The 138,854-nt window shown below is 52.1% G+C and overlaps 7 protein-coding genes across 17 annotated transcripts in view; 4 read left to right on the top strand and 3 right to left on the bottom strand.

The window, feature by feature from the left end:
- The window catches only part of DHX58 (DExH-box helicase 58), a gene marked incomplete at its 5' end in the record, with an annotated part of 8,175 nt that extends 4,408 nt beyond the window's left edge, over nt 1-3,767 (top strand). The window contains 5 exons of the mRNA XM_079726361.1: nt 390-539; nt 632-793; nt 1,514-1,704; nt 3,013-3,109; nt 3,412-3,767. Of these exons, the coding sequence (XP_079582487.1) occupies nt 390-539; nt 632-793; nt 1,514-1,704; nt 3,013-3,109; nt 3,412-3,597 (786 nt within the window). The 3' untranslated portion in view covers nt 3,598-3,767. The remainder of the gene's footprint in view (nt 1-389; nt 540-631; nt 794-1,513; nt 1,705-3,012; nt 3,110-3,411) is intronic.
- Nucleotides 3,768-24,145: 20,378 nt separating this feature from the next.
- On the top strand, nt 24,146-62,257 carry ZNF385C (zinc finger protein 385C; the record flags this gene model as incomplete). Of its 7 annotated transcripts, none has more annotated exons than XM_079724581.1 (9): nt 24,146-24,179; nt 32,151-32,402; nt 53,186-53,334; nt 55,124-55,234; nt 56,569-56,734; nt 60,059-60,349; nt 60,885-61,081; nt 61,381-61,491; nt 62,021-62,257. In XM_079724581.1, the coding sequence occupies 9 exons, from the start codon at nt 24,146-24,148 to the stop codon at nt 62,255-62,257; spliced, it is 1,548 nt and encodes a 515-aa protein (XP_079580707.1). The 7 variants fall into 7 exon arrangements, with proteins under 7 accessions (XP_079580707.1, XP_079580706.1, XP_079580709.1 ...); XM_079724580.1 differs by having other exon boundaries at nt 60,056-60,349; XM_079724583.1 differs by lacking the exon at nt 24,146-24,179 and having other exon boundaries at nt 32,153-32,402; nt 53,189-53,334.
- Nucleotides 48,200-51,576, top strand: LOC307067370 (uncharacterized protein C17orf113; the record flags this gene model as incomplete). The annotated part of the gene is given in 4 exon segments (XM_079724858.1): nt 48,200-48,226; nt 48,228-48,290; nt 48,292-48,888; nt 50,050-51,576. Coding segments are annotated over 4 exon segments (2,214 nt in total).
- A 2,684-nt stretch (nt 62,258-64,941) lies between the features above and the next one.
- On the bottom strand, nt 64,942-66,558 carry NKIRAS2 (NFKB inhibitor interacting Ras like 2; the record flags this gene model as incomplete). 3 transcript variants are annotated; one of them, XM_079725420.1, is made up of 4 exons in its annotated part: nt 65,127-65,181; nt 65,824-65,890; nt 65,988-66,065; nt 66,465-66,558. In XM_079725420.1, the coding sequence occupies 4 exons, from the start codon at nt 66,556-66,558 to the stop codon at nt 65,127-65,129; spliced, it is 294 nt and encodes a 97-aa protein (XP_079581546.1). The 3 variants fall into 3 exon arrangements, with proteins under 3 accessions (XP_079581544.1, XP_079581545.1, XP_079581546.1); XM_079725418.1 differs by having other exon boundaries at nt 64,942-65,181; nt 65,824-66,065; XM_079725419.1 differs by lacking the exon at nt 65,824-65,890 and having other exon boundaries at nt 64,942-65,181; nt 65,992-66,065.
- Nucleotides 66,559-69,916: 3,358 nt separating this feature from the next.
- DNAJC7 (DnaJ heat shock protein family (Hsp40) member C7) lies at nt 69,917-97,514 on the top strand (the record flags this gene model as incomplete). Of its 3 annotated transcripts, XM_079725215.1 has the most annotated exons (15): nt 69,958-70,034; nt 77,894-77,932; nt 80,967-81,055; nt 82,625-82,749; nt 83,134-83,247; nt 83,897-83,971; nt 88,053-88,171; nt 88,876-89,029; nt 89,560-89,724; nt 90,551-90,642; nt 93,705-93,778; nt 94,153-94,299; nt 94,532-94,684; nt 96,731-96,793; nt 97,202-97,514. In XM_079725215.1, the coding sequence occupies 15 exons, from the start codon at nt 69,958-69,960 to the stop codon at nt 97,237-97,239; spliced, it is 1,524 nt and encodes a 507-aa protein (XP_079581341.1). In that variant the 3' UTR covers nt 97,240-97,514. The 3 variants fall into 3 exon arrangements, with proteins under 3 accessions (XP_079581340.1, XP_079581341.1, XP_079581342.1); XM_079725214.1 differs by lacking the exon at nt 77,894-77,932 and having other exon boundaries at nt 69,917-70,034; XM_079725216.1 differs by lacking the exons at nt 69,958-70,034; nt 77,894-77,932 and adding an exon at nt 73,980-74,008 and having other exon boundaries at nt 97,202-97,513.
- Nucleotides 97,515-98,732: 1,218 nt separating this feature from the next.
- On the bottom strand, nt 98,733-105,616 carry CNP (2'',3''-cyclic nucleotide 3'' phosphodiesterase). The gene is made up of 4 exons (XM_079724927.1): nt 105,577-105,616; nt 103,627-104,296; nt 101,482-101,621; nt 98,733-100,253 (listed from the first exon to the last, which is right to left on the bottom strand). The coding sequence occupies exons 1-4, from the start codon at nt 105,577-105,579 to the stop codon at nt 99,804-99,806; spliced, it is 1,263 nt and encodes a 420-aa protein (XP_079581053.1). The 5' UTR covers nt 105,580-105,616; the 3' UTR covers nt 98,733-99,803.
- Nucleotides 105,617-107,153: 1,537 nt separating this feature from the next.
- Nucleotides 107,154-131,604, bottom strand: ODAD4 (outer dynein arm docking complex subunit 4; the record flags this gene model as incomplete). The annotated part of the gene is made up of 12 exons (XM_079724630.1): nt 107,154-107,838; nt 110,583-110,664; nt 112,302-112,402; nt 116,048-116,244; nt 120,639-120,725; nt 125,980-126,187; nt 126,362-126,586; nt 127,909-128,074; nt 128,558-128,619; nt 129,266-129,416; nt 129,675-129,806; nt 131,491-131,604. The coding sequence occupies 12 exons, from the start codon at nt 131,602-131,604 to the stop codon at nt 107,291-107,293; spliced, it is 2,073 nt and encodes a 690-aa protein (XP_079580756.1). The 3' UTR covers nt 107,154-107,290.
- Between the last annotated feature and the right edge of the window lie 7,250 nt (nt 131,605-138,854).

The following is a 138,854-nucleotide window of genomic DNA, read 5'->3' as shown; positions in this document are numbered from 1 at the left end:
AGTGTTGAAGGTTCCCCCAATCTGGAGATCTCTGGGGGAAGCGAGGCAGAGGCTTGGGGATCTGCAGGGAGACGCGAGTGATGTCCTCAGGACAGGGAATCAGGGGTCTGGGGTCCCTTACATGAGAAGAATAGGTCCTGAGAGCTCCTGGAGTAGAAGGGCAGGGACCTTTAGGGACTCCTAAGGGAGACGGGGGTGAGATGGGTACCTGGGAAGATGAGCAAGGTCCTGGGGCTACTTGAAGATAGAGGTGGGGACGCAGGGTTCCTAGGGAAAGGGGACAAGATTGTGAGTAAAAGGGCTAAACCAGGAGAGGCTGGGCTGGCAGGAAGATAGGCCTCAACCTACCTCATTTACCATCCTCTTTCTCCTCCCCCACTTCCCCCCAGAGGGACCAGCAAGAAGTGATCCAGAAGTTCCGGACTGGTACCCTGAACCTCCTGGTGGCTACGAGTGTGGCAGAGGAGGGGCTGGACATCCCCCAGTGCAAGGTGGTGGTGCGCTATGGGCTCCTGACCAATGAGATCTCCATGGTCCAGGTGCCCAAAGCATCCCTCCCCAAAACAGCCCTCAAAGGATGCTGTGTGGGACCCCAGCCCCACTCAGGCCCCTCTGTTTTCTCTTTTCCCAGGCAAGGGGCCGTGCCCGGGCCAGCCAAAGTGTATACTCATTTGTGGCGGCCCAAGGGAGTCAGGAGCTGAAGCGGGAGCTGACCAATGAGGCGCTGGAGACTCTGATGGAACGGGCAGTGGCTGCTGTGCAGGAGATGGACCGGGCCAAGTACCAGGACAAGGTCTGTGGGCAGCCTGACTACCCTGCGGGGAAGGGGACTGAGGACGCTCTGCCTAGAAGGTCTCTGACTGCACACACATACACGCCCCTGGTCCCCCTTCCTCTGGGGGCTAGCCTGGCCCGCCTGGGGAAGATTTGAATGAAGGGAAAGGTAGAGGCTGGGGATGGGGCTTCCAGGGAACGCAATGGCCGTTCTCCAAAATGCCTTGGAAACAGGCCTTATCCAGGGCTTTGAATTTTTCCTCACCACCAAATATTTTGTGTATCTGTGAGAGCCGCCTTACAGCCCTTCTGGAACCAGGCAGCAGGGAAACAGACAGACACATCCACAAAATAAGCCCAGAACCAGGGCTTAAATCAGTTCCCCTGAGGCAGGGTCACCATCGTCCAGCCTTGTTCAGCATGGTCCCTATTTACTCCTGTTGTCCCAGCATAATTATTAATGATGCCCCATGTTAGATTAAAAGAAGCCACTTTGCACGAAATCCTCCAAAGAGGGAGTAAAAAGATCCAGCAAAAAGACTTGCCTTCCTCTCATATTTTTTTCCACCCCCATATTTTTTTCCACAGAGCTGCTTCTAAAAACTCCAGGGATGGTTGAGGAAGTCCCTTCTGGGTGCTAATAATCTGAGCCCTTTGGGAGCCCTTTGGCCCCCTGGGAGCATTCCTGGGGTCAGGTCTCTCAGGCCCCAGCCATGCCCCGTGTCCCCTCCCACCCCAGATCCAGGATCTGCAGCGGGCAGCCTTGGTCAAGCGGGCAGCCCAGGCGGCCCAGCGGGAGAGTCTCCAGCACAAGTTCCTGGCAGAGCACGTGCGGCTCCTCTGTGTCAACTGCACGGTGCCCGTGGGCTATGGGAGTGACCTACGGAGGGTGGAGGGTACCCACCACGTCAACGTGAACCCCAACTTCTCGTGAGAACTGTAGAAGGGGCTGTCGGGATGGGAAGCGGGGAGAGAAGAAGGGTATGATGGGAGATGGAGAATCCCTTCCATCCAGACAGTGCTTTGAGGGTTTGGAAAGTCAAGGAGCATTTTAACAACGACCAAGTATGCATTTTCACAGTAGTCTGAGGAGACAGGTCTTATCATCACCCCACTTTACAGGTGAGGAAACAGAGGCTCAGAGAGGCTAAGTGACTTGCCCAAGCTCCCACAGCCACTATGTGGTTGAGCAAGAGCTGGAATTCAGGATGCCAAATGCTGAGGGGCCACAGACTGGCCCCCTGGTCCTACCTACTTTGTTTTTGTTTTTTTAATATTTATTTCTTTATTTTTGGCTGCATTGGGTCTTAGTTGTGGCACTCAGGATCTTGTGTTGCAGTGTGTGGGCTCTTCGTTGTGGCGCACAGGCTTCTCTCTAGTTGCGGCACGTGGGCTCATTAACTGCAGCACATGGGCTCTGTAGTTGAGGCGCACGGGCTCAGTAGTTACGGCACCTGGGCCTAATTGCCCCGCAGCATGTGGGATCTTGGTTCCCCAACCAGGTGGTCCTACCTACTTTGAAGACATCAAGAGGGGCTAGTTGTCCCTGAGCCATCCCCTCATCTTCCACCCTCTAGAGGGTAACCTTTCCCCATCCTCCATCCATTCATTCTTTATTAGGTACCTGCTATGCCAAGGATCTTCACACAGGTTCTCTCATTTGAGGAGGTAGCATTTCAACTAGGGCTTGTCTTGAAGGATGCACGGGGTTGGAATGTGAGATGAGAAGAGGCAGGGATGATGCAACGGGAGTAATTCTGGTTGACTTGAGTGGAAGAGATGGTGAAGGATGAGATTCTGAAGGAACACAGACTGGCCCGTGGAGGACCTTGAAGGTCGGGCCTGAAAGTTTAGCCTTTGTCCTGTAGGCAATGAAGAGTCTTGGGGGGATTTTGAGCAAGGGAATGTCAGGGTCAGATGTACATTTGTAGAGGGTCACTCTTGACAGTTGGTGGAAGGACGATGTGGGGTTGAGAGTAAGGATGGAATGGGATGGAAGGATGGGGCAGGGAGAGCTGTTGGGGGACTGTTGAAATCATCCAGGTGGGTAGTGCTGAGGCCAGCTTGGGCAGAAGAAGGTGCCGTGGAGGCAGCATAGGCAGAGAGAGTGTAACCTCTCGACGGGCAGGAAGGCCCAAGGCCCGGGCGCAGGCTCAGCAGGCAGGAGGGCATGAGATCTGGGGCTGGGGTTGGGGGGTGGGGTCCATGAGGGCTGTGGCCACTCCCATTCTTCTCCAGGATCTACTACAACATCTCCCAGGAGCCTGTGGTCATCAACAGAGTCTTCAAGGACTGGAGGCCTGGGGGTGTCATTAGCTGCAGGAACTGTGGGGAGGTAAGTGCTGGGGCCGTGGCCCTTAGCACTAGTCTTGAGAAGTCCTCAGTCTGAGAGAGGAAGCCCAGCCTCTGCCATCAGGGTGCCCTCACTGGGATGGGGGAGGCAGCCCTGCCCCAGGAGCTCCCAACCTGAGGAGAGGAGTTCCACCCCTGTCTTAGGGAGCCCACAGTGTGATGGGGGAGATGGCTCTCAGGCTGAGGTGGGAGACATAGGCCCAGCATTCATGAACTCCAGCCTGAGGAGAGAAGCCCAGTCTGAGGACAGAGATGCAGACCTGGCCATCTCTGTCCCACCCACAGGGCTGGGGTCTGCAGATGATCTACAAGTCAGCGAAGCTGCCAGTACTCAAAGTCCGCAGCTTGCTGCTGGAGACACCGCAAGGGCGGGTCCAGTCCAAGAAGTGGTCCCGCGTGCCCTTCACCGTGCCTGACTTTGACTACGTGCAGCACTGTGCCCAGAGCCTGGCTGACTTCTCCCTGGACTGACCGTCTTGTCCCTGCAGTGCCTGCTGTAGCCTGCAGGGGGCGGGAGAATCCACAGCAGCCACCGTCTCCTGGGCAAAGCCTGGGTCCAGCCCCTCCCTCCGGAGTCACCAGCTCCAGGCTCCCGGCTGACCAGCCACAGAGGAACCCTGGGCACCCAGGCTGGCTTGGACTCCCACACTCAGGAAGCAGCTGGAGAGCCACAGCTCATCCCGGACCCCCCTTACATGTACACAGACACCTTCGTATGCAGTGGATGGAGCTGGTGGGGGGAAACTGAGGCAGAAGAATGGCCCCACTGTACTAGGCATCGCCAGTTTCCCTTGGCTTCAACATTCCTTCCCTGCCAAGGCCACTTGTATTCTTTGAGATTCTCCATAAATTAAAAATAAAGAAGTAGAACTCATGTAGAAAATGGGTAGTATTTTTAAAACAGATGTGTTGAGGTATAATTGACATAACTGTACATATTTATAGTGTGCAATTTGATAAGTTTAACGTATGTATGCGCTCCCGCAATCAAGATAATGAACATCACCATCACCCTCAAAACTTCCTTGCTCCCAACGTAATCCTCTTCCCTTTCCACATCCACCAATCTGCTTTGTGCTGTATTTCTCTCCTTTTTTTTAGTTAGTTTTGTTTTAATTAATTAATTTATTTTGGGGCTGTGTCAGGTCTTGGTTACGGCATGCGGGTTTCTTTCTAGTTGTGGCACGTGGGCTTCTCTCTAGTTGTGGCTTAACTGCCCGTGACGCGTGGGATCTTAGTCCCCCGACCAGAGATCGAACCTGTGTCCCCTGCATTGGAAGGTGGATTCTTAACCACCGGGCCACCAGAGAAGTCCCTGTGCTGTATTTCTAATGTTCAAAGCTTTTTAAAAAAAAATTTTTTTTTAACACCCCTCTTTATGGCTATCATGTAACCTTGATTTGGAGAGAGCGTCAAAAGTCTAAATTTGAGAGCCACTGAGAATGTGAGGCCTTTCTGCCTCCTCCACCCCATACTAGGCTCAAACCCCAGTGCCCCCCTTTCCAGCCTCTCCTAACCCCCAGGTCATCTCCCCTGGGCTGAGGAGAGGCTGAGAGCCAGGATTTGAGGGGTAGGGCTCAGGTAGGCATGGGGGGTGGGAGAAGTTGTAAAGGCCTAAATGTTCTGTTCTCGTTTTAACAAGAAAGAAAGAAAAAGAAAGGCAAGATCTAGGTTGATTCTTCAGGGAAAGGGCTATTTCTGTAGTAAGCAGCCCAGCAGGCAGGAGTCACCTTCAAGAGGAAGGGAGGGGGCTAGGGCAGAGATTTGAGAGCAGGATGGCAGTCCTTCCTGCCGTCTAACCTCCTTCCCTCTGGCTACATCCCTGGTCCTGCCTAAGGGTAGATGGGAAATGATGCGCACTCCCTTCTCCCAGCATCTTTCTTCAGTCTGCCTCTTGTCTGATTGAAGGGTGACATTTCAGTAGCAGCCTTTATGGCCTCCACTCCCCCGGAGAGGGTACCCTTCTTTCCTAGGGCCTCTCTTCCGGCTCTTCTCCAGTGTTCCTTGGCCGTGGCTCCAGGAGTCACCCTCCTCCTCCCTCCTGTCCCATCTCTGCCTCCCGGGGCCCCTTCTTCTGCCTCTCTGCTCCCCACTTCACCTTCACTTGTGATCTCTCCTGCCAGCAACGTGCCTTTTACGGGTCAATAAAATTAGCGACTGGGGGCAGAGGGAGGGGGGCAGGGGCCCCGGGGTGCTAAGCTCAATGGCCTTGAGTGTGGCTGGATGCACGGAGTCCGGATGCCTGTCATTCCAGGGCTAAACAGTGACAGCTGAGGGACCTGAGCTGGCGCTGAGGGCAGGGGTTGGGGTGGCGTGGTGTGTGTGTGTGTGGGGGGGCTGTGTTGCTGGGAGAGAGATGGACTGAGGCTAAAGATGACCTGGGCACCTAATGGTCCCCTCGGTGGCCTGAGCCCCTACACAGCTGACCCCTGGATGGGGGGGCCCTGACTCTAGAGGACGTGTCCTATCGCGCACCCACCTTGCCTGGCTGGGAGAGCTTTCCTGAGCTCAGATGGAAGGGGGAACGCAGACGAGGAGGGGTTCCCGGGCTTGCTTCTTCGTGTGAGGGGGTCTTCATGTGGAGCCACTGCCTCCAGGGCACTTGGGTAAGGCTGCCTGAAGGAGGGCATTCCATGAGGTCCTCAGGACCCAGGAATCCTAACTCCCAGCCCTCAGAATAGCTAGAGCGCCAGAGCCTCCCTAGTGGCCCGGATGCTCCCCCCCCCCCCCACCCTTTATGCCCACCTGAATAAACCGGCCCGCTCCTCCCCGCGGAGACTCGGGGAGGGGCTCGGCCGCCGCTCCCCCAGGCCCCGCCCCCGCCCCGGGCCCCGCCTCCGCCTCGGCAAGCGCGAAGCCGCTGCGCTACGGAGCGCGGTGAGAGCAGGTGGCCGCGACGGGCTCGTCTGTGCCCCGCAGGTAAGTCAGCGACGCAGGCTGGTCCACGCTGAGGACCTCGAGGGCAGTGCGGGAGAACAAGGCAGCCCCTTCCACCTGTCCTGTGCCCTCGCCTCAAAACTGGGGGACCCCAAGGGGCAGGGAGGATATCCCTACTGGCTCTACGCACTGATGCTGGGCATCTAGGTAGCGGGTGAGACTAAACTCTGGAGAAGTTTAGAGGGTCACGGCTGGCTTTCCTTGATGCCGAGGCAGGCTGCGAGGGACGGACGAGGACAGAGCCGGGCCTGAGGCGCGCAGCTTTCGGGAGGAGAGCAGGTTGCGGGTGGTGACTGCGGGGCTCCGGGTAAGGAACCTCACTGACTCAGAGTGCCCCGTGCCTCAGTCAGTGCAGCATCTTACTCCCTCCCCCCACTTAGGGGCTGATGGGGTGACCCAAACGGCCTCTGAGGGAAAATGCGGCAGGAGACACCGCATACCTGAGTTGGAGCCTGGGTTTTCTGGTGTGCCCCAGGGCACCTGCATCATTTCTTTACGCCCTGGAAACAAGATGTGCGGGGCTGAAAGGGATGAGGGAGCAGGGGCTGGTCCGGATGGCCTGGGGAGCCCAGAGAGCCTGGGGACTGAATAGATCTTCTCTGCGTCCGTGTCCCGGAGCCAGATGGGGGAGGTGATCACAGAAGTGGGCGTTATTGTAGACGTGGGTGCACTTGCACCTTGTGTGTTGGGATTTGGGCTGTAGGAAAGGGGCCCTGCCTCCTAGGACCTCGAGGAAGGCTTCCTGGAAAAGGAGGTCCTGGGTTGACAGCTCAGATGGGATGCTTAGAGCTCTGAGCCACAAAGGAGAGTCAGACTTTGGGCCTAGCTGCTGTGTTAGGGTAGAGCAGGGGACCCCAGATAGTAGAATGGAGGGAGGTCAGGGTGCTGCTGTCTGGATCCAGCCAGGACCCCATGGACCTTCTAGAGATCATCACAAGCCAAGAGACGACAGACCAAGACCCAACTCAGGTGGCGGGGCTTTCTGTGTCTGTCTAGTTTCCCCATTCCATTGTCTCCTCTCACCACATACACTGTCACTGTCAGGAAGTTCTCTCTCATATCTGACCTTCATCCCTCCTGCTTCTGTGCCAGCTTCTTGCTTCTGGGAGGCAACGTGCTATGGTGGAAAGAGTGGGGACTCTGGGGCCACTTAGACTTGGGTTCTGTCACCTCTACCTACTGTGTGACCTTGGGCGAGTTAGTTCACCTATGAGTTCGCTTCCCCACCTGTAAAATGGGGTTAATAATAGAACCCACCTCATAGGGTGGCTGCAGGGATTAAATGAGAATGCGCACGTAGAGTGCTTAGCACGGTGCCTGGCGCCTGGTGAGGGCTCAACAAGTGCAAGTGTCCCCTCCTGTGTACGACAGCAAAGCCGATCTGCCAGGGGTAGGGGTGGGGTTGGAGGTTCTTTTTTAAACTTGGCCGGAGAGAGCCGTGCCCTTCACCCCCCCACCCCCCACCCCCACCCAGCCCCTGCTGGTCCCTGGATCTTGACTGGATCTGTCTGGGCTGCCCAGGTCCCCTCACCACCTTCTCCCTTAGTCACCCTGTTTTTTGTCTCCAGGGTGAGAAGACAGGGCAGGGACCAGTAGCAGCCCACTTGGGGAGGGCTATGCCTCAGGGGAACAAACTGGCTTAGAGACCCAACCAAAAAAAAAAAGGCCCGTTGTCATCACCTCTCTGCCCTCCCCACATCCAGAAATCCACGAGTTGGGATCAAGCTGCACTAAATTTTTCCAGGGAGGTAAATAATACAAGTGACTGAAAGTCCTGTTTGGGGATTGTCCAAGCTGCCCTCCAACGGAAAGACAGCTCCAGCTCCTGGCCCGAGTTCTGGAGGCTGCCAGGGAAGTCTGGGTCTAATAAGTGCCCTTAAACCTGGGCGAGGGAAGGGTTGCCCATACCCCGGCTGGGTGCTTTCAAGGTCTCTGCTCTGGCCCTCCTCTCGCCATCCCTCTCCCTGTGGGGCGAGGAGTAGTCAGCAGGGCCAAGGGGATGAGCCTGGGTATCCCCTTCAAGACCACATGCGCCATACCTGTGACTCCGGAGGTCCCTGCCCAGAAGGTCGCCGGCTTGCTCCCAGCTATGCAAGCCTCTTCCCTGGGCCCGTTCTCCTCAGGGCAGGTCATGCCACTAATGTGTGCACCCCTAGACCTGAAGGACACCTGAAGATGGCTAAGGGACAGCTGTTTGCAGGGCATAAAGATGGAACCAGGTTGTGAGTTGAGGCTGGGTGTCGACCTCCATGCCTGTGAGTCCCTTGCAGTAGAAAGGGGGGCTGCTGGCGGGGCGCAGGGTGGGAGTGGAGCTGTCTCTCCCTATACAGAGTTGTTCTGCAAAACTCCCAGGAGTCAGAGACATCTACATTGGAAGCTGGTCTTCCAGGACATTATGACAGTGTATTTGTCAAGGTGGGAGGTTAGAACTTATTTTTTTTATTTTATTTGGTTTGATTTTGGGCCGCACCACGCAGCTTGCAGGATCTTATTTCCCCAACCAGGGATCAAACCCGGGCCCTGGCAGTGAGAGCGCTGAGTCCTAACCACTGGACCGCCAGGGAATTCCCAGAACATATTTTAATTAGCAGGTTCCTAGCTCGATTTATAACTTTTAAATATTTAGACATGGGCAGGTGGGCCCTTATTTATCCTCCTGCTCCAGGCCCTGCAAATGTTCGAGGTGGGCCTGGCAGCATCTGTGACTGAAACCGCTATTTGGTGAATTCCCTTCCTGCTCTCTCTGTCCCCCAATAGCACCCCTGTAAAACTGGGCTTAGGACACGCCCACCTGGACCAGGAGGGAGTTTCAAGGTGAAATGAAGACTGTCAGCTGCCACCGACAAGCAGTCCCCCCTTGGGCCTGCTGACCTCATTCTCCATGCCAAAACTGGGACATTTAAAACATGTCCTGTGATGCTTAAGAGGGAAGGGGTGAGGGGAGAGAGGTTGCTTATCTCCTGACTGTGGGGCGGGTGTGGGCACTCACTGGACCCAAGGAGCAAGGAGGGAGTTCAGTGGGGCTGCAGCAGCAGGAGGGAGGGAAGTCAGACTGGGGGAAGATCAGGGCTGGACCATTTCTCCAGCTGCCTTTCTCAGAGGGCGCTGGACCCGCAGCCAAGAAGGGGGCCGTGTGTCTGGAATGTGGGTCCTCCTCTAAGTTTGGATCTTGGGTTTTGGGTGAGGAAGAGTGTGGGGGCCAGCTGGCCAGGCAGTGGGGGTCATCCCCAAGCAGGAAGGAATGGCACGTTGGTCTCGACTGTAGCTGAGTGCCCTGTGGCACCTGAACACACCGTCTGTTCAGAACAGGAGACGCGCAGCCTTCTCGTGGTCGTCTCTGACTCCCTCACGGATCCTGATTGGGCTGCTTGAGGATCAAACCTGCTGCCTTGGCCTCATTAGCGCTGTGAAGTGCTTGGTTGAACCGGACACACACACACTCGCATTCAGACACACACCCAGGCAAGCATGCCCACCTACACTAACCCACAGACGTCACTGAACGGTGGCGCACCCCTAATCACCACTCCAAGTGCAATCCGAGATACAGATCCCCCGCGGACCCATCCTGACACGTGCCCTACACCAACTCCTTTGCCTTCATTACAGTTCACATTCCCTCTCCCCTATTGGTGACTTTTCATTCACCTTGGGTGACCCACCAGCTCCAGTGGCCAGGGCTTGGCTTACTTGAGGGTGGTTGGGGGCCAGATGCCTGCAGGGGTTCAGCGTTAGGGACAGGAGGCAGCCATGCCGCCCTCCTGGGACTCCCCGCAAACCCCGCCAGGCTCAACAATCGGCCCCTCTGTTCCCCCGCGGCTCGCAGGGAGTGTCTCCAGGTCCCTGTGTAGTTCTGGAAGCCTCTCAGCCTGTACGGGTGTCTGTCCCCGTGTCCCGTGTGCTCTCTGGGCGGCCCTCCCCCTGCTCCTGTGCCTGTCATTCTCTGTCCTTCTCTGAGTCTCTCTTTTCCTGTGTGTCTTTCTTTATTCCTCTCCCCTTTTCTCTGTACATCTGTCTCTGTCTCTCTTAGTCTCTTTCTGTGTGTGGCTCTGCCCTTCCGTCTGTCTCTCTGGCACGGACACATGTCGCCTCACTCTCAGTCTCCTTCCTTGTCCCTTGGCTCTGTGTCTCTGATCGTGGGGCGTCTCACTAGTTCATCTTTCTGTGTCTGTTTGTCTTTGCTTCTCCCCATCTTTGCCTCTGAGTCTAGGTCTCTGTCTCTCCAATCTCTTTTCCTCTCATGAGGCGTCCCAGGGAACAGGACAGCCAGGTGTCTCTGAGTGCAGAAAAAGGTGGTAAAGCATCCCCAGGCGCTGCCATCACCTCTGGCCCCTCCAACTGCCAGGAGGGGGGAGGACTATCAGGTTCTGGGGAGGACGGCTGTCGGCCCACCTGCCCCAGCTCCTCTGTTGAGAACTTGAGAATTTGGGGGCTTTGGCTCCAGACGGAAATATTCAGCATCTTCTTCTGCAACAAGGCCCCGGGTCATAGGCCTGGGAGCAGGGCTGGGGGTTCAGAGTGACGAGGGAGAGAGCCCCTTGTCTGTGGCCTTGAGCCGAGGGAAAGGTCTTGGGGACTAGGAGTCTTCCTCAGAAGCGTCACTGACCACTGACGGTTTTCGTTTTCCTCGAAGCAGCCAAGCTCAGCGCACCCACCCCAGGCCCCAGCTTCCAGATCCAAGCCTCCACTGTGCTCCCCGCCCTGTTCCAAACATTTCTGCCAGCTGCCCCAGGGCCGCGGGGCCTGTTCAAACAGCCTCCCTGCCCTCTCCCCCAGCCTCCCCACTTCAGGGGGCCTCTCCTCACTGCCACGGCTTCTTGGCTTCTCTTACAGGAGCGGCTGTGTTGGCTGTTTGTTTATTTGACTAAGGTTTCCTTGGGTGGGGTGGGGACCGACTCCATAGGTGCTTTTTTCCCCACTTCAGATGCACAGGCCAGAGGCCAGGCCGGGCCCTGCCACGCTCCAGCTGCCCTCCCCCAGCACCCCCATCAGCCTCTCCTACCTCCCCAGGCCCCAGACATCTCTACCCTCCTGATCTCAGGTCTGTTGGTTCCTACATCTGATGCCAGCGACCCCCTCCCACTGGCTGGACAGGAGAGGGAGCCATGACACAGCCCTGTAACCCCCATCCCTCACCTGGCGTTGGCGGAAATACCCTGAGAAGGTGTTGGGAACTGGATCCCTTGGGTCCTCTGGGGGTTCCCAAAGGGAACACATGGGGTGTAGTCTTCAGAATGTGGGAGAGGCCTGCCCACCTGCCTACCCACCCTCACTGGCTGAGCTTGGAGCCAGCGGTAGAACAAGACTTCAGCGGAGGAATGTTTCTCTAATGGGTTTGGGGCCCTTCCCAGGATTCATCCCAGAATGATCTCCCTCGGACCCCAAGGGTCATTCTGTCCCTGGATTTTGTATGGTACTGTACTGTGTACAGAACTGCCACATCCCACCCTATGAAACCTGGAGAGGTCATGAAGGCCCCATCCGGGCAGAGTCTGGACTCGACGCCAGGTCTCCTCATTCCCCACAGCTAGGCCTCCTCCCCGGGCTGAGCCAGAACTGCTCTGTGGGCACAAAGGAGCCCAGGCTGCCTTGGCTGTCCCTGCATCTCACCCTCACCCACGCCTCCTCCATCTTCCCGGGCTGCAATGGAGACTCCTGGTCCCCACCCGTGTCTCCAGCTGGGAAGGGAGTGTCGGGGCACGAGTCTTATGACCTTGTTCTGAGATCTGCTGTCCTAGTTAGCGGCTTCCTGAGGGGAGAGGGACACGAGAAGCTTTTAGAGATGGTTGCAGCCATCTGGGTGCTAATTGAGAATGCGACTGTCCCTAGGTTGAGGCCGGGGACAGCTATTCCGGGGCTGTGGGATGAGGTGTGGGAGCAGAGAGGCCAGAGGGGGGATCAGGAAGTTTCCCCAAATAGCCTGGCCAACAGCCAAATGTGGGAGCCAGGCCTGGGGGGGCAGGGTGCCTAGCCCAGCTGGGGTGGGGGTGGGGCCGCTGGCCAGGTGGCACATGGGCTTGGACCTTGGGAGGCTGGGCAAGGGACAGAAATGAAGCAGGACTGGTACTGTCCCCTCCTTTCTGCTGAAATGGGCTTCTCCAGAACCTGGTGTCATGAGTAAGAGCGGGTTAGGGGTGGAAGACTGTTTCCTTGCCCTGTCTCTTTACTCTCCCGGGGCTTTTGTAAGCCCTAACCCATCCCCCCACCCCTCACCCTGGTGCTACTGATGTATTCACTCATTCATTCATTCAACAAATATTTATTGGGACTTCCCTGGCGGTCCAATGGTTAAGAATCCACGCTTCCATTGCAGGGGGCACGGGTTCGATCCCTGGTTGGGGAACTGAGATCCTGTAAGCCGTGTGGCACAACCAACCAAACAAACAAATATTTATTGAGCACCTACTATGTGTTACAATTTGCTAGGCCCTGCCCTGGGAATTCAAGGAGGAATAAGACAGGGGGAATAAGAGAGCACATGAGGAGGCAGGAAGGACTTCTACCTTAAAGAAGGCAAGGAAGGAAGGCCTCTCACGGTATTTCAGCATCAGCCATGAGAAAGAGAGGTAGGAGTCAGTAGGAAAAGAGCGCTGCAGCCAGTAAGAACAGGTTCTGAGACCCTCCGAGGTGAGGGAGAGCTTGCTGTGCTCCGGGGAGAGAAAGAGCCCAGTGTGGCTGGAGTATCATAAGAAAGGCAGGGAGAGGTACGAAAACAGATCCGAGGGGCACAGGATATTTTGACCTGGACAGTTTGACCCAAAGGATGTTTTGAATGCAAACATTTTAAATCAAAACATACCAACACTGAAGACTTTTAGAAACTGTTTTCCAGTTTGGACTCTATCCATCCAGCTTAACTCCTTGATCACATTTTTCCATTTTTCCTCTACAATTAAACAAATTTCCTTTTTTTCCCCAGTCTATTTTAATTTTACTGAAATTATTTTCACTGGCATCAATTCTGTATAGATTTTGCCGCCGAGATTTGAGTCACTGATCAATTTCACAACGATCAAAGACCCCAACCCTAGTCTCTGCCATTGCGTGAATGACTGGGTAAACTCCAATTTTGGAAGAGATTCAAATGTAAAAAGCGATTTGTGGTCAAGATTGGATTCCTGTGTCCACTTTGGTCAATAATGAGTCTTCTTGTATCTGGTTCCTAGCTGTTACCAGTGTTACTTCTACCAGCCATAGCCTTAGGTGGAGGGCTGCATTTATATCTCAGTTAATCTGTGGGCGGGATGGTGGGTTGCAGACGAGAAGGGTTTTCTGGAGATGGGTAGGGGCCAGATCTTCCAGGTGGTATGGATTCTCTTAAAGTGAAGGAGGGACTTCCCTGGTGGTCCAGCGGTTGGGACTCTGTGCTTTCACTGCCATGGCCCAGGTTCAGTCCCTGGTGGGGGAACTGAGATCCTGCAAGCCGCACAGTGCGGCCAAAATAAAAAATAATAATAAGATAATAAGATAAAAACCAGGGAGTTCCCTGGTGGCGCAGTGGTTTAGAATCTGCCTGCCAATGCAGGGGACATAGGTTCAAGCCCTGGTCCAGGAAGATCCCACATACCGCGGAGCAACTCAGCCCATGCTCCACAACTACTGAGCCTGTGCTCTAGAGCCCGTAAGCCACAACTACAGGGCCCTCATGCCCCCACTTGCCGCAACTAGAGAAGCCCACGTGCAGCAAAGAAGACCCAACGCAGCCAAATAAATAAATAAATAAGTTTTTAAAAATAAAAATCAGATTTGATATTTAAAAAATAATAATAATAAAATAAAGTGAAGGAGAAGCCTTTGGAGGTTTTAGGCAGGAGAGTGACAAGTTCAGATCTGCCCTTTTTTTTTTTTTTTTTGTGGTACGCGGGCCTCTCACTGTTGTGGCCTCTCCCGTTGCGGAGCACAGGTTCTGGACGCGCAGGCTCAGCAGCCATGGCTCACGGGCCCAGCCGCTCCGTGGCATGTGGGATCCTCCCGGACCGGGGCACAAACCCGCATCCCCTGCATCGGCAGGTGGACTCTAAACCACTGCGCCACCAGGGAAGCCCCAGATCTGCCTTTTAAAAAGGCTCTTCTGGCCATGTGGAGAATAGATTGGGAGTGTGGGAGGTGGAGGAGTGGAGGCAGGGAGGCTGGTGAGGAGGCTATGGTGCTAATCCAGGTGGTAAAGAGACGTGAACAGATTGAAGACAGATTAGGGAGGTAGAAAGGGCCAGGTAGTCCCATCCCACTCCCTGAATCCCACCATGGCCCTCCCCACTCCCCCAGAGTGACCTCCATGTCATTCCTCACACCCTCAGCTCCTGCCCCTCCCTTCCTCTGAGGCCCCAGACACCCCAGGGTCCGACCACTTGAAGTTTGCACAGGGTAGAGACCGAGAACTAGGGTGTTTTCCTTGGGGCTCCCTCCCAGTCTGTCTCCTGGCTGAATGTGGCGAGGGAGGGTCAAGGATGCCCTGCTGAGGTTGGGGTGGGGGGCTGGGAGGGGTGGGGATGGCCCTCAGGCCCACCTGCCCAGAGCACATGGCTGGAGCAGCCAGGGCGACCACAGATCTGGCTGTGAAACAGACCCAGACACAAGGCGCTTGTCTGGTCCGTGGCTCCGAGCTCTGGGTGTGACCCTGGGCAGGGGTACAAAGGGGCCTCTGTCGGTGCGGGGCACAGAGCCCACCTGGGCCAGGCCAGGCGGCTGAGGAGTAAGGGAGGTGGGCCTTGGGGTGCTTGAAGGGAGAAGGCTTGAAGTAACTGACCTGATCCTCAGTCTCCTTGCCTGTAAAATGGAATCTTAGTCCCAGCCTCCCAGAACTAGCGCATCGTCAGGACCCACTTTGTTGATTGACTAAAACATCACCTTCCTGGAATCGTGTATTTTTTTAAAATTAATTAATTAATTAATTTTTTGACCGTGTTGGGTCTTTGTTGCTGCGCGCGGGCTTTCTCTAGTTGCGGCAAGTGGGGGCTACTCTTTGTTGCCGTGCGCGGGCTTCTTGTTGCGGTGGCTTCTCTTGTTGTGGAGCACGGGTTCTAGGTGCGCAGGCTTCAGTAGTTGGGGCACGTGGGCTCAGCAGTTGTGGCGCGCGGGCTTAGTTGCTCCGCGGCACGTGGGATCTTCCCGGACCAGGGCTCGAACTCATGTCCCCTGCGTTGGCAGGCGGATTCTTAACCACTGCACCATCAGGGAAGCCCGTGGAATCATATATTTTTAAATATTATTTAACAAGCACACATAGTGTACGATGTACCTGTTTGCTAAACACTGTACAAATATTGACTCATTTAATCCCCATAACAACTCTCTAAGAAAGATACTATTTATCCTTATCTTACAGATGGGGAAACTGTGGCACAGAGGTGGCCAAGGTCCCACAGTTGGGAAGTGGCAGGAGCAGGATTTGAACCCAGTGTGGGGATATGGCTGTACTATGCTGCTTCCCTAAAGGGTGAGCATCCCTTAGGCCAGGCAGCTAAAGCATGAGGGGTGGCGGCGGGGACCTGATTCTTCAGCAGGGATGTAAGAGGATTCTCTCCCATCCCAGGGCCTGGCCCTTAGGGCAGGGCTAAGAGTGTAGTGGGAGGGAGAGTAAGTCAGACTCCACGGGAGGAGTCCTGGGATCAGAGACCCAGGACAGGAGAAGAAGGTGGAGCAGGGATTTCCAGGAGCAGGTCACGACCCTTCCACCTTTGGCCCAGTTGTGGGAGCAGCTGCGTCCAGCAGAGGCTGGGGTAGCTTTGGTACTCCTTCAACTAGGACGAGTCATACCTGTGGGGTGCCAGACTTGGAGCCACATGGTTGAACATGAAGCATGGACATGGAACAGAATGGCGTGGGGGCTTCGGCCAAGAGGCTGAGGATGCTGGGGAAACAGAGTCCAAGCCCACAGCGGTGGGGACCTTCGGTCTTCATGGTTAAGCCTAGGAGCATGCGCAAAACTTGACTGCCTGAGAAAGGAGGCGGGGTTTCCCAGGCTGAGGTCAAAGAGGTGGGTCCTTTTGATCCTAAGCAGCAGGGCGTGGCTCTGGGCAGGACAGTGCAGGAACTTGGTCTTCCAGACACATCTCTAAGCCTGTCTGCTCTTCAGAATCACCTGGGTGCTTGTTAAAAAGGCAGAGCCTGAGCCTCACTCCAGCCCCTGAATCCGAACCTCCGGGATTGGGGCCCAGCCCAGGATGCCCAACAAGCTCCCAGGTGATGTTCAAGTGGCCAGCCATTTGGGAAAACTGCAGGGTGAGGGGTTCTCACCCTTGGCTGCGCATGAGAATCACCTGGGCAGAATTGAAAAGTCCTGGTGCCCAGGCTGCACCCTGGACCAAGCTCATCAGAATCCCTGGGGAGGGGCCCCAGCATCATTTTCAAAGCTGCCCAGGTGATTCCAGTGAGCAGCCACAGTTGAGGACCCTCAAGCAGGCCTGTCCCTCATATCAGCCAGCTCTGGGCTGAACTGTCCTGTCCTCAGAGAAGCCTTTCCTGGCCTCTTGTTCTCCCTGACTTTGTGTGTTTATCTGCTTATTGACCTGACCATCTCCCTAGATTGCAAGCTCCATGAGGGACCCTTAGGACTTTTGTTCACTGCTGGATCCCCGGGGCATAGAATGGAGGGCCTGGCATATAGTAGGTATTCAATGAATGTTTATTGAGTGAGTTTATCGAGCCCCTACTCTGTGCCAGGCCCAAAGGGAGACACTCTCCATATATATCTCTTAATTTTCCCAACAGCCCTGCAAGGTAGATACTATTGTGCCCGTTTTACAGATCAGAGGGGTGAAGCGACTTGCCCAAGGTCTGATGGCTCCAGAGCCCAGGCTCTGTCCTGGGCCCCGAGCTGCCTCCCAGCCAAGGCCTTCTGGCAGCCTCTACTGTGGGAAGCAGCTTGGCAGCCTGGAGGCTGAGCGGAGGGCCTGGGGGGCACAGGGCATGTTGACACAGCCCATCCCCAGGGCGTTTCTTGGAACCTCTCTGCTGGTTTTGAAAGGCTTCCTTCATGGCCTGCAACAGCCATGTGCTTCCACCCACCCGACTGATTTGAGAGGAGGACTCGTTGATGTGGTCGGCAGCTGCTCCCTGGCCAGCAAGGTGGACCGCGGCCACCCCACCATCTCGCTCAGCCAGTGGGCTTGGAGTCTCTCCCCCGCCTCCTGCCCCAGGTGACCCCAGATTCTCAGGGTCATCCTCAGCCTCCCCCTGCCTCCATCCTTCTGAGGTTAGGGTGCATTAGGTTCAGTTACTTATACTGAGGAAGAGGAGAGGACCTCAAGGTCCGGTGGGGTGGGAGCATTCTGCTGGACAAACTAACTAAATAAAAGCATCAGGAAATGAAGGGTGGGTTGGGGAAACTCGAAGATCTTAATTTCCTCAGGGTTGATCCTGGCTGGTAGTCAGGGCCTCTCCCGGCCTCTTCTGAATGCAGCTCTTTAAGTAAGAGGGAAGGTAGCCAAGGTCCCAGTGAGGACCCCTGGGCCCTCAGCCTTTCCTTCTCTTCCATGGGGCAGTATGGGGAAGTCCCCCCAGTAAGCTGACTGCTTTCTAGACTGCTGCTGTTGCAATGAATATTCTGGGGAGGGGGCTACCCCTGCTATGGACACGCCAGTTCCCAGCCTCCTCTCCTCCAGCTTCGGCCTCTCGTACACAACACAGACAGCTTTGCCAAGCTGAGTGAGGAGGTTGGAATAATTTCCATTGCGTTGGTAACAAAAACAAGTTGGATATAGCCCTGGGCTGGGAAAGCCTGGGGACGGGCTGATAGCCTCGTGAGGCAAGATGACAGGCAGGAGGGGAGGGGTCTGGTCTGGATATGGGGAAGGGCACCCTGTGTTGGGGAAGGGGATCGTTGGTGAGGTTTTGGGGGTTCTGCCCAGGTCCGACTGTCTTCCCTCTCTTTTGCCCCATTAGTTTCCATTGCACAGCTGTGAGGAAGTTCTTTCTGCAGTCTTACCACTGTCCCTCCTGCTTTAACTAACAATGTCATCCCCTCACATCACAATGGCTCTTTATAGCCTGCAGGGTATTTTCTGTTTGTTATCTTATTTAATCTTCTTAGCTGCCAACCTTGGGTTAGGGGTGTTATTATTAGTTACTGTTATTGTCATCCCCATTTCACAGATCAGGAAACTGAGATGTGGGGAAAAGGGCCGTGTTCCCAGTCACAGGTCAGTAAGTGGCAGAGTTGTACTTAAATGCATGTTTCCCTGATTCCAACTTACTCCAGTTCTCATGAGACTCCCCCAGATTACTTTCATAGACACACACTTATCCCCTCCCCTGGCTCCTCCCCCTTCCATCTCACCACAACTCAGAAGCAGCCCAGGCCTGGAAAGGTCATCCTGTCCATTCCATTGCCTCTAAGCCAATGCGATGGAGCCTCCATGTGGCACGTATTTGGAGCTCATCTGGCCATGTTTCCAGGAGAGGGTGATGGTGGCAAAGTCGGGGGAGTCAAAGGTGTCAGCTGCTGCTGCTTCTTTTTATTGTTTGTTTGTTTTATTTTATTTATTTTTTTATACAGCAGGTTCTTATTAGTTATCTACTTTATATGTATTAGTGTATATATGTCAATCCCAATCTCCCAATTCATCCCACCACCACCACCGCCGCCCGCCACATTCCCCCCTTGGTGTCCATACGTTTGTTCTCTACATCTGTGTCTCTATTTCTGCCTTGCAAACCGGTTCATCTGTGCCACTTTTCTAGATTCAACATATATGTGTTAATATATGATATTTGTTTTTCTCTTTCTGACTTCATGCTGCTGCTTCTTTTTGAGCAAAGACTTTTAAAGTTTAATGTGATAATCTCATCCTGATTACTGAAAACTGAGGACCTCTTGCCGGTCCTAGAATCCACCACCGACCATGCATGAGGAGCAGGAACACTGTGCTGGGCCCTCCCCACCTCCCCACCCCCATCCTCATGCATGTTGAGGTGGCTGAGACTTTTGGTTTGGTTTTGTTTTTAGTGGAAAGAGGTATTTTTAGATCATGGTAGGCATGATTTGGGCCTCCCTACTTCAAGACCTGGACCAGGGGATCCCAATCCTTCCCTTTTACATCTAAGAAGTTGATGTTCTAGGAAGGAACTGCTGGCGAGTCTGGGTGTGAAGCCAGTCAGAGGGCACAGAAACTCAGGGACCCAGAAGGTCATCACGTCTCCCCACCCCATCTTCCTGGCTGAGAAACCGAGGCCTGTGGCTGTTGTCTCCACATCATGCCTGCCCAGAAGTAAACCAATTAGCACCGTGTCTGGTTCTGGTTTCCAGCGCCTGTCTCATTATTTGGGGATTTATGTCTCGGTCACCGTGAAGGACAATTGTCCCGGCTTCCACTGGGGGGAGCCCGGCCAGCCATAGAGCCCGGCGGCGGCAGCAGGTGGTGCCATCCTGCTTGGGGCAGGATGGGGATTTAATTTCAGAGGGATTTGCAACAAGTGGGGAGGCGCCCTGAGCACATGGTGGCTCTGGGCTATTTTAAGAGGCAAAAGCCTGGCCCGGTGGGGGGAGGGCTCTCAGCCATTAGTGATTCTGCCCTTTCAGTGGGAACGGAAAGGACCCATGGTGGACAGGGCAGGCCCACCTGAGGTTGGGGCTTCCCCCGCCTTCCTGGAACACAGGGGCCTAGAATTACTCTGTACCCCCAACCCCAGGTGGGGCCATGAGCAGAACAGGAGCTGCTGTCCGGGCAGGGGTCTTTGGCTCCTCTCCTGAGCCCCTTTGCTACAGGCTTTGCTTCAGCTGGGGCCCTTGGTGTTATTAGTAAGAGTGATTGACTAGTATAACCATCTCCGATCTTTATGATAGGGATTATATTTATTGAGCACTCAGGGAAGGCCCTGCGGTGCAGAGAAAAGGGCACAGCCTTAAGGCCAGACATACCAGGCTCCCATTCTGTATGGGCCACTTCCAAGCTGGGCATAACAGCTTGTGTGTGTTACGTAAGTCCCTTCACCTCTCTGAGCCCTGGCGCCCTGTCTCTAAAGCAGGGACCATAACACCTCATTAATGATACCCGTTTTATAAATTGGGCACATTATGTCGGTCACTCTGCAGGGATGATCTCACATCACCCTCTGCCATGTTATTATGTGTTCTTTTTTCCTTTCTTTAAAAAAATTTTTTAAAAATAAATTTATTTATTTTTGGCTGCGTTGGGTCTTTGTCGCTGCGTGCAGGCTTTCTCTAGATGCGGTGAGCGGGGGCTACTCTTCGTTGCGGTGTGCAGGCTTCTCATTGCAGTGACTTCTCTTGTTGCGGAGCACGGGCTCTAGGCGCACGGGCTTCAGTAGTTGTGGCTCGCGGGCTCTAGAGCTCAGGCTCAGTAGTTGTGGCGCACGGACTGAGTTGTTCCGCGGCATGTGGGATCTTCCCAGACCAGGGCTCGAACTCTTGTCCCCTGCATTGGCAGGCAGATTCTTAACCACTACGCCACCAGGGAAGCCCTATTATCTGTTAATTGTCCTGTTTTACAGATAAGGAAACTGAAGCTCAGAGAGGGAAAGTAACTTGCCTCAGCCCACACAGCCAGAGCAAGGAACCCGATCCATTTTTTGTGCCCACAGTGAGAGTTGGTTCATTCCTCAAATCCAGCAATATGTGTTGGTTGCATTTGGTGTGCCAGGCACTGTTCTAGGGCTGGGGCTTCATCCCAGACAAAACAGGGGAAGAGAAGATAATGGGATGAGACTGAGCAGCAAGGAGAACTGAGTGGCCCAACAAGAGACTCAATAGCTTTATTTAGACTAAGGGTCATTTTTCTGGTGGCATTGGAGGGGGAGGGCAATAACTAGGGGCCTGACTCCCTCCTTGGATGAGTGATAGGTGGGAAAGGGAGCACCAGCACCACCTGGCACCTCCAGCTCTCATGACTAAGAAGAGGTTTTCTGTGTTTTCTTCCTCCTCACCCACCTTTATAGGAAAAAAGTCTGGGTATATTGGGATCAGGCCTTTAGAGGCACCATTACATAGAGGAAAGAGGCCCTAGAGTTTAGAGTCAACCAGATGGGGTTCAACTTCAACCCTTTCTAGTGTGTGACCTCGGGCAGGTAAACTAACCTCTCAGAGCTTCCCTTTCCTTATCTTTAAAGTGAGGAGAGAAATACTGACTTTTCAAGGCTATTTGGGAGGTTACAATGGATCGATAAAGCTGTGGGAAGGGTCTGGAAGGCAGAAGGCTCACAGCTAAGAGCAGTGTTTCGTTTGTGTGCAGGGTTGGAGTTCAAGGGCGTGTTATCTGTGTATCTAGGTGAAGCCACGTCTTTGTGGTGGCACTAAGCTGGCGCTCGTGGTCCTCCTGAATGATTTCATCAGGCTGGGCAGAACGGGAGAGCCAGCAAGCCCAAACACAAGGTCTGGTGCTCATAGTTCAAGAAATCACGCTCTGGGCAACTAGATGGGGAGGCTGAACTTGCCAACATATCACGTGAAAATAGACATGGGAGGTTCCCTCAGGTCTGTACAGAGCTGACTCAGGAGGGCAGCAAAGCTAAGGGCTGGGCAGCATTAATAGAGGACAGGATGGAGGATGGGGGGAGGTGATCATCTCCTTTGCTCTGTTCTAAGCAGGACATTGAAAGCCTAGATAAGTTTAACAGGGATATGAGTGGGGTCATAAAACCTCTGGAGACAAATTTTTATTGAGTTGTGCAGGTCAGGTCACTGGATCACCGTGCAAGGGACTGAGCAGAAGGGACTGAGTAAAGGCCCAGAACTAGCCTGTTCAGCCCAGTGGGATGGCTGGGGCAGGGTTTGGGGGACGCAGTTCAGTACAGTATGATAAGTGCAGTGTTAGGGCCCATACAAGATGCCCTAGGAGCATGTAGGAGGGGCTTCCTGGAGGAGGTGGCCATGTAAGGGAAAGGATAGTTGAGGGAAATAGGTCTATTTTGCTGGGAGAAGAGACCCCTGAGGAAGAGGCTGCCAGCCGTCTTCGGCGGGCTGTGGAAGGTGGGGTGGGCTTTTTCTACATTACCAGAGAGCAGCTCTAGAACCCTTGCATAAGCATTGCAGGAAAGCAACTTTCAGACCCCACAGTGATGAGCTTCCTATCCTTGAGAACCATCCATCAGTGGAACGGGCTGTGTTGTGAGAGAGTGAGTCATCAGTGTAGTCAAGCAGAGGCCAGAGGGTAACCTGTCAGGGACAAGTTACAAAAGGGACAGGATGACCGCTAAGATCCCTTCCAAGTCTGAGCAACTGCAGTTCCCCATGGACAGACACAGGATGTGGACTGTGACGGAGAGAGATGTGACTGGATCAAGTTAGAGGGGGGGTGTGCTGGGGGATGGCGCGGTACCCGTGGTGGACCATGACTGTCAGCCCCACCCTGCACTGATGGATTTTTGAGTAACCACTTTATTGAGATATGTCACATAGCTTACAATTCGCCCATTTTTAAAATAATTTTATTTATTTTTGGCTGTGTTGGGTCTTCGTTGCTGGGCGCAGGCTTTCTCTAGTTGCGGCGAGTGGGGGCTACTCTTCATTGTGGTGCGTGGGCTTCTCATTGTGCTCCTCTCGTTGAGGAGCACAGGCTCTAGGTGCGTGGGCTCAGTAGTTGCGGCTCGCAGGCTCTAGAGCGCAGGCTCAGTATTTGTGGCGCACGGGCTTAGTTGCCCTGCGGCATGTGGATCTTCCCGGACCAGGGCTCAAACCCGTGTCCCCTGCATTGGCAGGTGGATTCTGAACCACTGTGCCACCAGGGAAGCCTAATTCACCCGTTTAAAGTGTACACTTTAATGTGGATTGACTCTTAGAGTGGAAATGAATTCATGCATTCATTCAACGACTCTTTACATGGAGCATTTGTTAGGTACGCATCAAGCTTTGTGCTGGTGCTTCCGATATCTGGGAAATAAAGGCCCTGCCCCCATGAGGGAGACAGGCAAAAGCATTACATCCTGGGAGATGTGCTAAGAGGGAAATTAACCAGGGGCTGGGATAAAGTATAATGGGGCTGGGGAAATGGGGTCCTGGGGAGGTGATATTGGAGTTGAGGCCTGAATGACAAAGAAACAGCCCTGTGAAGGTCGGTTCCAGGCTGAGGCAACAGCAGAGGCCTCAAGACAGGAGTGAGTTGGTGGGTGTGAGAACCAGAAGAAGTGCTGGGAGGGAGCATCTCCAGGGCTCCCCACAGTGGGACCTCCTCTCTGGAAGGCCTCTTTCTCATGAAGCCTGCCCGGAGCATGAGGTGGGGTGAGCAGCAGTGGTACATCTTCTTTAGATACATGAGCCATTCCTATCCCCTTTTTGGGGGACTCCCCAATAATGGAATAATGGCAAGTGCTGTTAGGAGGTTATGCCCCTGGCCCCTGCCCTCCTCTGCTTGGCTTCATACTCCTGCCTTGTGCCCTGATGCAGGCCAGACCCAGTGCACTGATTCCCTGGGAAGAATCAGAAATGTCTCCCAGCCGCACACACGGGTGATATTTCCCCAGCAGGCGCGCTGGCCTGGTTTGGTGCTCTGACCTCGGAGCAACCTGGAGTCTCCTTTTCGGCGCTCACTTCCTGAGTGACTTTGGGCCAGTTACTTAACATCCCCAATCTTTCATCTCCTGGTGTGTAAAATGGGAATGAAACCAATCTGAGCTGAGTTGTTATGGGGATTGGATGCCATCCTCCTGGCACCCAGGAGGTGCTCCATGAATGTCAGCTTCCTCCTTCTCCCTGAGCTTCCCCGAGAAGAGGGGCTGGTTTACAAAGGGGTAGGGAAGGTCACAGCAGGCCACTGGGAGGTGGCCACTTTGGGGTCCCCTCCCCTAAGCTCCGGGACCCCTCGGAAGGCGGGGAGCCCTCAGGACTGGCCAGCCAGGGGTAGGGAGGATACTCACCCATGGGCCCAGCCCCGCCACCAGGAGAGCCCCTGGGTCTCCCCTCCTCTCCCTCCTGGGGAGCCCCATCGAGGGGAGCAGCCCCCCTCCCCGCCTGCTCGCCTGCCCTCCGTTCGGGGCGGCGTGGCTCCTGGCACCTGCTTCCCGCGGGCCGCCCAGGGGCGGGCTCCGGAGACTCGGCGGCTGCCCCGGGACGCGGGGGCCTGGGACTCACCCGCCGCGCACCTCTGGGAGCCGAGAATCCAGATCGCCCCGGGTGGCCGCGGGCGGCTGGATGCGGCCCCGCTCCGGTCGGGAGCGCCCTTCAGGTAGGCGTGGGCGCGGGCCGTGGGACCGCACTCCTGGCTCCCCATCCGGGACCGACGCGCCGCTGGGGCTGAGCGCCCGAGGGGGCCCGCGCGGTTTTGGTGCCTCTGTAGGGCTGGTGGCAGCGGCGAGGACCCTGCCCCGCCTTGTGTTGGGGGAAGGTGGGAGACAAGAATCACGACTTAACCGGAAACAGAGGTTGGGAGCGGGGACAAGGGTGATGGCCAGAAGGACTTCCAGCTCCCAGGAGGTAGGGGAAGGGAGGCTGGGGACCACGGGGCAGAGACGGTGAGACCCTCATCCTAAAGAGGAGGGGACCATTCTCTGCAGACAGGGGGCTCCACCAAATAACCTACCTTCTTCGTCTAAGTTGTTTAGAGACTCCAAAATTCAACCCCCCCTTATCAGCCCCTGGGATAGAATAGAATGGAAGGGGTGGGGGATGGGAGACCTGTTGTCTTTTGGGGCAGGGGTGCAAAGAGTATGCTCTCCACCCCCGGGTCCCATCTCCCTCATTCACTGTCTTTGGAGGCCTTCCTGCCTGCCCCTCCCCCTTCAAGCAGAATGCTTCCTCTTCTGTCAGGGTCAGGGGCAGAGGTTGGCCCTCGTGGTCCAGCGGGGAGGCAGGATTCTATCTCCCACCCACAACTCTCAAACAGTCCTAGGACGTCTCAACCCTCCTTCCTCTGGCCCTCAGGACGCATTCACTCAGCCCCAACTTGGAAGTGCTGATAGGGAGGTGCTCCCCATTGTGGGACAATGGCGATGGGGAGCACGGATTGGGGGAGCCACTGTTCAGTCTTCTGGGGAGTTGTGCTGGGCGCGCAGGCGGTGGATGAGGCTGAGCTGTGCCAGCGTCCTGGGCAGGCGGTGTGGAGGGTCTCCTGCACAACAGGGAAGGTTCCTAGGCCTTGCCTGGCAGCAGAGGCTAGAACAGGGGATACTGAGGCTCATACCCCCTCCCCCACCCCCACCTTAGAGGCAGCTGTTCTGTGTTGCCACTGTGGACCCTGCAAGGAGGGATGCCGCTTGGATGGCAAGAAGGACTTCCTTCCTGAGGGTGGCCTGAGGGCCTTTCAGGGGAGCCTCAGTGTCCAGGAGAGGCGGCCCTTATCTCTGGGGGTGTCGGGAGAGAAGGAGGCCCTCTGGGACTCCCAGCCAATAGGGGGTGAGGACAGATTGGAGGAGGAGAGGGTCGGGGGGGGACGGTGGCCTCATCTCTGGACCGTCGCTCTCCATCACCTCCCATGCCCCCTCCTCTCCCATCCTTGGAGCTGGAGTGTTGACTCTCAGCACCTCTTATCCAGCTCACCCTTGAAATCCCCAGCACACAGTAGTCCCCAGGGAGAGGTGACCGGCTTCCTCTGTCATCGCTTCGGGTGGGAAGACAGACATGGCTGTCTTGGTTTGCCCAGTGGATCCCCCCCACCGCCGCATCTGACACCTGGACCAGCTGTTGCCCAGCCCCAGGGCCTCCTGTTCTGGCAAAGCAGGGATGTGTGGGTTGGGGGTTGCCGTGGCCGCCCCCACTCGGGCCATCCCACTCCTCTAGGTGGGGGTCTCTGACTCCTTTGGGGAGTCTTGGGTGTGAGTCTTGAGAGACCCCGGCTCTCTGGGCCATCCCAGGGTGGGTGCCGCTCTATGGTGGCCACACAACTGAAGTGAGTTATTGCCCTCCCTCACCCTGCAAAGTGTCAGCCTTGGGAGAGTAGAAGTGGCAGGAAAGAGAGACCAAAATGCTCAGTGGTGGCTCCTTGGGGACACTGAGGGGGCAGCCAGGCCCAGGAGGGCTCACACTCCATTAGGACGAGAACAGATGAGGCCTCTCTTCTTCCAGGCATGATCCCACACTCGTGCTCATGACCCTGTGAGTGACGGGGATGGGGGCCACCACGGTGTGCACCCCCTGCCCCTGCATCATAGGATGGTACAGAACTGACCCTTTTCACCTGCCTGTCTTTTCGACTGTGAGCCTCAGTTTCCTCATTTGTAAAGCCTCACAGGGTTGTTATGAGGCTTAACGGGGGTGCTGTCTATACAGTGCCCAGAAGGCAATGGACACTCGCCATGGGGAGGTTCTTTCTCTATCCCCACCCCGCCTTTCTCTGGTGGCTGAAACAGACAAATACAACTTGGCTTCCCCCCTCCCACCCCAACCTGTGAGGCAGCTGCTCTATGTTGCCACTGCCCACCTGCAAAGGACCTAAGAGATTAGCCGAGCCCCACCCTCTCTCTTTAAAGAAGGGGAACTGAAGCCCAGAGGGGCAGGGACTGGCCCAAGGTTGGCGGGCCAGCCAGGCTCCCTTCTCAGAGGCAGGGCCTGGGACCTGGCTCAGGGAGGCAGGAGGGTAGATATTGACAGACCTGAGGAAAAATACCAGAGTGTAGTTGGGGTCATTAAGGGTTTGGTGAGGGACCCCTTCAATCCCTGCCAAAGGCTGGAGACAGGCCTAGAACCTTCTTCTCCCGTTAACCCTTTGGCAAAAGCAGCGCTTTCCCGAGGACACCCTTCCCCAGGCTGCGGCTGAAACAACTCCCCGCTCTGCACTTACGGCCTCCAGAGTTCTTTCCATCCACCCCTCTTTGGATAGTGCAGTCAGAGAATCCCACGCAGTGCCCGAGGACTCCACTGAAACCTGGGGCCCTGGGACTTCCCTGGTGGTGCAGTGGTTAAGACTCCGCGCTCCTGGTGCAAGGGGCCCAGGTTCAATCCCTGGTCAGGGAACTAGATCCCACGTGCATGCCACAACTAAGAGTTCGAATGCCACAACTAAGGAGCCCACGTGCTGCAACGAAGACCCAGCGCAAGCAAATAAATTAAAAAGAAAAAAAGAGGGGCTTCTCTGGTGGCGCAGTGGTTGAGAATCCGCCTGCCAGTGCAGGGGGACACGGGTTGGAGCCCTGGTCCAGGAGGATCCCACATGCCGCAGAGCAACGGAGCCCGGGCACCACAACTACTGAGCCTGTGCTCTGGGGCCTGCGAGCCACAACTACTGAAGCCCGCACACCTAGGGCCCATGCTTGGCAACAAGAGAGGCCACCGGGGTGAGAAGCCCGCATACCACAACGAAGAGTAGCCCCCGCTGGCCCACGCAACTAGAGAAAGCCTGAGCGCAGCAACAAAGACCCAATGCAGCCAAAACAAGAAAAAGAAAAAAAGAAACCTGGGGCCCTGAAGTCCACTGTCGCCCAGGAAGAAGGGATGGAAATGGGCCCTGGGGCCTGCCTGAGTGCTCCTTTCGGACCCCCTCTAGCTCCATATGGATGGACACACAGACAGACAGGCAGACAGCAACCCTGGCCTCCATCCACTCTCCAGCGCTGCTTTGAGCCTGCCTTCAAGTGGGTGGCTCCCTCCCTGCTGCAGCCTCAGCCCATCTCTCAGGGAAGGTGAGAACAGAGGGAGCTTTACCCGCTTCCTGTGTAAATCAGACAGACAAGACAGACACCTAGGTACACGCAGGCTCTTTTTCTCTGCTTTCACCTGGTCTTTTCCCAAGTTCAGTTCAGTTCTCCCCCTGTCTTCACACCCCTTCCTCCCAGCCTCTCTGGCTCTGGCCCCCACTCTCCCTGCCCAGGGTGTGGCACCTCCCTGCCTGCCAGGTAGGGGCTGGGCAGCCCTGAGCCTCCCCAGAAGCCCTTCTCTGTATCCGTAGCCCCGCTTCCCACCCAGCAGTTCAGATCAGGACTTGGCAGGCTTTAAGGAGAGGTGACAGGGCCATGAAACCTCTCCATGCTTGTTCTCTAATCTATGAAATGGGATCATAGGTCAAGAATGGTGCCCACCTCATGGGGTTGTGAAGTTTAAAAGACATCCTGTGTGTAAAGCACCTGGCACACAGTAAGCTGTCAGTAAACAGGGGTGTAATGATAAAGAAGAGGTGGTCTGGGCAGCTGAGTGGTAGAGAGGGAAGCAGGGAAGCTTCCAGAAGCAGTTCTTGTACTGCCTGTCCATGTACTTTGAAGCAAGTCCCCTCCCCTGCTCTGGGACTCGATTTCCTCTTCTGTTAAAGACAGTGTGTCCTACCCAAACGTGGGTCCAGCGAGGGTGAGTCATGCTGGTTCTGAATAGGGGCCAGCAGGGGGTGTACTGGCCTCTTGATGCCCACAGCAGGGGTTAGACCGACCTGTGTGTGCCCTAAAAATTGCCCACCCCTCCACATTTTCTTGCTGGGAGTCTTAGCTGAGCTGGAGTGGTGGAGGAGCCGAGAGGACAGCTGTGAAGCCGGGGTTAGGCAGGGCAGGCTGCAGCAGGCCCAGCAGCCTGGCTGGGGGGGCACAGTTAGCCCCGGAATCCTGGAGGGCTCTGTGAGCTCAGAGGCTGTATATCACAGGGGTTTAAGCAGCCCCATGGCAGATATTTGTCTGCTGTCTTGGACCATGTCCTGGGCCTGCCTGTCATAAGTTGCACTGAGATTTCAAAATACCCCTGTCCCCTTGCTGGTGAAGCAGGCAGCTCTCCTGGGCATGGCCAGGAAAATCTCATTCCCCTGAAGCCTCTTCCCCCTGGCTGGTTGGACCTACCTCCCAGTACTTGTACCTGGTACTTTCTTCCTGCTCCTCTTTCCTGCTGGGAGAGTGGGGGAAGACTTGTAAAGGCAGGAGAATAGCTGTGATGACCTCCATCTAGAGGTGAGAGGATGTAGAATCTCACAAGGTGATGGAGTGACTTTCCAGTGTGCCCTCCGTGGGCAGAGCTGTCCCCTGGACCCCAGACATGGTGCCCAGGAGTTTGGCATGGCTCAGAGGGGCAACCTAGTTGCCTCAAGAGTGTGGAGGAGTGGGGTCCGCCCTGCCGGGTGGGGTACCGAGTTCCACCTCTTATCTTCCCGCTAGATGCTCCCTGCGCCACCTGGAGGCTATCTCTCGTACTGCAGCCCAGCCAAACCACCAGGCACAGTGCCGGGGTCCCTCAAGTCACCAGGCACCTAGGACTGCACAAAGGTCAGATCCATGGTGTATTCGTTTTCTAGGGCTGCCATAACAAAGCACTACAAGCCAGGTGGCCTAAACAATAGAAATGTCTTGTCTCGCAGTTCTGGAGGCTGGAAGTCTAAAATCAGTGTCATCAGGATTAGTTCCTTCTGAGGGCTGAAAGGAAGTCTGTTCCATGCTGTCGTGGTCTGAACGCAGGTTGGAAAAGAATTTCCAGACACAAAGCAGAATGTAAAGAAGATAGAATTTATTAGAGGGAAGGGTCACTGCCAGAACAGCGGGCCGACTTCCTAGTAGTCTGGGAGAGTCGAGCCCGAACATGTGCTATTGATCAGTTTTTATAGCCAGAAAACAAAAGAATGGTCCGAGGTGAAAATTTCCTTTACTGATTGGTCGAGGCACATATACCTTCCTTCTATAGGGTGGGAGTGGGACAGGGCATATGCCTTTCCTTATTTGGGACAGGTCCTGTTGCCCAGGTGGGCGTCTGCAGGGCATATGCTTCTGGTGGCCACCCCCAGGAACCAGGCAGAAGTTCCGGCCCTTCCTGCCTCTCACACTGGGCCTGGTTCATAACCTGTTTCCCCTGCCGGCCAGCAGCCTGCTGCTCCTGGTCTCTCCCATGACTCCCATGTGCTGACGTTCATAGGACCCTGAGAGGCGTTTTATATAGATCAGCTTGTCTAATCCTCACAGTGCCCTTATGACTTGGGAGCTGTTCCTCATCACCCCCATTTTACAGATAAACAGATGAGAGGACTGAGGCTCAGGTCACACAACCAATAAGTGACAGAGCTGAGATGTGAAACCAGGTGGGGGTCAATATAGAGCTTGTGCTCTTTTTTCTCAATTTTAATTTTTTTAATTTTAATTTTTAAAATTTTTGGCTGCATTGGGTCTTCGTTGCTGCACGCAGGCTTCCTCTAGTTGTGACTAGTGGGAGCTACTCTTTGTTGTGGTGCGCGGGCTTCTCATTGCAGTGGCTTCTCGTTGCGGAGCACAGGCTCTAGGCGCGTGGGCTTCAGTAGCTGTGGTGCATGGGCTCAGTAGTTGTGGCTCGCGGGCTCAGTAGTTGTGGCATATGGGCTTAGTTGCCCCGCGGGACGTGGGATATTCCCGGACCAGGGCTCGAACCCGTGTCCCCCGCATTGGTAGGCGGATTCTTAACCACTGTGCCACCAGGGAAGTCCCAGAGCTCGTGCTCTTAATTACTGTGCCCCTCTGTTCCATTCACTCACAGTCCCCACACACGTCATGACAGCCCATTTTGTGGGAACATTGCCTGCAAAAGTGACAAGCAGCTTACGAAGAGCAGGGGGTGGGGTCCAGGGACTGCAGGCAAGGTTCTTGGCTGTGAACTTGAGAAATTAATTTTCTTTGTTCAGATGTGGGCTCCACTACTAGACGTGTGGCCTTATGGGAACGTTATGGCATCACTTGACTTCACTGGGTCTAATTTGCAAAATGAACACAAGTCTAAAGACACAGGAAATGTCTTTTAGGAGGATGTATTGGTTTGCTTAGGCTGCCGTAACAAAGACCCACAGACTGAGTGGCTTAAATACCAAAAATTTGTTTTCTCCCAATTCTGGAGTATAGGAGTTTGGGCTCAAGGTGTAGGCAGAGTTGGTTTCTTCTAAGGCCTGTTCTTTTGCTTGCAGATGGCCATCTTCTCCCTGTGTCTTCCCATGGTCTTCTCTCTGTAAATGTCTGTGTCCAAATTTCCTTTTCTTTCTTTTTTTTTTTTGGCCCTGCCACACAGCTTGTGGGATCTTAATTCCCCAACCAGGGATCTAACCCGGGCCCTCGGTAGTGAGAGCATGGAGCCCTAACCACTGGACTGCCAGGGAATTCCCAAAATTTCCTCTTCTTACAAGGACAACAGCCATATTGGATTAGGGACCACCCTAATGACCTCACCTTAACTTAATTACCGCCTTAAAGACCCTCTCTCCAAATACAATCACATTGTGAGATGCTAAGAGTTAGGACTTCAACATATGAATTTGTGGGGAGGGGGCAGGATGGGGGTCACCAGACATAATTCAGCCCATACAAGAGAAATGGGCTCAGTCACTCCTCACTCAGGCCCTAGCCTTGGGGCTCCCCCACTATGAGCGAGAGACACGGTCCCTGACCTCAGGAATTCTCTGTCCTGGTGAGGAGGACACCAGGCCTGCCCTCGGGAAATACCCAATCTGAAGCAGAGGCAGGAAGCATGCACACAGATTCAGGAAGAAAGTGAAAATCAACCCAGCTCAGTCTGAGGAAGGTCATGGGGCAGAATAGAGCCAGTTAGAGGCAGAAAAGTCCGGTGGGAAAGGTTCAGAGAAGTGAGTCAGAAAGGAGAAGGGGAGGGGCCTGGAGGGGTGATGCCTGGAGGGGTGATGCGCATGCTCTGCAGGGCCCAGCGCGCGCGCGCGCGCGCGCGCGCGTGCGTGCGTGCGTGCGTGTGTGTGTGTGTGTGTGTGTAAACGCCAACTGTTGCCCTAACAGCAGGGGGCATCGGGAGCCACGTGGGGCAGGGGTGGGCATGGCTTCACACCCTGTCGCCGTTTGTGCATGTCACCAGCACTGGGCACGAGGTGGTTGGGTTTCTGCAGTCATCCTCTGGCGGGCAGCGCCTGCATCTGCAGCAGGCACCACAGGCCTGCCTGTCCCAGCACTGTCAGCACCTGGCCTGCCTTGGGCCAGGCTGGTGTCTCCACTAGCCTCTCTGCTGGCTCTCCCTCCACGTCGCCCGCTTTCTGAGAGTCCCGCTCTCCCTCTGAGCGCTTTGCTCTGAGCCCTCAGGTGTCGGCCACCCAGTGTGTGGCCGTTTCTGACACTCTTCCAGATACCCCCGCATTTTACTGCTGCTTTGTTTAAGACAGCCCGCCTTCTGCTCCCTTTTGCCATCCTCGGGTTGGGGCTCTCAGAAGGGCAGGGAATTTCAGCTGGGATACGGGGCACAGGCATCTCTGGGTCCCGAAGCCCTCTTGCTCCGTCTGTGTATTCATTGCACTCGCCTTTGTTTACTTGTCTCCCGATCTGCCCAGGTATGAAGCGGCCACTGAGCCCATCTCCCCCGGGTGAGAAGGAGCCCCCCGGATCTGGAGCTGCTGAGTGCCCCCCTCGGCCTCCAGAACCACCTAAGCCCAAGCGGGAAAGAAAACGGCCGTCGTACACCCTCTGCGACGTCTGCAACATCCAGCTGAACTCGGCAGCCCAGGCCCAGGTGCACTGTGGGGGGCGGGCCCACCAGAGGCGCCTGCGGCAGCTCAGCTTGGGAAAGACACCCCTGGGGCCAGGTCAGTGTGGAGGGGCGCTGCTCCCACAGATTGGGTTCTGGGCCCCTGTGGGGGGCTCTGGGTCTGTGGCCTCTCTCTGTGGGGTCTTTTGGTCTGAATGGGGTCTTAGAGTCTGAAGTTCCCCAGATGCCGTCAAAGTTTTTTTGCATCTTGACAGCCCTCTATGGGGTCTCTCAGGGCCTGAGGTCTGAGGCCTCCTCTGGATCTGGGGCTCTCCCTGTGGGGTCTTTTAGGACCAGGCCCCCTAAGCAGCATTTCTCCAACCAGGAGCCCCCTGGCAGATAGTTTTCGAGATAAGGGCCTCACCTACGGGGCGTCCCGGGCTCCAGCTCTGGTCTCTGAAGGCCAGGGTCAGCGAAGTGCACGACACTCCAGCTAAGGGCTGAGAGGTGGTCAGGGGAAGAGCGGGGAGAAGCCCCTCTCCCTTTGGCCACTGGACTCCTGGCCAGGATTTCGGCCTCTCCCTGGCTGGCATGACTCTGCAGAGGTTGGGCTGCAAGAGGACCGCTGACTGCAAGGCAGATTCTGGGCAAAGTGGGTGAATGGATTCGTGAGGATGATTCCAGCTGACAGGCACATGGGAGTCATGGGAGAGACCAGGAGCAGCAGGCTGCTGGCCGGCAGGGGAAACAGGTGATGAACCAGGCCCAGCGTGAGAGTCAGGAAGGGCCGGAACTTCTGCCTGGTTCCTGGGGGCGGCCACCAGAAGCATGTGCCCTGCACACATACCCTGCAGCTCAGGTTGGTAGCTTTGCCAGAGGGCTACACTCTGACCTCCTGAGGGCTGCCTGTTGTTTGGGTGAGTGTTTATGGGATGCCGTCTGTGTTCCCCGCACTGTGCTGGGGCCTGGAGACGTTCCGGTCTTACTCCTTCCCCCGCGGCCCCCAAGACTGAAACTGTCTTTTAGGCCGAGACAGACACGAAATGAGCAGATGAGTGTTGTGGGTGCTACATGGGACATGCCCCCAGGGGTACAAAGGAGAAAGGGCGATTCTACCTGGGGGTACCACGAAAGGCCTCCCGAAGGAGGGGGGCTGCAGTGAGCTTCGGAACAGGGGTGAGAAGAGAAGGGACCTCGCAGGCAGAGGTCACTGCATAAGCAAAGCAGGGAGTGCTCTAATGGCTGGTACCATCTTCCCCACCTGAGCACTTGGGGCTGGACCCCAGGATGTGACTCTGAATAAGAGCATATTCAACTGTATGGATGTTTCTGGAGTGTGTGTGTGTGAGTGTGTTCAAAAGTCATTCATTAATTCATCAGATACTTACAGACAGCTTACCATGTGCAAGCTGCTGATTGGGGGTATTCATATTTTTATTTATTTATTTATTTTCTATCGAAGTAGAGTTGATGTACAACGTTGTGTTAGTTTCAGGGGTACAGCACAGTGATTCAGATATATATATATATATATATATATATATATATACATATATATATATGTTCTTTTTCAGATTCTTTTCCCTTTTAGGTTGTTACAAAATATTGAATATTGAGTATATTTCCCTGTGCTATACAGTAGGACCTTGTAGTATTTTTTCTTTTTTTGTACTTTTTCTTTATTGAGATATTACTGACATATAACAAATGTAAATTTAAGGGGTACAGTGTGATGATTTGATACATGTATATATCGTGAAATGATTACCACAGTAAGGCTAGTTAACACCTCCATCCCCTCACATAATTCTGAGCGTATGTGTACAGATAACAGTTAAGATTTACTTTCTTAACAACTTTCAAGAGTATAAGGCAGTACTGCTAATTATAGCCACCAAGCTGTGCATCAGATCCCTAGATCGTATTTATCTTACAGCTGGGACTTTGTACCCTTTGACCGGCATCTCCCCATTTCCCCCACCACCAGCCCCTGGCAACCACCATTCTACTCTCTATGTCTATGAGTTCAGCTTTTTTAGATTCTGCATGTAAGTGAGAACATACAGCATTTGTCTGGGAATTTGTGTTTTTAAAAGGCAACAGAGCTGCCTGTCAGAAAAGAACTGTCTAGATAACTACATGCAGACAAGTTTGTCCAAGATAACAGCAGGCTTCATAGATGTGGGGATGGGCTCCTTTGAGAAGTGGGAGGGAGAGGTGAATTGACAGAAGTCAGGGAACGCTTCAGAGAAATGACACTGAAGGTGGATCTTGGTGGATCTTGTCTCCCAGGCAGGGAGACAGCTAGAGCAGCTAGAGCAGTGGTCTCCAATCTTTTTGGCACCAGGGACCGGTTTCTTGGAAGACAATTTTTCCACGGACTGGGGGGCTGGGGGAATGGTTTTGGAATGATTCAAGTGCATTACATTTATTGTGCACTTTATTTCTATTATTATTACATTGAGATATATAATGAAATAATTATACAACCCACCATAATGCAGAGTCAGTGGGAGCCCTGAGCTTGTTTTCACTTGCCACTCACCGATAGGGGTTTTGTTTTGTTTTTTAATTTATTTATTTTGGCTGTGTTGGGTCTTTGTTGCTGTGTGCAGGCTTTCTCTAGTTGCCGCGAGCGGGGGCTACTCTTTGTTGCGGCGCGTGGGCTTCGCATTGTCGTGGCTTCTCTTGTTGCGGAGCACAGGCTCTAGGCGTGCAGGCTTCAGTAGTTGTGGCACGTGGGCTCAGTAGTTGTGGTGCACAGGCTTAGTTGCTCCGTGGCATGTGGGATCTTCCCAGGCCAGGGCTCGAACCTGTGTCCCTTGCGTTGGCAGGCAGATTCTTAACTGCTGCACCACGAGGGAAGCCCACTGATAGGGTTTTGATATGAGTCTGCAGGCAATTGATTTATTGTGGTCTCTGTGCCGTCAAGCCTCTCTGCTAATGATGATCTGTATTTGCAGCCGCCCCCCAGGGCTAGCGTCACCGCCTCAGCTCCACCTCAGATCATCAGGCATTAGATTCTCATAAGGAGCGCACAGCCTAGATCCCTCCCACGCGCACTTCACAGTAGGCTTCGCGCTCCTATGAGAATCTAATGCCGCTGCAGCTGATCTGACAGGAGGCGGAGCTCAGGTGGTAATGCAAGCGATAGGGAGTGGCTGTAAATACAGATGAAGCTTCGTTCACTAGCCCACCGCTCACCTCCTGCTGTGCGGCCTTGTTCCTAACAGGCCACGGACCAATACCAGTCTGCGGCCCGGGGGTTGGGGACCCCTGAGCTAGAGCAAATGCACCCAGGCCTGAGGCCATGGCTTTGCAGGAACAGCAGGCGGTGCTGGGCTGGGCAAGTGGCTGGCGTGGCAGGAGGTGAGCAGGGGCTGCCTGTGAAGTCCTCAAAGCCAAGCTGGGCATCTGGCCTTTGTCCTGAAGGTGACGGGCATCACTGAAGTGTTTTGAGCAGGAGTAGTTAGTGTTTTTAGAGGTCTCTGGTGAGGGGGAAGGGTAAGTCTTGGGGGTACATGAGAAGGAAGGGGGTAGGATGGTGGAACCAGATTCCGGGGTCTTTTCTGCAGGACTTGGTGACTGACAGGATGTGGGGCCGAGGGGAAGGGAGCTGCCAAGGATGACTCTGGCTTAGGGGATGCTGTGATGGACAGTTCCGTTATCAGAAAGGGGGCGCTGAGAGGGAGGCAAGGGTGGGTGGGGAAGCCCATTCCTGTGACCAGAGGACTTGGTCCCACCCCTGCTCCCCTCTAACTCTGGCTTTTCAGGCCTTCCTTCCGGGCAGTGGTCCTTCCTTCTCTCCCCCACCCACCATCCCAGTGTGGAGAGAGCAGGTGGGGTGTGAGAAAAAGGACAGCAGCACCAGACGCTGGTGGCCACAGACAGGCTGCCCAGAGGGATGGGGTCCCCCTTCACTTGGCTTCCCTTTTCTCACAGTCCTTATCCCCCGAGTACAGGATAGGTTTGGGGGGGGGGGTCACCAGGAGACACGATGCCTGGTACTCCCCCCCGAGATTGTTAAACAACACCTCGTAAGTCATTGGCCCTCCAGTCACCTGTCCTGCATCACCAGCCTTCCAGCCCTGCGCTGGCCCCGTGCAGGATGCCGGGATTCTGTACTGAGCAGTGCTGGGCATTCACGGTCTGGAGGGAAAGATAGCCACGGGGCCAGACCTTCCCCACCGCCATGCTAAGAGGAGTGAGCGGCACTGTGGGAGCATGCTGGGCCGGGGGGTGATGGCTGTGACTAGAGCGAGGATGTTGCATCCTCAGATTTCTGGGAACCCTGGAATCCCGGGGCTCCAGCGGAGAACCTGTGTTCCATTGGCCTAGTTATCTTTTTTTTTTTGGCCACACCAAGAGGCACGTGAGATCATAGTTCCCTGACCAGGGATCAAACCCGCGCCCCCTGCATTGGAAGCACGGAGTCTTAACCACTGGACTGCCAGGGAAGTCCCTTGGCCTGGTTATCTTTGACTCTACTTCAGGTCTTGACCCCCCAGCAAAGCACCCCCCTCCATAGACTCTCCTGTCTCCTTGGCCCTCAGGGAGTTGCGGGTGGGAGAGGCAGCCCAATGCTAACAACTTCCCCCAGGGGTGAGGGGCTGGGGACCTCAGTCGTGAGGAAGTCCGCCTGAGGAGGCCGGACCGGGAGCAGAGAGCCCTGAGGGCACGGCTGACGGGGGCACCTCCGGAAATGGAGAGTCACAGTCTACTTTCAGGAGGCTTGAGGCAAAGGAGCCCTTAACGCACGGCTTTGTTCCTGGACACCTGAGATCTCAGTCCTGTGGCAGCCAGGAGGGCCGCCCGTTCCCTGGGAGGGCGCTGAAGTGGTGGGGGTGACGGCCCAGTCATGCCCCTTCGAGGCTCCCTTTCTGGGAGGCCTCCTGGAGCTGTCACTCTGATTAGGGGTCTGGGGGGCTGGCGCCTTGCAGTGACAGGCCGTCACAGGCAGTGAGGCGGGATCCTGTCTGGAGGATCCTGTCCCTGAGGCCGTCTGTGGGAGGGAGATATGGGGGGCAGCTCTCCCCTCTCTCAGCTTCCTCACCAATGCCTGCGTCAGAGGCCTCCTTACTCAGCCTCACCCAGCTGCCCACCATGAGTCAGCCTGGAACACCTAGGAAGGGGAAACAGCACAGGATGCGGAAACAGCAGGAACCGCACCCTTCCCCAGCCCCTTCTCCAGGTCATTCCCCCACCTGCCCTCCTCCCGATCTGTCTCCCACACAGCAGACCCTTTCATGCTTCAGGAATGAGCCATCTTTCACCCTACCTGCCCCCCATGGGAGGTGTGGGCACCAGGAACCTCCGCCTCAGTGTGGCTGAACTCAATGACCCTATTGACCATCACACACACACACGCACGCACGCACGCACGCACGCGCGCGCGCGCGTGCGTGCGCATATCCCTAAACAATTTTAGGTAGTTCTTGAACATCTGCAGAGAGAAAGGTTTACTGCCTCAACCCTCCTACCTCCAACCTCTAGTGTGGATATTGCGCCAGCACCGGGCTTGGGGGACGGACAGCAGGACCTGGACCTTGGGGAAAGAGCTGTGACCTACCCCCAGGGCCAATGAGCATGTGCTTAGGAGATGAACTGCTTGCAAAGCACTTCCACAAGCAGTACAGCATTCCCTCCTCACCCAGCCATCCCCGGGCGTAGCTGACTGGCATTCAGCCCTCACTTCAGAAACTGAGATACTAGAACTCAGAGAGTGTAAGCAACAGGCCTAAGGCCACAGCCAGGTTCAGATCCCAGCATCTCTGACTCTAAATCCTGTCTCTCATGTGCCTTCCTCACCTTGCTGCTGAGGAGAACAGCATACATTAAGAGAGAGAGAGCCTTAATGTTTCAGGAATGAGGAGGAGGAATGGCCCAGCGCAGGCAGACCAGCTCCCATGACAGGCAGTTCAAGTGCTCAGAACCCATGCCTTGGTGTCCTCAACTGAAAAATGGGGAGATGCCAGCCATCTCCCACTCTGCTTAGGCTGGCTAGGGACAGGGAGGGGAGCCTTCTAAATCCAACTGGCTCCTCCCCCTGTCTCTTGGCAGGACTGACCCAGCTGCCCAATTTAGGGCACATACCCTGTTCCCCACCATTGCAACATGACACCAGAGAGGAGAGAAGATTTCAAAAATGACTTAAGCTCTGGCTTACCGAAATGGCCAGAGGGGACTTGGATGGGGAGCACAGGGTAGACACTAAGGGGGACAAGAAAGTGGAGACGGAGTCAGACTATATTGGATTTCAGGGCAAAGACGGCTGCAGCTGTACCAGACACCCCTGTGCCTTTGGGGACGGGAAGGCATCAGAGTGGCAGATGGAGGCTGTCCCCTGCCCTGCGCCCTCAGACCTCTCCTAGATCCCGTTCTAATCAGTCCCTCCATCTCCTCTCCTAGTCTTTGACTGCAGAAGCCTCTGGCTGCATTCTGAGCCCCAGAGATCAAAGGCCTTGAGCTTGGGTCACACCTGAGTCACTGGCTTGATGAGCTCTTCACCCTCCACTCCCTGCAGATGGATTAATTTCAGTCCCATCAGGAGGCCCCGGAAGCCCTCCAGCCTGTCCCCCTCATGGCTTCAGTATCTCCCTGGATTTCCAGTTCCTCCTCAGTGCCCCTCCCAGCCCATCCCGAGGCCTCTGGATGCCTGCTTCACCTTGGCTCCCCCAAAGCCACTAAGAAGTTCTTGGGGGTCTAACCAGTGCCTCCTGCGGTTCCCCTTAAGTGGCAGGTGATGGCGGTGCCCTCACTCACCCCCTCACAGATGTGAACCTGACCATCAGCACCTCCCCCCAGGGGCCACCAGGAAAGGCAAGGCTGCCTGGGTGGAACTTAGGGGGCTTAGCTCAGATCCCTGCCCCCGCAGAAGACAAAGGTTCCGTCTGTGTCTCCGGGTGGGTTAATTAGCTCTGGGCTTGAGTTTCCGTCCTCTCCCCACACCAGCAAGTCCTTTCCCCCACAGAGCCTCTTCCTAACAAACCTGTTCTCAGGGGCTGCCGCCGCCACCCCCTCCCCAGACCTTCTTTGCAGCTTGAGAACTGGCTGCTGCAGAGATTACGGGTTATTGTCTGGTGGAGACAGGATGCTGAGGGGGTGGGGGGCTAGCGCTGGGACCCGGGCTTGGAATGCGAGACCGGATCCAGCTGTGGCTTGGCTGTCTCCTCTCCGGCATTCCACCCCCCTCCCGGCACCAGGTGCTCAGGTGAGTTAGGAGCCCGCAGGTTTCAGGAAGAGGCGGAGGAGGAAGGAGCCAAATCAGAAGAGAAAAGATGGGTGGGTGGGAGGGAAGGGTGCGGGCGGATGAGGGGCGTCAGAAGTTCTCGGTGACCGATGAACACCCCTTCCCCGCTTCCTGGCATCGCCCAGGTAGCAGGTCCGGCAGTCCAGGTACTGAACTGCAAGCCACCTGCGCTCCCTTCCCCTTCTCTGAGCCTCGGTTTCCCCTGCAGCAAAAGGAGGTAAATAAAAGGGGATGGGGGCAGAGGATACGTAAGGCTAGATAGGAGAACGGGCCCCCTGCGGCAGCAAGCCCTGAGGCAGGGCTTCAAAGTTCAGAAGAAGAATTTTCTGGCAGGCAGAGAAGGGGCTGGAAGCACCTCCTGTCCTGGAGGCCTCTGTAGGCAGGGTCAACTCTTCGCTTCGGTATAAGAGGCACTAGGCCCCCTGACACCCTCCCCCTGTCCCCATACCTTCGGGGAAGAAGTGCCCTGTGCTTTCCACCGGTGGTTGGGGTGGGGAAACCGGGGAACAGACAGCGCCTTCCTGGAGAGGGGAGACTGGGCCCGGCAACCGTGGCTTCCCAGCAGAGCAGGAGCCCCTCCCTCGCACCCTCCCCTCCTGTCCCTCCACTCCCCCACCCCTTCCCTCTGTCACTCTCCGGCTGGGTTTCATTGGCTTCGCACTCTGCGCTCAGCGGTTCCTCCAAAGGCAGAGAATGCTCTTGGGTGAGTGCTGAGGACGCCTGAGCTGGGGGCTTGGGGCGGGGGCTTCGAGCCGAGGGTGGGCCTCTCCCCTTTCCCCTGCCCTATCCTTTTCCTCCTGTTGTCGACCCCCCCCCCCAGAGTCGTCTGTTTAGAGGCTCCAGTAGCCAGCTGACTCTTGGTACCTTTTCCCAAGTTCAGTGATGGGCAGGGGGAGCCCCCACTCTGGCCGGGAGCAAAGGTGGGGCAGGGGTGGCAGGAATGGTCGGGGATCTGGAGGTCCAGCCTGCAGGAGTGAGGCTGCTGCACTTCGGGGCAGGTGTGCGTCATCCGAGGAGCCCGCTACGAAGGGTCGTTGTATCAAATCATACCTTCAACTGCCTCTAAGGGGCCGCCTGGAGGAGCGGGGCTCGGGGGTTAGAGGCAGTTGTCAATGAAGCAGAGAAGGAGAGAGCCAGGCGCCCGCTGAGGTCCAGCCGTCGCGCTGGGGTCAACATCAATGCCCCCCGTGCTTTGTTCGTGGTCTCCTGGCTCACCTCCCCACACAGGGCTTGCCTGGTCCTTTTTGAGGGAAACAGCCATTACCCTTTAAGGATTTGGGGGATCCCCTTCCACAAGGGCCAGGGCTGGAGGCCGTGGGGCTGGGGGCAGAGTTCCTCTTGTGACTGGGCTCGGGGGTCTTCCTCAGGTGCAGGGAGGGCGGGAGTCTGGAACATCAACGCCTCCACAGTGCTGGCCAGCCCAGGGTGGGTTGGGGGCGCTGGAGAATGTGGGAAGGAATCCTAATCCTAGCGGGGGGTGAGCAAGCTGGGGTCTTGGTTCAACCTCTCATTCTCTGCCTTTGGTTCTCTCTCCCTCCTGGACTCCCTTTCTTCACAGAGTTTTGGTTTTATTTGTGACAGAAACGGCAACTTTACTATTTGAGGGGTGTGTGTGTGTGTGTGTGTGTGTGTGTGTGAGCGCGCGTGCACGCTGCCTCTGGGAGGACCCTACCATCTGCCCCTATGACTCGAGGCGGGGGTGGGAGGGGGACTCGGTTTGGCTACATGAGCTTGTGTGTATGTCAGATGCGTTTAATTTTGTCAGGGGTGTGTGTGTTTCTGTATATGGATCTTTGTGTACGTGCACCTCTCTGTGATGCTGTGTGCCACTGCATGCCTGTTGTTCTGTGTTGTATGTGCATCTGTAGGGGTCTGCGTGTCCTCGTGTGTGTGTCCCTCTGGGTGTATATGATCTGAGTGTGTCTTTGTTGCTCTTGCCTGTGTGTTCATGCATGCTCATGCGTGGCCTCTGTGCCCGCCCCTTGGCCAGCAGGGGTATCTGTCTGTCTCTGCGTGGGTACCACCTCCGTATGTACACACATCAGTGTGCATAGACGGTCTCACCATGGGGAGATGTGTGTGAGTGTGTGCCTTGGTGTCTGTCCCTGTCACTATCTGTGTGGATGCCTGTGGACCTCAGGGTGTGTGTCCCTGTGCTCTCTCGTGTGTATCTTTCCCAGTGATGGCAGAACAGCAGGACGTAGTTTCCCCGGATTCTCTCCCTTGGATGGTAGGCAGGGTGATGTTATTTCATGAGACACCAGCTCTGCACACCTGCCCTAGTCTCTGTTGGACCCCTGGGGGTGGCCTTTTCTCCGTCACTTAGTCTGGTTTATTCCTGTTCGATCAGAGTAACAACCCACCCTCTTGAGGCAGCCATCCAATGAGCCCTGGGTCCCGGCTGTGGACCCCTGGCCAGGGGTGGGGAGGGACTGCTCTGAGACACTTAGCCAGGGTGGCTGTTCTGTTGCAAGATGCTACCCGAGAAGACCCCCTAACACACACCTGACCGTTTTGGGGGTGCAGAATTCTAGACCCGTCAGGCTGTGTGGTGCCATCTTGGGACGGGGGTGGGGGCTGCAGCATCTCCCTTCATCTGAGTGTACCCACAAGCCAAGTGGCCACATGTGTGTGTGCATGTGCCATGACTCGTGCGTCATCCCAGCGGCCCTGGGGGCCAGGGCTCACAGTGAATGTCAGAGGCAGGTGGTGGGCGGCTCAGAGCAGCGCTGCGTGAAGGGGGCTGCGGGGAGCTCCCAGCAACCACTGGAGAGGCCCTGACCTCAACGTGTGCCTTAGGCCTTGAGTGGGAGAAGAGTGTACCCAGTTGTGCGGGGGCCGGAAGGCATTTCCGGGTGACTTTGTGCTGACCAGAGGGGGAGACTGGGTCACCAAGTGCCCTGCACCGCCTGTGCAAACGGCCTCCACACCCAGCACCTCATTTGGTCCTCAGACCCATTCCTGTCCTGCCCTTTCCTCCTTACCCAGCTGTAATTCCCACTTCACAGGTGAGGAAACTGAGGCTAAGTGCTGGGCTGCCAAGGCCTCAGAGTTTGATGTCGTTACTGGAGCTCCACTGCAGGCCTCTAGGTCTAGGAGGGTGGGGTACCATCCACATTCCTCCTGCAGGGAAACCCACACAGGGGTGAGGGTCTCCTGGGCGTCTGAGAGTTCTGGGAAGAGGTCACTCCTCCCACCCACCCCATTTGTCATCCCTGTTACAAATAACTCATTAGATTAAAACACCGATTTCCTGGGAATTCCCTGGTGGTCCAGCAGTTAAGACTCTGCGCTCTCACTGCTGAGGCCCGGGTTCAATCCCTGGTCGCGGAACTAAGATCCCACATGATTTTCTAGCTCACCCACCTCCCGAGGTTCCCCACAAGGCCGGAAGGTCAAAATCCCCAGCATTCACTGTAGAGCTTCCATACCTCTGTTCTACCTTGAGCTTTGAGAACCTGCACTCGACTTTGAACCTCACGATGGTTCCCAATGGCTCTGCCATTCCCACTGCTGAAATGCCCTTTGCCTGGTAAAATCTCACTGACCCTTTTGTGAAACCTAATTGCCTCTCCAGGCTGATGACCTTCAGCTGACAGCCTGCTCCTCTGTGATTCCCAAAGCATTTTGTTCATCGCTCTCGCTCGGGGCACTTGCCAGAGTGTAGCCTCCCTAGCGCCCCGCCTGTTTGGGTCTCACCAGTCAGCTCTCACCTGTGGGCTCCTCTAGGAGCCCACGGATACCTGTGGTGAATGAATGACCACTGTCCCTCCCGCTGGCGGGGAGCATCCTTCCTGCGGTCTAACCTGAGTTGCTCCTGCTGCAGCGCACGCGGTGGGGCGGGTGAGAGCGACGCCGGGCTAAGGGTGCGCCGGGCCAGAGCGGCGGCAGGCGGGCGCAGCCGGCCGACCCCCGGGGCGCCGCCGCCCTGCCCGCGACCCCGGCCCGCGCCGCCGCTGGCGCCTCTTCGCCCCGGTTACCGCTAGTGGCTGCTGTCGCTCAGTGGAGCCCAAGGAGACCGCGGCCAGAGCGTCTACCGCGCAAGATGGTGGCTCCCGAGACTCCGTGAGTGCGTGCGTGCGGGGGCCGGGGAGGGGAGGGGGCCGGGCGGGGCGCCCCCTCCAGGCACCTCCAGGCAGGGGGCGGCCACGGGGGCTGGGGCTCCTGCGGGAGAGGCGGCACGGCGCGGGCGGCACCCATCGGAGAGCTCCTGCACCACGCGCCCCCCAGAGGAAGTTCCCCAGCCCTCCGCCTCCAGGCCCCGGGAGGATGGGCAGGGGTGTGCAGGGAGCCCCTACCTCACCGGGCTGCCAGGGGAGGGGGCTCCTGCCCCTACTCTGCCGGGAGCGTGGACTCCTCTTGCTGGGGTCCCGAAAGTAGGAGACCCAAAGAAGCCTGGGGAGGGGACTGGGGACCCCCATCCCGGAGCCATATAGACACTGTTTGAGGCTTACGTGCTGGGGTGGAGTGGGGACCACCGGCCAACACACATCGCCCCAAGAGTCACGTCTTACATCCCGCCCCACCCAGCCCGGTTCCCTCAGGTTGAGGTAGGAGAAGGTCAATGGCTTTTGCCTGGTCTTTTAGAGCAGCGCTGTTCAATAGAACTTTCTGGGATGATGTATATGTTCTCTCTCTGGGCCATCTAGTACAGTAGCCACCAGCCACACATGGTTATTGAGAGCTTGAAGTGTGGCTCGTGCGGCTGAGGAACTGAATTTTTAAAAATTTAAAATTCTGGGGAATTCCAAGGCGGTCCAGTGGTTAGGACTCTGCGCTTCCACTGCCGAGGGCATGGGTTCGATCCCTGGTCAGGGAACTAAGATCCCTGCAAGCCACGTGGTGTGACCATAAAAAAAAAAAAAAAATTAAAATTCTGATTAATTTTAAACAGCCACATGTGGCTGGTGGCTACCCTATTGGACAGTACAGTTTCAGAATCTCCATCTTCCCAGGCCTCCTCCCTCCCTACTCTTTTGTTCTTTTCTCAAAAACCCAGAAGGGTGTCACCTTGACTTTGCACCTCCTCTCCATTCTAAGACCCTTTGGGTGGTGGGCTAGACAAAGTCACAGAATCATGGGACCTTAGGAGGAAAGGATGTCAAAGGCAGCTGTTTGGGACTTCCCTGGTGGCACAGTGGTTGAGAGTCCGCCTGCCGATGCAGGGGACACAGGTTCGTGTCCCAGTCTGGGAAGATCCCACATGCCGCGGAGCGGTTGGGCCTGTGAGCCATGTCCGCTGAGCCTGTGCGTCCGGAGCCTGTGCGTCCGGAGCCTGTGCTCCGCAACGGGAGAGGCCACAACAGGGAGAGGCCCGCGTACCGCAAAAAAAAAAAAAAAAAAAAAAAAGGCAGCTGTTTTAGCCACCCAAAAGGTGCCCAGGGGCCCACTCCATTGCTCTCTCTGCCTGAGAGCTTGTGCTTCCTGACTCATTTACTCCTCAAATTTTGTGGAGCACCTGCTGGGGGCCAGCCGTGATTCCCTTCTCTGGAGTCCAGAGAGGAACAAGTAAATTACCTTACCTGCCCTCAGGGACTTTTTCCAGGGGAGGGGGGCGGACAGCAAGAGCGCAAGCAATAGAACTACACAGAAATAAGCAGATTTTCGGGAGTGTAAACTTTGGGGAGTGCGCTGGAGGGAACAAACAGGGGGTAGTGACAGAAAATAAGGGGACTTGCTGGGGAAGGATAATTAGAGAAGCCTCCCCTGAAGAGGTCATTATGCTAAGACCAGAGGGAAAGTGGACTAGGCAAGGTGTTGGGGGAGAGGGTGGGAACATTCTGGAAGAAGGCACAGCATGTGCAAAGGTTCTGGGGATGGGACTCTGGCACTCTGGAGGAACTAAGAGAAGGCCAGTGTAGCTGGAAGGGGAGGGAGGCACACGTGGCTCCCAGAGAGGTCAGCAGTGCCTGGGCATTTGGTAGATCTTGAAAGGGATTCTGGTGCTGGCCTCAGAGCAATGGGCAGTCATGGAGGGATTTTAAGCTGTATGTTTTAAAAAGCCCCCTCTGGCTACTGAGAGTCTCTGACCCCAGACAGGGGTAAGAGTGGAGACCCAGAGTGCCATCGGGAAGCAACTGCCATCGTCTAAGCAAGAGATGATGGTGGCCTGGACAAGGATGGTGGCAGTGGCATGGAGAGAAGGGATGAGTTAGAGGTAGATCGTAGAGGTGGAATCAACAGGACCTGTGGACAGACCAGGTCCTGATGCGGAAGAGAGTGGGGGTTGGATGGGCAGTGTTCCAGCCAGAGCAGCTGGGTGGGAGAAAGGGCCATTTTCCTGAGCGGGGCAGCCTGGGAGAGGAGCATATTTTGTAGGGACAGATACAGGAGAGATCTGTTTAGAAAAGCCAGGAAGGCAGTTGGATGGAAAGGTGTGGTGCCCAGAGGAGTGTCCTGTAGAGACGGTTCTGAACTCTTTGGACAGTTTGAGATAGGGAAGAAGAGGATGAGATGACATCAGAGGGGAGTGGCTGACGGGAGCAAGGAAAACCAGGGGATGTGGTGTCGTGGAAGGCAAGAGAAAAGTGTGTTTCAGGAGGGTGTGATGAGCAGTACCAACTGCCACGCAGAGTCCAGGGGAGGAGGACCAGCAAGGTTCACCCACTTCTGGCAACATGGAGTGCTTCTCCTTACACTGAATGGGCTGCCCGTGGAATTCGACTCATCTGCCCTTACTGTACCTACCTACTAAGTGCCAAGTTCCACACAGGGTGCTGGGTATAATATCAGGTGGGCAAGACAGTCACTGCTTTCTCAGAGTTTAGAATCAGCTAAACCAACAGCCTCAGAAACAGGAAGTTGTTGGGACTTCCCTGGCGGTCCAGTGGTTGGGACTTTGCCTTCCAATTCCAGGGGTGCAGGTTCGATCCCTGGTCAGGGGAGCTGGGATCCCGCATGCCTCCCGGCCAAAAAACCGAAACAGAAGCAATATTGTGACAAGTTCAGTGAAGACTTTGAAAATAGTCCACATCAAAAAAAATCTTTAAAAAAAGAAAGAAACAGGAAGTTGTTTCATATAGCCAAAATAATCCTTTCGTTCTTTTAAACAACCAGCTTTTGCTGAGAGCCATCTGCGTGCCCAGTCCTGTACAGGGACTTAGAGGTACAAAAATGAGCAAATGTGATCTTGACCTTCCAGGAACCAAGTACAGAGATACGTAGAGCATCCCTGCGTTCACCATATTGTGTTACAAAGACTCATACACGGGGAATTATGGGAGAATAGAGGACAGGTACCAGCCCAGGTTGGGGGGGATCAGGGTGGCAGAGGGGATGCCTGAGCTGCCCTCCAAGAATGAATGGGAAATAGCCGGGGAAAGAGGAGGGATAGAGAGTTCCAGGCGCAGGGGATGGAGGCAGGAGCAAAAATAACAGTAATGTGTGGGGGGCATGGTAAGCCTTTGGAGCTGGCTGAGCAGACAGGATTGGGAAGGCTCTGGAGGCGTCCAGAGGCTGGGCGGGGGGCGCATCTCGCTGGCTCATGGTGAGGTATGTAGACTTAGGCAATGGGACACCACCAAAGAGGCGGAAGCAGGGCAGTGACACGGTGGGATCTGTGTGTGGCCTTGCTCTCTCTGGCTGTTACGTGAGGTATGAGTGTGGGGGAACAAAGGCAGAGGTGGAAGCCGCTGCGAAATCCAGGTGAGACGGTGCAGGCCAGGGTCTCAGCATGGCCTGTGGAGTCAGGGGGGCTTGGGTTCTAATTCCACCTCCGCCACTTACTGCTTGGCAAACCTCGGGCAAGTCACTTAAAGCTCCCGAGCTTCAGTTTCCTCGTGTCCAAAGTGAGGATGATACCATCCTCAGAGAGTACTTGCAAGAGGAATCTTGGTCTCCTGATGGAGTCACCGCAGTCCTGAGCACAGGGCCTGAGTCAGTTCGCACTCGGTAAATGGTAGGTACCACTTATCAGTAAACATGGAGTGGAGAGGCAGGTGTGAGAGATGATGAGGAAGCAGAGGTGGCAGGTCTTGGCCATCCACTGGACGTGGCTGTGGGGTCCTGAACTCCTCATCCTCGCCTCGCGCCTGGGGTGGTGGTGGAGTGAGGGAGGTGGAGGCAACCAGCTGGCTGCCTTTAGTCTGGAGCCCAGCCCCCGCTTCTGGGCTGCCCTTCCCAGAACCACACAACTGGTGTGTGTGTGTGAGCGTGCCCACGCGTGTGTTTAGGGAAGGGAGCTCCAGAGGAAACAAATCCCATTCCTCGTCCTGTGGCTCTGGGAGCCCAGCTTCGTGCTAACTTCCTTCTGATGACACAAATGACTGTGGCCTGATGGCACCAGTTATCCTTTGGGCGAGGAGCCAGGATTCAGCCACGAGTCATTCGTGAGCCCCGAGAACCACTGTCTGTCTCGGGTTATAAAATGTGGCTGCATTGATGGTGCTAGTCTTTCCAGCTCTGAGCTCTGACATGCTTCAGCGGTCAAAGCAATCGATGCCTTGTCCTAGAGGCTGGGGCCCTCAAACCTCTACCCACTTTGGATAACGCTTTATGGCCCACTGCCAGTAGCCCTTCCCCATTGGGTCCTGTCCACCCCTCGCCCAGGGAGTCCTCTGTGGGCAGTGTGAAGCCCCAGTGGATGCCTAACACCTCTCCCTTGTCTCTTTCACCTCCAGTCTCCCACCAGCGGAGTGGAAGTAAACTTTCCGGGCTAAGTTAGATGGATGGTCCCCATTAGCCTGGCGGGCTGCCCCCCTCCTGCCTCCCCAGCGACTCCCCTTGTCAAAGGAGGTGCTTCGGTGTGCGGGGCAGGCTGGGGGGGCAAAAGCATTTGGGTGGGGGTTGGAGGCGCCCCGCCCCTCGAGCAGGAATGGTGCCCCCGGGGAAGAAACCAGCCGGAGAGGCTTCCAACTCCAACAAGAAGTGCAAGCGTTACTTCAACGAGCACTGGAAGGAGGAGTTCACCTGGCTGGACTTTGACTACGAGCGGAAGCTGATGTTTTGCCTCGAGTGCCGCCAGGCCCTGGTGCGGAACAAGCACGGCAAAGCGGAGAACGCCTTCACTGTGGGCACCGACAACTTCCAGCGCCACGCCCTGCTGCGCCACGTGACCTCGGGGGCCCACCGCCAGGCTCTGGCCGTCAACCGGGGCCGGCCCACTTTTGAGGGCCAGGCTGAGGGTGGAGGGACCTGTCCGGGCCTGGCGACCACCCCCAGCTTCAGGGGTGTCAAGGTGGAAGCGAACCCGGCCAAGGTGGCCGTGCTGACCACGGTGTACTGCATGGCCAAGGAGGACGTGCCTGACGACCGCTGCCCTGCTCTGCTCGAGCTGCAGAGGTTCAACCTGTGCCAGGCGCTGCTGGGCATGGAGCACGGCGATTACTACAGTCCCAGGAGGGTGAGGGACATGCAGGTGGGTGGCAGCCAGGGCTGTGGGGGAGGGATTGAGGAGGGAGAACATCGAGCCGTCTGGGCATGGCACCAGCATGCCAGGCCCCCGGGCAGCGGCCAAAGCACTTCATTCACACCTTCGCCCATCAGAGCCTTCACCGAGGGCGTACTAGGTGCCAGGCCCCTGGCCAGCTCCTGGGTGCCCAACAGTGAAGAGGCCGGACCAGGCCCTGTCCTCAGGGGCTCAGGTCTGCTCCCCTCACTGCCTAGGTCAGAGGTTGCAAACTGGTGGCCTGGGAGCTTGACTGGCCCACAGATGTGTTTTTCACAGTGTTTTTAAGAAAACTTAAATTAGTCTCCAAGATAAACAAAAAACCAAGAGATTACATATAAAAATATGGATTTGTGACTTCTACTGAAAAGCTAGGTCCTGTGCAGTCAGGGCATGGAGTTCTGGAGGTGGAAAGCAGGGCATGGGCTTCCCTGTTCCCTTTGGTTTATCCCTGGCCCACTTCAAGGTCAACATCACCCATGTGGCCCCTGGGGGCATGCATATTGCAGCTCTGTCCTAGGCACTGGCTGTATGAGTCCTGGGGGCTGGTAAGGGGGTGGGGAAGTTGGATCTCATCCCCCAGAGAGATGACAAACAGCACACAGCTGGGGCTCTGTGTAACTGGTAGGGAGTCAACGTGTCTATCAGTTAATCCCTGAGCAGCAGAGCAGAGGGAGACCCCCAGGAATAAGGCTGACGGGCAATGCTGCAGAAAAACACACACACACAAAATGCTGTAGAATCTTTAGGGTTCCTAAAGCATTTTTACACTTATAAGTACAACACAAAGTTACATCGATGGGAATTCCCTGGCGGTCCAGTGGTTAGGACTCCGTGCCTTCACTGATGAGGGCCCGGGTTCAATCCCTGGTCAGGGCACTAAGATATGAGTCACAACAACCTTTTGAGGAGCTTGGGGGCAGGTATCAGCCTGGTTTTAGAGCTGAGGAAACAGAGATGAACAACGAGGTGAAATGATTTGCCCAAGGTCACACAGTCAGTAAGTGGCAAAGCTAGGATTAGTCCGACCCCAGGCCTGTGCTCTTTCTGTCACCCCCACCCTGCCTGCCTCCCCTTCTCAGGACAAGCCTAACTCTGCCCTTCCTCCCTTTCTTTCCCTGGCTGTCCCAGGTCGCCATTGCCAGTGTCTTGCACACAGAGGCCTGCCAACGCCTGAAGGCATCCCCGTATGTGGGCCTGGTGTTGGACGAGACCAGGGACTGGCCTGAGTCCCACAGTCTGGCCCTGTTTGCCACTTCAGTGTCCCCCTGCGATGGCCAGCCTGCCACCACCTTCCTGGGCAGTGTGGAGATACAGGAAGGCGAGGCCACCGCTGGCCAACTCCTGGACATTCTGCAGGCTTTCGGCGTGTCTGCATCCAAGCTGGCCTGGCTCAGCTCAAGCCTCCCCAGTGACCGCCTGGGGAGCGTGGGCCCGCAGCTCCAGGCCGCCTGCCCACTGCTCATGGAGCTACACTGCCTCCCCGGCCGGACAGATCCCAAGCCCCCTGCCTACCTAGGTGAATATGAAAGTGTGCTGGATGCCCTATTCCGCCTCCACGGTGGCCCCAGTTCCCACGTGGTCCCTGAGCTCCGGGCGGCACTGGACCTTGCAGCTATTGACTTGGCAGGACCACGGCCAGTGCCCTGGGCCTCCCTGCTGCCTGTGGTGGAAGCAGTGGCTGAGGCTTGGCCTTGCCTGGTGCCCACACTGGAGGCCTCTGCCCCAGCCTCACCTACAACCAGGGCACTGGCCCTTGCCCTGCGCCAGTTCACCTTTGTGGCCTTCACCCACCTCCTGCTGGATGCTCTGCCGTCCGTGCAGAAGCTCGCCCTTGTCCTGCAGCCAGAAGAGCCGGACTTGGCCTTGCTGCAACCGCTGGTGACGGCAGCTGCAGCCTCCCTCCAAGCGCAGTGCAGCTCAGGTGGGGCGCGTCTCCAGGGCTTCCTGCAGGAACTGGCAACCTCCAGCCCTGACTTGGGCCGTGGCCGCTGCACCTACCGCGGTGTGGAGCTGGTGGGCTACTCCGAGGCTGCGGTCCAGGGCTTGGAGCGGCTGCGGGGGGCCTTCCTGGACTCCATGCGGAGGGGGCTGCGGGACTCCTACCCCGGGCCCTCGCTGGACGCCGTGGCCGCCTTGGCGGCGATCTTCGACCCCCGCCGCTACCCGCAGGCACCCGAGGAGCTGGGTGCGCACGGCGAGGGGGCGCTGCGCGTCCTGTTGCGCGCCTTCGCCCCCGCCGTGGTGTGCCAGCGGGCGCTGGGCGACTTCGCGCTCTTCAAGCGCGTGGTGTGCAGCCTGGGGCGGCTGGGCCCGCGGGCCCTGTGCGCCAAGCTGGCGTGCGCGCGCTCTGAACTGCACGAGCTCTTCCCCGACTTCGCCGCCCTCGCCTCCCTGGCCTTGGCGCTGCCCGCGGGCGCCGGCCTCCTGGACAAGGTCGGCCGCAGCCGGGAGCTGCGGTGGTGGGGACCAGGTGGGGCGGGGGAAGGCCGGGGCGGCCCCGCGGTGAAGATCGCGGTGGATGGGCCGCCGCTGCACGAGTTTGACTTTGCGCTGGCGGTGGAGTTCCTAGAGAGTGGGTGGGGCGAGGAGCTCCTGGGCTCGCAGCTCACGGGAGGGCGGCCTCCTCTCCTCTGTCCAGCCAGCCCGGGGCTCTAGGCTCTCTAAGGGCCAAGCCGGACTTGACTGTGGTGCACCCAAGCTGACCTCCTAGCTGTGGCCTCCCACCCACCTTCCCCGTGCTTCCCCTGCTCCACGCTGAGTACTAACCCCGCCCCGTGGGCTGTGGAGGAGGGGCTGGATCGGGGGCGGGGCTCGGGCCAGTGGGCAGAGGTGCTGGGGTCTGGGGCACCCTAAATATCACTCCTGACCTTTCCAGAGTTTGGTGAAGTAGCTCACCCCTTTCCCTCTGAACTCAGCCCAAGTTTTGGTCCTAGAAAAGTTGAGGGGCTATTGGTCGGAGGAAGACCGGGTCTGCGCAATTCAGGGGTTGAAAGAGAGGAGACTGGGTCCTTGACTGTTGGCCCCACTTCTAACGACATCTCTTCAGATGTGACTGGCGAGCAGATGACCGCCCTTGTTTTTGACACACAGCACAGCACCCTCTCTGTGCACAAGCTAACAGTTCAAGGGAAGTGGTGGTGCCCTCCTCACCAGTAGGCTGCCTGAGGCTTTTCTCTCTATGGCTGTGTATATCGACATACACAGCTATAAATGTAAAATAAATCTGTCCTATCTTTCACAGTGTTAATACACGAAATCTAAAAGGACTTCTTTTGGTTTTGTAATGACAGGGTCCAAAAACGTCCCAGGTGGACTAAATTTATTTCTAATTTTTTTTCTGCCTCAAAATCTGGTTGCTCTCTAAGTTCCTAGCCTTCCCCTGCCCTTGCCTCAGACTTTTTTTTTTTTTTTTTTTTTTTTTGGTCACGCCGGGATTTTAGATTTTAGTTCCTCGACCAAGGATTGAACCCGGGCCCTCGGCACAGAGTCCTAACCACCGGACTGCCAGGGAATTCCCAACAGATTTTTTTTTTTCTTGCCCACTGCTTGGCTTGTGGGATCTCAGTTGCCCGGCCAGGGATTGAACCCGGGCCCCTGCCTCAGACCTTTAAGACCAAAGACTGTAAAACCACAGTGCTGGACTGGCTGACTCCGAGGTGCAGCCTCAGGCCCAACGCAGGGATGTCGGAGGGCTTTTTGCCTCCTGAAGGAAGCAGCTGGGGCCTCACCAGAGCTGGGGAACACATGCTTTCAGATTCCAGTGGGTTTCCTATCCCCTCTGTCAGCCCTTGCTGTGAACCATGTGGGGATCTGGACAGGGTAGGTAGTGAGAGGGGAGGGGGCTGGCCTCTCCCCAAGCCTCCTGGGTTTGGGTTTAATTTGCAATAAAGTGGAAACCCAGTGCATCGTGCAGTCTCCGTGGTGGTGTGTGTGTCAGGGGCCTGACTCCCTTGGCCTGACTCCCCTCTGGGCTTCCTTTAGGTCGTTATGCTGCCCCTATGGGTGGGTTGCTGGTCATCCTTCTGGGCTGGCAGCCTGGAACTGTGGACTCCCTGCTTCTGCTTCCCCAGTTGTGGAGAGGAGAGGCACAGAAATGCGCTGTCATCGCCCTGGACTCGGCCAGTACTACTTTGTGAACAGGGAGACAGGGGCTTCTGCGCTCTCTCTACGCCCAAGAAGCCCATCAGCCTCGTGTTCTGGCTGCAGAGGGAGGAGTGAGCCCTGTGGCTCCCCGTTTCAGACCCTGCCCTTCTTCCTCCTGCAGCAGGCCCGGCCTCCAGCACCCCCAGCCCCCTGCTGGCCTCCCTGCCCCTGCCCGCCAGGCCTCTGCAGCCCCCGCTGGACTTCAAGCACTTGCTCGCCTTCCACTTCAATGGCGCCACCCCGCTCAGTCTCTTCCCCAACTTCAGCACGGTACGGGCTGGGCCGGTGGGTGGGGGGCATGCAGCCGAGCGTGGGGGTGGAGGGGAAGGGGGGCTGCAAGGGCCCAGCTCTCAGAGGCTGGTCACCAGAGTGACCAAGGGCTCCTGAAATGGGGCCCAGCTCCCACTTAGGCCAGGGATCCAGGATGGTATCACCTCCTCCCCCAGCAACTACTGCTGGGCCCCGGGGTGCCTGTGAACTGCAGGTTTCACTTGAGTTTCTCTATAGGGATGTCTGTGTGCACTTGGGGGTGTGCCTTTCTGTTTTAGTTTGTCTCTATAGGACTTTGTTGTTCGTGGGTGTGAGTTTGTGCATGTGTGTTTATAAACTCTTTGCGCCTGGGTAGTTGTCTGTAATTAGTGTATGTGCCTGGGTATCTGAGAGTTTTTTTGTGTCTTTGTGTCGACTGTGTATGTGTTTGGTGTGTGTTTTTCGTGGTTTGGGTGACTGTAAGTTTGTGGATGCGTGCCGTTGGTGTGCATGCCAGTGTATCTTTCTACTTGTCTCTGTAATTTGTAACTGCCTGTAAGCTTATGCGCTGTGTGTCTGCCTACTAGTCTGTATACACAGAAACGTGTATTTCCATATGTGTATGTGTGTAAATAAGAAATTTACTTCACTACATGAGCTATAAGGTATGTGCCCTTCTTTAAAAAAACTTGGAAAATCAAATATAATCATTGATGAGCCCCACCCCATCCTGACAAGATGGTAGGAAATTCCGTCTCAGTCACCCTTGGGAGCTCCTTCCTTCCCACCCTCCACGGTTGTGCAAACGTCCTATGGAGCCTGAGACATTTGGGGAGGGTCCTTTGGTCTTCGGTCCCTGCTGTCACTTGCTGACATGCTCACTGTTCAGGCATATAATCCCTAAGAGGGGGTCAACCCGCTGTCGTCTTCCTACTGGGGGCCCTGCAGGCCACTCTCCTCTGAAGTCCTGTCCTCTGCACGCCCCCGCCCTGGGTGCTGTGGGAGTTGGAGCCTCTTTCTCTTCTCAGGGAAGTTTCTCTCAAAGTTTCTGTTCTCCTCTCTCAGGAAGGTTTGGAAAGTTCCTCTTGACAAGCAAGCCCAGACAGCTTCTGCTTTGGGCCCCACAACCTAGCCCCTGAGAAAAGGGAACATAAAAGCTTGGTTTGATAGAAGAAAAAAAATTTATTTAAAATAAGGAAAAGAAAAAAACACACAAATTAATATGCCAGAGAAACGACCCTACTGCTCAGAGAACCCTCCTCTGGCTTCCACTTGCTGCCCCTGCTGCCCCCGCCCAGCCCCCCACCGCGCCTGGGAGTGGCTGTCCCTCTCCCTCTCAGACCCGGTGACAGTGGCAGAGCTGATAACATAAGCCTTATCTCCCCCAGCCCGCAGGTCCAGCGCAAGTCTGGGTTATGGGAGAGGAAATTCCAAATGCCTTTCTCTGCTACTGCCTGCCCCCAACTCTCTGTCCCAGTAGTTGTGATTCTTGCGAATGAGAAAAAAAAGAGACCGGAGGGGCGGCAGGAGATGCCAGTGTGATCACCAGCACATGGTTCTCTTTCACAAGGTCATGGAGGTCATCCTGGCCATCCCCCTGCCTCTAAGCAGAAGCCTAGGCTGACAGAGAAGGTCAGCCAGGGAAGAGGCTGTTTCTTTCTCTCTAATATCCACAGACATGGGAAATTTCTTCCTCTGGGCTGATCACTGCCCTCCTCAACAGTCTTAGTTTTTGGCATTTTGCAGTGCCCGCCCCCCGCCCTTACTGAGCTGACCCCAAAGTTACTGTGCACTCCCACCCCCTTCACAGATGGACCCGGTCCAGAAGGCCGTCATCAGTCACACATTTGGGGTTCCCTCCCCTCTGAAGAAGAAGCTCTTCATTTCCTGTAACATCTGTCACCTGAGGTTCAACTCAGCGGTGAGAAGGAGTAGTGGAAACAGGCTGGGGAGGGGGCTGGACAGGGAGCGGGCTGGAGACTGGGCTTCTGGGGTCTTTCCTGGAGGAACAGGGGTGGCAAAGGGACTGGGGTCCGTATTTTCTGTCCTTTGTTGCAGAAGAGCCGCTCCTGGTCCTTTATCCATCCCATCCTCTCCTCTCTCCAGATTCCTCTGCCCCGTCCCATCCCATCCCCCTGGGATTTCATTTCCCTCCCCTGTGCCTCTCTCCTGTGTTCTGGACCCTTCTGCCAGAGAAGGCTGCCCTTACCTACTCCGGGTCCCAGGGGTCACCATCGGCTCTCAGTCCAGAGCTGAGTTCTTAATGCACCTGAGAGTTTCCAGAATGTGTTCATGCCCATCCTCTGAATGAGTTCTCATGATACATCTGTGAGATGGATAGAGGTGCTATCATCAGCCCCACTTTTCAGATGAGGAAACTCAGCCTCAGAGAGGTTAAGTGACTTGCATGAGGCCACACAGCTGGTAAGTAGAGCTGGGATTTGAACCCAGGCCTGGCTGACCCCGTAGTCCGCATGCTTTCTACCATGGCCCGCCCCTAGAGAGCGGACCTTCCCTGCTCTGGTAAAAGTGTCCAGGGAGGGGCCACGGGGGCCTGTCATTCCTACTTTTGCGAGCAACAAGAAGGGACCCCTAGTGGACAGGCCAGATTTGGAGGGTCCCTCCAGGCCTTCAGGTTATGTGAGTCATGCAAGTGATGGACAGAGAGACTTCACTCTGAGGGAGGAACCGTTATCTTCTTCATACCGGGCCCAGCACAGTGCCTGGCACATAGCAAATGTCCAATAACTATTTGTTGGAAAAATGTACAAAGGGATGAATGATCTGAGGTGCACATTCCCAAAAGTGTGGGGACTGCTCTGTTTTTCCACTTGTGCGTTTATAAACCTGTTGGTAACTAACATTCACTGAGCACCTACTGTTTGTACTAGGCCCTTGTCATTCATGTTCTCATTTTAATTCTCACAACTCTGTGAAATCAGTATTATCATCACAGAGCTTACGAGCAAGGAAACTGAGGCTCAGAGAGGTGACGGGACCTGCCCAAAGATGCACAGTTAATAAGCGGCTGAGGCAGAATTTGAAGCCAGTGGCTGCTTGCCTGGGAGCTTGTGTATGAGAATGCATTCTGTAAACCTCAGGGCCACACACATGCTGCGTGTGATGACAAGGATGCGCCCCCTGTGTGGCCGGAGCCGTGCCTCCCTCTGACCTGCCCCCTGCCCAGCGCCAGCTCATGGATGGGACAGGTGGACTCAGCCAATGAATGGTGACCCCATGCCCTCCCCTCCCCAGAACCAGGCCGAAGCACACTACAAAGGCCACAAACACGCCAGAAAACTCAAGGCTGTCGAAGCCTCCAAGAGCAAGCAGAGGCCTCAAACCCTGGCCCAGGATGGGACGCTGGTGTCCCCATCCCTGACTCCAGCCAGTGGAGCCCCTGAAGAGCCACAGAGCAAAGGTCAGTCCTGAACTTTTCTCCCCCCATCCCACTCCAAATCTGGCTTCTGACAAGGGGTTGAGCGATTTCTGCTTATTATTATTCCTGCTTGTGTTGGAGCAGTCCATACGTACAGGGAAAGGCACACATCACGTGTGTAGAGTACCACGGATTTTCCAGTCTGGATCTCCTGAGATGAAGAAATGTGTCACAGGCACCCCAGAAGCCCCTCCTTGGGTCCCCTCCCGGTCACTACCTTGTTGTTAGCTTCCTAGGGCTGTGATAACAAATGACCACAAACTGGGTGGCTGAAAATAACAGAGATGTATTTTCTCACAGTTCTGGGGGTCAGCAGTTTGAAGCAAGGTGTCAGCAGGGTTGGTTCCTTCTGGGGGCACGGTGCGGGGGTGGGGAATCTGTTTCAGTCCACTCTTCTAGCTTCTGGTCGTTGCCGGCAATCCTTGGCGCTCCTTGGCTTGTGGATGCCTCATTCCGATCTCTGCCTCCGGCTTCACGTCACATTTTCCCCAGTGTCTCTGTGCTTTCACATGGTCTTCTTATAAGGACACCAGTCATTGGATTAGGGCCCACCGTAGTCCAGTATGATCTCATCTTAACTAATTACATCAGCAAAGACCCTATTTCCAAATAAGATCACATTCTGAGGTTCCAGATGGACATGAGTTTGGGGGTGATGCTATGCAACCACCTACACCCCTCCCCCAGAGTAACTATGAGCCTGACTTTTCTCACCAGCGATCAATTTCACCTGGTTTTGGTTAATGATATACAGATGGTCCCCGACTTCATGGTGCTTTGGATTATGATTTTTGGACTTCACAACGGTGTGAAAGCCATATGCATTCGGTAGACACTGGACTTCCAATTTCGAATTTTGATCTTTTCTGGGCTAGCAGTATACGGCAGTGGTCCCCAACCTTTTTGGCACCAGGGACCAGTTTCACGGAAGACAATTTTCCCACAGACCGGGGAGGGAGGGTTGGTTTCAGGATGATTCAAGCACGTTACATTTATTGTGCACTTTATTTCCATTATTATTACATTGTAATATGTAATTAAATAATTATACAGCTCACCATAATGCAGAATCAGTGAGAGCCCTGAGCTTGTTTTCCTGCAACTAGTTGGTCCCATCTGGGGGTGATGGGAGACAGTGACACCCGAAGTGTGTGGCTTATGTCCAGTCTCCTCCGTAAGGTGCAGCTTAATTGTCACTTGCCACTCCCTGATGGGACTTTTTTTTTAAGAAAGTTATTTATTTTTGGCTGCATTGGATCTTCGTTGCTACGCATGGGCTTTCTCTAGTTGCGGCTAGTGGGGGCTACTCTTTGTTGTGGTGCGCAGGCTTCTCATTGCGGTGGCTTCTCTTGTTGCAGAGCATGGGCTCTAGGGCACTTGGGCTTCAGTAGTTGTGGCACATGGGCTTAGTTGCTCTGTGGCATGTGGGATCTTGCTGGACCAGGGATCGAACCCGTGTCTGCTGCATTGGCAGGCGGATTCTCAACCACTGTGCCACCAGGGAAGCCCACTGATAGGGGTTTTTTTTTTAAATTAATTAATTAATTTGTTTTTATTTTTGGCTGTGTTGGGTCTTTGTTGCTGTGCATGGGCTTTCTCTAGTTGTGGCGAGCGGGGGCTGCTACTCTTCATTACGGTGCACTGGCTTCTCATTGTGGTGGCTTCTCTTGTTGCAGAGCATGGGTTCTAGGGCACTTGGGCTTCAGTAGTTGTGGCACATGGGCTTAGTTGCTCCGTGGCATGTGGGATCTTGCTGGGCCAGGGATTGAACCCGTGTCCACTGCATTGGCAGGCAGATTCTCAACCACTGCGCCACCAGGGAAGACCCCCACTGATAGGGTTTTGATGTGAGTCTGCAGGCAATTGATTTATTGTGGTCTCTGTGCCGTCAAGCCTCTCTGCTAATGATGATCTGTATTTGCAGCCACCCCCCAGGGCTAGCGTCACCGCCTCAGCTCCACCTCAGATCATCAGGCATCAGATTCTCAAAAGGAGCCCACTGCCTAGATCCCTCCCACGCGCTCTTCACAGTAGGCTTCGCGCTCCTATGAGAATCTAATGCCGCTGCCGCTGATCTGACGGGAGGCGGAGCTCAGGCGGTAATGGGAGCGATGTGGAGTGGCTGTAAATACAGATGAAACTTCACTCGCTCACCCGCCTTTCACCTCCTGCTGTGCAGCCCGGTTCCTAACAGGCCACAGACTGGTACCGATCTGATCCGTGGCCTGGGGGTTGGGGACCCTGATATACAGTAGGTGCATACTCTTTTGTGATGCTGGTCAGCAGCAGCCACATGCCCAGGAGGGTAAACAACTGACACACAACCATTCTGTGCCCATGCAAGCAATTTGTTTTTCACTTTCAGCACAGTATTCAATAAATGACATGAGATATTGAACACTTTATTATAAAACAGGCTTTGTGTTAGATGATATTGCTTAACCGTAGGCTAATGTAGGTGTTCTGAGCACATTTAAGGTAGGCTGGGTCAAGCTATGATGTTCTGTAGGTTAGGTGTATTAAATGCATTTTTAAAAAATTTTCTTCCTTTTTATTAATTGATTGATTTTGGCTGTGTTGTGTCTTAGTTGCGGCACACGGGATCTTTTGTTGCGGTGGGAGGGCTCTTTGTTGCAGGGCGCAGGCTCCTCTCTAGTTGTGGCACGTGGGCTCAGTTGCCCTGTGGCATGTGGGATCTTAGTTTACTGACCAGGGATCAAACCCATGTCCCCTGCACTGGAAGGCGGATTCTTAACCACTGGACCACCAGGGAAGTACCTGCATTTTCAACTTATGATATTTGCAGCTTACGATGGGTTTATCAGGATATAACCCCATCAGAAGTTGCTGTTGTGTGTAGCTGTATTTTGTCCTTTTTCAATGCCATATAGTATTCCATTGCATGATCCATCAACTCTTTTCACTATTCTCCTGTTGACAAATATTTGGACAGTTTCCAGTTTTCTGCTGCTATGAATAGTGCTCCATGAATATTCTAGCACATCTTTTTGGTGACTTCCACATATTTAACAGTTCCTTAATGACTGTAGATCATCAGGGCTGGGTGGGCTCTCTGAGACCACTGGATCCAACTTTATCATATCAGGTGGGAAAACTGAGGCCCAAGGAGGCCCAAGTCTGCCCAGTGATTTGGTGGGGAGTCTGGAATTCAGTGCTGGTCATCCCTACACCAGGGACCCTTCCAATCTGCCATGCCACCCCCAGAATATCTGTGCTTAAAATCGTGGTCTCGAGAGTCATCTTGGGCCCCACACTCTTACCCCAAACCTTCCGTCTCCCCAGCAGTTCCTGCAGCCCCTCCTCCTGGTCCCAAAGTCCAGCCACCCCTGAGTCCGGAACCCACGCCCAGGGAGCCGGCCCACTCAGACCTCTTGGATGCTGCCTCCTCTTCCTCCTCTTCCTCTTGCCCACCCTGCTCCCCAGAGCCTGGGAGAGAGGCGCCAGGGCCTGAACCGGCGGCGGCTGCTGTGGAAAGTGGTGTGAGTGGGGAAGGCAGGAGCGAGAAGGGGCGCCTCTACTGCCCCACGTGTAAGGTGACCGTGAACTCTGCCTCCCAGCTTCAGGCTCACAACACAGGTCAGTGCGCCCCCCACCAGCTCGAGTCCTGAGTCCCGGGGAGGAGATGGCCCTTGCCAGATGTGGGCAGGCTAGAGCTTCTGGGCACTTTGCTCCAGGGCTAGGTGACAGGGCTAGGCACTGTGCTCAGGTGTGGCTGGGCAGGCATTTCGGGTCCTCCCGGTAATGCCTGAGGCGGGAGGATCCGGAAGAAAAGTCAGGCAGCAAGAACTGGAGGGTCATCACAGAAGACGGGAGACGCCCCCCCACCTCTCCTTGCGTCAGACCCAGGGGAATTGGGTTGGAATGAGTGCCAAAGGGAAGCCGACCTGTAACTCTGCAACGAGGCCTTCCTTGGGGGATGCTGGCATGAAATGAGAACAGCTGGGAGGACCTTTGGGAGGAAGGAGAAATCTCACATGGCTGGAGGGGCTGGCAGTGCTGAGCAGCCTGGAGGCTTCAGGGGGCAGCCAAACTGACCTGGTTTGGAGGGGGTCTCCACGGCCCCTGAAGCCCCTCTTTGGTGCTGGCAAGCTGTCTTCTTTCCTCCCTCCAGGAGCCAAGCACCGGTGGATGGTGGAAGGTCAGCGGGGCGCTCCCCGCAGGGGCAGGGGCCACGCAGTGCCCCGGGGAGGAGCTGGACACAAGGCCAAGAGAGTGACGGGGGTCCGCGGGGGCCGGCAGGGGCCCAGGCCCCCTTTCCACTGTGCTCTCTGTCAGCTCCAGGTCAATTCAGAGACCCAACTCAAGCAGGTGGGGCAAGTGTGGCTGGGATTGGGGATGGAGCAGCGGTGCGGGGGGTGGGCCCAGTGCCAGGCAAGGAGGAGGGAGCCTGCAGGGAGGAGGTGGGTAGAGCAGAGCAGGGAGCAGTGGAGGAAGAGGTGCGAGGCTCCTGGAAGGCGAAGGCCAATTCTTACCTCCCCTTCCCAGGGCCACTCCAGGGCCACGTGCATTAGGTGTGTGAATTGTGGGTAGAGAAAGGATGAGCTAGCCGTAGTTTTGGGGTCCTTGGGGTCCTTATCTTGTTCCCAGTCTGTCTGTCTGTCCATTAGCACCTGAGCAGCAGGAGGCACAAAGACCGCCTGGCCGGGAAGCCCCCCAAGCCCTCCAGCCAGCACAGCAAGCTGCAGAAGCACGCAGCGCTGGCTGTGAGTATCCTCAAGGTATCTGTCTCCGGGCGACAGAGCTGGGACCCAGGTCCAGAGGGGAGAGGGTAAGGGGAGAGGGTAGGCCGGAAGGGAGGGCCAGCTGGGGGGCTGGGAGGAGGAGCAGGAAGGAAGCCACCCGCCTTGGAGGCTGCCTGGGCAGGGAAAGAGCCGGGGTTGGGTTTTTGGCTGTCTGGGGATCTGCTCACAAAACAGTTCCGGCGGGGAGGTGGGCCCAGGTAGTAACTTCAGGGGCAACAGCGAGGCGTGGGCATGCATCTCCCGGAGACCATCTCCACCCCCGCTCCCCATAGCCTCCTCCCTCGGCCCATCTTAAGATTCTCCTCCCTCCAGGCAGGAAGGCAGGTGGTGGAGAAAGCCCTTTGGAATCAATGTTTGGGGGTGGGAAGGGAGGAGGATTTAGGTTTGGAATCCTGACAGTCACGTTTTCCGCCCCCTGCAGCAAAAAGCCCAAGGAGGGGGCCCAGGGAGGGGACGGGATTTTCCTGGGGTCAGAGACTTGAGTCCTTTCCTCTCTTCTCTGCAGTCTAAACTGGCCTTGCAGAAACAACTCACCAAGACGCTGGCAGCCCGCTTCCTGCCCAGCCCGATCCCCACCGCGGCGGCAACCATCTGTGCCCTCCCAGGGCCCCTGGCCCTCCGGCCTGCGCCTACGGCAGCCACCACCCTCTTCCCGCCTGCGATCCTGGGCCCAGCTCTGTTTCGCACCCCAGCGGGAGCCGTTCGCCCTGCCACGGGACCCATCGTCTTTGCCCCCTATTAGCCCTCCTGGGGAGCCCGGGGCTGATTTCCTAGCAGTTGCCCTCCTCCTCCTCCTCTCCCCAAGATGCCTCGGGTCCCTACATCCCACAGGAGACTGCCTTTTACAGCCTAGGGGTTCCTGCCCAATCTAGGAAGAGCTGGGCTAATGCTAAGAGCCCTTCACTCAATCTGCACTGGGGATTCAACTAACGCCCCCCACCCCCGGCCCAAGGACCATCCATCTGTGCCCTCCCTTCCCCAGGCTTCTAGGGCTAGCCCTGGGCTCCCCTCCATTTCCCATCCTGATTTATGGGGAACAAACTGGAAAATCCAAAGATCTATGCAAAATCCTAGCCCCAGCCCTGTGGTGCTCTCATTCTCCCACTCAAGACCTACACCCATGTGGCCCGAGGTCCGAGGAACCGTACCTTCTCCTGGCCCGACCTCTATTCCCATGCCCTGGGAGCAGGGAGAGGAGGCCCTCCCCATTCACTGGATTCTCTAGAGAATCACTGGTGTTGAGGGGGCCGTCTCAAGGGAGAAGCTAAGGGGACAATCACAGCCATCCCAACCAGAGGGTCTCAAGATGGAGTGGGTTCAAGGTTACCTGGACGAGCTGACCATTGGGGATGTGGCGGAAGACTGTGGAGGAGGCAGACAGCAGTGCTAAGTGGGGCAAAGCCAGGGGGTGGCTGGAACTGCAAGCCTCTGGGGCTTTTCATCCGCTCTGACAGGATGGGCTACAGACGACGGGGAGGCGAGGGTAATGTGCAGGCCGGGCCCGGTTTTTAACAGAGGAAGTGATCAGCCCCACACACGTTCTCCTCTCTTAGCCTTTCTTTGATTCCTCCAGAATCCCAGCTCTCGGGGGCTGGGGGCTGGGGGGGGAAGGGGGGGTGACACTGGGTCCCCCTCAGACTGTGGATCCAGCTGACACCGAATCCTCCCAGGGCTCCCAAAGAGCTTTCCCTTCCCCCACGAGCACCCCAAGGCCCCCTCACTGTGACTCGCCTGAGTATTGGGATCCGCTCGGAGCCATTCTCAAGACCGTTTTCACGCTGTCAGAATTAATGTCGTAACCTCCATCCCACCCCAGCAGCACTGCCACCCTCACCCCACCATATGGGACTTTGCCAGTATCCACCTGTATCTTTTTTCTATTTTAAAGCTCTTTCCAATGGGAGAACAAGAAAAAGGGGGGAGGGTGGGAAACTTTTTGATAACAGTTGTGGTTTTATTGTGTCCAACGCATCAATAAATCAGTTTAAGCCCGAGCCTGTACACGCCCTAACTCGCCCAGCCTGGGCTACCTGACCCTGCTCACCTCTCCCATCTTGGGGAGAAGGGGCGTGTACTGGAGGTCACCCGGCTGTAGTGTCTTCACCTATGCTAGGTGTGTACATCAGAAGCACGAAGTGGGCACGGGAAGTTGTGGGTTACCAGCTCACTTTACAGCGTGTTGGAAGCGTAACCACCCTTCTGAGCCCCCAGAGATCTGGCAGCTCCTGAGAAGCTGCTATTGGTCGGCTTTATTCTGTTCAGGCATCTGAGGTAAGAAGGGAGGGCTAGACGAGCACCTTGCCCAGCCTCCACCACGGCGGCAGGCATATAAACACAGGTAATTTATAAATAGAAGTCCAGCTACCAGCTGAAAACAACCATAGGAAAGGGTGACGACCAGTCCCCAGGGCTGTGAGGTCCGCTGATAGGGCACTGGGCAGTCACTCTGGCAACTAGAGTGGGTAGTGCACTCCTGCCCCCTGGTGGTTGGGGGGGGTGGGGAGCAGTGTCCCAGCCTCCAGGGCCACAGGCATAGCACCTTGAAACGGGAGAAGCTAGGGAACAGTGCAGCCAGCCCAACCATGGGCAGTATACAACCCACACAGGGCTGGAGAGGATCTAGATCATCTAAGCAACTGCCGTCACCTTACAGGTGAGAAAACTAGAGGGGAAAGGCCTTGCAGGGCCACAAAGCCAGCTGGTGACTCCCAGCCCAGTCGGCATTCCATTCCACCTCAACCAAGGAAATGCTCCCTGAGCAGGAAGAGGAAGCAAAACAGCTGGGGGAAGAGTTGAAACAGAAAATTACGCTCCCAGGAGGCTAGCTTCTTTCAGCCCAGGAGAGGACAGGAGAGGTCAGGGTGTTGGATGAGGAGGCACCCCGAACACCAGCACACACACGTGTGCACATCTACACACACACACACACACACACACAAACGAGATACCTGGATGCGCTTTCTCTAGAATCCAGGCTGGTGCCATGAGCATGTGGGTGTGTGTGTGTGAGATTGGCAGGAAACCCGGAGGTGTAAGACCCCTGCGATAGGAATCAGACCGTAGACTGGGCATTTCCACACACAGCTCTGCTTCCTGTCCAGGGCCGGTAGAAGGGACAGTGATCCAAAACCACCCTAGACCTGCTTAAAAGCAAAAAGTGATCACGTCACTTCGCTGGCATAAATCCTATCAATGGCTTTCCACTGCTGTTAGGATACAGCAGGATGGGGGCTGGGGGGCTTGGGGGCCGCTAACCTAGACTATTTGCATTTCCCAGAGTTGGGAGGGAGCAAAAGTGACCTGAGCCTGGGACAGCCCAGCTGCCTAGCCTAGTGGGGGGCTCCCCCCTTGACTGGGAAGGACAGCTTGCCTAAATCCCCCTCCCTTTCCCCTCAACCCATCTTCCAGGGCTGGCAAGGCAGCTCTTCAGCCATCCAAGGAGCCGCTCCCCTTGTTCTTGCGGCTGAGGGGGAAGGCAGACTTGCTCTGGGGCTGGGTCATCTTGCTGGCCAGGTAGACGAAGGGCTCCAGCAGTGAGCGGCGGTCAGCCACCGACACCTCCCAAAGCTTCACCTTCTCCGACTTGGCCCAGTGCTGAGCCACATCCGGGTCTACACGCCGCTGCTCCTGCAGGTCACACTTGTTGCCGAGGACCACGATGGTGACCTGGGGAAGAGGGACACAGTAGAGGCCCGTGGCTGTAGCATGGACCTCAGGAATGGTCGTGAGGGCCAGTGACCACCTTGGGCTTGTAATGGAACGCCTGGAGGGGGTGCCAGATGGAGGCCAGAATTTGAACAGAGGAAGGAGAGGAAAAAGCAACCATTTCCACTTTGGAGTCCTGGGAGAGGGAAAGTCTCAATGGCTGACGTCTCATCTCTTCCTATGTTAGAAACTGTGGACAGGGGCCTCCATCTGGAGGAGTTCCATTACAAGCCCTGTGTCACCAATGCCTGATCATTACTGGCAGTCAGTTAGTTGCTGGCTAAGTAACCGGTGAGGAAGCGCTCCCAGAATGCCTGCAGCTTAAAGCGGGATTTGAGAACAAAAGGGCCTTCACAGGGGAGAGCACAGAACCCTTACAAAGAAAGACTAGTGGGGACATCTTAAACTGGAGAAGCCTCTTTGGTTGAGCTGCCTCAACATACGGCCACCTCTAGGGGTGAAGACACCCTCCAGCGGCCTCCGTCTCCGCCCTCCAGCTCTAAACCCACGTCCTGGCAAATCAGTGAAAAACAGAGCCTTTCCAGGCCTCCCAAAGCCAGCCCAGGGCCCACTCTCTCTCACCACCAGGGTTCCCCCACACACCTCCTTCTTGTCTTTGGATTTGTCAATCTCCTTCTTGAGCAGCTCCACGCGCTGAAAGGACTCTCGGCTGTCCGTGCTGTAGACCAGGACATAGCCATCAGTGCAGGAGAAGCAGTGCCGGGGCAACTCAGCCCCATCTCGGAGCCCCCGGGTGTCGTAGAAACGCACCTGCTCCCGCACCCCCCGGTCAGTCTCAATGGAGCCCACGTAGATGTCCTCCTGCGTCTCAATCATCTCAGAACCTGGGACAAAATGAGGAGGAAACTTGTTTCTAGGGAGAAAAGAGATTGGGAACATGAGTAACTGAATATATCCTAACAGGCCAACCAGACAGGGAGAGGAAGGAACATGGGGGCTGAGGAGAGAGGGTCAAAGACTGCGAGTCTGGCCAGACTGGAATAACTTGGGGGAACAGCTCTAATCTCACGCTGATACCTTGCTAAACACACTGTGACGCGGAAGTTTTTCCTTCCTATCTCGGACATGGGGTTTTCTCTTTCCAGATGTCCTCAGTGTTGTAGAGTTGGGATCTTTCGGTGTAATGACCAGCAGCAGCGATCTTTAGCCTTTTCGTGTTGTGATCAAATCCTCTCCTCATTCTTCCACTTCCTCCACCACACCTCACGCCCAGCAACACTCACCCACTACGTGGTTTCCGTACAGAAGCTGCTCCAGGATTGAAGTTTTGCCCACAGAAGCCTGGCCACACACGACCACCTTGCAGCTCTTCCCCATGCTTAGCTTTCAACCTTGAAGAACGGAAGCACACTGGGTGAGGGAGGATCAAAACAAAGGGCACACTTCCCTTGACTGAGGATGCAAGTTCTGAAGTGGATGCATGGCCTCAGGGGTTCGGCCCTGTCTGCTGCCCTAGGCAGGGTGTACTGAAGTGATGTATCTATATCCACTACTGGACAGTTAGCTGTATGTTATTCATCTTATGCCCAGTATGAGGCCAGTAACTGGCACAGAGCAGGTGCTCGGTAAGCGTTGCCATAAAGGGGGAAGAGAGTCACTGGTTTAAAGGAATCACTAGCCAGGTTCCGTTCTGTGCAGTGGATGTGGAGGACCAGTTGCTGAAGGGAGCTCTGGCTCAGCTCCCTCTCTTTAACCATGACCCCATGGAGAAATAAGTAGGACTATTATTTTGTGTGGATCTGTCTTATACCACTCTTCCTGGGGAGAGTGAACAATTAGGAAGAACATTTTGCTTTCCCATATGGCTTATCCAGACAATTAGCTCCCTCCAATTCCCAGTCAAGGCCATGTCTAAGATGAAAAACATCAGACAAGAAACAAAAGAGTGAAGGAATCTAAGGAAAAAAACGCTTCAGAAAAGAGAAAAATTTTGTTTCTCTTGGACTGACAAACCCAGATAAGGCCTAGACACAGAAATCCCTTCTCTGTTTGGAGGTCCCAAACAGAGATCTCCTTGAAGGCATCCCAAACACAGGTTTCCCAGGAGACCCAGACAAGGATCCCGCACCCCCACCCACCCACCCAGAGGAGAGATACAGAGATCACTCCCCAAAGGGATCTTAAACAGAAACCTCTCCAAAGGAAACTCTTAGTACAGATCCCCCTCCCCGCGAGGGGCCTCATATAGTGAGCCCCGCAATTAAGGGATACCCCAAGAGAGACTGCTAAGCGGGCCTCCGGAACAGATTTCCCCACGAGAGGGCTCCCAGAGGGAATCGGAATCCTGCCACCTAAAAGCGTCCGGAAGCAGTGGTCGATCCCGGCCTCCCAGCTCCGTACCTCCTGGGGCCCTCGCAGCAGCCCGGCCGGGCCCCTCTACGCGCGCCGGGACCAGGGGTGGGGCAGCACGGCCGCAAACGCTCGGATCTTCCTCCGGGTCCATCCGGGCTCCGTCTGGCCCCGCCCCGTAGCTTCCATCCCGCAAGACCTATTTTGGCGGCGGAGAGCGGGCGCCAGCCGAACGGCGCCTCCAGAGGCCGGCGGGGAAATGACGGCCGGGACCTGGGCTGGGTGGTCTCCAGAGCACAGGGTTCTAGGCTCCCTAGACCGGCCGGGTGCTGTTTTGGTGCCTCAGATGCCCATATGTTCTTTCTCTAAAGGCTACTACAGTAACACTTTGTTTACTCAGTCATTTATTCATCCAATGTCTTCTGAGGTCCTACTCTGTGCCAGGTACAGGACCACGTGCTGAGAAAAAGCGGAGGAATTAGACACCATTGCCGCCCATTAGAACGTCACCATCTAGAGGAGCTAGACATCTAAACCAACAATTACAGTACAGCATGGTAAGAACTATTACAGAGGTGCTATGGGAGCACAACTAAGGGCATTTAACTTGGGGGCAGTGGCCATCACGTTCTCTGTGGAACCTTCCTAGCGGAGGTCAGGTCCGTGTTGAAGTCTGAAGGGTGTGGGAGGAAAGGGTGGAGGAAATACGGCAAGAGTCATGGCATTTACCGTAACTACAAGTATTTGGGTTCATTACTGATGGTAGAAAGGAGCCAAATAATCAAAGGCCTGTGTGCTGGCCAAAGAGTTCAAACTGTATCCTAATAACAGCAGTGGAAAGCCACTGATAGGACTTATGCCAGCGAAGTGACATGATCAGTTTTTGCTTTTAAGTGGGTCACTGTGGTAAAAGAGTGAAGGTTGGAGAGAGGGTGAGACTTGGGGTTAGTTAGACTATGGTAGTATTCCAAGTTTTCCAAAAAATGATGAGAATCTGAATTGGGATGGAAAGGAGATAGATTTGGGAGACATTTGGTAAGAGAATCAACAAGACTTGGTGATAACTTGGGAGTTTTAGATGCCGAGAGCACAAAGGAGGAAGATGGTTAAAGACAGATGGGCCTCCTGCATTAGACTGTAGACCATGAGCCATTGGCAAGCAGGTTAGATGGTCTGAGTCTGCGCTTTCCCAACCCAGCACAAAGTAGGTACTTTGGAGAGGGCTGTTGAATGACTGGCTGGATGAATGACTTCTCTCTTCCAAACCCCGGAGCCTCTCCCATCCTCCGCTCCCCAGTGCTAGGTGTGATTTCAGCTCCCTCAGCACTGTGATAGGAAGAACCATGCAAGCGGCCTATGGACAATGGCACAGACTGTTTTACTGGAGAAGCAAGCGAGGGCATCAGGGGTCTGGGGGGCGGGGTAAATCCTTTTAAAATTCCCTTGACCCATTCTTATTTTAGTACCCTTTAACTTTAACATTTTAACCTCAAACTCCCCCAGTTTAACCTCAGGAAACCCCAATTTAATTCAAGTCCACAAAAATTATTGGTTTGGGTGAAGGGAAGTACTACGAAGGGCTGTGTCCTTGCCCTCTCTGCGTTCCCAATCCAGACTGCAATCGGGAAGACAAGCGTGCTGAGCACAGAGTTTATGTGAGTGTTGGGAGCACTGAGGACACTGTAGAGCAGGGACCTCACCCCGCGAGCTGCCTTATAAACTCCAGGGCAGGGTCTGGGGTCCTGTGCCACCCTCCCTAGGCTTAATGCTGAGATGGCATTCCCAGGCGTCTGACATGAAAGCAGCGTCGTTAGGCGTGTTGAACCAGTTGGTGCTTGGAGATCCAGAGGGGATGAAAGGCACGGTGTGAAGACGCCCTGCGTTCCCCTGGCTTGGTTGGTCAGGGCTTCCAGGGGCCGATGAACGCTGGGGAAACTGGATTCAGAGTGTCTCTTCTTGCCTTTCGCGGGAGGAAGCTGTGGACATACTCCAAGGTCGGGAAGGTGGTAGTGAGGGGCTCTTTCTCTCCGGGGTACTGGGTCACCGCGTCCCTACCCAACTCAGACTCCCTGAGCCTCACAGGAGACTCTCTAGGATTGGAAGTTGTTGTTAGGGCAACGAGGCTCTCAGAATACTGAGGAAAGCCAAAGCCTAGAGAGCCGACACCCTCCTGTATCCCCCTTCCGACCCACGGGTAAAGTGGCGCCCCCTATGCACAGAAACCGTCCTTGGGCCCCCGCTCCGGCGAGGAGACCACCCTGGACCTCCGGGGGCGGGAGGCCGCTCTGGCCCCAATCAGAGCCTCTCGCTGGTAGACGGGCCCGAGGGAGCCCCTCTGGGCGCAGCGCCGCCGAGCTGCTCGATGCTCCGACCGGAAGTGCTCTTCACCGCCGACCTCCCAACCGGCTCTCTGGTCCCGGCGGTAAGATGGCGGCTGCCGCGGAGTGCGATGTGGTAATGGCGGCGACCGAGCCAGAGCTGCTAGACGACGAGGAAGCGAAGAGGTAAGCGGGTGGCAGGGGAGGGGAAGGGGCGAGCTTCAGCTCCATGGCTCCGGGAACCCCGTCCTTGCCGTGGTGCAGCCCCTACAGAGGCGATGCCCCGCCCTCCGAGAATCCCCCCTCCCCCATCTGAGATTGAGTCCGGATGGACCCCCTGAAGGGGCGCTCTCGGAGGTTTGCCCTCCTCTCCTGCTTCCGCCTGGCTGAGGAGCTGAGGCATGGCGTTGTTGCCCAGCAGAGAGGAAGGTCGTCCTCATTGTAGAGGCCGGGTCTCTAAGGGGGTCTCGGAGGTCTGTTGCGGGGTGGGGTGGGGTGGGGGGGCGGCGCGGCTGTGATGACGCCTTCTTACATCGCCCCCGACCCCTTCCTTCTCTTGTTAACTTCTGTATCTTGTGTCTCAGCCCTTTGCGTCTCCGAAGCTCTTGCTGTCCTCACCCCCTTTCCTCAGTAATTATACCCCAGCGAGCGCTAGTCTGGGCCCGAGGTATTGTGTGTGTCCATTATTGACCTAGTGGCCCCTCGGTTACCCCAGAAGTCGAAGGTGATAGAGAAAGAAGGGTGAGGGGTTTTGTCTCGTGCTCCACACGTCAAACCCTCTCCTTCCACCGTTTCTAAGATCCTCATTCTTTCAGGGCTCTTTCTGAAATTAAGCAGCAAGGAGGAGGGCAGCTGCTTGGGCGCTGTTGGCTCTGCTGGGCAGCCGCAGTGGCTCGAGATTGCCAGTCCGGACTCGGCAAGGGAGCTGCAGAGTGAGTGGTTTTCGAGAACGCTCTGGATTTTGGCTACAGCTAAGGCAGGTTATTGGAAGTGGGGTTGGAACACAGCTGTGGGTAGTCATACTTGTCCTAATTCTGGAGCAGAATTAACGAAAAGCTTCTGGAAGTTTGGAGCCCTGTCCTCATCAACCGCGGGTTAACTGACTACAATTCTCTCAGTCTCCTTCCCACATATTTCATGTCTTTATACCAAGCCCATTATGGCTTCAGTCTGGAGGATTCGAGGTGGTGATTAGTTCATGAGATCTGAAATCAGGATTCCGAGAATTTTTAACTGTCCAGGTTTGAAACATCAGAGGTACTCAAGGAGGCAGAATGAATAGTTATCAAGCTTAAGGGTAGTTACTACGGCCAGTGTCCCAGGTTCCTGACCTGTTGCGAGCAGAAGCTGAGGGCCTTGACAAAGTGCAGTAGGTCCCTGGGATATCAGAGAAGGCAGGAAACCAGAGCCCAGTCTCTGTCTGTTCCTGGTTTTGAGGTTTCACAAACCAGTTCTTTCCAGGTGTTTAGAATTAAGCATCATCAGCATCATTAAGGAACTGCACAACAGGACGCAGAACTCCCACCAATACAGGCAGAACTTAAATTAATTGTAGGGATTTACTTGTGTTTGGAAGGAGTTCAGTGGTTCTTTGTGCTATAAAGAGGGAGTTGGGCTATATGTAATTTAAAATAAACTCAGCCTACTTAGTATAAATCTCTGACGTAGGCACTGTCCTTAATTCCAGTTTCCCTTCAAAGTTCCTATGTAAAGCAAATTTTTTTCCTTAAAAAAATCAGCCCTTTTACGATATTCTATCATAAAAAACATAAAACAGGATGATGCCGTAATGTGACCACATCAGACACAAAAAAACATATGGTATTTGGTAGCAGTAAACAGAATAAGGGAGGGTGTTGACTGATGTTAACTGCCTTATTTCATGGAGTTTTAAGATGTCATTGGTTGTAAAATGCACGGTGGTTTTCTCTGCCACTAAGAGAAAAAAACTATAACTGAAAAACACATTCTTATGAAATAGACTTATATGTAAAACATACATAGATCTTTTTTAGACATAATAAAATGTAAATGTTTATTGTATACCACTTATGTGAAAAAATCAAAAGGAAAATACAGTGAAATAAAAATATCACCATTTGACTTTCCGCCATATAAGGCATCCTTATGGCGGAGGGTAAATACTGGGCTCTGTTAGTAAGAAAAAGCCTTGTTTATGTGTAGCTTTCCAGTGCTGAAAATGGAGTGGTGACTTAGAAGTTTTGGAGGAAGATTGTTTTACATTTTTCACATATCCTGGAATCTTCCTGTGTAGCCACAGCAGAGGGCAGGGATAGGCACATCTCTTACAAATGCCCTTTACTATCTGACTTGGTTAGTTATTTGGCCAAGTTCGTGTCTCTTGTTACAGTCCTACTCGCAGTTCACTTGGGGACACAGGAGTTGATGGGTCTCGGGTTGTTTTTGTAAAGTCCAGCAAGGAGTCCTTCCTTGCATCGCGGCCCAAGGGCATCCTGCTGCTGCTGCTGCTGCTGAACTGTCACAGTCCCACGGGAGGCAAAGTGAGAGGAACTTTCAAGAAGTTGGACCTCATGGTTGTAGCATTTTAAATGGCTACATGTTTTATTTTCTTAGCTTTAGAGTCTCTACAGAAAAAGAAATGGACTTTAGTTTTTTTGCCTGTCACTCTGGACAAAGTTCTTTTTCCCTCATAGCAGCTGAGAAGCTAAAATAAAAGATGTGTTAGTTGGCACTCCAAAATAGATCAGGGTTCTGGACATGAAGATTAGTATTTCTCTTTGCCCACCAGAATAGATAAAGCTGCTTGGGGAGCCAGAGGACTAAATTGCAGAGGTTTTACATTTCAGCTAGTTTAAGACCTTACATTTTCCGGGGAAGTTGCTGATTGTTTTACCTAATACATGAATGCCTGTCTTGAGTGAAGGCTCTCTGGTCATTTTTCCTGGACTGGGGAGCAGTTTTGTCTCCGTAGGTGGTCTCTATTATGGTAAAATCGAAGGATTTCAAGTTGCTAATCAATAGAGGAAGTACTTCTGTGTCTCAGCATATATCTGGCCTGACTGGGCAGTGAGGTCCAAAAGAGCCAATGGGAGCCATCGACTTAGGAGCCAAGGGCATCCTTACCTGATTCCTTGGGTTGATAATCTTAACTTCTCAGTGTCTGTTTTCCTGGTGGAGGAGAGCAAGAACAATTACTAGCAGGCCCTTTCTTAGTACCTAGGTAGTGTAAACTCTTTCGGGATTTTGCCTTTTATTTTTCTATGAATATTGTTGGTGGGAAGCACTGAACCCTGAATCCATACCCCGGAGGCTGCTGTAGTTGCTATTAACTGCAGCTTCTTGGGGTGTTTTGGAGTTTGTGGCCTTAACTGCAGAGCTTGTGGGATTACTTTTCCCCCTTCCTCCCCACTCTGTTTCAAATTCTTAGGTTTGTGTCCCCCTAAACTTGCTCTTGAAGTTCGAGGGCAGGCAGCTAGACAGAGCCTGCAAGCTGATTGGGAATTTGTCTTTGACCTTGAACCCAAATCAGTGAGAAACACTGCTTTCAGCCTTCACTTTCATTTTGGTATACCTTAAGTGTGGGGTCAGAGATGAAGAAGTGGGACAAATAAGTCACGGTTAAGGAAGGGATAAAGCTAGGAATACAGAATCCTGAATACCAGCAAATAATTGATTGAATTGATCCCTGGTATTAACAAGTGGCAAAACTGTTAATAGTCTTCACTGGAGCAAAGGTAGAGCACAGAGAAAGGGTCTCTCTGTTCCTTGCTGGTTTAATTCAGATTCACGTATTAACTGAAGGCAGGTAAATTGAGCGATTTTAATAAAATGTTGGGCCAAGTGAGTGGCAGTTGCTCTAGTGTGTAGTTCATTCCCAACAACCAGAACTCTGATTGGCTTAAAGATCAGCCTTGTTGCACATTCCAACCAATCAGGAATTGGTTTAGTCTTTGAAGCTAGTATTTTTTAAGTTTTTAAAAGCTGCATACTGGGCACTTGCCTTTGGTTTCTTTCTCTAGGACTTTAGAAGATTGGAGAACAATGGTCGGTGGCTACCTAGGTGCCTTGTGGTCTGATGCAAAGTCTCTCTGAGAGCCCATTTCTCCCTTACTCCACTCATGTTTGGTCCCCTTTCTCCAGTGCTGAGTGATGTGGAAGTTACTTAGAGGTCGTTCCAGGTATTCTTTTAAATTGTCTGGATTTCAGCAGTAAGAACAGCATTCAGCATGCACGTTTTTCCAGTAGTTTATTCATTTTATTGGATTGACAGTTTTTTTCTTTCCCATGCAGATCCAAACAGCAGTTTCTATGTTTATCCCACCATGGCAGGGGTATGAGTGTTTGAGGCTTTTGAGAATGGTAATATGATCAGGAATGTTTGACTTTCAGAGTCTGATTCTGAGACCTAATACTCTGTTGGCCTGTGACTTTGTGTGGGGTGGCCAGATTGTCAGATAAGCAAAGTGTTAACTGTCTTTTCTGATTCTAATATTAGGCTTTTGGGGAGGGTGTGTGAGGCAAGCAGGGCCCTCTCTTATTAGAGTTTCTGTCCTGAGAATTCTTCCTCAGGCAGTTTGCTCTGAGACAGTGAACCACCTGATGAACTAAAGAACCACAAAAACTTGGGAAGCAAACTAACAGTTGACAGTCTAGACTCCTGACTCTAGTTCCCATCTCCATCTCCTCCCCTCTCTCCCCGACCCCCACCAAAAAAAAAAAAAAAAACCAAAAAAACTCAGAAAGCAACCTTTTTCCTAATTATAGTTCCTCAGTTCTAGATTTTTTTTTTTTTTTTTTTTTTTTTGGGCCGCACCACATGGCTTGTGGGATCTTAGTTCCCTGACTAGGGATCACACCTGGGCCCTCGGGTGTGAAAGCACAGAGTCCTAACCACTCGACCGCCAGGGAATTCCCCGGTTCTAGATTTCTGATGAGTGCTAGTGTCCCCGTGAGGGTACTGCGAGATGTCACAGAATGGGAAATCAAGGGATAGAAAATGGTGGGTTTGGGGAGATATTATGAAAACAAGTCTCTGACTAATGCCAAAAAGCCAGTGGCTTGTGTCCTCAGAGTAGCTTCTGAGAAGCTTGTTTCTCAGAAGCAACTTCTTGGTTGTGCCTCCTGTCCCCAGGGGTAAATGAAGGTTAAGTAGATGCCACAGATTGTGACACCTCCCATTTAAGGAACTAGCAGAAGTTTTTAACACAGTTGAGGCTGCTACTTCTGTGTGAATATCCTTCTGCCTGCAATGATGGAATTTCCGTCCGGATTGCTTGCTTGCTTGCTTGCTTGCTTGCTTGCTTGCTCGCTCGCTCGCTCTTTTTCCCCACTGAATAAGACAGCCACCTCCAGTGCGTTGCCTGGTGTCCTTCCCTACTTGAGCAGTAGGGAGTGCTGCTGCCTTGGGTAGTCTGTATCTGTGACTGCACTTGGTGCCTTTTGGTCTCTTCTGGCTTTGCCCCCTGTTGAGATTCCCTCAGTGTCCAGACGGAGGACAGTTTGAAGTGGTATATTTTTTTCATCTTCATCTCCTTCTCTTTTTGGGGGGAGGGTGGGTGTTTTAACTGGGCTTTTAAGTGAAAGCAGAAGCTGCCTATTCTATGGGAAATTGGGTAAAGGAAGCTGGGTAGTCCACCCTTACCAACAGGTAGAAGTTGGATAGAGTCCGCCCTCTATTTTCTCTGGACCTTTATGAAGTCTTTATTTGCTCTCAACATCTAGCGCCTTGCATTTAGCCAACACTCTGTCTGTGGAATTGTTCCCGGTCATGTATGGCTTCCACCTATCCATGTGAAACTTAGATTGTTAGAGGATAAAAAAGAAAGAAATCGAATAATATGCATTTGGTAAGATGGAGTAAAAGTTAGGCTCCTGGGCTCCTTTTACTTTACTCTCTCATGAAGGTCAGAGAGAGTACAACATGAAACAAGCCCTGTGACATGCCTTTGGGGACAAGAGGGCTTGTACTGTGGGAAGGAAGAAGGAATTTCTACTCTGAGACTGGCCAAGATCCTGTAAATTCTGAAGGGTGGAGGGCATTCCTTGATCAACGGGCAACTAGTAAATTTGACTGAGTAAAAGAAATGGGTGCAACAATCTAGAGTAAGGGTGACATTTTGGAAGTAGTAAAGGATATTTGACTCGTTGGCAGTATAAAGTATTATTATTAAAAGCCTGAGGGTAAAAAAAGGAAAGATATCTTTCTCTAAAGTTCTTCCTGCCAGTAAAATAGTCTCCAGGTCGAAGGCCCCTAAACACTCCTCTGTTCTAACAAGAAATTACGTTGTCCTGCGTTGTAATTTTAGTAGATTTCTCTTCCACTTCTGGAGTAGCAGACTACATCAAGAAAATGCAAAGAAAAAGAAAAAAAAGATCTCATTCAGACGCTGCTGCGTCTGTTTTGATTTAAACTGGTATTAATGGCTACTGGAAGAACGGAACTTTATTAAAAATACATTACTCTAGCCAAATACTTGAAGTAAATAAGAGCACTGTGGTTCACCCCCCGCTTCCCACCCTGCCCTTGGTCATTCAAAAACCTAATCAGTATTTCCTCAGTTGCAAATGTAGAATAGTGAAGCCATGTTAGCCTTTATTTTTCATGCAGTGGGGTAGAATAAATCTAAAAATGGTACATTACAAATAGACATGTGAAGTAATTCCAGAGAGAACCCGGAGATGTTGAGACGTTTTTAAAAAAAAACTACTTGCCAGTGAATCCTGCATTAGTGAGAGTTGAGTAAAGTTTCTAAATACCTCTTTAATTTCTAGACGATAGACTAGTTGGCCTAAGGCAAAGATATTGCTTAAGTGTTCAACTTGGAAGTATTTAGAGAGAAAGTGGAAGTTTTTATAGAGCATCTAATTTGGGGCACATTACGATTTCAACTGTGGTGTTTTAATTTGTTTTTAATTTAGCTGTAAATGTGCAAAGTTGGCTGGTGATCATAAGCCCAAGTTGTCTGATTTGATCACATGATGCTGAGCCCTGCTAAGACCTGTGTGATACCAAATGATTCCCTTGGCAGTGTTTGTTGGAGTACTTAGCATCTGTGATGAATGAGTGCTAAATTGGGAGAGAGAGAATGGAACTGTGTGATCAGAGGATATACAGATTTTTCACGCACATGTAGTGTTAGAAGGGCAGGGTTTCATACTGCAGTTTTCTGATTGATGAGGTTATTTCTGAAAAATAAATACATTTTAAAATAGCAAAGCAGAGCAAGAGTAGAATGTATTCTCCTTACCTATGTCTGTCAGAGAGAAGGCCGGCCTGGCCCTCTGGCACTGATCCCGTTGTGGGACACCCTCCCATCATACATCCAAAGAGGGCAGAGTTTTTGGAAAACCTTTCACGAGCTGTTTTCACAGGAATTTGTTGCTGGCTATTCAAGTGAAAGGACTGGTCTGGTAGAGCTAGTCATTCCCAGCATCTCTTGGTGAATCAGAGAAGTGAAGCTTTTTCTGCTTAGAGTTGATCCAAGGATTGGGTGGGGAACTGGATAAATTAGTTTTAATCCAGAAACCTTGCCACTCACAGGATCTAGCGGGGAAAACATGGGACTCTAAGATTTAGTAAACCTGTGCAGCCACCTTGGGTGCCTCACTAGCTCTTCGTCTGTTGGAGGACACGTGATATTATCACCATCACCACTTCAGAAGGCCGTTGTGAAGACCCTCCTTGGAAATGTTTTGAAAATTTGAAAATGCACTAGAGATCCAGTGTCTGTTAAAGCGTCATCGGGTCAGTTATGGCCAAGTCTGTATTTTGATGTGGTGGTATATTTCAGGGTTTAGTCTGAATTTTATTTTGTGGCCACAGAAAATAATCTGTAGTTTAATGTAGTCCCTTTTGGAATCTGTTCCTTTTTTTTTTACCTAATCCAGGTGAACTCAGTTAATCCTAATTCTTCCTTTCTTAGTACTGATGTTTTTTAGTTAGGTACATGTTGTAACCTCACTTGGTTCTCAAATGAATTGACTGGCAGTGAGTGGAGTGACAGATGCCACCGCCAGATCGCCCTCACTTCCAGTGTTAACCAGCTCTTCTCCTTCTTTTCCAGTCCTACGCCTTTGACATCTCATCCTTCAGTCCCTTTGCTGTAAGGGCAGCTTGAACACGCTTCAGCCCTTTCTCAGACTCCCAGGCAGGACTTGAATGGATTTGACCCTGGAATTGTTCCTGATGCAGCCTTGTTCAGTTCTTGCTGCTGCCATGCTGGATTCCAAAGATCCACTCTTTCCTCGGCTGGTCTCGCAGGGTCAGGCCCATTGGTTAAAGCTTGTCGTGTATTTGGTGGGGAGGTTCAAGATGACGGAGGGACTCCACTTTGGGCGTTGGACCTGGAGGCAAAAAATAAGCATTCAGTCTAAAAGCACTAAGTGCCCATTGTTTAGGCAGCTGTTAATCAACCATGTTTCTATGAAAATAAGTCCTTTTCATGAGGCAGTTGTGTGGGAATAGCTAATTCTGGCCTGATGCTGTGCAGTGTGAGGTTAAAAACATGGTAACGTGTCACAACACAATTCTTCTTGTTCTTTCTGCTGTGGGCTGACTCTACATTACTCGCTTTGTTTGCTCTAGAATGGAATCTACTCACCATTTACTAAAATGAAATGCATTTCTTGGGGGAGGCAAAGTCCAGTTCACTAGGTCTTGCATCTTAAAGGGAAAGGAGCCCTACTCTGTCTGTGACTGATTGTTAGGAATGTCATTTGGCTTGTTTAAATCCAGATTGCAGTTCTGGAGTTGGATTTTATACGCTGCGGCTATTTTGTGTTTTAGTCGAAAGAAATTCATATTCATTGTTCTTAGCAGTACAGGTTAATTTTTAAAGTCTTAGGCAATAGGTAGAGGTGAGCATTAGAGAGAGAGAGCCTAGCATAGTAGATAGGGCACAGCTGTGGGATCTGCAGGTCTGGGTTGACACCCTGACCCTCTGGACAGTTTTTAATCTCTAACCCTTAATTTCCTCTGTTGAAAAATGGGAATAATGAAACTCACCTGATAAGATAATGTATGGAAAGTACCTGGCCTCAGTAATAATTACTGATTTTCCACAGAAGTCATCCTTTACATTTTTGCTGGAAAGCCAGTGCTGAACTCATGGCCTCCACTGGAGTGAGTGTTTCAGGAAAGAAAGGGCATCTCTCTGTATTTCTACAGATTGTTCCACCGTTGACTCACAAGCTTTACATGCTGATACAACGTCTATCCAAGTGCCCAGATGCCTTTGGTTTTCCTCAAGGATTTGTGTGGTCTTAGCCACTAGCTGACTGAATAGAAGGCTGGATCTTTTCCGGTACAGTTTGGGCCTGTTGCCTTTGAATTTAGTACTCCATTTCTTCATAGTGGTGTAATTCAACTTCCGACATCCAGTGTTGGGGAAGCCCCTTCTTCAAATCTTCTGGCATGTCTGCTCTTAAAGGATAGGTTCTTCATAGTTCTTATAGTGCCCGGCTTAATTCAGAGTTGTTCAGCATGTGGAAAGATTGTGCTTGGTCTTACAAGTCTTGCAGTTGGGGGATCCTTCTTGAGAACTTTTAATAGCAGATGGCCTCTTTACAGCATTGTGACAGTTGGTGTAATAAAATTACTCAAATCCATCACAGTTCAAATCTGTCAACATTTATAGGTCATTTCCATTTTCCTTCTCCCTTTTTTTTGGCCATGCCACACAGCTTGTGGGATCTTAGTTCCCCGACCAGGGATCGAACCCAGGCCCCCTCAGTGAAAGCGCCGAGTCCTAACCCCTGGACCACTAGGGAAATCCCCCATTTTCCGTCTCCTTTCTGCTAGCAGACTTTTCTTGTTAATAGGGCTTGCCAGGACCGTGATGGAGAAGAATGGAAAGGGAGATCGCCTCAATAAAAGGAGGGTAGTTTTACCAGTTTGTAGTTTAAAATATGTGAGTAAATAAAATCACAAATCTTCCCATTGCCGATGTCCATGGAATCAAGCTGTAAACTCCTATACCATCACCAAGGTTAAGAACTGTATTTTTGTCCCCACTTCAGGCAGCCCTTGAACTGGGCTTTTAGCATGTGTGGAGGACAGAAAGAGAAACAGATTCTTCCTTATAACAGAAATGCCAGATATTTAGCTATGTTGCAGTAATCATTTTGGTAAAGAATTATCTTTGTCACTCAAGTTGGTCATTAGAGTGATTTTGGGTATCTCTGATAGAGGTTACAAGTTTGTTCTTTGACACATTGTTGGTCATGTCTGATTTGATTCTAGTTCTTTGGTCAAGAATATAACTTGCAATTATATATCATTGTTTCTTTTGGAAGGTACAGTTTGTCTCATGCACAGCTTCAAACAAATGGATCTTGGAGTTGGGCAAAATGTTTGATATTCACAGCCACGCCATTGGGTGGTTATACAAGGTACTAGAGGGATGGTCGAGGAGGCAGTTAGGTATCCACATCGATGTGACGGGCAGAGAGCATCGGTAGGTGGGTACTTGTTAGAGCACGGCACTGGCAGTCTGTATTTTGTATGTCCCTGTCGTCCAGGTTCTTGGTCTCTGCTGTCACTCAACTCTGTCCTCCATCTTAAACACCAATATGCTATGCTTTTAACACCTTTGCCACCTGCTTTTGCTCTGCTTGTCCTTCCAGTGACAAACGCATGAGCCAGTTTCCAAGAGAATAAATCATTAAAACTCCAAGAATATGACCCATTTCACATTGAGAAATCAGTTGCTCCTGAACGGCATTACCTATAACTGACTTTTTGTAAGTTTGCTAAAGAGGCAGAAGTTGTGACACAGTGGAAAGGAAATAAATATAAAAATTCCGTCTCTGTGAGAGAATGTCTAAATTTGCCTGTCCTAAGGGGAATGATTACAGGTAGGAGTAGTGAGGAAAGGTCAGGCAACATCAGAGAGGTTTCTGGATTTAGTTTGAATGTATCTAAGTGACAAAAAATAGCATCTGAAGAACTTGGATTCGTTCATTAGCACCTCCTTTTGGTCCATCAGCCCATCAAACAAATCTATAAATTCCTTCAAGTATCACATTAACTTGCAGCTCAATGTGCCGGGGGCTCTAGACCAAAAGATTGTTCCCATGAGATGACAGGGGTTATTCCCTGGGTATAGTAACGTGTTTCTCTTTCTCTTTCGTTTTCAGGGAAGCAGAGTCTTTCAAGGAACAAGGAAATGCATACTATGCCAAGAAAGATTACAATGAAGCTTATAACTATTATACAAAAGCCATAGGTGAGAAGGGATACACTGGAAAATAATTTGCCAAATGTTGTTGTTGTTGTTGTTGTTTTAAATTTTTATTTAATTTTTTGGCTGTGTTGTGTCTTCGTTGCTGCGCGTGGGTTTTCTCCGGTTGTGGCGAGCGGGGGCTGCTCTTCGCTGCCGTGTGCCGGCTTCTCGTTGCGGTGGCTTCTCTTGTTGCGGAGCACGGGTTCTAGGTGCCCAGGCTTCAGTAGTTGCGGCACATGGGCTCAGTAATTGTGGCTCGAGGGCTCTAGAGCGCAGAGTCAGTAGTTGTGGTGCACGGGTTTAGTTGCTCCGCGGCATGTGGGTTCTTCCCAGACCCTTCCCGGACCAGGGATCAAACCCATGTCCCTTGCATTGGCAGGCAGGTCCTTAACCACTGCGCCACCAGGAAACCCCCCACCAAATACTGTTATAAATAGCTCCTCTCTAAGAAGTAGTCTCTCTGCTTAGTGGGTTGATAACTGTTACTGTGTGAAGTCTTTCGGGTTTAATGACCTTAGTGGCAGTGGTCCTCAACCTTTTGGCACCAGGGACCAGTTTGGTGGAAGACAATTTTTCCACGGGGCGGGGTGGGGGGGATGATATGGTTCAGGCGGTAATGCGAGCGATAGGGAGCGGCAGATGAAGCTTCGCTCACTCACCCGCCGCTCACGTCCTGCTGTGCAGCCTGGTTCCTAACAGTCCGAGGACCGGTACCGGTTGGCGGCCCGGGGGTTGGGGCCCCCTGTTGTGAGGGATAACTTTTTCTAGCTCAAGCAGGTAGTTCTTCATTTGGCAAATTAAAGGCAGTTCTAGAAATTCTAGATAATATGGCAATAAGATACCCACCTAAATGCATCTCAGCCATTGCCAAGTCATTCACCATCTTAGAAAATGGCCTTTGTAGATATGAACAAGTCTTAGTTACCTCCATGCTCAATTTGCCAGTATATTTTAATCCCATGCCAGCATTTTTCTCACCTAACTTGTTTACAGGCTCCCCACCCCCAGCTCAACAAATGCAAATTCATTTTCCTGTCTTATTACATAAAACACAAATCATTAAGAAGACAAATATACTAACCCCTTAACCCATAAAGGATAACCAGTGCACTTTAAAGCTAAGTATAAATTATTATTATTATTTTTTTTTTTTTTTTTGCGGTACGCGGGCCTCTCACTGTTGTGGCCTCTCCCGTTGCGGAGCACAGGCTCCGGACGCGCAGGCTCAGCGGCCGTGGCTCACGGGCCCAGCCGCTCCGCGGCATGTGGGATCTTCCCGGACTGGGGCACGAACCCGTGCCCCCTGCATCGGCAGGCGGACTCTCAACCACTGCGCCACCAGGGAAGCCCTATAAATTATTTTTAAATAACTTGTCTTTGTAAAGTGGTTGCACCATTGCTGCTGTCCATTTGTCCAAGTAGTCAAAAATTTGGCTGTGGCCTTTTAGAGTATGTCAGCATTCCTGTTACAGTTTGATTGCCTTGATATAGTTCTGAGGGAGACGGCCCCTGAGTTTTTGAAGCAGTGACCCATGCTAAACTTCGTTTCACATTCTTCTGCCTTTCCTGTAGATATGTGTCCTAAAAATGCTAGCTATTACGGGAATCGAGCAGCCACCTTGATGATGCTTGGAAAGTTCCGGGAAGCTCTTGGAGATGCACAGCAGTCAGTGAGGTTGGATGACAGTTTTGTTCGGGTATGTAATGGGGCTGTTTGGGGGGGGTCTGAATTGCTGTAGTTGAGTTCCTCTAGCCCAGGGTTTCTCAGTTTTGACACTGTTAGTTAACATTTGGGGCCAGATAATTCTTTATTGCGGGGAACTATCCTGTGCATTATAGGATGTTTTCAGTAGATCCCTGACCTTTAACCACTAGATGTGAGTAGCACTCTCCTCCCTTCCCAGTTGTGACAACCAAAAATATCTCTATCGTCGCTGAATGTCCCATGGAAGGTAGAACCACCCCTGGTTGAGAACTGCTGCTCCATCCCTTGTTGGTTTTGTGTGCGTGTTGCTGCTGTTGATTTTCTTTTGGCTTGGCCAATCATGATTCCTTTTCTTCCCTCTTTGTGTTTCTTCTAGGGACATCTACGAGAGGGCAAATGCCACCTATCTCTAGGGAATGCCATGGCGGCATGTCGTAGTTTCCAGAGAGCCCTAGAACTGGATCACAAAAATGCTCAGGCACAACAGGAGGTATGGGTCTGATGCCATCAGTATCAGAAGAAACAGCAGGGTGGTATATTTGGGAGGAATAGTGACTTGAGAATCAGAACTGAAATCTTGTCTCACTCCTGCCATCAGCCACACCTGGGTGACTGTGTGCAAGTCTCATAGTCTCTGAGCCTCAGCTTCCTTATCTGTAAAAGGAATTTTGAATATGATTTACAGCTTTGAAAACCTGTGAAATTTGGAGGGTTTCTGAGATAGCTGGGGGGATGGGCAGATGCGTCAAGGAACTGATTTGAGTGAGGTTAAAAAATTTGAATTCAGATCCTGATTAAATTGGTAGCAGCTAAAAGATGTTTTAGTTGCATCTTCATATGTACCCAATTTACTCCTAGATGCATTTAGTGAGAATCTCATTGAACCTCTGACAGTGCCTTTTATTTTATGTATGTTATGTCATGGCTCCTTTGTTTCTGACCTTAAGTTCAAACTGAGGGTAAAGGTTGGGCCTTAACCTTTCTGTTAAGGAGTCTCGGCTACATCTTCACCAAATTGATTTGTGAAAAGTCTGTGGTTCTGATTTTCTTGAAATAAACTCATCAAGTCCTTGTTGGGTTTTCTGGTTGTTGAATCTGCAACTTCCTTAAAACTCTCTTATATGATTTTTCTCGTATAGTTCAAGAATGCTAATGCAGTCATAGAATATGAGAAAATAGCAGAAACGGATTTCGAGAAGCGGGATTTTCGGAAGGTAAAGTACAACTGTGAAGAAGTCTCATCTACACTTTTCTCACAAAGTTCTCTGTGTGTGTGTGTGTGTGTGTGTGTGTGTGTGTGTGTTTTAGGTAATTAGAGGAGTAGTATGGTACAGAAGATCTAGAATAGTAAATTATCACTTTAATTTGGCATTGACCTTTTCTTTCCCTATTTTTTTTAAGACTTTTATTTATTGTTTTTAGAACAGTTTTAGGTTCACAGCCAAATTGAGAGGGAAGTACAGAGATTTCCCATATATCCCCTGCCCCGCACATGCATAGCCTCCCCCATTATCAGTGTTCCCCAGAGGAGAATTCCAGAGGTACATTTTGTTACAACCAAGTTTTTGGCAATTATGAATAAAGCTGCTCTGGATATCTCTGTGCAGGTTTTTGTATGGATATAAGTTTCAACTCTTTTGGGTTAATTCCAAGAAGCACAGTTGCTGGATCCTATGGTAAAAGTATGTTACGTTTTGCAAGAAACTACCAAACTGTCTTCAGAAGTGACTGTATCATTCTGCATTCCCACCAGCAATGAATGGGCGTTTCTGTTGCTCCACATCATCAACATTAAAAAAATTTTTTTTTGTTAAGGTTCTTAATTATATTTCGCTTTATCATAAAAAGCAGTATGAGTTTGTTACTTGAGTTCGTTCCTGTTTCTGATACAAGGTATGCTGGTTAGTAGAGGAAAAGCCAGTTGGAATTAAATATTAGGTTTGGATAACCCATTTTTATTAGAATAATGAGAGCTAGCTTTAACACCTGCTTTGTTTGATCTAGATGGAGCTATAAATAAAAAATAGAGGCCCCTTTTACATTTTTGAATAGTGTACGTAACCTGTCGTCATACCTTTTTGATGTTAAGCCTTTCCACAGAAGCACACTACTGTCCTTTATGGAGCTGTGTGATAGTACATGAAAAATGTACATGCCAAAGGGATTGACCTGTGTGAAACATGGGAAAGGTATCAAAGTTCCAGATATCTTTGTAAGTCTCGTTTGTAGTGGTTATCTCTCATCTGAGTAATTCCTGATTCCCTTCTTTAGATGGACTTGGAAGTAGCTTTCACTAGAGTTTCAAAAGGGGAGGTAAGTGGCCCCCAAAAGGGTTAAAAACCACTGATCAGGATCGGTTTTCAGGATCAGTTAAGATTGTATCATCCAAGGACTGGAGTTGTCACTTCATATGTGGGAATTTGCTCAGTGCTTTCTGTAGCAGGTACTCAAATGCTTGATAAAAGGGTACAGTTAAGAATCATTCTTTTTTTTTTTTTTTTTTTTTTTTTTTTTTTGGCTGTGTTGGGTCTTCGTTTCTGTGCGAGGGCTTTCTCTAGTTGTGGCAAGCGGGAGCCCCTCTTCATCGCGGTGCGCGGGACTCTCACAATCGTGACCTCTCTTGTTGCGGAGCACAGGCTCCAGACGCGCAGGCTCAGTAATTGTGGCTCACGGGCCCAGTTGCTCTGCGGCATGTGGGATCTTCCCAGACTAGGGCTCGAACCCGTGTCCCCTACATTGGCAGGCAGATTCTCAACCACTGCGCCACCAGGGAAGCCCAAGAATCATTCTTAAGTCACAAACTGTGACAGTCTTTTATTTGGTAATACCTGATTAGCTTATACAGAGTCCTAGCATTAACTTATTAGCGTCCCTCTTCTGTCCATTGGTTTTAATAACCACAGTGTCTTTGTAGTGCAGTTCATACTTGGTTGTGTGTGTGTGTGTGTGTGTGTGTGTGTGTGTGTGTGTTTGGAAAGCAGTTCTGCCTCGTGTCACATTTTTAGAGGTTTGCATAGGCAAAAGCTTTGTCTCAAAAGGCGGTCTTTTGGGTTTCTTTTCTTTCTTGCCCACCCTGGAGCCAGAATCCCTAGTCTGTGACAGAATCCTCTGTTTGTGACATCCCAGCACCCCCACTGTAGTTCATGGTGATGTCACAAATGAAGAATTATGATCCTGGCTAGGGAAACAGATGAACTTGGAAGAAACAAAGATCTTCTTTGCCTGCAGCTGTCCATAGTCATGGGGAGGTGGGGGTGGGAAGTGAAGCCCTGAGGCTCCAACTGACACCTCCCACCATGAGCTGAACCATCTCTGTACAGAACGTCACAAAGGCAGCAGGTTGTGGCTGCTTACATTTTGACGGACTGCTCTCCTCCCAATTCTTTTTCTGTTTAAGGAGGGGAAGATTAGCACATGACTACCCTACTCAGTACCTGCATTTTCATATTGTCCTTAGAACATAAGCTGTGCCATTCAAGGAAAGGTGTCCCCACCACTGCTCTGTGGACACTGCGGAAAGCCTTCCCAGTGCAACAGCTCATGGTGTTTACCTACTTCCCTTTATTTTTAAATTTAAATATTTGAGTAGGTGCTATTCTTGGTTCAAAAGCTAGAAAGTATAAACAATTACTCAGTGATAAGTGCTCCCCCCAAACTTGTCTTCCATCTGCCTATTTCTCACCCTTTAGGGTAACCACTGTTCTTCTATTTACTGCCACAGTTTTGTTCTACATAAACAAATACAAATACAGAATTTTTTTTTTTTTTTGGCCACGCCTCATGCCTTGTAGGATCTTATTTCCCCGACCAGGGATTGAACCCTGGCCCAGCAGTGAAAGCACCAAGTCCTAACCACTGGACTGCCAGGGAATTCCCAACAAATACAAAGAGAGATTCTTAATTTTCTTTCTTTCTTTCTTTCTTGCATGAAAGGTAATAACGCTCTGCAAAGTTCTGTACCTTGCTTTTTTTTTTTCCCACTTAATAGGCCTTGGAAGTCTTTCCATATTAGTATATGCAGAACTTCTTCATTCTATTTTAGATCCACATAGTAGTGTTCTAGTATATGAATGTCTACATTGCCTAACCAGTCTCCTGTTGATGGAATTTGAGTTATTTCTGCTTCCAGTTTTCAGACTTCATCTCTTCCTGATCCCTATCACCAGATTCTTAGAGGGAACGGGTATCCCTTAACTCCAGATTTCTCCATTGGGTCAGTTTTTCTTGGAGGAGAATATGATTCAGGAAGGATTTCTCAGGAATAACAGATAAACCAAAGTGAATGCTCAGAGAGCAAACTCAGAAAAAATAGGAATATATGGAAATCTTTATGAAGCTGAAAGACTGAAATAATCTCAGCTCTGTGTGTGTGTGTGTGTGTGTGTGTGTGTGTGTGTGTGTGTGTGTGAGAGAGAGAGAGAGAGAGAGAGAGAGAGAACCTTTTTGGTTTGTATAGCAATGTGTTAGGTATAGTTTAGGACTATTGAAAGCAAATTAATTATTAGATATTTCTGTACTAAAGTGGAAGTGGAAGAGTGGCCACCATGTGAGGCTCATGCCACAGGAAGGAGGGAACTGTGAGCAATTTCAGTAATATAGGGAGCAATGATTCTTTATCAGGTTCTCTTTTTGGTATTCCTTGTCTTACTTAGTAGGTGAAGCATGATGAATTATGCAAAGTAGCAAATAATGGTATTTCTACTAGAAAAATGTGAGTTTTGATCACAGTCACTATCTATATGATTCCCTGTGGAGGCACCTTAGCATGGTGATTCAGGTTATAGGCTCTGGAGTCTTCGTGTCTAAGATCAAATTCTATTCCTGTTTGGTCCAAGGTCCAAGCTTTGGTGACCTTGAACAAGTTACTTAATCTCTGTACTTTAGTTTTTTCATCAGTAAAATATGGGTATTAATATTACCTGCTTCAGAAAATTGTTGTGGGCATTAAATGGGTTAATATATAAAGTACTCAGTAAATGTTTGCTGTCATCATTATCATCTGGAGCTGCTCTCCTCATTTTCAGTGGTTTAATCAAATAAATTAGGGGTGTGTGTGTGTGTGTGTGTGTGTGTGTGTGTGTGTGTGTGTGTGTGTGTGTGTGTGTGTGTGTATATATTTTTTTTAAACAGGTATATTCTTTTGTTTTTTGTTTTTTGTTTTTTGTTTTTGAACAGGTATATTCTTAAACTCTGGTATTACTTCCCTTTGAATCTGTTGCCTGTGACCAAACTAAAGTCAAGACATTTTCTGGAGTCCAGGATGAAGAACCTTATTTGCTTTCTTCTTCCCCATAGGTTGTTTTTTGCATGGACCGTGCCCTAGAATATGCCCCTGCCTGCCATCGCTTCAAAATCCTTAAAGCAGAATGTTTAACAATGCTGGGTCGTTATCCAGAAGCACAGTCTGTGGCCAGGTATGAAGTCAGGCCAGTTTTGTATTAAAATGCCAGATACCACTGGACGAATGCTGTCTGGCAGTTCTCTACAACAGGAGTTAACATATTGTCCTGTAGTAGGCCAGCCAGGGTGATCAGACCTTCCTGGGACTTAAAGCCAAAGGTTAGACTGGGTATTATACCGAAAATCCAAAGGTATTTATATAGGAGTTCAGTAGGTACTTGAGCTATATGTGAAAGAAGAGATGTGTAGATTTTTTTGTGTGTTTTTGTTTTTTTAAATGTCCGTTTCTTTCTACTCAAGGGGTTTGTGAACTCTAAAGGGCTGGATAGTAAATATTTTAGGCTTTGCAGGCCATGTTGTCTCTGTTAACAATGCAGCTCAGTCACTATAGTGTAAAAGCAGCCATAGATAATAGATAAACGAATGGTGTGGCTGAATTTCAATAAAACTTTATTTACAAAAACCAGCAGCAGATAGGATTTGGCCCTGTGGGCTGTATTTACCAATCCCTGATCTAATAAAGATTGTGAGACACAAGAAGTATATAAGGATAGATACAGGTGATTTATTTGGGGACAGGTTGGGAAGAGTGCTTGGGAATCTACCTTTGGATACTTTCCATATTAGACACATGGTCAAGAAAAAAACTGGCCAAATGATAGTAATGGTGGGGGAGACCCAAACCACAGCTGAATGTGCCCCTTTCTGGCTATTGCAGTGACATTTTACGAATGGATTCCACCAATGCTGATGCTCTATACGTACGAGGTCTTTGCCTTTATTATGAAGATTGTATTGAGAAGGCGGTTCAGTTTTTTGTCCAAGCTCTGCGGATGGCTCCTGACCATGAGAAGGCCTGCGTTGCTTGCAGAGTAAGTTCTAGGCACCAGATCTGGGTAGGAAAGAAAGCTTTCTTTTTGAGCCTTTAAGAGTTAAGGTGGAAGGTTTTAGAATCACAGGGAATGTGATAGCACTTCTTCCCTCCTTGCCAGGATGCTTGATCCTTTCATGAGAAATTATTTCAGGACAACTTTTATTTGCCTAAAGGTAAATGTGATCTATAGGGTCAGATCCTTTTAATATCTAAGTGTGTTTTTTCTTTTTTTCTTCCTTCAGTGAAGAAAAGATAGTAATGCTTATCCTGGGGAGTGGAGGTAAACCCTGGGTAACACAGGTCTCATTGCTATTCTTTTATAAATCTTGGTTTCCCCTGTCCACTCTGTAGGAAGCACCAATGAGCAACAAATAGCCCAGGTGGTGGCGTTGGGTAGGGTGGAGGGCCATGTGATGCTAAACCGCTGGGATCTAAGAAATTGAAAATAGATTCTGGCCTCTCTGTGCAGTGGCCTCTCAGATGAGGCTTTCTGGATGTGAACTGACCTCCCCTTGCTTTTCTCTGTAGAATGCCAAAGCACTTAAAGCAAAGAAGGAAGATGGGAATAAAGCGTTTAAAGAAGGAAATTACAAGCTAGCATATGAACTGTACACAGAAGCCCTGGGGATAGACCCCAATAATATAAAAACAAATGCTAAACTCTACTGTAATCGGGGTACGGTTAATTCCAAGGTAAGCACTTGGTCTGGGGCTTGGGGCCTATGGAGATATTTTTAAGGGCCAACAAAGAGGTCTTGGGAAATTTGCCCAATGAGGGTAAGCCAGATGAGAAAAGGCTGATATTTCAGCTTGTTAGGAACTTCCTTCTGAGAGGCAAGCTTTTATTTTTTCTGTGGAATTTAGGGGCACTTGAGGGACAGTTTGGAAGGATATTCCCACCTGTTCTTCAAGTTTCTTTCTTCCAGTAAAGGAATGGCTAGAGGCTTTGGGACAATTTTTAAAGCAAGTATTGCTTCTTTTTGCCTAAGCAAGTGATTATTTCTTTTTTAGGAGTGATTTGGAGGAAATTCGAGTATGAGGCAGGCTTAGTTTTTTTCTCCAGCATAACTGATGGTCACCATGCTCAGTTGAAAATGTCCTAAGTTCTGTCCCACACAACTGTCAGAAAGAAGGACAGGCTCCTTGCTCTTGCAGAGTCCTAGTAGTTTAAAAGTCACAGTAATTCTGGTCCCTCCAGTTGGCCTCTGGAAGAACAGGAGGCAAGAACCACCCTTACTCTTCCCATGTCTTGGCTGGGCACTGACCTGGAACGGTAAGAGGTGGTTTATCCTTGCAGATAAGTGTGCTTTGCTTCCATCATTTAGAAAAGACACCAATTTTGAATTTGGTGTCCTTAGCCCTATGAGATACTGGCTTTCCAGTGACCAAGAATGAGTGTGGCGGTTAGGGGGCCAGCATGACTGATCGATCCTCTTAGAATTTTGAAGCCATGCCCACAGCTTCTGGGCTCCCTCAGTCACCCAAGATGTGAAGTATGACTGCTCTCTTTTTCCTGAAGCTTAGGAAACTAGATGATGCAATAGAAGACTGCACAAATGCAGTGAAGCTTGATGACACTTATATAAAAGCCTACTTGAGAAGAGCTCAGTGGTAAGTTCCTCTGGTGGGTGGGGGGAAGAGGGAGTTGCTGCTGGCCTGCCAGGGGAATTGCATTATGGATGATGAAGCAGACCCAGGGATGTTGTGAGGTCATTTGGTCCTTCCCCCTGCCTCTAGGTGGGATTGTTCCAGCCCTAGACTATCTTTATAGACCTCCAGCGAAGGAGATTGCACAAGCTCCCTCAGTCTCCCATGCCAGTGTCTTACGCCCCTCACGGTCAGTAAGTTTCCTCTGATGCCTGACCCAAATTCCTTTTGTTAAAGTTTAAATCCATTTCCTTTGGAGATTTTATTTTGTGTTGTACACTTTTGCTCTAACTTGGCATAGTGCTTGGTGCTTGGCACACAGTAGGTGCTCACTCAATTAATGTTTTGTTGAATGAATGTATGGTGCTTGGAAGAGGAGGAATAAGGTATCTCTTGTGATAGTTGAGAGTTGTGCCTATCCTGTATGTTCTGGGTTAGGGAAGACAGTCTTTTGATAGGAAGGGATTTAATCTGGCTCAGCCTCCCAGCAGTATATGGAAGCCCCTTTTGAAATATCCTTGTCTGACTAGGTGATTTATGAGGCAGGATATTCCTGCCTAGATCTAGTGCTCAGATTTGCCTTCAGAGTCAGGTTGCTCCCCAGCATACTTGTTCATTTTATTCTTGACCCCACTAGACTCTTTTCTCCGGACAGGAACGTGAGCAGGGGCTAGGAGAGACCTCTCCCCCAAATCCGTCTTTTCTTTTTTCAGGTTAATTTCCCAGGCGGAGAATAATGTCCTGTCTTTAAAGTTCCTAAAGGAAGACCTATTTGTTGTATACCAGTCCTCCAACACCCATCCCATTCCTTGTCATGAAATGGCGTAGCCAAAGAACAGGTGCTGTTACTGCTACCTGATGAGCCCATAGTTCTTCAAGCTTCCCAGTCTCACCAGTGGTTCAGAGCATGGGCTACTTGCCATTTAGTTTTCCCAAAATTATCCACGTTTGTAAAAAATAGGAAAACTCCTGTGTGTAGTGCTTTTTTTTTTTTTTAAGTGAATTCCTAAGTAGATGATTAAATCTGTCCAACAAACATACACGGAATTATATTACAGATTCTGTGAGACCAACTGTCAGTCATCTCATCTTTTCAAACCACTTGCAGACACACATGGAAGACGAAAGCGTACTGTTTGACCCAGCTAAAGACTTATTTTATCAGACACAAAATGCTATATACATGTTTACTGCCGTGTTATTGTAATAGCATAAGAGGAGAATCTCACCTAGATGTCTAGTGGGAAGGGGGTGGCTGGATACATAATACTGTATCAACTCAATGGAACACTCTGTAGCGTTTGAACAGGGTTGGGAAGAGAACAGAAAATTCTGGATTTGTTAGGAGGGTAATGGGATGAAGGATTTTGTTTCTCATATGTGCAATAAATAAAAATCAGGAATTGCTTTGATCAGATAGCTCCTTATCTTTGTGGTAGAAACAGAACTGTTCTCTGAGTGGCTCTGCCATGAGATCCTGCCGCAGAGGACAGCGTGCACTGTTCAGCACAGTCGGCTGAGGGCTGGGCAGCAGTCCCCTCAGGCAGCTGGGATTGACAAGAAGTACTGGAGATGAGTTCAGGCCAGAGCCTTACGAGAGCCCTGACTGCTGCCCCAGTCCGCCTCAGCTCACCCCTATAGGTGGGGAGAGACCAGATCTTTGCTACATTTCCCATGATGGGCTGGAGTTTTCCGTTTGCCCTAAAGCTCTACTTTTCTACTTTTTCTTCAACTTAAAAAAAAATAATGTAAGGATGTCCTTGAATTAAAAAAAAAAAAAAAAAAAGGTGTGAAGTAAAAATGCAAATCACTAATATAAGCTTATTTAGTACATTATGTAGGGCCTGGTAAGTCCATCAAGGTAGCTTGTTTGTCACATCATTTCTACACCCAGAGCTGTCAGTTATTAGTTTTCTGTTACTTCAGTTTATGTTATTATACTCCATCCTGCAACTGGGTTCTCTGTACTCCTAGTAGCATTCGTGCCTTGCGTCTGTGGGGCATTGGTTTTGTCACCATTTTTTAAAAGTCATTAATCAAGATGTGGCCAGAAAATCAGAGATGCCTAAGATGTTGGGCTTCACTTTCGCCAGCCACATAGGTAATGCTCCCCCTGCTCTGGCCTCTAAGCCTGGTGGGGCTCTGTGATGTTTGCAGAGATCGGCTTGTGTGGCAGCAGTGTAATAAATTGAACCTCTTTGTGCAGTGGCTAGCTGCACTGCATGGTCACTTCCCCCTCCCCAGCTGATGGTGACTGTCTGGAACTGCTACCAGAGTCTGTTTAATCGGTAGGCCAGTCTTGGAGCCAGTGATATTATCAGGAAAATGCCACTTTACTTCTGTGGAGGAGACACTTAAAAGGTCTGGCGATCAGCCTGTCAAGCTTGTTTCCTCCCATCTTGGGCCAGGGGCCCTCCATTCTTCTGTGCTATGGAAATAGAAGCAAGCCTGTGTTTACAGTCTCCTTTTCTATCTCATTAACCTACATCTCTCAGATTGATTAGTCTTAATGGAAGCATTTGCCAGCAGCCACCACCTTGAACTTGATCCTTCTAGTGGCCGACGAATCCCACATCTACTCTGGATTGGAGCTGGCCCTGCATGTTTATGGCTCTCTCTGCTTCCAAGCTCTTCCATATCCATTGACCTCACTTGATAGTTTTTCTCCTTTGTTTCAGTCCCAAGTAATCAAGTAGGTACCTTCACATTTGTCTCTCATGAGGTGATCCAGATGCCTCTCGGTGGCTCTGAGTGAAATCAGAAGGAACTTTCTCCCCTTGGTTGCTGTCTGCTCAGAGCAGAATATAACTTTGCTGGTTAGGTGCAAGTGGCATGAGACCTCTCTCTCTCTTTCTCTTGAGGAATTGGTAGTTCATTTTTCTCATGGCTAGCTTAAGGACTCCTGTTTCATGAAGCATCTCAACCAAAAGTGTGTGTCTCTTGCTTGAGCTGTGCCTCTTCCCCTGGACTGATACTGACGGCCATTGCTATTCATGTCGCTGCACTGCCCTGTGTTTCCTTCTCAGTTATATGGACACAGAACAGTACGAAGAAGCAGTACGGGACTATGAAAAAGTATATCAGACGGAGAAAACAAAAGGTAAAGGAGTTGGAGAGCGTGTGTCTCAGGGAACTGTGTGGTCTGACTTGTAGGTCCTAAAACTGGACATAGGAGTAGTTTGATTCAGGGATGAACCTGGAGCTTATTTGAAGAAGTGAGCAGAGACCCCGAGAGTGGGACAAGGCACCTGTTTTCTGGTCCCCAGTCCTCCCTGTCACTTTCACTTCCTTTTCTGTGTGATGAGGCCAATGTGAAGAATATACCTTGGAGTAGATTTTTTAATCTCCAGAAGAAAACACCGTAAAAGCCCCTGGTATGGTTAATGAGGCTTCTGACTCCAGGGCATCTGGGCGGGGCCTGGTAAGGGAAGCCAGAATCAGGCGCGTCTGTTGACGCCAGATGTCTTCCTCCAGAACACAAACAGCTCCTAAAAAATGCACAGCTGGAACTGAAGAAGAGTAAGAGGAAAGATTACTACAAGATTCTTGGAGTAGACAAGAATGCCTCTGAGGACGAAATCAAGAAGGCTTATCGGAAACGAGCCTTGATGCACCATCCAGGTAGAGCGGGTGGGGAGGGGGCTCAGTGGGGAGAGCAGGGTGGGCCGGCCGCTGCCAAGCTCAGTCCAGCACGAAAGCCTCAGAGAGGCTGCTGAGCTGGAATAAGGTGTTGCTCAGTTCCATACTCTCCAAATTTGGGAAGTACCAGATTCTAAAATCAGGCATAATGTGGTCTTTCTCTCAGACTTTGTTTTCTTGAGGCTCTGAGTTCTTCCCATACTCCTCCCTTTAGATAGGCACAGTGGAGCCAGTGCTGAAGTTCAGAAGGAGGAGGAGAAAAAGTTCAAGGAAGTCGGAGAAGCTTTTACCATTCTCTCCGACCCCAAGAAAAAGACTCGATATGACAGTGGACAAGACCTGGATGAAGAGGGCATGAATATGGGTGGTGAGTTGGGAGTTGGTTGGGGCAGCCTAGGATGAATCTGACAGCTGCGGAACGTTAACATTTTTTCTAAAGACACTCCAGAGGGAGAGTCTTATGTAATCAGCCAGTGATGCTCCGCAATTTGTAAAGTGCACTCTGATGAGTACCTGTAATGTGTGAGGTACTCTGATGGGTGTGGAAAATAACAAAGGTGAATCAAACAGATTCCCTGACGTCCAGGAACCCACAGTCCAGGGGTTTGCAAACTCTGGCCCATAGGCCAAGTCTGACCCCTGGTCTAATAGACATGGAGTCCAATGAGGGCAGTAAAGTATAGCAGGTGTCAAGAGTGCAGAGTGGGTGCTGAGGAGGTCAGCACTAGCAAGGGAAGGCTTGGATGTGCAGAAAGCATAGCACCTTGTGGGAGCTGCCAGGGGCTCGGCTAGGAGGATAGAGGGTGCTCGAGGCACAGAGCGGTGGGAACTGCACAGAAGCTGGGTCAGACCTCAGCAGGCCTTAGAGGCTACAGGAAAGGATGTGGGCTTTTCCTTCTGGCTGGAAGTTCTTTCTTCCCCCACTGCAAAGTGTTTGCTGACTGATATTTATGCGTCTCACAGATTCCTGTAAGCCCTCACAGACTTCAGTTTCCCCAGAAGACTTAGAATGTAGTGAAGCGCAGCCGTGAGCATCATTGCTCACTGTGAGCTTAGCTGGAGATAAAAGAAGCCCGGAACTATGCAGTTCTCAGACCACTGCCTCTGATGCCAACCCCTTCTCTTACACTGAGAAAATCTATTGGAATTTAAAATAAGGTTGATGATGCTATACAGATAGTTCTGACCGCGCGCGTGCGTGCGTGTACTTCCCTGGCGGTCCAGTGGTTGGGACTCTGCGCTTCCGCTGTAGGGGGCATGGGTCTGATGCTGCGAGGTGCAGCCCTGCCCCCCAAAAGAACCCCCCTAGGTTTACCAATAATAAACATTGCTCGGCCCAGCAGTTGAGAAGAGTTGTAAGCAGTTGAAAGCTGTTGAAGGGATATAAGTCGGGGAGCCATGGACCTGATTTAGGCTCTGGAGATATATTTGTGATGGCAGTGAGGCGAGCTGGTTTGGAAAGGGTGAGGAGGAGGGAAGACACGATCACTAGGAGAGAATCGGAGGGTACAGTCGGGAGATGGTGAGAGAATCACCAGGAGTGGCTGCGGAACATGTTGGAAGCGGCAGAGGACGCAGTCCAGAGCGGCTTTGGCCCAGCCGACCTGATGGGGCTGTTCCCGGAGCCGGGGGACCCGGGAACAGGAGCAGGTACACAGGCAGAGACGATTGCACGTTTGGACACGATGTGCCTGTGGGTGGGATTGGCTGGTGGAGGTAAATCCTGTGCAGCTTAGGGAGTTACGCAGACTGGGGATGTGAGACCTGCTGTGGCCTGGTGAAGAAAGCACGGCGCTGGAGGCACACAGGAGTTGGCAGTGTTGTTTTGTTGCTTTCACTGGCCACGTGATCTTGGGCAAGTTACTTGAGCTTCTACTTAGGTTTTGTTGAGTATAAATTGGTACTCAATGATATAATGTATGCAAAGTACCCAGCACCGTGATTGGCACCTGGTAGGTGCTTAGTAAACTATAGCTTTTTTTCTGGCATACAGTGTAGACAGAGTATGGCATCAAATGCAGTAAATCATAGGTCTCATTCTTATATACAGTCTTAGTAGCACTTAAGTGGTACATTTTAGCCTTTTCAGTAGCAGCCCCAGCATTATAGGGAGACAGTGTGGAGAAAGTCTTACGTCGTAAAGCGCACATGGCATTTCCAGTTGTTGAGAAGGCTCAGTGAAGTGGGTTGAGGCAAAGAAAGCTTTCCTTTGGGACCATGCTTGGAAGAAGGGAGCACATCCCAGGAGTGGGATCACCTCTCGTCGGTGAAGTTTGGGGCGAGGAGGGAAGTGATGTTATCTGGGAAAGCTTTGGAGACCCATTAGAGAATGGGTCTCTCTTAAGTTCCTCTTCAGACACTTCTAATTTTTTCACCTTTTTGTGCCTTCTCTGCTTCTCACTTTGCTCCGCAGATTTTGATGCAAACAATATCTTCAAGGCATTCTTTGGCGGTCCTGGGGGCTTCAGCTTTGAAGGTGGGTGTGCCTGAGTTCCCAGAGCACAGACCGACACAAGGACTCCCCAGTTAGGCAGCACTAGGGGCCCAGCAGTGGAGGCAGCAGAATTCTCGTCCAGCAGGACACCTACATCCTCGGGTGCTGCCGAGGATGGAGGAGGGGTTTGCGGGCACACCTGCACAGGGTCAGGGAGACGCCTCTAAGCTCCCTAGTACCGGAGCTTCTCTGCAAGAGTGACGGTGTTAGAACTACGCACGTACAACCTGCTTGCATCCTCCCTCCTACACCCCAAGGCCCAGCCTGTTTGATACCCTTAGAGGTTTTTCTGTTTGAAGTAGCCCTTAAAGACTCTCCATAATCAGGGCAAACTGATCTTCCCCCAGAAAACTCACAGAGCCAGCTAACAAGCTTTTCTTTTCCCTACAGCATCTGGTCCAGGGAATTTCTTTTTTCAATTTGGCTAACGAAACCATCCAGAACCCAGAAAATGCAGACTTGCTCAGTTTAACCTCGAATGTGGACACAGTTCACCTCCTCCCTTCATTATGATCCACGTACTTAGAGCAGTTTCGTTTTCTCAGTTGGATACCCGGTGTCTTTGTGAGTGGGGTGAAGGAAAGGGAGCCAGCGCCGAAGACTGCGGGTAGGGGAGGGAGGTGGGGGGTGGACAGGGCAGCTTGTGAATTTCTGTTTTACTGTTTAACTTTATTAAAAAAAAAAAAAGAGAGAATAAAATGTTTTGACCCTTTCTGGCACTTTGCTCTGGCAGCTGCTTTGTGTCACTCCAGAGTCAGTGGGCCAGAGCTGAGCCCCAGCACGGAGCTGATGCCCACGTGGACTTTAGGCTCAGCAAGCCATCCCACGAGGGGTGGGGGCACCTGGGGGCAGGTGGGGTGCTGGCTGCCCCCAAATCGGTTTAGCACGGGAGTGCTGAGCAGGCCCTGGGGATGCTGCCGTGCCCAGCCTGATGTCAGTCATGGGGCAGCGAGTTCAGAAAACACATTTTACGGTGGGGCCACCAGAAATCACTAGAAGCTGCATGTGTCCAAAGTGGGTGCCAGGTGTCAGGCTGGGCTAACTCAGAGGTTTACACGGGCTCTCAGAGTTCCCACTGCTTGAGGGCGATGGTGACAAGGACAAAATCCTGCCTTCTTGACCCTCAGACCCTTTACAAGTGGGACAGGCAGCTCCTGGGCACAGGGATCTGGGCGCTGACATCAGCTCACTTAGCTGGAAACACCATTCTTAGCAAACGCCCCTTGCCTTCTCCACTGGTGTCCCTTCCTGTATGGGAGGCAAGCTGGGGGAGGAAGCAGTGGTATATGTCATGCTGTTCAGGTCAAGCTTTGTGTTTGTGGTGAATCATCTCAGTTCCAGGTAGACACACTTGAAGCTTTGGCTGAAGCTCAGATTTTTGGTGCTTTGGTAAGTAGAGATGGCTGGGTAAGGACCTTGGCCCAAATAGCTGTTTCTCGTCCATCTGAGCCTCTGCCCTTTCTTTTCAGTCTTCCCCCTTTAGTGCCAAAGCCGCGCTGAAATGCTGACCGCGTTAGGCCTGGGAAGTTCCCATGTGGCCATCCAGGCCCCTGTTGGCTCGGAAGAGTCAGCTCTTCCCTTGTGTTGGAAGTGGCACTGATCTTAAGGTGGCCTTCCCTAGAGAACGCAGGCACACCTGTGGGCCTGTGCCCAGTTGCTGGGGGGTGGCAGCTGTGCTCCGCGTCCCTCACACCGGCCAACTCCCGCTGCCTGTGTGCATCCAAGACCAGCCTCTCTCCCTTCTGCCGCCTCATGAAAGCCAACACTGTTCCACTGCCCAGCCTCGCCACAGCTGTGCTCCGCCCGCAGAGGGGAGACAGGACCGATGGCCCCAAGCTGGGGGACAAAGGCAGTCCTGCCCTTGCCCCAGGGAAGACTGAGCTGGGCATAGAGGGTGAGAGAGACTGCACGCAGCTAGGATTAACACGATTTATTTCATTATCAGTCTTACAAGTTGCTGAGGTTGGGCAAAGCCAGGACAGTAACTAAAATCCCGGGCACTTCTGTCAAGTGACAACCCGATTAGCAAGGCCCTGTTACTGAGCAGAGGGCAGCGGAGGGCACCCCAGGAACCACAGCACCTGCAGCGATGTTAAAAGCCCCTTCCCAGAGGCACCGGGTGGGGCTTGGCGCGAAACAGCCGGGGGCCACTCCACTGGCTCTTGGTACCCACTGACCCCCTTTAGAGGAGGCACAGAGGCCTCCGGAGGCACCAAGGAGGCAAGACGGGCTGCGCAGACAGCGAGATCGGAGCTTTCCCACCGAGGCGCTGTCTCTGGCCCTGATCTCCCCGTCCACACGGCAGAGCTACGCCCCTGGAAGGATGGCAGCCCACCCACTTCCTGGGGTGAGACCTGTAGCCAGCCTGGGATGTGGCTGCTGCTTATTGTTTTCTCCCCTAGTATCAAACTGTTACCTAGTTACAGTGTGAGGAGGAGGGGACAGGCACTTAGGACCAAAGGTGGAAGGTAAAAACCCCTTTTCTACCCCGGTAAATAGCCCAGGCTTCCTAGGGCTACACTGATTAAGAAATGGGGTCAAAGCCCAGGGATCATCCCGTCTCAAATCCACCACTAGTCTTCTGTGGCCGTGGTGACCACCCCGCGAGTACAAGCAGCGCTGGGGTGTCCCTCCCCACTAGCCGGCCCTGTGTGGGGCAGTGGGCCTAGGGGCCCAGCAACTGTAAGCGGGGCTTGGGGTCGTGGCTCCAGTGCAGGCCCAACTCGGCCCAGCCTCGTCAGCTTTGGTCCGGGTTCCTGAATGGCGCCTACCCACCCCCTTGTGTTGAGAGCTTGAGCGTTAGAGGGGAAGGGGGTAGGCAGGAAAAATGAGCAGTTATTTTACAAGTTTTTAAAAAGTTACAAGAAGGTTAACTCTGAGTAAAAAAAAAAAAAAAAAAAAAAGAAATCTTAAACCAAACATCAAGCAGAGGGATGCTTCCCTCTCCTCCCCATTCCCTTGTAAAGAGCAGGGGCCCGTGGCCCGGGAACACTCAGATGATGGTGCAGGACTGAAAGGCACGACCCTTGCGGCCGCCCCGTGTGGGCACAGCCTTGCCCTTCCCGTAGTACCCCGTGAAGATGGCCCTGACCTCCATCTTCTTGGCCAGGTTCAGCATCCAGCGCCCACTGCCCAAGGAGTAAAGCTTGCCCCGGCTGAGCTCACCCACCTCCTCGCCGCGGTTACCCCCCTTCTCCTGCTTCACAATCTCTAGCAGGTCAATACCCGTCTGCACGGCCTCCACATCACCCGCGCAGCCCAGGGTGATGTGCGCGCGGCTGCCCCGCGACAGGCTGTCAGAGGGGGACAGCTTGTCCACGTCGTTCGGCCACAAGGCCAGCTGCTGCTCGCTCAGCTCTACCCGGGCTCCCGTCGTCTTGGGTGTCACAAAGAGGGCAGAGATGGTCAGCGTGAAGGCCTTGCAGTAGGATTTCTTCACCACCTACGGAGAGAGGACAGAGGACTGAGCTGGAGGTGGCGGCATCGAGAGAGGGACAGTGAGTGCCACCGAGCAGAGCCCGCAGACATCCACATCCATGGCCATGTGCTGGGAGGATGTCTTTCCACTGATACTGTCCAGGCTGCTTGAAAAAATGAAGGTGCCAGAGAGGCAGGAGAGAGCAGGCGTGAGACGCAAGGCTTCCTGAGCTCAGGCCGGGCTCCCCACCCACCAGCTTCAGGGCTCATTGACCTGTAAGAGAGAGCTGAGGCTAGAACCTCCCTCAGCGTGAGGACTAAAGAAGAGCCTGGCGAGGGCTGTTGTCGTTACTACTCGACTCACCCTGTAAAAGCACCCTGGTATCCAGGCAGTATCCTGGAGGGTGGGGTGAGGTCAGAAATAAAGGACTTTGATCAAAATCTACTCCATACACTTTGGCTTAATTATATCTGATTCTCTGAAAAAGCCCATCTCTCCGATTTTGACCGTAAAATCTTCCCTATTTTGCTCACAACCACTGGTCCTAACAGTGTCTACTGCATTACAGGTGCTTAATAAACATTGCTAAATGAATGAACAGAGATGGGGGTGAAAGTGCTGTGTTCATTCATGCAGCTGTGGTAGGTGCTAGGGATACAAGGTGAACCACACTGTAAATAGTGCTGCCCTCAGGGAGCTTCCATTCATGCGGGAGGAGACCCATGAATAAACAAGTAAAATGGCTGCGTTAACCTAGGCAGAGAAGTGGGGGAGCTGGCAGAGGGTCAGGGACGGCCTTGCTGTGAAGGCAACCTGGAGGAGGCTGGAGCCGGCCACGCCCGGTGGTTAAGGATCCCATGTCAGAGGCTGTGGGCGGGAGACTTGGGCTGTGTGGCAGGGATGGGGCTGGTACCCCTAAGCCAATAAGCCTCCCTGTCGACACTCCCCACTTCAGAGCACAGCCAGGCCTCAGACTGGGGGTAAGGGACTTCTAGCCTTTGGAACTGAACACAGGCTTAGAGGCCAGAGCAGGAGCTGCTGCCAACCAGCATTCTCTGCGCAACTGCAGAAGGAACAGGCTCTGATGGGCAGGCCCTGGGGGGCACTACACAGGCTGCGGCGAGCTGGGGATGGAGCCGCCTCTTTTCCTGAGAGGCTGGCTGGTTTGTGGTCCCTGCCTTGAGCCGGTACCCGTCTCCAGAAGACCCTGCCCTCTCCCCACCTCAGCCAGGTGTCCCCGAGGAGCACTCACATCCTGCTGGGCGTACTCGTCTGCCCCAGCGGCCTTCCCATAGTCACAGAACTTGGTTGTGCAGTGCAGCACGCCCGGGGGTCTCTTCCCAAAGTAGGTGACCAGTTCAATCTTCTCCCTGGGCTCATCCCCAGAGACAACTGACGGGAGAGAAAGGGGGGCGGTCAGGGCGGGAGAGCAGGGGCATCGCGACGTCTGTCACCAAGACCGTGGGAGACCCAGGGGAAGACATCGGACATTAAGTGTAAATTTGCAATCCACTATAACTGAGCAATCCACTACCATTCATTAGTTGGTCAAATTAATAGCAACTTTGGAGCTATGAATAGGTGTTGATATAAGTTCCCTGCTTTATGTTCTGCAGATTTTTACGTCTCTTACCCAGACGTGAAAACTAAGGCACGTGTAACCCAGGGGTAGGTGGCATATGCCAAGGGAATCTGAACTTCGCTAGCTACACATCTGAAAAGAGGGAAGCAGGTCATGAAAAATGGGGTAGAAAGAAAAAAGCGGTTGGGAACCGTGTGGTGTAACGGAAGGAGCCAGGAACAGCATAATTACCATCCAGCCCACTTCCAAGCCTGTGGACCTGGGGCAAGTGATTGACCCTAATCTGTCCATCAAATACAACAGGGGGTGACCACACATCCCAGTTTTCCCAAGACCACCTAGGTAACTATTAGTCGTGCCCCATTTCACTCAGGGGCCACTTGAACAAGAAGTTACCTGGTCACTCTAATAATAAGTAGCTTACAGCCTCGTTTGGTGGAAGAAAGCCTATAATGGGCCTGGTGAGATAACAGGATGACATTATGTGGCTGGTAGTTTCGATGAGACTTGGGGTATCTGTGATCTCGATTTCCAGACTCTCAGCCTTGTGGCTAGCTTCAGAGTCACTAGGCTTTTCCTGTTTACCCCCAGGGTTGAATCCCTGTGAAGGACGTGGCTCACCCTCCACAGGGGAGGGAGACCTCTACTCTGAGGGCAGGCCTTGTTTGTGGCCCATTACATTTCTCCTGCTGTGTCCTGGGCAGAAGGATCCCAGTTTTTAATGGTAAAAGGAGCTTCAAGAGGCAATCTCCAGGGCAGAACCAGCTCTAACTAGGAGCCCTGCCTTGGGAGCTTCTCTGTCACGCTATTCACAGGCACAGGGCTCACGCCCGGCTGGTGCAGGCACCACAGTTCCCCTGGTTTCCCAGCACTTGAATTTTAGGAGCCGAGATAAGAGTTCTCTGAGAACTTATACCGGCACAAATTACCTCTGACAACGCAAAGAAACACGGGTGGGGATATTTCAAGTATGAAGATAGTCTAAAATCAGGGGGAGCTAGGAATGAGTTAAAGGAAGTAACAGATGATTAGTGGGAGTGGGTGACATATTCCCCAATGGGCCACTGGAGAAGGAGGGCCACCAGGGTCCTTCCCTATCCCAAACCTCCCCTCTCGATGGAGCAAACAGGCCCTGCAGGAGCGAACCCTGGTCCAATCCGGTAAGGGGAGGCCCCTCTAGAGGCAACTGAGTCGAGCTCTCACTACAGCTTTGGGCAAACCTCGCAACCCTTCTGGGCATTTTCCCATCTGCAAAAACAAGGGGCTAGACTAGGGAGACTGTTCTCTGGAGCTGTGGGATGCCACAGGAGGTGTGCTGGATAGCTCAAGGCCTGGGAACTATCGCCAGTGGAGTCACAATAGTCCGAGTTGTAATTTTTCTGCAGCTTAGGGCTGCATGGCATATTCTATTCTAGAAAATAGTTCTGCTGCTAAAAATGAGTTTGAAAACATCGGACCAGATTCTCCCTCCAAGTTTTTACGAAATGTTGATGTACTTCTTGCTATGGCAGTAAGTAATTTGTTTTTCCCACCTCTAAGACGGGGTCAGTGGCCTAGAATCCAGGCTGGGAGAGCGCAGATGGGGAGCAGAGGGCAGGAGGAAGGGTGCGGTGAGAGGCAAGGTGCCTGGCAAACGCCTCTCCCATAACCCACGGAGCGTCCACCACCCAAAGCGGCCTCTGCCGGTACCAGGTGAGCCCCCTGCCTCCCCCAGTGCTTTGAGAACAATGGTCCCGTGCACGCAGCACCCTGTGCCCAGCAAGAGGGGCTTACGAATAAGGCTACCTGCCCCCACCCGCCCACCCCGCCACCTACAGTGTCGCAGCTCCTTCTTGAAGGCCTTGTGGTTGCCCAGCTCCTCGAGGAAGGCCTGGCCGGCTTTGCGGAGGCCCTCGGAACTCTTCCTGGTCAGGAACCAGCCGAAGTAGAGCGGCAGGAAGTCCTTCTCCAGCCCAGGCTTCAGCTTCTTCAGATCGTCGGCTGACAGCTGCCACTGGTTCTTCTCCTTGAGCTGGGCACAGTCCAGCCGCCACGCCGTCTTGGGCTCCACCAGCACCACCTGGTACTGGTACTGGTCGGCCATCTCAAAGAGTTGTTCCAGCCGCTCCCGCTCGTGGTTGGTGTCATCCAGCACGAGGACCCGGACGTCCCGGCGGCAGTAAGCAGCCAGGTCCTCATCCAGCCGCTTGTACTCCTCGGAGAAGGCCCCCCGGGCACCGGGGGTGATCTTGTAGGTGTCGGCGGACACCATCTTGGTGCCGTCCCGGTACCTGTCCACGATGACCCGGGCCAGCGTGGACTTGCCGCTCCCGGGCAGGCCGCGCAGGATGAAGAGCGTCTTGCATTCCTGCAGGGTGGCCACCGTCTCCTCGTCCTGCAGGAAGGGAAACTGCAGCTCTGGCTTGTCCTTGGCCCCTGAGGAGGACATTTTGCGGAAGAAGATCTTGGGCAGGAACGTTTGGCTCTTTCGGGAGAAGCCTCTATTCTGTGTGAGGAGGGGGAGACAGACATCAGCCAGGTCACTCGGGGCCACCCCGCCAGCTTCGCCTCCTTGTCTCTGGCCTCATTCTAACCGGGAACCCCAGCTGGCTCAGGTGCTACGGCCCTGATTGACAGGCACCCCTGGTGCCTTGGTCACCCTCCCAAGCCTTGGGTTGCTGGACCGTCTCTCCTCGGTCCTTGAGACCCGATGGCTTCTGGCTTTGCAGGATGGAGAGGGCTGCTTGTCTGAGCGGTCGGTCCTAAACTCTTTGCTCTCGTGAGAACCGTAGCCTCAAGGATTAGCCTCAAGGATTGCCCACTGCTGCCACCTCGAAAGGAAAACGGTGCTGGAAGTGCGTGCAGGGGAGGGCCTGAAGCCTGCGTTTCTAGGAGTGAACCCTAACTTTATATTCCTGGCACTTATTAAGGATGACCTCTTTGGAGGTGGGGGGCTCCATGTCTGGGCAAAGCCACAGCAGCCGTGGCCCTGAGGGCACAGAGCAGGGTGAGGGTGGAGAAGGGTCACCCAAAGACCGCCTCCCTTCCCCCAACAATGCCAGCGACAGATAATACTCTCTTGTCTGGGATGGGGGGACAATGGTCCCACAGAAGGGCTGGCGGGGGGCAGGGCAGGGGAGCGCTAGACAAAGGGCTTCATTCAGCACGCCTGCCACCTCCTCCTCCTCTCCCCTGGGCCCCCCGCAAAGTCGTGGTCTTTGTGCCTGCCTCAGGACTGGGCGGTTCAGGGCACCTGCGTCCAGGGTCTAGCTTTGCTCACCCCTTGCTCTGTGTCAGCAGCACCTCTCTGAGCCACTTGTTCTCCTGCCTGCTAAAACCCACAGGTGACAATAGTTTTTACTGTACAGCGCCTTCTCCTCTAAACCGGGAGGCCCCACCTCCCGCCAGCACCCGGAGTGCTCAGCTGGCGTACCTTTATCTCAGACAAGGCCCTGGGCAGGGAAGGGCGCCGAACGCCAGCCCAGCGCGGGCCCAGCGCACGCTACCCCGGCCCGCCCGCCAGCCGGGTCTGCTCCGGGGCAGCACCTTCCGCAGAGCGGTCCCCTTCCTCCTCCAGCGCCGTCCGCACTCCCCACTCTCCCAGCACCACCCCTACCTCAGGCCTGTAACGGACAGCCAAGAAAGCCCCGACTCAACTCCGGAACGTCGGGTCCTCATTTGCATACCACTTCCTCTCCCAAATTCCCCAATACTCCCGTTTTCCATTAAGGTGCCACCCCGGCCCGGTCCGCTTACTCCCCTCCCGGCCTTCCCGCGCCCGCTCACCATGATGAGGAGGGGGCGCCGCCGTCACAGCACCAGCTCTCCGGGGCCGCCCGCCTGCGCGGAGGGACACGGAGTGTAGCGGTGACGCGACCCCACTGGGGGCCGCCTTACATAGCCCGGGGGCGGAGCGCGCGCAGGCGGGCCCCGGGTGGGCCGAGCCCGGCCCCCTTTGCGCAGGCGCGGCGAATCGAAACCCGAAACTGACTCGGCGCTGGGGCGTGGCGGTCGTGCTGCCAGCCGCCCTCCCGCACGCCCGCCGCATGGGGCACCTGGGCTTCGAGGCACCTGTGAGGCGGCGGCGGAGGCTGGGGCTTGGGGAGCGGAGGGCTTGTGCGGCCTCTTCTTCTTGTACAAGGTGATGAACTCCTTGAAGAGGCAGGCAGTCAGCCCTTCCGGGTCCCGCGCCGAGATTAGGTTGAGGCGAGGGAGGCAGGGTCGTGCAAGTACAAGGTCGAATCCTGTCTTTATTTTAAATTTTGATATTTTACTCATCATCGGGTTTTGCATTAATTTTTTTTTACAGTATTGCGTTAAAATACTTTCTCTTCCTTACTGAGTTTTTTGGCCCTACGTTCCTTAAAAGTTGCATCTGAAATGCCTCACTTGCCTCACCCTAGTCCGGCAGGTCCCAGCCTCTGCCCCAACCAACCCCAGCCGTTTCAGGAATTATGGAGACGGGACTAGGATGGCAGTGGCCAAAGGGACAGATGAATAATGTAATGAAATCCTAACTCGCGTCCTCAGCTGCTCAGCCACCCCCTCTGTGAAACCACTGAAAGCTCAGTGGGTGGGTATTCAAGAGCTTCCTGTGCACCAGGTGCTGTGCTAAGCACCCATATAATCTTTACACCAGTCACTGAGGCAGGTACTCGTTATGCAGAGGAGGAGACAAGCTGAAGGAGCCTGGTTTACTTGACTGTACTGCCCGGCCCTGGGGTGGCACAGGTGGGTCCAGCTGCAGCTCCTACTCTCAGCTGCTCCCTGTTCTTGGGCAGACACCTTCCTTCTCCCTCTGGGCTCCTAGAGCCCCACCAGTGCCAGCGTGCACTTCATTCCGTTTTCAAGGCTTAGGGGTTTACAAGTAGGTCTCCCTCACTGTGGGATGGCTGAGGCTGTCCCATCCTTATTTCTTCCAGAAAGCCTCCCACAGTGCCCTGCACACAGTAGGTACTCAGCAAGACAAACCAATGGCCAGCAGCTGGGCAGACATACTGTACTCCCAGGCCTTTCTCTTTCCTCCCCCTTTAAGCTTTTTGAGCTCCTTGGAGCTCGTCTGTTTCTTCACTCTCCTGAAACCCTTTCTTCTTAGCACCTTTCTCATTTCTTCCATGAGGTCCTTGCACAGGGCCTGGGGAGGAGGACCGCATTTCACACCTTGGTCACATTCTGGGTCAGGCCTTGTTTGGGGGGTCTCCGTGTTTCTCACCTAATCAGAACATCAGAGTTCTGCTAGGAAAGTGGTACCCCATGCCCGCTCGTTCATTCTCTAAGGCTCTTCTGAGAATGGGTGGGGGTAAGGAGGCAAAATGACAGACTCAGGGTTTGTAAGAGTGAAAGATGCACATTTAAAGGGAAAACAGTAATAGAAAGAGACAGAGGTGACCTGTGGGACCCAGTCCACATGTTTTCCTATTAGAGACAAATCTCAGCTTGAAGGTCCAGTTTAATAAGATCTCCGTGGTCCCTGTGAACACCAGCCTCCTGATCCTAATGCCTACTCGATGGCTTCGTCTTCCTTTTCATCTTTCTCCACTTTTTCGGAATTTTCTGTTATTTCCGGTTCTCTTAATTCTCCTGATTCTGTTTTCCCCAGTGCTTCTGACCCTCTTCTGCCGATTTCTGAAAGGGTCTTCTCTAGTCCTTCGGATTCCCTTCTGCTTGATTCTTCTGAGAGGTTTTGGTCCAGTTCTGAAGGCCTCCTGTAAATTTCTCTTCTTTCCCCTCTGTTCACTTCTGTTAGTTTCCTGCCTGCTTCTCCGGATTGTCCCTTGGCAACATCTCCTGGACCTCCCTCCATCGCAGCTGGTCCTTTACTCCTTGAGGGGCTGGCTTTTTCTACTTCTCCTCTCTGCCAATGTTCTTCTGGTCCACTAGCTGTGATCCCCAGGGTTTTCTTAGACAAGTCACCTTCGGTCTCTTTCTCACTCTCCATTTGCTCCCGCTCGCACTGCTTCATCACCGTCTCGGGTTCATCTCTCATTCTCCTCATTGTTTCCTTCTCCTTTGCCATCACTGTTATACTATCCAAAGTAGTGGCATCTTCTGAAAAACAAGAGAAAGGAGGGAAGAAAGGTAGAAGTTTGTCCGTCTCCGGGCCTGGGGGAACCCCAGCCTGTGGGGGCCTATGCTTCTAAGAGACAGCACCCCTTTCCAAAATGAGAAAAGGGATCATCATTTACTGAGCACCAGCTCTGTTCCTGGCATCATGTGAGCGGCATAGATTATACCGTTCGGTCATCAAAAAATTGCATAGTGGGGCTTCCCTGGTGGCGCAGTGGTTGAGAGTCCGCCTGCCAATGCAGGGGACGCGGGTTCGTGCCCCGGTCTGGGAAGATCCCACATGCTGCGGAGAGACTGGGCCCGTGAGCCATGGCCGCTGAGCCTGCGCGTCCGGAGCCTGTGCTCCGCAACGGGAGAGGCCACAGCGGTGAGAGGCCCGCGTACCGCAGGAAAAAAAAAAAAAAATTGCATAGTGTTACTGATTCGAGTTTGCAATCAAGGGACCTGAGATTGATAAAGGGAAAATCACAAACGATGGTTACATTGCAAATAAATAACTGGCAGAGCCAGGATTTGAACCTAGGACAGTCTGTCCCCAGACCACATTCTTTCTTTTTCCCTATGAGAACTAGCACAGGTGCTGGGAAAGGACAGAGGCTTCTCCTCCGGCATCCCCATTCTGCATTCCCCTTCGTCCCCGGGAAGCATATTCATCATTTGTTAGGAGGTTCCCCATAAAAATGTGAGCAGATTGTGGTGGAAGTTCGGATGGAGAGCAATTTTACAACCCAAGGGATCTTTGCTCGTTGTCTTTACCAGCTACAGAGAAAAGTTACCAATCCCTTCCTGAGTCTCCTCCACATTCTCTTCCTGGAAGCCCTGGTTTCTAAGCCGCCTATAGGGGCTCTGGGTTCAGAGCAGGAAAGTGACGTGGTTTGGCCAAGACACATGCAATGCTGCCACCTGCTGTCCGGGAAGGGAAGTGCCCAGCAGCTGCCGCTGGCCTCAGGGCCTTCCAGAGGAGTTTTCAGGATGCCTTTCCCAGCACTCCGTCGGCCAAGGGAGGAGGATGCTTGGAGCATCTGCCATTTCCCTGCTGTACCCTTCACATTATTGCTTCTGCGGCTTCTGAGAGCAGTTCCAAGGGTGTGTGGAGGCAGAGGCAGATCCTCCCTGAGGGGATCTGGCCACCACGTGGCAGGTGCTGGATAATAAAAGGCTGTCATCTGGCTGCTCAGGTGCCCAGAAATCCCATGCCCAAATTCCCGCTGCTGTACCTGGATCAGAGAGGGTTTCAGCCTCGGTGCCTGCAAGGGGCTCTGTCACCCGAGGAGCCCGGAGCCCCAGCCCCAGCTCCCCTTTACTGCGATTTGGCTGGAGGGAGGGCCCCTCAGAGGGGCGGACAGAAAGTGCAGAAGCATGGGAAAAGCATGGGTTCCGGAGGTAGGCTGCTGGAGACTGGAAACCGCTGTGGGACTTTAACCCCTCTGCCTCCATGTCCTCATCCGTAAAATCAAGCATGAAATACTTATTTCTTAGTGCTCTGGGAGGGATCAGTTGAGTCGGCATGTATAAAGCTTAGACGAGTGCCTGGCATGCAGGAAGCACCGAGTGGAGGTCAGCTTCTCTTATCGTCCCTGCCCCCTCTGGGGCCCGTCCCTGGTCCCTGTCGACTCCGTGGGGCCTGGAGTCCCAGCCACTTCCTCTTCCCTCACTCCTTTCATGGGAGCCAGTCAGACAGCCTAGAGCAAGCGGGGGATCAAAGGCCTCTCTACTCCCTGGAGCCCTTGGGAGAAAGAATGTGATTAAGGGCTAGACCGGCCAGCAGGAGCACAGCCCTGCCACCTATGCACCACAGCTGGCCCTCGGGTCCCCTGCCCCGACCCCTGCGCTGCCCACTGCTGGCCCTGAAGAGCAGCTGCCGGCAGCAGGGGAGTGTGTGGCTCTGAGTCAGACTTCTGTGTGACGTGGCTCCACTCAGGCTCCAGTGCCCCCAAAACAGTGCCTACCTCCTAGGTGGGGAGGACCGAGGGAGATCATTCTGTCTAATGCTTAACCCAGTGTCGGGCCAGCGGTTAGAGCCCCCGTAGTGTAAGCTACTGTCATTCCACCTCTGTCTTTGCTCCTGCTGTTTCCCACCGGAAATGCCCTCAGCCTTCCATCTCGTATCTGGAAAATGCTTGGGCATCTTTTGGAGGCTGAAGCGGAAGATTCTCCCTCTCGGAAGCATTCCCTACCTCCCCACAGAACTGGGAGCGCCCCTGCCTGGGCTCTCATAGCAGACCACTGTCCCCCTGCATAGCAGGCTCCGGTTGCCTGGCTTTCCCACTGGGCTGTGGGCCTAGCTTTCCCACTGGGCTGTGGGCCTGGCTTTCCCACTGGGCTGTGGGCTCCTCCAATTGCCTGGCTTTCCCACTGGGCTGTGGGCCTGGCTTTCCCACTGGGCTGTGGGCTCCTCCGGGGCAGGGACCGAGTTTCTGTCTCCTCCCAAATCTCACACCTTCCTGGCACGTGACAAGCGCTCAACAAAGAGTTGATGAACTGATTAAAGAAATACGGGAGTACTGAAGAATCAGGGCCGACAGCACGGGTTCTGACCGCAGCCCGAGGTCTCCCTCTCCGGTCCCGAGAAAGGCTGGGGTTGGTGGCGGCACTGAAATCAGAATGCTCGGTGAGCAGTGCCAAGCCCCCGACCGAAGGAGCGGCAGGAAAGCGTGGCGAAGACTGCCAGAAGGAAAGCAGAGGGAGGGTTCTGAGGTTGCCGTCTTCGGGGCCCCAGTACTCACCTTTCTCCTTATCTTCGAGTATCTCCCTGTAGTTGGTTTTCTTCAGCTCTTCAATGATGCCCTTGTTGGCATCGTCCAGGGCCTGTGGGTGGCGGAGGAGCTGGTGAGCTCCCGTGTGACCTGTCCTTGCCCCACCCAAGCCCCAGCGCCGGGAGGCAGGGCTGCGCAGAACCCCGCCCTCTCCCCTTTCCCCTGGCTCCTCTGAAGACTCCCGCCCTGAGGTTAGCGGATACTATGCACTTGGAACGCCCCACACTAAGTGGTACGACACATAGCGCGGCTGGCAGGCAACTCAGACTCATTTCCCTCGGGCTCAGGCCTGTTCTGGGGGGTTGCGTCTGTCTACTGAGTCCCACCTTTTTACCTCAAGCTTCTCTTGGCTTCAGCCAATGTAAAAGAGACAAGGCAAGCCCTTCAGCCCTCAGCCAGGCAGCAAGCCACGGAGGGGACTCAGCCACACACTGTGGCTGGGGGCTGGCCTGCCTTCCGAGGGGCTTCCACGGTGTCTGCAGGACCCCCGGGGACCTGGAACTCAGCCCGTGTGCATCTTGAGGGCAACCCTGCCCTCTTCGTCGCAGCCCTCCCCCTGACCCGCCCGGGGCGGAACACCACTAGACACTCAGGAAACGTCTGCCGGGCCTGGACTCTCTCGTGCAGTGTTGGTCTGCCCCCCTCGTATGCTTTCCTGCCTGGAGATGCCATTCCAGGGGGTGAAAGGTCAGGGGCCTGGTCCCATGACGAGCCACTTAGGGCCGTGGGTCCATTTGGCTTGACAGGCGCTTCTCTTTGCCTCCTACTTTCAAAACCTGCCCAGCCTCCAAGGCGACCTCAAACCCTCCTTGAAGGGAAAGGCCCAGCCCTGCCTACCCGCTGAGGCTCTCACGCTGAATCCCCTAGTCCCTGTTGCATGGGTCAGGAACGAGGGCGTTGTGTTCTAAGCTTCCTGTAGACACCACACTTCCTGAGGGCCGGGACCACGGTCGTCACCTTCGGTGCAGTGATGGGAAGACTTTAGATCTGCACCGTGTGGTACCAGAGGCCTCACGTGGCTATTGAGCACTTGAAACATGGCTGGTGTGACTGAGGAACTGAACTGTAACTTTTACTTACTTTTAATTCCTTTTACTCTAAATGGCTGCAGGTGGCTAGCGGCTGCCTGACCAAGCAGCGCAAGTGAGTGAGGCAATCACACTGATTTCTTATTGACTCCTGGGGGTGGGTGGGGGTTTGCGGGGGCTGGTACTTTTCAAACTGCAAGTCCTAAAATCCGCTTAGGAGGGCTCAGCCAGCATTAAAGAAAAGGAATGAAAAGAAAATAGGATAGAGTAGGAAATATCAGTGTACATAGTAAAGGTAAATATGTTTTGTAAAACTTTCTATTTTTTGTCTGTTTTTTCAAATAAAAATATGTGTATTGAGGTAAATTCCCTGGCAGTCCAGTGGCTGGGACTCTGAGCTTTCACTGCCGAGTGTGCGGGTTCGATCCCTGGTCCGGGAACTAAGATCCTGCAAGCTGCGCTGCAAGGAGCGGCCCAAAATAAAAAGTTCGCAATGTGGGTATTGGCTGGGCTGCTATATAAACTGATGGCAGTAAAAAACAGTGGAAAGCCACGGCCCTACCCAGAATGTGCCCTGCGGTTGGGGGGTGATAAATATCTAGGGCTGAGGGCCCCGGGGCCCACCCAGCCCCAGAGCTGGCCCAGCGGGGGAGAGGCTCACATTGATGATGGCCTGCTGTGCCTGGTTGTTACGGACGAGCTTCGCTCTCTCCAGGGCCTTCTCAAAGTTGTTCACTGCCGACTCGAAGTCTCTCAGCTTCACTGAAGAGCACAAGGGAGACAGGTAGATTGTGACATTGTGTGCTGCACGATGCGGCTGCCCTGCAGGTGCCAGCGGCCCTCGGGAGCAGCCCCAGGCAGGCAGCATCTGGGCCTCCCAGCACCACCCTTTCCAGACATTCCTGGGTCCTCACCACTAAGGACCAGAACCTGAGCCTTGGATTTCAGGTGCAAAGAGTCAGTGAGGGAAGGGGTCTGTGCCCACATCATGCGTCTCCAGGGGGACAACTCCATCTTGCCCCATCTTTAGATTGTTCCAGAAAAGGAGATCTTTTTTTTTTTTTTTAATGTTCACTCAAATTTGTTAAGAACACTGTGGAGACCAAACACATCTGGATGGGCTGGCCGTGACTCATGGGCCAGCGGCTGGGACATCAATGCCCACACTGGTACAGTCCGAACCCAGAGAGGAGGCAGCTCCCCCGAGCTCACTCACTGGACAGGTTAGTGCTGGGCCAGGGATGATGGCCTATGGACTGACTGACTGCCCTTGAAAAGAGGTCAGTTTCAGGAAGGAAGGAGAAAAGTGCTCACCTGCCAGGGTCTGGGAACACCACACTCCACTTTCTTTACACACCACCGCTTCCTCTTATAACTGAGTACCCCAAGATCCAACCCCCCCCACGATGAACTGCTTTGGGATCCCCAGGGAAAGAAGGGCCTTGTGTCCATAAGTCAAACTGCAAAAGGCATTATATCCGAAAAGCAATAGAGTTCTGAAAGTCTGTGGAGTCACAGTGAATGAGGTCAATACACATTTCTTTTTCAAATACACATTTGAAAAGAAGGAAAGTCACTGTAATCCCTCAGAGACCACCCTGAAAAAACGTCAATGACATTCGGACACCGCAGGTCGGAAGAGGAGTCATAACACTTACGGGAGTGAAGCAGTAAAGGCCATTCCTTTTAACTGCATCTATAACCTGAAGTTATCTTCATTCTGGGAGCCCCTTTCCTCTTCTTTTCCCCCCTGTGTATCCACAAATCTACACATTTATATTTACATTTTCGTTGAGCCATAAATCGACTTTTCTAAGGACTGTAATTGTTTCTCATCTGTGTTAGAAACACTTATGGGAAGCTGATGAGAGGGCAGGAAGGAAGAAATGAGTATTTCTGGAGTGCTCACTATATGCTAGTTCTTGTTCTAAGTGCTTACACGCTTAGGTATTACCTTATTTCTTCACACCAACCCTCTAGGTACATACTATTGATATAATTATCCCTATTTACAGAGGACGAAACTGAGGCACAGAGTGGCACTTGCCAGGAGGGCCCAGAGCCCAAGATCTGCCCGCTCGGCTGTGTTGCCTCTACAGCCCAGTGGCTCTCGGGCTGCTGCACTTGATTGGATTTTTCCACCCTAGAGTGGGGAAACTGAGACCCGCAGTAAGTGGCCTGTTTCTCCAAAGGCCCTCAGGGCCTAATAAGACCTCCCAGTGGTTAGGACTGGGCGCTTTCACAGCTGGGCGCTTTCAATCCCTGGTTGCGGAACTAGGATCGCGCAAGCCCTGCTGCACAGCCAAAGAAAGAAAAGTCCTCACGGGAACAGGGAAGAGTTCTAGGAAAGGCCACAGTAATCATGTCTTCGCCAGTTTACAGTTTTCAAGTGGTTTTCTCTATGTTTTTAGGAAAGGATCTACAATATGTAATGAGGCCCTGTGGATCTGGTCCCTCACCAGCCTCCTCTCTCCAGACTTTCCTGGCCCCCAGGAGCTTGACGCTGGTCTCCTTCAGTTTCTTAAACCAGCCAAACTCCTGCCCACCTCCCTAAATGCGGTCCCTTTGGGTGAAAAGTTCTGTCTTCAGGTCTTGGAACAGCTGGTGCCTTTGCATTCTTAATGTTTCTGCTTAAAAGTTACTCCTCAGGCATGGGGGCAGGAAATAGTTACCAGTTTTGCTCCCTACTGTATGCCCAGCCTTGGTGCCTAGAAGGTGCCAGGTAAGCATCTGTGATGTGAATAAGTGAATGTGTGATAAGGCCCCTGATCAGAGCACCTATCACACTTCCTCCTTCTCTGGGGGCAGCTGCATGCCCGGAGCAGGGCAGCTCAGCACAGTGATTAGGAGCCCGAGCTCCCCTGCTTACTTATTGCTGTAAGCTGTTTTTTGGAGTTTTGCGGTACACAGGCCTCTCACTGCTGTGGCCTCTCCCGTTGCGGAGCACAGGCTCCGGACGCGCAGGCTCAGCGGCCATGGCTCACGGGCCCAGCCGCTCCGCGGCATGTGGGATCTTCCCGGACCGGGGCACGAACCCGTGTCTCCTGCATCGGCAGGCGGACTCTCAACCACTGCGCCACCAGGGAAGCCCAAGCTATTTGTTTTTAAAGTTCATATTATGAAATATTTCAAATATACAGAAAAGTCAGAATAGTATCATGAGCCCCCATTACTCATCACCCAGCTTCAAATATCATATGATGTCACTTATATGTGGAAGCTTAAAAAATGATACACATAAACTTATTTACAAAACAGAAACTGACTCACAGACTTAGAAAACAAACTTACCAAAGGGGAAACGTTGGGGGGAGAGATAAATTAGGATAAATTAGGAGGTTGGGGTTAACAGACACACACTACTACATATAAAATAGATAAGCAACAAGGATCTACTGCGCAGCACAGGAGACTCTCCTCAGTGCTCTGTCATAACCTATATGGGAAAAGAATCTGAAAACAGAATAGACCTATGTATATGTGTAACGAAGTCACTTTGCTGTACACCTGAAACTAACACAATATTGTAAATCAACTATACTCCAATATAAAATTTAAAATTTTTTAAAAATACCAAAATATCACCAATCTTGTTTCATCTGCTCTTCCTCACCCCTGCCCCTTGCTGTTTTTTAACAACTTTATTGAGATGTAATTCACTTAGTATAAAATGCACCTGTTCGTAAGTATACAGTTCAATGATTTGGGGTAAATTTATAGGCTTGTGCAGTGATCAGCACAACCCAGTTTTAAAACTTTTCCATCACCCTAAAAAGTTCCCTCACGTGACCTGGAGCAATCTGCTGAACCACGCAGTCTCCGTTTCCCCAACTATAAGAGAAGGACAGGGCTTCCCTGGGGGCGCAGTGGTTGAGAGTCCGCCTGCCGATGCAGGGGACACGGGTTCGTGCCCCGGTCCGGGAAGATCCCACGTGCCGCGGAGTGGCTGGGCCCGTGAGCCATGGCCGCTGAGCCTGCGTGTCCGGAACCTGTGCTCCGCAACAGGAGGGGCCACAACAGTGAGAGGCCCGCGTACCGCAAAAACAAAAAAAAAAAAAAGAGGAGGACAATAATGCCTCCATCACTGGCTTGCACAGTGATTAGTTACAAGAAGGCACATGTAAAGGCTACCGAGGCAAGAGGAGTGGAGCTGTTTTGATGACAACATGACACTGTGCTGGTCTGCAGATGAGCTCCTCAAGGGCAGGGCAGTTCTCAGGGGCCCCCAAGCCCTAACTGAGCTTAGCTTAAAGTAGGCACTACATACGCTGGTCAAAATGCAGGGGTTTATCCCCACTCTCAGAATCGGAAGTCTCAGCGCAGGGATACACTGGGATGGTAAGTTCAGGCCACAGGATTCCTGGCCCTGACATGGGAAAGGTCGGGTGGTCCTCATGGGGCCCATACCTTGTGCCTGTGCCACCAGAACACTGGCGTTCAGCTGCCACTCGATGTCCCCTTCTTCCTCGGCGCACTGCAGGGACTTCTCACCGTAATTCTGGGCCTGCCAGGCCTGGTCCAGCTCCAAGTAGCAGCGGCCAATCTCGTGGAACAGCCAGGTCTTCTCCAGGGTGCTTTTGGCCAGAGGGATCTTCTCCTCCCATCTGGGGACACAAGAACCAGGGTCACCTCCTTCCGCTCAGGCCCTGCACTCGGCCATAGGAGGCCGGGCTTCCTACTGGTGGCAGAAGAAAAACTGTTCTCCAACTACCAGTCCTTTTAGAAACAGGGGTGGAGCTAACAAGCATTAACCTATTTTTAAACTACCAAAGCTATTTTGGTACATCCAAAGAGATGGACCGAATTCTCTTTGGACTGGCTTTGATGATACAAGAGTTGAAAATAATGTTTGTAAAACAGCATTTGAAATAACATAATAACATTTAAGAATATTATTAAGCACATGTAAGAGAAAATCAACACAGAAAAAAGATTGGAATGAAAAAACAAAATATCAATAAAAGTAAGAGCAGGATTAGAATTAGTACTTGTCTTTGGGTGGTGGGACTGAAGACTTTTCCTTTTCCTTTTCTATATTTTCCAAATTAATATTTTAACATTAAGCACATTTAGTATAAAACGTTTTATTATAAAAAGATACAGGGATTGGTTCAAGATGGCGGAGTAGAAGGACGTGCTCTCACTCCCTCTTGCAAGAGCGCCAGAATCACAGCTAACTGCTGAACAATCATCGACAGGAAGACACTGGAACTCACCAAAAAAGACACCCCACATCCAAAGACAAAGGAGAAGCCACAGTGAGATGGTAGGAGGGGCGCAATCACAGTAAAATCAAATCCCATAACTGCTGGGTGGGTGACTCACAGACTGGAGAACACTTATACCCCAGAAGTCCACCCACTGGAGTGAAGGTTCTGAGCCCCACGTCAGGCTTCCCAACCTGGGGGTCCGGCAACAGGAGGAGGAATTCCTAGAGAATCAGACTTTGAAGGCTAGTGGGATTTGACTGCAGGACTTAGACAGGACTGGGGTAAACAGAGACTCCACTCTTGGAGGGCACACACAAAGTAGTGTGCGCATCGGGACCCAGCGGAAGGAGCAGTGACCCCACAGAGACTGAACCAGGCCTACCTGCTGGTGTTGGAGGGTCTCCTGCAGAGGCAGGGGGTGGCTCTGTCTCACTGTGAGGACAAGGACACTGGCAGCAGAAGTTCTGGGAAGTACTCCTTGGCATGAGCCCTCCCAGAGTGTGCCATTAGCTCCACCAAAGAGCCAGGTAGACTCCAGTGTTGGGTTGCCTCAGGCCAAAAAACCAACAGGGAGGGGACCCAGCCCCACCCATCAGCAGACAAGTGGATTAAAGTTTTACTGAGCTCTGCCCACCAGAGCAACAGCCAGATCTACCCACCACCAGTCCCTCCCATCAGAAAACTTGCACAAGCCTCTTAGATAGCCTCATCCACCAGAGGGCAGACAGCAGAAGCAAGCACAATCCTGCAGCCTGTGGAACAACAGCACATTGACAGAAAGATAGACAAGATGAAAAGGCAGAGGGCTGTGTACCAGATGAAGGAACAAGATAAAACCCCAGAAAAACAACTAAATGAAGTGGAGATAGGCAACCTTCCAGAAAAAGAATTCAGAATAATGATAGTGAAGATGATCCAGGACCCTGGAAAAAGAATGGAGGCAAAGACTGAGAAGATGCAAGAAATGTTTAACAAAGACCTAGAAGAATTAAAGAACAAACAAACAGAGATGAACAATACAATAACTGAAATGAAAAATACACCAGAAGGAATCAATAGCAGAATAACTGAGGCAGAAGAATGGATAAGTGACCTGGAAGACAGAATGGTGGAATTCACTGCTGTGGAACAGAATAAAGAAAAAAGAATGAAAAGAAATGAAGACAGCCTAAGAGACCTCTGGGACAACATTAAACGCAACAACATTTGTATTATACGGGTCCCAGAAGGAGAAGAGAGAGAGAAAGGACCTAAGAAAATATTTGAAGAGATTATAGTCTAGTCGAAAACTTCCCTAACATGGGAAAGGAAATAGCCACCCAAGTCCAGGAAGCACAGAGAGTCCCATACAGGATAAACCCAAGGAGAAGCACGCTGAGACACATAGTAATCAAACTGGCAAAAATTAAAGACAAAGAAAAATTATTGAAAGCAGCAAGGGAAAAACGACAAATAACATACAAGGGAACTCCCATAAGGTTAACAGCTGATTTCTCAGCAGAAACTCTACAAAGCCAGAAGGGAGTGGCATGATATACTTAAAGTGATGAAAGGGAAGAACCTACAACCAAGATTACTCTACCCAGCAAGGATCTCATTCAGATTCGATGGAGAAATCAAAAGCTTTACAGACAAGCAAAAGCTAAGAGAATTCAGCACCACCGAACCAGCTCTACAACAAATGCTAAAGGAACTTCTCTGAGTGGGAAACACAAGAGAAGAAAAGGACCTACAAAAACAAACCCAAAACAATTAAGAAAATGGTAATAGGAACATACATATTGATAATTACCTTAAACGTGAATGGATTAAATGCTCCAACCAAAAGGCACAGGCTTGCTGAATAGATACAAAAACAAGACCCATATATATGCTGTCTACGAGAGAACCACTTCAGACATAGGGACACATACAGACTGAAAGTGAGGGGATGGAAAAAGATATTCCATGCAAATGGAAATCAAAAGAAAGCTGGAGTAGCAATACTCATATCAGATAAAATAGACTTTAAAACAAAGAATGTTACAAGAGGCAAGGAAGGACACTATTTAATGATCAAGGGATCAATCCAAGAAGAAGATATAACAATTATAAATACATATGCACCCAACATAGGAGCACCTCAATACATAAGGCAACTGCTAACAGCTGTAAAAGAGGAAATGGACAGTAACACAATAATAGTGGGGGACTTTAACACCTCACTTACACCAATGGACAGATCATCCAAACAGAAAAGTAATAAGGAAACACAAGCATTAAATGACACAATAGACCAGATAGATTTAATTGATATTTATAGGACATGCCATCCAAAAACAGCAGATTACACTTTCTTCTCAAGTGTGCACGGAACATTCTCCAGGATAGATCACATCTTGGGTCACAAATCAAGCCTCAGTAAATTTAAGAAAATTGAAATCATATCAAGCATCTTTTCTGACCATAACACTATGAGATTAGAAATCAATTACGGGGAAAAAATGTAAAAAACACAAACACATGGAGGCTAAACAATACGTTACTAAATAACCAAGAGAACACTGAAGAAATCAAAGAGGAAATCAAAAAATACCTAGAGACAAATGACAATGAAAACACGATGATCCAAAACCTATGGGATGTGGCAAAAGCAGTTCTAAGAGGGAAGTTTATAGCTATACAAGCCTACCTCAAGAAATAAGAAGAACCTCAAATAAACAATCTAACCTTACACCTAAAGGAACTAGAGAAAGAAGAACAAACAAAACCCAAAGTTATCAGAAGGAAAGAAATCATAAAGATCAGAGCAGAAATAAATGAAATAGAAACAAAGAAAACAATAGCAAAGATCAATAAAACTAAAAGCTGGTTCTTTGAGAAGATAAACAAAACTGATAAACCATTAGCTAGACTCATCAAGAAAAAGAGGGAGAGGACTCAAATCAATAAAATTAGAAATGAAAAAGGAGAAGTTACAACAGACACTGCAGGAATACAAAGCATCCCAAGAGACTACTACAAGCAACTCTATGCCAATAAAATGGACAACCTGGAAGAAATGGACAAATTCTTAGAAAAGCACAACAAGTGGGTAGGTGAACACTCACAGGCCTCTGTCTTTTGGCACCTAGACACCAGGGGCCATTCGGGAAACCATATGACGTGGAACAGAAGGCTCTGGTGATCAAGTCTATTCCAGTCAAGCAACGAAGGCCTGAAGGACAATTTCTCACTGTGTGGTCAAGCCCGCCCCCAAGTCTCCCTGGGGTTGAGTCACCCCACTGGAGCAGGTCACCAGCCCCAGGGCTGGACATCAAAAGTCCAGCAGTTAAGCCCTCTGGAGAGCTCAGATTCCATTCCCAGTGACCCCACGTGACTGCACAGAGTGACAGAATAACCTCTGAAGAGCTCCCAGAAGTCAGTGGTCCACCTGGTCTTGAACTTGCCCAAAGTAAGGGTCACCTGGAGTCCTTGTTAAAGTCAGATTCCTGAGCTCTAACCCAGACCTGTAGAGTGAGAATTTCCAGGAGAGAGGCCCAGTAATTCATACGCTTAACAAGTGTCCTCGGTAACTCTTGTCACTGGGAAATTTGGAGAAAATGCTGATTCTATTCTATTAATTAATTTAACTGATGAGCCACAGAGTTTACAAAGTGGCTTGCCCCTGGTCACTTCGCACAGCCAGGAGCCAAACTCGGGTCTTCTGATGCCTCTTTGCCTGACATCCTGCCCCAGTCTGGGAGTCCAGTGGGAGGGTGGGATGTCCTGGCCCCAGAGTAGGGAGGGGACAGTCCCGGGTCACTCACGTGTCAATGGCTTGCTGGAATTTCCCAACTCTGGCAAAAACCCTGCCAATGTTGTCCAGGGCCCTGGACTTGGCATCAGGAAGATCACTGTGGGGAAGAAGCAAGACAAGGCCATTCTAGGCACTACGGAAACTGGAAAGAAGTCAAAGACGGGCCAGTTGGAGGGACGATGCCCAGGCTGGCAAGGCTGCGGTACCCAGGCCCTCTTGAGCCCTGTGGCCGGGAACGGACATTATCAGGACTTTTCCGGAGGGCAAACAGGCAACAGCTTGCAAAGATATCCCTTTGGTCCAGCAACTCCCCTTCTAGGAATTCACCTCCAGAATATAATGTGACAAGGACACTCAATAGAGTGTTGTTTGTAGTAATAAACAGTGGAAACAATCTGAATGCAATCAGTGCAATTTTTTGTGTACGAAAAAAGTCCCTGATATATTAAGTTAAAAAGTCAGTATGGGAGCACATACAACGTCTGTTGCCCCATTAGTGTTAAAAGTGAATGTGCGGGGCCTGAAGCAGAAGCTGTGCTCAAAGCTCTGACGATGGAGGAAGGGGCCACGAGCCCAGGAGTGCAATAACTGCAGCTCTAGAAGCTGGAAAAGGCAAGGAAACAGATTCTCCCCAGAGCCTCTGGAAGGAGTGTGGCCCTACCAACACCTTGATTGTGGCCAGTGAAACTGCCTTCAGACAGCTAACCCCCAGAACTATAAGAGGATAAATGTGTTGTTTTAAACCACCAAAAAGTAAGTAAATAAATTTAAAAGCGGGCATTTTAAAAAGAAATAGAGAATGTAAATCTAACTATTAACAGTGATTACCCAAGGGAAATGAGAGTATGAAGGAAACTTCTAATTTATCCATAGAATCTACATTTTTTTTTCAGTATTCACGTGTCATCAGAAAAGCGATAAATATATTTCCATAAATAGGGGTGGGGGAGGGATGGAGGGGGAGTTTGGGGTTAACAGATGGAACTATTATGTATAGAATGGATAAACAACAAGGTCCTACTGTATAGCACAGGGAACTATATTCGATATCCTGTGATAAATCAAGTGGAAAAGAATATGAAAAAGAATGTATATATATTTATAACTGAATCACTTGGCTGTACAGCAGAAATTAACACAACATTGTAAATCAACTATACTTCAGTAAAAAAAATTTATACCTTAAAAAAAAAGATATTTTGGGGCTTCCCTGGTGGCGCAGTGGTTGAGAGTCCGCCTGCCGATGCAGGGGACACGGGTTCGTGCCCCGGTCCGGGAAGATCCCACATGCCGCGGAGCGGCTGGGCCCGTGAGCCATGGCCGCTGAGCCTGCGCGTCCGGAGCCTGTGCTCCGCGACGGGAGAGGCCACAGCAGTGAGAGGCCCGCGTACCGCAAAAAATCAAGAAAAACAAACAAACAAACAAAAATCCTATGTATGTGTACACGTACATAAATATGTAGGTAAATACGTTGAAAAGGGGGCAGGGGGACACACCTCAACGCGGCCCCAGGGAAGCGAGGGGAGCGTGGTGCTGGGGGTTGTGGGGAGACGTGAGCACCACACAGTTCTGGGTCGAGCATCAGGCCTCCGACCGGTGTGAAAACAAAGCCCTCCTCGGCCCTCACTACTTCCGGCCAGGTCCTCCCTCCTCAGCGCGGCCTCCTCCCGTCCTCGCACTCCCCACAGGTCCTGGCCCCCCTGCCCAGCCCACGAGCCGCCGTTCCCCCAGCCCTCCACCCCTGCCCTGTCCCTCTGCCTAGGGAGCCACCCCCCTTGTCCTATCTTTCCCTTCCCTCCTCTCTGAGGCCCCCTCCGCTCCTCTCTCTCCGGCCTCTGGGCCACGTGTGCTGCTCCGATGTCAGCCTCCCCTTCCAGAGTGGGTGCTCTTTTCCGGTGTGAATAGACACGTTGAAATATGTTAATTTGTTCCTAACAATAAGGTGTACTGTTATCTTGGACAGTAATGGGGCTGAGAAAGCCGCTATCAAGTCATCCACAGAGTAATCAGAGAAAGGAATTGAGAGCTCGGGTCACTGAAGAAGCTGCTCAGACACGTCGGGATTTGAGCTGCGCCTGGAAGGCTGGTGGGCTTTGGAGGTGGGGGCAGGGCTGATTCCACTGAGGACACCCGTGGGGCACACAGGTGAGACTCATGGGTGAGCCTGGAGGCCCGGGGACTTCCCTGGTGGTCCAGCGGGGAAGACTCCAGCGCGCCCAAGGCAGGGGACCTGGGTTCGATCCCTGGTCGGGGAACTAGATCCCGCATGCATGCCGCAACTAAAAAGATCTCACATGCTGCAACTAAGACCCGGCGCAGCCAAGGGGAAAAAAAAAAAAAAAAAAAGACTGGAGGCCCGTTTGTGGATGTTGCAAAGGAACTAAGCTTGTTTAAGGAACACCTCTGTTTGCTTAATCAGCCACTTAGCGCACATGCATCCCATGCCCATTACGTGGCAGATGCTGGGAAGAGAAAGGGAGTAGAAAAGTCCAAGGTCTATAGGGCAGGCGAGAAACGTTATGGCGTGTGGAGAGGGAGCACGGAGGAGGGCGGCTAAGTCACTCTGGGGCGCATGGTGGGCTTTCCCCAAGAAAAAACCACTTCTTTACAATTTGAAGGATGGGGAGGAGGGAGCTGATGAAGAAAGGGCTGGCAAAAGAGAAGGCTGAACAGAAGCAGAGCTGAGAGGTGCTGGCCAGGGCTCAGGATGCCCAAGGGCCCCGAGAGAGCCTGCAACCGAGGTCAGGGTAAGTCAGGTCAGGAAGGACGGTCTGAGCTGAGCAGACCCGGGTGCTGGAACTGCCTCCCGACCACTGGCTTTGTTTTGCACAGAAGGGCCAGCTGGGTGGCAGGAAACCCAGGTCGGAGGAAACAGGCAAGAAGTGAGTAAGGTCTGCACTGAGCTGTGGGAGGGAAAGAGAGAAGGAAATGTTCTTTTTTTTTTTTAATTAATTAATTTATTTATTTTGGCTGCGTTGGGTCATTGCTGTGCACGGGCTTTCTCTAGTTGCGGCGAGCGGGGGCTACTCTTCGTCATGGTGCACAGGCTTCTCATTGCCGTGGCTTCTCTTGTTGCGGAGCACGGGCTCTAGGTGCACGGGCTTCAGTAGTTGCGGCGTGTGGGCTCAGTAGTTGTGGCTCGCGGGCTCTAGAGCGCAAGCTCAGTAGTTGTGGCGCACGGGCTTAGTTGCTCCACGGCATGTGGGATCTTCCCGGACCAGGGCACGAACCCGTGGCCCCTGCATTGGGAGGCAGATCCTTAACCACTGCACCACTAGGGAAGTCCGGGGAATGTTCTCTTGATGGCAGGAGGAGGCGTGGATGGGCCATGGCGGGCTGGCATGAGCAGTGAGGGGAGGGAGGTGTCTGGGAAGCCACCTTGGCTGCTTCCTGGGGACTGAGTGGCCACCAGTGCCATCTTCACGGATAGGGGGCCCTGAAGCAAGAGATTTGGCAGGAAGATGAGGGGTTCCACTTTGGACATGTTAAATTTGGGGCTCCTGTGGGACATCCAAGTGGAAATGCCTTGGACTCTGTTGCATATGCAGGTCCGGAGCTCAGAAGGAAGGCAAGACGTAAAGATTTATGTCTTTAGGGCACGGGAGAAAGTTGGATCCAAAGTACTGTATGTACTTATTTAATCCTCAAAATCCCCATGAGTTGGTATTATTATGCCTTCATTAGAAATGAGGAAACTGAGAGGGTCAGCAACTGAATCAAATCCACACTGCTTCTAAGTGCCAAAGGCAGGAATCAAATTCAGGTCTGTCTCCAAAGCTGGTTGTTGTTTGCTTGTTTTCTACTCCTGGAATGGCCAACATGCAAGATTCCTGCTCGGCACGGGGAGGGCAGGTGAGAAATGAGCTGGGAACGGACGGACGGCTTCTAGGACTCGGATGAGCAAGGGGGAGAACACAGGTGGCAGGCGTGTTCAGGAGATCCGGTTTGGCCCAGAAGGGTGGACTGACATTGGAGGGCTGTGCAGAAGTGGGTTCAGAGAGGGCCCTGAGTGCCAAGTGAAGGCATTTGCTTTTAACCTGCAGGCAGTGAGGGCCCAAGGCCTGTGTGTCAGCAGTGGAAGGACAGTCGACAGGTGAAGATCAGCATGTCTCTGGAGGTGACGTATGGGAGCAGCGCGAGGCAGGGAGAGGTGAGGGCTGACCTGAGCGGAAGTGGGAGGATGGGAGGGACTCCCCTGGCGGTCCAGTGGCTAAGACTCTGTGCTCCCAATGCAGGGGGCCCGGGTTCGATCCCTGGTCGGGGAACTAGATCCCGCATGCCACAACTAAGAAGTCTGCGTGCCATAATAAGAGATCCCGCATGCTTCAACTAAGACCCAGTGCAGCCAAAATAAATAAATTAAATACGTTTTTAAAAAGTTAAAACAAAAATGGGAGGATGGAAGACAGAGAGGCTCAGAACTGTGGGGCGAGTAGAATCGGGCAAGAGAAGGTCACAAATGACCCCAGAGGTTAGAACCAGGGTGCCCAGAAAGCGATGGTACCCGAGAGGGGCCATCCAGTCTCGGGAAGAGTTGGTTCCCGAGAACCAACACAGGAGTCATCACGGATACGCAGCGCTGTTCTGAGATCTTCATGGAAACTTCTGCATGTCGCCCTCCCTTCTACCCTATCGGGTAAGGGCTACTGTTATGTCCATTTGACAGAGGAGACCCAGGCTCAAGAGGTTAGTTAAGTGCCTGCCTAAGGCCCCACAGCTGGGAGGTACAACTTCGAAGCCCAAGCTTAGTCAGTGCCATGGTTTCCGAGGCCCTGCTTGATCCAACCCCTACCTGCTTGGTCCAGCCTCCTCTCGGCCTTAAGCTCCCTCTTGCCTACCTCTGGGCCCTCCCACAGGCCAAGTGTGTCCCCAACACCCAGTCAAGTCCTCCTGGAATACACTTTTCGTAGCACCGGGTCCTGTACTTTTTCCTTATGACACTTAGCACAGTTGCGATTTATTAGCTGTGTCACTTTTTGTTTTATCTCTGCGGGGAAATGAGCCTTGTGTCTGGTCACTGCTGTGTTCGCAATGCTAGCAACATCTGGCATGTCTGGAGTTGATGAATGCTTGTGGAGATGACATAAAAATAAAAATATCCCTAAGAGCCAAACCACTGGGAGCTTTTTGGAGTCTGGGGCCACTACCTTCCTTTTGTGGCAAAAAAAAAAGCTGACAGTCTAGGTGTGCCCTTGTCCTGGGTAGGTGGCTCCTCCCTCTGGGGAATCCACCTCAGGCATGCAGGGCAGAAAGTGGGAGCTCAGCCACCAGCAACCCTGGCAAAAGGCCGAGACGTAGCCCCCGCCCCAGGCCTCGGCCGCTTGGCCTTCCAAGCCCTTGCAGGCACTCACTATTCCTTGGCGATCTCCAGGTCCTTCCTGTGGCTCTGCAGGGCTGCCACCATCTGCCCCAGCTCCATCTGGGCGTTCCCTATGCAGCTGTGCAAGTTTCCGACCAGTTCGTCCTTGTTCGGCACCTCCTCTTTGTTCCATTCCAGAACCTTCTTCAGCACTTTCTCAGCTTTCTGAAGGCTGCCTTCAGCACTGCCGCTGGTCAGCACTGGGAAGGGAGAGAGGGGATATGGAGCGGGGAGCAGTCCCCCCCCTGGCTGACAGGGGAGCCCACTTCCCCCTCCAGATTCCATCCACAGGCCAGTGAAGCCAGGGGCTCCGGCTGCTGTGAGGCTCTGTCCCCACCTGGCCACAGGCCCGCCCTTCTGAGAACACCACCCACACATGTCAATCTCCTCCAGGCTCTTGAGGATGTAGCGGGCCGTCTGTGAGGGCCGGCGTTTGCGGTGCCGCAGCCACTTCTCTTGCGTCAGTTTCCGGTCCCGCTCCCTGGCGTAGATGGGCTTCTGCTGCCCCCAAAAGTAACTGCGCCCGTCCAGGTAGTTGATGCCCGTCATGATGAGGTCCTCCACGGTCAGGCCGTGCTTGATGGTGCCTCTGATCAGGTCTGTGGGCAAGGGTGTGGGGAGGCATCTAAGGGGAGTCACCTCCTCTTGGCTAAGGGTCTCCCTGTGGGGACCTCTCCCTGGAATTGGGGGACAGTAATGAAAGCAAGAGCACATAGGTGGGAGAGTGGGTCTCACTGGGTGCAGACGAGGCCAGAGCCCCCCTTTTCAGGCACTCTCATGGCACAGGGCTTCGGGCATAGGCCCCTTATGGCAAGACATGAGGTGCTAGCAGAAGCAGCAGCTGGTGGATAGCTTTCTGAAAAGCTCCCAGCCCTCGGGGCTCCCTTATTTCAAGCTGTGTCCTCAGAGAAGACAAAGTAGAAATGCACAACCTGGTCCAGGTTGCCAGTGACAAGCGAGTCCCCAGGTGCCAAGTGTGCCAGTGCAAGCTGGGACTTGGAGGGGCATGCCCGAGCTCTGCCCACCTGCCTAACCAGAGGTCAGAGCTGGGAGCAAAGCTGCAAGGCCACTTGGGTAATGTTCCGGCCACCTCTTCCTTCCATGGAAGCTCCTCTGCAGGGAGGGAAGCATCCAGGCCTGTTACAGAGGAGTTGTGCCAGCTGTGAAGCTGCCCCTGAGACGCAACCTGCCGGGAATCCTACACAGGACCTTGGGAAGTCAGTTCTGGAAAAAGGCATTGGCTTCGAGGGTGATCCCTGCTCAGGCTCAGTAGCTAAAGGCAACACTCCCACCACCCATGTTTACATGAGACAGTCATATAATGAATGTCTAATGAGGAAACAGGCTCCGTCCTATTTCCTCTCCCTGCCAGCATGGTGTGGTGGGAAGAGTGCTGCTCTGGAGGTTAGGAGGCCTGGGCTCTGCTGTCAACTCCACCACTAGCTTGCTTGCTCGTCACCTTGGATGAGTTACTCCCCATTCGGGGTCTCTCTGATAAAAGGAGGGATGAGAGCAGATGAGGTTTTAGGACATTACAGTCCCACGGTCCTAGGATTCCCCTTCTAGCACCTCCAAGCTGGATTCCTTTGCCCTCTGTACAGACTGAAGGCTCAGGGGATACCCCTTTGGGGACCGCAGTGGTAAATCTTCAGCGTTCCCTCCCAGGGTACCATAGCACTTAAGAGCTCTGGTTCAGAAACTGGACTTCTTGGATTCAAATCCGAGAGCCGTGTCACTGAGTTACTTAACCTCCCTACGCCTCAGTTTCCTCATCTGTAAAATGAGAATGGTAGCAAAACCTTTCCAGAGGAACGTGTCGGCAAATATCCTTTGAAAGGCTCTGCCTCTGGCTTATACGTTAAGCATCCACCCCAGATTTCCTTTGCCCCGAGTTCCCTGTTGCAAAAAAAGTGTCTGAAACCTTCATCCAACAGGAGCTTCTCCAGATACTCCCTGTCCACATAGAGCTCGCCCAGGAGCTGTCGGATGATCTTCTTGCTCTTGAGCGAGCCCTTCCGCTTGGACTCCCTCTTGGGATGGTGTACGAGCTGTCTCACGGGATGAGGCTTCTGCGGGGCTTGCATGCTCTGGGAATACGGAGCAATACCCAACAGAGCCTCAGAAAGGAGCCTGGAGCACCCAGCCAAGGTCCCCTGAGCCTGTGATCCCAGACCGCTCCCTCCAGGACCACCATGGGCTGAGAACCATGGAGTGTGTCTGGTCCAGGAACAGCTACACTTCCAAAACCCCTCAGGAGCTGGGGCAGAATCTCATGACTGCCCACACTGGCCAGGAGCTCATCACTCCCAGGCACGAGGGCCATTAAGACTTGTTTTTTTTTATTGGAGTATAATTGCTTTACAGTGTTGTGTTAGTTTCTGCAGCACAGTGAAGTGAATCAGCTATACGTATACCTATATCCCCTCCCTCTTGGGCCTTCCTCCCAGCACTGCCCCCATCCCACCCCTCTAGGTCATCACAGAGCACCGAGCTGAACTTCCTGTGCTCCTCAGGCACGTGTGGCCTCTGCCTTCCGAAGGAGATGATGTCAGAGCAGCCAGGGCCCTTACCTCCACCTGCTGGCTTAAGAAGGACAGGTCCCCTTTGTTCTCCAGCTTAACAGAAGAAGGACCTGCAAGGACAAAAGCTGGGGCTCAGGTCGGCCGGGCCCCCAGGCACCATCTATCACATATTTTATGTGGAAATAGTTGCCTTTGGCAGGAGGATGGTGGAGGCTGGCTAGCAAGCAAATGGTTCAACACTCTCCTAGGAGCCAGGCAGCTCCCACTAGCCTAAGGCCACAGCAGGCCCTGGGCACCAGGGGTGGTCTCCATTTCCACACTCAGCCGCCCACAGTGGCAAGCTCTCCACCCACCTCCACCCCCACTAAGCTGATGGGCAGAGCCAGCCCTTGGTGCGTATGAGGTAAGGGAGGAAGCCAGGGACCAGGGAAGGCTGGGCTCAGGACTTCATTCTACCCTATGACACCAGGCCAAGAAGAGGCCTACTCGTCTGTCTTGGGGTGAGAAAAATGGTGCTTCTCATCTGGCTTTGGAGAGAACCAGACACTGCAGTGCTCAGTACAGTGGATCGGGGACTGGTCTTCCCAGTGGACAGTTCCTAATCCTCAAGGAAATCATGAGCAGCCAGATCCAAGCTTGGGACTCCCTGTAGCCCTTCCGGTGGTGGCTGCTCACCCAGTGCACCTCGGGCCTTCCCCCAAACCTAAGGATTCCAAGAGGCTCCTGGATAAGGGCATAGGCCTCATGGTCACTCACTTCCCACTGAATTGTTGATGGCTTCCTGGGCTTTCTGAATTCCAACTTTGAATTCCCGATCGGGCCTCAGCTTGTAGCCTCGATGATAGAACACCAAGGCAAATTCAAAGTCTCCCATGGTGTACAGGGTCTCCGCCTTTTGTAAAATCCCCTGAAATGAGAGGAAGTCAAATCAAGGAGAGCAGACAAGGCCTTCTAGGACTCAGGTGTGGTGGAAGAGAAGGGTCCCTGGGTTGAGGATAAATGTTGGGATACAGGGTCAGAGAGCCAGGCAAGTAACCTATGAAGGGAAACTCCAGGCAATAAACTCCAGGCAGTCTGGCTGGTTCTTCAACCAGTACTAATCAGAGGCTGCTGCAGGCGGTGGCAGTGATGAAGAAAAAGTGAGTCCTCCCACCCTTACGGTCACCTTGCAGAAAGTCGGGTCACCCTGGAGTGAAGCCTCAGCATCTGCCAGGGATTTCTCCAGCTCTCCCATCTTGAGGAAGCATTTGGAGCGGGCAACCAAGCAGTTCTTATCTCCATTCTGAAGGTGAAGAGCCTGAGGAAGAAACCACTCAGATCAACAGGCATCAGGCAGGGCGAGGTAAGAAGCCTAAATGGACACAGCAGCCCAAACCCTCCTGCCAGAGTTTCAAGGGGACTCCACAGGCCAGCAAAGAGGTCTTTGGATCTTTTCAGACTAAAAGCAGCACCACACTGATCTCTGCTCAGTCAACTAGGTTATCTGCATCTGGCTCATCTGGAACAAGGTAAAATCACAAGCTATTGTGGAAACCACTGGTTGAGATGTGAGAATATACTACCCTGTGGATATTCGGAATTTCTCCTAGTGTCTGGGATGCCTCCAGTCCACTCAGAATCATAGGGTGTTCGGTGCATAAAAATTCAACCATGAACCTGTAATGGCTGCACAACACATTCAAAATACTACTCGAAGGCTAAGCATTCTGAAGGCCAACAAAATGGATTTTAGACAATCTGCAACTTGGTTATCCATTCCACGAGCCCTCTCTTTTTACATAGCTTATTGAGAATGAATCACTATTTCAGGGGATTAAGATGAAAGTGCTGGGAAAATGGAAACTGTGATTTTGGCCCTAAAGTGGCAGCAGAATGCTTCCCCTACTCCCCATGTCCTCTCTTCTCCTGTTTAAGATCATTACCATAGTCTGCAGTGTACTGTCCTTCCTGAGGCATCAGACTGTACCCGCCCCTGTCTAAGACCTTCACACATTCCCAGGAAGAAGAAGTAGCTACTTTCTTTCCTAGAAAAGGCCACTTCTCACCTAAAGCTATAGGCCCTCGGGATGTTCTTTTCTCACTACCTGAGCTTCTCCAGGATGAAACAGGATCCAGAAAGAGGAGAATGCGCGGGGCAGGGCTCCTGAACTTAATTGTTGGCCCATCTGATCAATTATTTTTGGTTTTAGGATGTGGTTGGTGATCCAAAGGGCCAAAAGACTCTAGGTAGCAGTTGAGAAGCTTGACTTTAGGGGGAGACTTAGGACTGGTTACAGGGCTATCCTACCACTCCATTTGTAACAAGCGAGCTATTTGTTATAAAAGAAACAGTCATAAAAACATACAAAAGCTTATTTGGGAGACAGTACAGTAGAGTATGGTGGTTAGCACCTCAGCACTGAAGTCTGAGTGCCTGAGTTTGAATCCTTCCTCTGCCACTCGTTAGTTCAGTGATCTTGGGCGTTACTCAACTTCTATATCAGTTTCCTCAACTACAAAATGGTGTAATAACAGCACCTCCCCCATAAGCTTGCTAAGTGGCTCATACTGCTAAGTGGCAGTATGCCTGGTATCCTAAAATAGCACTCAATCCCCTTAGGGTAGGGTGGAGCTATTTATACTACAGTTAAGTTTTATGATGTTAGTTATTCACTGACCACCTTCCAGAAGCAACCGAGTGCCAGAGACTTCACTTCTGCAAGCAGCCTCCCAGCCAATCTCCCAGCCAGTTATGGGAAAGGAGGCCAATCGCGAAACATTTGAGTAAAAAAGTAGGAGACGAGGTCACTGTTAACACAGAGGTTGGTTATTAACAACCAGGCAGAAAGCAAGTGGGAATTGGTAGAAAACGGCCAAACAGGGGCTTATCTGTGACAGATGTGCACCAATCAGTAACAGTGGAATAATGGAAACAATAGGGTGGTTCAGGAATCATCAGGACCTCAGTGATGGGTGGCTGATAGGTTCGGAGCGCGACTCACGTTGCTGAAGCTATGGGCGGCTTTAGCGAACTCCCCGCACAGATGGAGCCGCTCGCCCTCCGCCATGTAAGAGGGGAAGGTGCTTCGCAGGCCTTCAGTTTCTGGGTCCGCCATGGTGACGCAATTCGGAGACGATGAAGCGGAGAATGGGAGGAAAAGAAGCCTGAGAACGTCTGTCTGGCTTGTGGAAGCTCCGTCTCTTAGCAACAGGAAGACGTAGAGTTGCTTCCGGCCCCGCCCCTCGCGCTCAAGGCTGAGTCCCGGGCACAACCGCTGCCAGCGTGCGCATGCGTCCAGGCAGCCGCGCGTTGAGCGGGGCGAGACGAGCGCGTGGCCAGCAGCTGCAAGGCGCCTGCGAGGCGGGAGCGCTCTGTAATGTTGCCTGTTGCACGCTACATCGGTTCTTCCTGGCGTTGCGTGGCGTTCAGAATTTACAGCCAGGAAAACAGAAAGAAGATTGGGGGCAGAATTCCAAATAGGGGTAAGGCATTCGTGGCAAGGATATGTGCACGTGTACCACCATCAGAGGGAGAGAGCCCAGGACTTCGGAGTTGGAGTGCTAGGTCTGTGTACACTCACTGCGTGACCCTGGGCCAGGCACCTAAGGGCACTAACCTTCAATGTGACACATTTAGTGAGCACCTGGCAGGCCCTCACCCCCTCCAGGCGTTTCCTGATATCCTTTCCCATACCACCACTCCCCCCCAAAAAAGGTGGACTAGGTTCTTCTAGGTTCCAATAAACACCCTGCATTTGCTACATATATTTTTAAAAGATTTATTTATTTTTGGCTGCGGGGGGTGCTTTCTCTAGTAGCCGTGCATGGGCTTCTCGTTTCTGTGGCTTCTCTTGTTGTGGAGCAGGGGCTTCTGGTGCGCGGGCTTCAGTAGTTGTGGCACAAAGGCTCAGTAGTTGTGGCTCACGGGCTTAGTTGCTCCACGGTACGTGGGATCCTCCCAGACCAGGGATTGAAGCTGTGTGCCCTGCGTTGGCAGGCGGATTCCTAACCATTGTGCTACCAGGGAAGTCTCTACTACATTACTCTAGAATGTCAACTTCCAACACCAATGAGATTGCGAGGGTCTTAGCCTTGTATTCATAGGGGGAGCTAAGAACAAACAAAATCATTGTTAAGGTTTAAATAGCAAAAAGATACCCTTAACTACGCACAACTACACACCAATGAGTACATGTAAAGGTGGCGAAACCTGAATAAGATCTGTGTCTATTTTCTAGTTGAGATATTGCACTAAAGGTTTTCAAAATGTTACCATTGGGGGAAACTGGGTAAAGGGTACATGGGATGTCTTTGTATTATTTCTTAAAACTGCATATGAATCTGTAATTATCTCAAAATAAGTTTAATTTAAAAAAAGAATACCTTTAGTACCAATATAAAAAAATAACATTTTTTTTTCTGGAAGAGTTCTGTCTAGCCAGGGAGAGAGTTGCATAAAACAATAATGACGGGGCTTCCCTGGTGGCGCAGTGGTTGACAATCTGCCTGCCAGTGCAGGGGACACGGGTTCGAGCCCTGGTCTGGGAAGATCCCATATGCCATGGAGTAACTAGGCCCGTGAGCCACAACTACTGAGCCTGCACGTCTGGAGCCTGTGCTCTGCAACAAGAGAGGCCGCGATAGTGAGAGGCCCGCACACTGCGATGAAGAGTGGCTCCCGCTTGCCGCAACCAGAGAAAGCCCTTGCACAGAAATGAAGACCCAACACAGCCATAAATAAATAAATAAATAAATTTATTTTTAAAAAACCCCAAAAAACAATAATGACTACACAAAGTGATATTGTTATTCAAAGTTCTGTGTGCCTGTGAGGGAGATGAGGACACACTTACTTTAGAGCTACAGTAATGGCATTAGCATAAAGATCAATATATAGATCAATGGAACAGAATAGAGTCCATAAATAGATCCACACATATATGATCAATTAATGTTGCTAAGGAAACTCACTGGGGAAAGAATAATCTTTTTGACAAATGGTGCTGGAACAATTGGATGACCATATGCCAAAACAAAGCAAAATAAGCAAAAAGCTGACCCTTACCTCATACTACATACAAAAATTAACTCAAAAGACTTAAATATAAGAGGTCGAATTATAAAACTATTAAAAAAAAAGATGAAAATAATAGAGCAAAAAAACATGAAAAAGAAAAAATAACTTTGATGTCATCAAAATGAAAATCCTTTGCTCTTCAAAAAGACACTTAAGGGCCTCCCTGGTGGCGCAGTGGTTGAGAGTCCGCCTGCCGATGCAGGGGATACGGGTTCGTGTCCCGGTCTGGGAGGATCCCATATGCCGCGGAGCGGCTGGGCCCGTGAGCCATGGCTGCTGAGCCTGCGCATCCGGAGCCTGTGCTCCGCAACGGGAGAGGCCACAACAGTGAGAGGCCCGCGTACCACAAAAAAAAAAAAAAAAAAAAAAAAAAAAAAAAAAAAAGACACTTAAGAAAATTAAAAGGCAAGCCACAGACTGGGATAAAATATTTGCAAAACATCTATCTGACAAAGAACTTGTAAGTACGATAAGTAAAGAGCTCTTACAACTCCATAATAAAACAAATAAATAAAAAAATGACCAAAAGATTTTAATAGTTATTTCATCGAAGAAGATATGTGGAAGGTCAATTAGCACATGAAAAGATGCTCAATGTCATTAGGAAAATACAAATTAAGAACCACAGGTACGGGGCTTCCCTGGTGGCGCAGTGGTTGAGAATCCATCTGCCAAGGCAGGGGACACGGGTTCAAGCCTTGGTCCGGGAAGATCCCACATGCTGCGTAGCAACTAAGCCCGTGCACCACAGCTACTGAGCCTGCGTGCCACAACTACTGAAGTCCACGCTCCTAGAGCCCGTGCTCCGCAACAAGAGAAACCACCGCCCACTCACCGCAACTAGAGAAACCCCGTGCGCAGCAGTGAAGACCCAACACAGCTAAAAATAAATAAATAAACAAACAAATAAATAAAAAGAACTACAGGTAGACACCACTACACACCCGCCATAATGGTTAAAGTGAAAAAGACTGACTTTACCAGGTGTTGATGAGGTCGTTAAGCAACCAGAACTCTCACACACTGCTGGTGAGGATGTAGAATGGTTTAACCACTTTAGGAAACGGTTTGGCAGCTTCTAAAAAAGTTCAACACACTTACCATATGACCCAGCCATTCTACTCCTAGGAATTTACCCAAGAGAAATCAAAACTCTATGGGAACATTCATAGCAGCTTTATTTGTAATAGCCCCAAACTGGAAACATATCCGTAAACTGGTGAATGGATAAACAAATTGTAGTTTATCCATGTAATGGAATACTACTCAGCTATTAAAAGGAAAGAACTTTTTTTTTTTTAAAGAAGACGTTGGGGGTAGGAGTTTATTAATTAATTTATTTTTGCAGTGTGCGTCTTTGTTTCTGTGCGAGGGCTTTCTCTAGTTGTGGCAAGCGGGGCCACTCTTCATCGCGGCGCGTGGTCCTCCCACTATCGTGGCCTCTCTTGTTGCAGAGCACAGGCTCCAGACACGCAGGCTCAGTACTTGTGGCTCACGGGCCTGGTTGCTCCATGGCATGTGGGATCCTCCCAGACCAGAGCTCGAACCCCTGTCCCCTGCATTAGCAGGCAGATTCTCAACCACTGCGCCACCAGGGAAGCCCAGGAAAGAACCATTGATACATGCATAACATGGATAAATCTCAAAGTAATTATGCTGAATGAAAGAATTCGTACAAAAGACTATATAATTCCATTTATATAAAATTCTAGAAAATGCAAACTTAATCTATATTGCCCCAAAGCAAAACGGTGTCTCCTGGGAACTTGGAGGTATAGGGCAGGGAGGGATAGATTACAAAGGAGTAGAAGGAGACTTTTGGGGGGTGAAGGATATGTGTATTATCTTGATTGTGGTAACATTTTCATTGTGTATGCATGTGTTAAAACTCATCAAATGGTACACTTTAAGTATGTACAGTTTATTGTACTTCAATTATATATCAGTAAAGATGTTTTTTTAAATTCAATAAAACAGCAACAGTAACGTGTGCTTTTTGGCAGTTTACAAAACACTTTGTGATATTCACAGCACCCAAGGGAGGGAGGGAGCCAGGCAGTACTTTCCTGGTTTCCCAGATGAAACACTGGGCCTGAGAGAGGTGACAGGGTTTGCCCCAAGCCACAGCACCAGGATATAGGGGAACTGAGCTGGGACGTGTGTCTTGGGTTGGATTGGTAGGGTAAAAGGCACTGGAATTGGACCCCAACCTGTCCCAGCCATTTACTAGCTGGGCTCCTTATGTTACTTCTTTATTTCCTCATTGACTGTGAATTAAAACATAGGTACAGAAACATCACTGAAACATACATGTACAGTTTAATAGATACTTATAAAATGAACACCCATGCATTCATCACACAGGTAAGTCAAGAAACATATTACCAACGGAGGCTCCCTGTGAGGCCCCTCCCCAGTCACAACCCCACCCCTGCACTGCCACCCCTACCCAGCTAACCACCACCTTTCCAGTTACTGCTCTGGTCGGAGCCCCCACGGTCTCTCTCTTGGATTAATGTAAGGTCCTTCCAACTAGGTCTCCGCATTCTAACCTTGCCCCCTTCCTTCTCAACACAGGAGTCAGAATATTCCTTCGAAAATATAACTCAGATCATGGTACTCTGTTTAAAACCCTATAACGGTCCCCTATTTCACTCAGAATAAAAGCTACTGTCCCCATCACGCCCTGTGCTCCAGCCGCCTGGCCTCCTTGCTGTTCCTCACGCAGGAAGACACCAGCTAGACTCCTTCCTTAGGGCCTTCTCTTGGCCTGTTCTCTCAGCTCCAAAGGGCCTGGGACTGGGCTGGAATACTCCCTCCCCACCACTTAACTGACACTTTCCCCTCCTTCATGCATTTGCTCAGATCTCTCCTTTGCAATGAGGCTAACCCTGCCCATCCTCTATAATACTGCAACCTACTTGCCCTCAGCTTCCAACGTGGGAATTGTTTATTCATTTATTTTTTTAACTAATTAATCTTTTCATGGAAGTATGTTGATTATAAAATTGTGTTAGTTTCAGGTGTACAGCACAGCGATTCAGTTATACATACATATATATATTCAGATTCTCTTCCCTTACAGGTTATTAGAAAATATTGAGTAGAGTTCCCTGTGCTATATACAGTAGCTCCTTGTTGGTTATCTGTTCTATATATATAGTAGTGTGTATATGTTCATCTCAACCTCCTAATTTATCCCTCCCTGATTTGGGAATTCTTGAGCCTCTGTGCTTTTCTTTTTTCCATAGCACCACCTTCCAATATACTATTATAACTTCTTTATTTATTTTATGAATTGTTTATTGCTGTTTCCCCTGATAAAATGTGAGCTCCCCAGGGTGAGCACCTTTGCTTGTTTCATTCACTGTTGTTGCTCCAGGGTCCAGAATAGCATGTGGCACATTGCAGGAGTTCAGTAAATACATATTAAATGAAAGAACCACTGTCCTTTTTTTTTTTTTTTCAATAATCATTTCCTTGCTTTTCTCTGTGGTTTTTCCACCTATGTATCCATTCCAAATAATACAATTTAGTTTTGCTTGTTTTAACTCTATGTGAGTTGAATCCTACCATAACTGTGTTTTTATGGTCTACTTTCTTTTGCTCAACACTTGTTTTTTGAGATGCATTCATGTTGCTGTGGGTAGCTGCAATACATTCATTTCCCCCTGCTCTCTGTCAAGTTTTTCCTTGTATGAATATACCACAACCCATCCATCCATCCAACTGTTGATGGGCATCTGGGCTCTGTCCAGTTTTTGGACAATCTTGCATGTGTGTCCTCGCACATATGTGTGTGAGAGTCTCCGGGATACATACCTAGGAGTGAAGCTGCAGGGTCTTAGTGTATGTGACTCTTTAATTTTATAAGATAAATGCCAAATGGTTTCCAAAGTAGTTTGTTTTGTTTTGTTTTGTTTTTTGCCTGCGTGGGGTCTTCGTTGCTGCGTGTGGGCTTTCTCTAGTTGTGGTGCATGGGCTTCTCATTGCAGTGGCTTCTCTTATTGTGGAGCATGGGCTCTAGGCATGCGGGCTTCAGTAGTCTTAGCACACGGGCTCAGTAGTTGTGGCTCGCGGGCTCTAGAGCACAGGCTCAGTAGTTGTGGCGCATGGACTTAGTTGCTCCGCTGCATGTGGGATCTTCCTGGACCAGGGATCGAACCCGTGTCCCCTGCATTGGCAGGCGGATTCTTAACCACTGCACCACCAGGGAAGTCCCCCAAAGTAGTTGCATCAATCTGCCCTCCCATCTGCAGTAAGGTCACCTCTTTGGACCTCAGTTTCCCCTGTATTTCCTTTGTAAAATTAGAGAATTGGACTAGGGTATTTCTGAGGTCTCTTTTGGTTCTGACTTTCTATGAATCTGTCATCAAGGAGCCCTGAATAAGCAGCACTTGGGGCTGTGCATCCTTGCGACAACACCTAAGTTGTGAGGGAGAGAGGAGAATGCAACCTGTGCTTGGGATGAGGCCTCCAAACATCCCGGGATGTCTCTTAACATTGGTGTCGGGAGACTTCCCTGGTGGTCCAGCGCTTAAAACTCCTCGCTTTCAATGCAGGGGGCCCGGGTTCGATCCCTGGTCAGGGAACTAGATCCCGCATGCCTCAGCTAAAAGATCCCATGTGCTGCAACTAAAAGATCCCGTGTGCTGCAAATAAGACTAGGTGCAGCCAAATAGATAAATAAATATTTTAAAAAAAAAGATTGGTGTCAGGGTAGAGACTTTGGCCCTGATGGAGCTTGAAAGCTCTTATCTGTACACCTTCTACCTGCCCTTGAGAGAATTCCCCAAAATGGAATGCAAAGAGAGACAAGAGGCAAAAATGACAAATTCACTCAGAGATAAGGTAAAACATGCCAAGTAAAGGTCAAGGCTGAGTGATCTGTTAGGGAGGGGGCATGCAGGCTCTGTCTTGGAACAGAAAGTGGTAAACTGCCTTCCTAGGGGAAAGTTTCCTGAAAGAAGGGGGAATTTCACAGGAAAATACCTGGTAGGGAGGAGGCAGCAGCAATTTCTAAGACAGGGTGAGGGTAAAGTTGGAGGTGACTAGAAAGAGGCCAGCCAGGAATTGGATGGTCTGGCTGGAAGATACTTCCTGAGTACAGATGCTGGCTCTGGTGGACCCTCCCTAGGGCACTTCTCCAGGGCACACGGGCCCTCGGCTCCAATTGGTGTTGGGAAAAAATTGAGTGTTGCAGGAGTGAGAACTCCCCCTGGTTCTCCACAGGGTGGAGGACGATGGGTCTGTGCTGTAAGCCCCTGCCTCTGGCTGTCACAAGAGAGA

This window comes from Hyperoodon ampullatus, assembly GCF_949752795.1.
Source record: "Hyperoodon ampullatus genome assembly, chromosome: 19".
NCBI classification, from domain to species: Eukaryota; Metazoa; Chordata; class Mammalia; order Artiodactyla; family Ziphiidae; genus Hyperoodon; species Hyperoodon ampullatus.
This window is presented reverse-complemented; position numbering and strand designations above follow the sequence as displayed.

Excerpts from the sequence above, each read along its gene's own strand:
- CNP (XM_079724927.1), bottom strand. Across the intron at positions 101,622-103,626 it reads CAAGAAGGAGCTGCGACACT|TTGTCTCTGGGGATGAGCCC; the intron begins GTAGGTGGCGGG and ends CTCTCCCGTCAG. Across the intron at positions 100,254-101,481 it reads ACGAGTACGCCCAGCAGGAT|GTGGTGAAGAAATCCTACTG; the intron begins GTGAGTGCTCCT and ends CTCTCTCCGTAG.